This window comes from Pungitius pungitius, chromosome 10 (genome assembly GCF_949316345.1).
Source record: "Pungitius pungitius chromosome 10, fPunPun2.1, whole genome shotgun sequence".
Classification (NCBI taxonomy): Eukaryota; Metazoa; Chordata; class Actinopteri; order Perciformes; family Gasterosteidae; genus Pungitius; species Pungitius pungitius.
Window position 1 is genome coordinate 20019263 of NC_084909.1, and position 120183 is coordinate 20139445.

Sequence of the window (120183 nt, forward strand, 5' to 3'; positions counted from 1 at the left end):
TTGACAATCAAGGCCGCGGCCATATGGCTAAATTTAGAAATACTTACAGTCTTATCTTAACATTTGCATTTTTAGGAAAGGAAGAAAAAGCTACGGTTTGTGCAGCTCGCTCTCTTGATGTTGCCATTTGCTCTTATTTGTCATTTGCTGGTTGAGATGTCCTTGCCAGACTGAACAATTTAAATTAGTTGGATTTAAGACGTTCAAATTTCACCTTCAGAACTAAAACATTTGGTGGCACAAACTGTTGTTGTTTGAGGTTCTATTGACATCGTAAGGTGTTCTTATCCGAACCAGTTTAATCTTTCCAATATCCATTTTCTCAAAAGAATTGATGGCGGCTCAGTGGACCAGAAGCTCAGTGATTTTCATCGGTAATCGTGCATTTGATCTCAGTCACATATTGATGCAGTTGTGGCTACTTGGAAGCAGGAGGCAGGAAGCTGGAAATACATTGAAAGCCACAGTATTTTCTAAATCTGTTGGAACTGCATCGCTTCTTCCAATTGAAAGGCACCACTCGAGGGTGTTTCATCATGTTTGTGCATTTAACGGCCTCCTCGAGGCCAGTTCATCACCATGCTGCTAAAGGAAGGGCTACCTGAAGCCTACAGTTTATCATGTTTAATTGCACCTAGAGGGCACTCCATCACATTTTCTCTACAAAAAGGGCAATCGAGGCCTACCTCATTTAAGGGCAGCTTAAATGTCACCTGAAACCTTGGGACCAGCTGACCTACATTTGAATCCTGTTGGGGAGAGCAGATGGAAATGAAGCGGTCAGTTAGACGGACTGTTCAAAGCCTACATTTGCACATTTATAATTGTGTGTTCTTCTCAAGGTGATCTGAAAAATAGACATATCACAATTTAGTGCAGGTTATACAGAACGCAGAAGCCACGGTACATTTTATGAAATTTAAGTTCTTTTTATTTTTGACTCTCGCTAATGAGATGAATTTATAAAAACTCAAACCAATGCTAAAAGCTGTTATCATGTGTGTGTGCTGTTATGTAGAATCAATCTGCGTAGATCACAATGCAACCTTCATTACCACACTGATGCAAAGTGTCACACTTCTATAATAAGTAAAGGTGCATGTTGTAAAAAGATGTATCTCTTCAATGAAACACTATTAAAGGCTTTGCTGAGGAGAACGTTCACTCTGCTGGATGAGGCTGAAATGCTTGACTCAGTCCCTGAAGCAGCATCATGTAAAAAGCGTTTAGTCCACTCCGTGTGCAGTTTGAGACGTGGGAATAGGTCTCAGGTTTCAATAGGGTAATTACCAGCAGGATGCAGGATGATATAATCCCCTAACATCCCGTCAGGTTCATCCAGCCCATGTGGGTGATTCCAAAAATCTCTACATCCCCGCTCAATGTCACATGGGAAAGGTTTGATTTCAGGAGGGCTGCAAGAAAAGTGATTGGAAAAATATTTTGCTGCATTTTATACTGCAGAATATTTTTTAATAATTCATTGGAAACTAAGAAAAAAAAAGAGTTTGGACTTTTTTGCCTTCATAACATGTCTTCATTATATGATCCATTGCTGTAAAAAAAACGTGCCATTGCAGAAGTTTACAAAATCAAAGTCATATACTTTTGAAAAACGTCAAGTTTGTTCTGTTATATTTACACTTACTGACTTTACTTTCAACACAAGCAGTTCATTCATGTCACTTGTTTGGCTCCTGTTGGCATGTATTTATGTTCATAAGAGACACACAGGACCGCTGTCACTCACAAGCTACGATATGAAGCTTGTTATGGGACTATATTTTGATTATTTGCATCCATAGATGTGTCCTGAATTTTTTTTTTAAAAGAAGATTTTTTTGAAGGGTTATGAAGTTTCATGGGGATACATATAAGGGAAGGTTTTTGTTTGGTTGATCGTGTCAAGCTGAAGGGAGGGAGGGTTGGAGGTGGAAGTGGGGGGGGGGGGGCGCAGGCAGGAGGACAGACCCTCCGGTCGGACTCTGACAGGCGGAGGAGAAGGAGGAGGAGAGATGCGCTCAGAGTCCTCCTCATCAACAAGTGAGCCGATGTAACAACTTCAGGCTTCACCCCCCCCCCCCCCCCCGCTGCGACTTCTCTTCTGATCCCAGAACTGTGGATGAAAAGCTGCTGTTTCTTCAGAGCTTCATTTCTCGTCCTGCCGCGACACAGCTGCGATGTGAGGAAACTACTGCGCGGTATCCACGGTGTCCCGGTCCTCCACACAGTGTCCCGGTCCTCCAGACGGTGTCCCGGTCCTCCAGACGGTGTCCCGGTCCTCCAGACGGTGTCCCGGTCCTCCAGACGGTGTCCCGGTCCTCCACACGGTGTCCCGGTCCTACAGACGTTGTCCCGATCCTACAGACAGTGTCCCGGTCCTCCAGACGGTGTCCCGGTCCTCCAGACGGTGTCCCGGTCCTACAGACAGTGTCCCGGTCCTCCAGACGGTGTCCCGGTCCTACAGACAGTGTCCCGGTCCTCCAGACGGTGTCCCGGTCCTCCAGACGTCAAACGGGATTCACAAAGTACCTTTGGATAAAACTCGGTTAACCGGTAAGTGGGACAATTGAGGTTTAATTATTCAGTCTTTTGGTTCCGTGTATTTATTTGTTGCCGCTGTGGTATTTTAGACGTAACGTTAATGTGGGATTTCATCACTTTATTACCCATTACATTCAAATCTTTGCCCTTTCGGACCTGATTTTGTATTTAAGCTGAATAAAGTGTCAGTGAACCTGTGATACGTTCACTGACTTCACTAAAAGTATGAAGAAAACATCGGTTTCCTCATCAAGAGGTGATTTACCTTCTAATTTAATTTTAATTTTTAATAGGGCAGCTTGTGCCAATATGTAAATATCTTACAAACGTATGTACGATCCAGATTGCTTAGTGTGTTTTCTAGTTTGGGAAAGTCTACTAATATAGTCTCTGATATAATGAGACTGTGGTGAACTTGGCTTGTGGTCCTCAATGTGTGAAAAAGGAAGAAATCCCTTTTGACACTCAGCAGCAATTTCTATTTCCAGAAAAGCATGACCCAGACAGTTGGGGGATAATCTCCAGTAAAAGTCCCTTTTAGGATGTTACGAAAAAGCGCTCAAATGACGGCTAAGACGAGCTCCGGCCCAATCGGCATGAACCCGGACCTGCGGAACCAAAGCACCACTTAATGATGTAATGACGTCACCACCTTTGAGCTGCCCTTGTGTGTGGATGTCCACATCTTGTCCACACCTCCTACTGGGCTTAGGCTGATTGGGAGCTTATTTAACACTCTGGAGTGTGTGTGTGTGTGTGTCCCTGAAGAGGACCCTGCCAAAGACAAACGATAAAAGAAAGTAACACTAACATTGAGCAGAAGTCACCGGCTCTGTGGGGCGGATGACCTCGAACGCGGGGAGGGGTTTAGCCCACCAGAGGGTGCGCAGTCCTCCTCCTGCGGGACAGACGGGGACCTTGGAGAGCTCCACAGAGACTGTGGAAGCAGACATGAAGGAGCTCCATTGTAGGAGTCTCATTGTTTTGTTTTCCTCTTTGTTCAGCTTTACGATAATTCAATTAATATTGGAACACAGTTTAGTGATTAGTAATTGGACGATGGAATGCTGGCTATGACCGACGCGTGTGCCTCCTGCTTTATGAGATTTGCAGCAGTGGAATGAATCTTTCACAATAATCACGTTAAACGTGTTGTGAGCGTGGTGGAAATAGCATTTTCTCAGCTCAATTTGGGAAGACAAAGACGAAGGCTGCACCCGTAGAAAATCACTGATCTCAGCAGGAGTCACGGTGTGAATGATTCGTCATGTACTCTGACAGCTGGTTGTTGCCATGTTCTGCTGCAATAAAGAACCGTACTCATGACCTTACCCTTTGTCTTCTTACAGCCAGCGCTCTGAACACTGAGGCACCAGCGGCACCGCAATAAACCCGAGGTGCCGTGCAGAAATATGCCGAGCGAGCAGCTCGATTTATGGATGAGCTGCTCCAAAAACAATTCTAAAGAAACTTCATCAAGTCTGTTTTTAAGAAGTGTATCACATCAAGCACCTTTGTTGGCGTGAATAAACTCATCAATTTGGACATTTTCAGGCTGCAATCGTCTTTTTAAATGCTGCAGAACAGGCGGAGCTATGATTGCTTTGGCCTGACGGCAGCAGTGGGGGGTCGCTGCTGAGTATGCAGGGCTTAGCGGGGCCTGATGCGCCCTGGAAATTACCCGTCTTTGATGGCGTTGGCCTCCTGTGGCGCTTGCTCTTTGGGGTGTTCATTGCAGGTGCACCAGCGACGGCTTGTCCCACAAGGTGCCACTGTATGGAGAAGAGTGGCATGACTGTGGTCCAGTGCATGTCCCGCAACTTGGACAGCATCCCACCAGATCTTCCAAGAGACACCGTTGTCCTGCTTTTGGCATCCAACCACATCACCCACATCCCCAACCACGCTTTCAAGGAGCTGCACTACCTCCAGGAGCTAGACCTGTCGAATAATGACATCGAAACCGTGGACCCGGGGGCTTTTCAGGGCGTCTCTGACAGCCTCCTCGTCTTAGATCTGTCAAACAATCGCGTCCAAAGCGTTCCCAAGGAGGCGTTTGCGCGTCTGCGGGCGAAAATCAGCCTCTCGAACAACCCGTGGCACTGCGAGTGCACCCTGCAGGAGGTCCTGAGGGAACTGCGGCTGGACCCGGAGACGGTGAACGAGGTGATGTGCCACACGGCGGTGCAGGAGGAGTACGCCGGCAAGCCGGTCATCCAGGTGCTGGACTCGGGGATCAACTTCTGCAATTTCCACCACAAGACCACGGACGTGGCCATGTTCGTCACCATGTTCGGCTGGTTCACCATGGTGATCGCGTACGTCATCTACTACGTGAGGCACAACCAGGAGGACGCCCGGAGGCACCTGGAGTACCTCAAGTCACTGCCGAGCAGCTCGCAGATAAGCAAGGACTTCGACACCATCAGCACTGTTCTCTAGGAGGGGGGGGGGGGGGGGGGGGGGGGCGCTGTGGGTCTGTAAATATTTGAGTTAACGCCAGTGTTCAAGGACATTATTGTCATTCAGAGACTGAAATAGGTCTTTTGGGGTTTTCTAAGCCCCATAAATGAATATATGTATTTTTTATCATTTCAAGAGTATTTGTTTTATTAAAATACGAGTTAAACCGACACAGCGAAAGCACAAAAATACTCACATTTACATGACAGATCTAGAGAGGAGAGATGGATGGTGCGATCCACAGTGTGACTGAGTAGAACAACCTCCCCCCCCCCCCTTGTATCAATTGATTTAAGGCCATTTGCTGAGACCTGGGCTGAAATGAAATAGGGCAAGGTGTTAACGTTGGGTGTGCTTCAGGCATTTGTAACAGACCTGTCTCCAGTTAACCTGACCCAGGAAATAAGGTTACTATCTGCAAACTCTGAATCGTGTCATGTTTAAGACACAAATCTATTCAAACTAGGAGAAGTCGCCATAATGGACCAGTTCTGATGCGTCTGTGGTCCAGGGCTACGTCTCTGACTTTGACCAGAAATAGAATTGTGGTCAAAACCGAACATGAGTCGGGATAAACACAAGTTACCTCAGAACATAAACTACAGTCCAGATTCATAATTTTGCAATGTAATAAAAACCCATGTGAACAGCAAAACGTGACATAGAAGCTGCTTAACGCCTCCTGACAAGTAGCCTGAAGAAGCATCCTTTAAGCCACATATGTGGTCACTAAATGAAAATGAATGAGCATAAGAGAGGTGTAATAAGGCAACTTTAAGCCCTATATGGTAATCTGATACAGTAATAGTCCACCGGCAGGAAGACATCATATTGTAAGAAACCCGTCCATCTATATACATGATGACCATGAACCATGTATGTATCTTTTCTTTTTATCTTCTTTAAGCCATAGTTCATTTCATTCATTTGAAACAGTAGTGAATGGGTCGGAAAGCCCCCCCTCGTTAGACCCCAAACAAACCCCCATAGTTCCACAGGCTTCAAAATACAAACACTGTGCACCAGAAGCAAAGCACAAGCTAATAATCCCGTCTACAGACCTTATCACTTTTGTATTTTATATGTCTTATTAGCTACAGGAGAACAGTTAGAACACAGGTTAAAATAAGTCATCACAAAGAATTGTTATTTAAAGTATTTCTTAATGCAGCTTGGTACTGGTTTCCTTTTAAAGGTCCACAGTGATTGTGTGTGAATGTATTTGTGTCGGATGTCAATATTCAGAAGTGCTAAACACCACATGACCCCCCCCCCCCCCCCCCCCAAAAAAAAAAAACCCATCTCAGAAGGTATTTTGGGGTTCACGTCTCCTCGTGGGGGGTCACCACTCGTCTCGTAGTCTAACCGGGTTCAAATGAACAATCATTTGCTTTCAGTGTGGCATTTTATGTGTAACGGTGTGTTTTTGTACTGTAGGTCTATTTGTTACAGTGTAAAGCTGTCTGTGGAGATATTAACTGTCAAATGAAAATGTGCTGGCCAATGTGTAGACAACATCCACAACATACAAGGGTCGCACACCTGCCATCCCTAAATCTGTCTCTATGTTTGATGTGTCTTCTCCATCTGTAGAAGAATTAGACAAAGAGCTGTGTATTTCTGTCATGGAAATAGAGGGGCTTCAAAGATGTGTTTGTTTCTACGTGTATGTCAGTGAACACCTTACCAGCATTTGAAAATTAAAAAAATATTTTATTAGGACAAGACCTTTTCAGTCTCCTCACAATTTGTATTTTGTTCCAAAATAGATAATTGACACGTGATTTCTTGAGGAAGCCGGCTTTCATCAACAAAACAGTGAACTAGTGGACAAGTCAGAAAGACTCAAGGTTAGACTTTGCCTCATATGGGGGGGGGGGTATGACAAATACCTCAATATGTTTAAAGTATTTCACAAAGTTACATTGCACCTCAAAATGATGTGCTGATGTGATTTATTAGCAGCCATTGATTTTGGCTCACTTTTTATTATAAGGAGGTCCATGTCCAGAGAAGAAAGCAACTATGGGTTTATCTTGCTAGTATCCATAGTGCACAGTGCTGAGATCAATAAAAGACTCATTACTGCTGCATTGGTTTGAAAGTGTCACCAAAGTTCTGATACAATTGGTGTCACCTAAACCTTTAGCACTGCACTGTTTTGCTGTATTTTTTTACATGCCCTTTGTCAACTAATAGAGTTCCTGGTAGTGGCTATAAGCTTATGGCAGCGGGTTATCAGAGTGCTGAATGAAAAAAAATATTCAAACGTCTAGTGATTTAAAGAATTTAACCAATTAATTTAGTATTTCAATGATCTGCAATACCAAATTGTTAAGTGTTATAATGAAACTAAGGGAATTCACAGCCCAGGTTGCAATGCAGGATCTCATTTACTCTCACTTAGAATAATAATGACTACCTGGGCCTGTGTTGCTGGGTCCGCTGAGGAGGAGGAGGAGGAGGAGGAGAGGCCGACTTTTCCAACAGGCCATTTGTACAGAACCCCAGACGAGGGGTTGCATCATTGTTTTTCAATAATCTAATTTAGATGACAAAGCACTTTGCTTTCCCACTGGATCAAGAGCCGTTCATCATTTCTCCATCTCTGAAAGCTGCTGTGATCAACTCAAGCCCGTAGAGGCAGGCACGAGATCATGTGTAATTAATAGGGCTGTCAAAAATAGCGCGTTAACGGCGTTAATTAGCTGTTTGTTGTTAATTACGTCAATTTTTTTGACGCATTTCACGCATGCGCAGTGTGACAAATTATTCAGGTCAGTAAAGTGCCTCTTCCTCTAGGGAATGCACTTCATCCTATACAACACATTACTGCCACCTGCAGGCATATGTCAGGCCGTCAGGTTCAGCAAGTCGTTTGCGCCAGAGACCCGCACCCCCGCCCCCCCCCCCCTCGTTCTCGCGCAGCAGAACAGAGAAAAAAAGCTACGCCCAGCAGAGCTTGGCTAAGAGCAGCGCTGAGATAGAGGAAAGACCATCGGAGAGACCCGTAATACTGTTCTGAAACATGCGGAGGAAGAGAAGCCAATGCGATCTAAATCCTCCCAGGTATGGGGATATTTCACACTGAAATGGGGGTGCTAGCGGATTTCTTTGCAGCGCCAGTCGTTCTAATCGCCGCGCTCGACTTCAAGGTGTAACCTTTATTATTGTTCGGTCTGAAACGGCGCGCCCAGTGACGGGTGGTGCAGCAATATTGTTGTTCGGGTGGAAATCGGGAGAAAGGTCGGTCCGGGAGATTTTCGGGAGGGGCTTTGAAACATCGGGAGGGTTGACATGTCTGGTCATGTCTGGTCATCGCAGCCCTGAACCATCAGGAGCACAAACTCACAGCAGAGTGGGATAAACTGCAGAGGCTCGAGACCCTTCTAGAGCCATGCAGGGAAATCAGTCTGTAACTTATCAAATAACATTGATTTGATTATTTTCTGGAATGAATTAAAAAATCAAATATCAATAACATGTATTTATGTAAAAAATAATAATGATGATAATAATGATAATTATGTATCTGTGTCCTGTTATTTATCTTTAGTATGCATTTCAAAAAGAAAAAATGGTTAGGATTCAGGTGTGATTAATCATGATTAATCCACTGAAAATTCTGATTAATTTGATTAAAATTTTTAATCATTTGACAGCCCTAGTAATTAACTGCTGATTTGGGTTCAGGTCCAGCTCATCTCCACTTTGCTGTGGCCAGTTCTCTGAGTTGATTACACAAGTCGACATGATATTTCCATTTGTGTTAAATATTGACTTTTGAGTAAAGCCTCGAGTTGCGTGAAGGGTATTGATTTTGTACTCAGAGAAGTGTGGATTTTTTCAGCGAGACCAGCATTGCAACAGGGAAAAAAGGAAATGGCACTTCAGCAGAAAGTATTTATACTTGTGCAGGCTCCAAACCCCTGGGTTCAGGCAGTCGAGGTTAACAGCAGGCAATTAAGTGCATGTAAACCATACAGGACCATTTGTTGGAGGGCATTAAATGGCGTCTGACACTGACGAGCAGCGCTGCGTAGTAGAACCGGTTTTCAGTGAGGACGATAAATGAGGTGACCTGCTTCGGAGCGATGGATTTTCTAAATGGGGACATTCAGAGAAGCGGAGGCTTTTGTGAGGTCAAAATACAGAGCGCAGTGACTTCATCAATCACCGCTCCGCACAGACACCCCTTCTCCTATAATGTCTTTTTGCAGAGGTTTTATGGAAGATTAACAAATGTACCACTTGTTTAGAAGGTGTGATGCTCTCGCACTGCAGGTAAGTCTCAAAGGTGGTTGGGGTGAAGTCCAGTAGCCTTTTAATCGATTTCATGCTCTCCAGGTTTTACCATTATGCCGTCATTTGCGTTGAGGTTCACTACACAAAATAAGAAAAACTGCATAGAGATGTCGTGACACAATGTGAATGAGTTAAATGGCTTTTGCTGAACTCTCACGTGTTTGTCTTTGCTAAAACAAATTGTCCAAATGGATGTAAAAAAGACACAGTTTGACAGATCGGCGCTGACAGGTAAGATGGCACCTCAACCACATGCAGCGAGGCTCAAGGCGCTCTCTATTATTCTTGGGATGACATTGCACCATCTCAGCCATGACACAAGAATGCATCTTTTTCCTCACTTAGGTGTTCATGCTTGGCCCGAGGCACTTTGTCCTTAGTGTCCCCTTGGGGGGGTTTGTACGTCTGAGACATACGTCCTGGGCTCAGGGACTTGGTGTGTCTTTCGCTTTAGGACCATGGCCTTCACTGTGGAAGAACACATTTACCGAAGCAATGACAGAGTGGATCAGAACCACTACTCACCACTGTGCATTGTTGCAGACTAATACTTCGTCTGCTTGGACAACGTCTCTCCAAAAGGATACGAGGAATGTGACGTATCTACAAACTACATTTAGAAGAAATCAATGACTATTCGGCTCCACTGCGCCATGTCATTGTCCTTTGGAAAGGCACTCCGGGGGTCAAGGGTCACATGGATCAGCGAAGAACTTTGCATTGTATGTCTTTGGTTTCTTGTCAGTAAAGCAAGTGAATGAAGTAAAATCAGAGTGGTAGACGTTCTTTACTTGTCCTCGGGCTTCTTACTCACTGTGGTGATTACTCCTAAGTGCTGCAGGGACACTTGTATTGATTTGCCCTGATATTCATCATTCTATCACCTCTGTGCCTCATGTGAGCTGGAAAACCTCAACTCCTTTAAAGGTGTTATCAAAGCAGGAGGAGAGGTGAAAGGCAGGGAGGCTATTATTAGATTATTAGCCTGTTTGCAAAGCTAAAGGGCCTTAAAAAGGACATAAAGGACACGTTACAGACTCTTTTGTGTATCCATGTAATCCTTTTCAAACCCACAATAGAGCTTTCTTTAAAATTTTAAATATCCTCATAAAGTCCATAAATTTCAGATTGATAACATAAAATTAAATGCAAAGTGCAATTTCTGACAGTAGCCACACATGACATTACATTCACAGCAAGGCCTTTAAAGGAAGGGAAAAAAAGAACAAAAAACCCAAGCTTCAAAGTGGACGGATGTGTTGTTTATTACACACCAGGTTCAGGGGCTGATCCGGCTGATCAGAAGAGAAACCACCTGGATCACAAGCCGCTCAACAGTCGTGAACCTTGTAGACTCCTCCCTGAAGCTGGAGAAGATGGTTTTAATACTAGATTAACAGCGTCAGTGCGTCTTCATATTGGTTACAGCTACAGCGGAATGCTGAGGCAACGTTTATCTTCATTTCTGACAATGATGCTGATGGAGTTCGCCTTATGTGTCGCACTTGGAACTCAAGTACAGAGCGTGGAGTGAATCTGAGACGCGTCGTCACTGTGAGGTCAGCCTCGTGGCCCGAAGTCAGCACTTTGACCGCCATCAAGTGTTTGTGAAACCAGGAGAGAGACAAGAGGGTGAAGCTCTTACAATTACATCCGACCAGTGAAAACACCCTGAGAAAGGGTTGAAGAATAGAATAGGGGGGGGGTCCAGCTCGCCTCGCCGGATGACTCTGCTAGAGAATTACAGAAAGACGTTAATTGCATTTCTATAACGGTTGCTGATGAAGCGCCCGCTTTGACTCTCCAGGCTGGGTTGAAAATGACGGCGCTTTAGCCCCGAACCCCCCAAACAGCTGACACTCCATTAATCACCCAGAGAGCACGCGGGCTCTAAACCCTGTTATTTTGGTTGCTGAGCAGGGGGGTCGGTATTAGCACTGATGTAATCCGACTGGTGGACAGCGGCCCTGACAGCGCAGGAATAGACAACATCAATTAACGTGCCATTGTGCATGTCCCCCCCCCCTTAATCCCCAAATCCAGTCAATTTCACACAACAAATGCAGCATGTGAACAATGTTTGCATTTATCTGTGCTGCCGTATAAAAAGGTGTTTATATATGTCTACTTTGACAAACAACCAAAGGGCATTCTGGGGATGCGCTTCATTCCTCAGACTTCGTTCCGCGAAAATTCATCCATTTCTTGCTGGTGTAAGTATTAGCTACAAAGGGAGGATGAGCATTTGTAGTGAGGTTTCAGCACAATTCTCAAAGCTCCGGAGGGAAGAGCTATCTATTCCCTTTGTGCAGTGCTGTTTGAATTCTACTCATCTGTTAAATGCAGCACTTCTTTCTTCAACCGAGGTTCTTTAAAGTCCAGTGTGCTGGATTTTTTGCAATCTGCAAGCAAAGTGCTAATTGTCATTGGATCCTGCACACTGGACCATCTAAATCCAAATCACCCCCCAAATGAAGGGCTGTAGGAGAAGGAATGGCCATCCCTCCATGTCTCCCCCCCCCCCCCCCCCCGACAGCCCCCACATTGGCAAACAGTCATGCAGCGTTCACGTGTGACCCAACAGGAGGTGGTCATTGGTTATAGTGGTAAGACATGCACCTGTCTCTCCGGGCAAGGGCTCATTCACCGTGTGACACTGTGCGTCCTTTTAGCACGTTTCCTGTCTTAAACCCTCACGTCAGATCGTTGCCTCTGGTCTCTCTGTGGCTTTTTCAAATAGAGCACAGCTGCAAAGTGGTGCAATCAACCAGCTGCAGACCTCAACTGGCACCTATTAGCAGAAAGACTGGTCATAACAACTATTTTAAAACATGCACTTTGTTATATTGATAAATAGCTGCAACGTGTTTTTAACCTTTGTTTTTAGTTAAATCAGTTCATAAGCACTTATACAATGTCAAGAGGATAATATTTAACTTGTTAAGCTTTGACCAACAGGTCATTCATGTAGGAACTAGCAAAGAAGTTTTTGTATCTCTTAAAAGGAAGCTTTTAGTGACCTTATGAACTTTCCCATTGAGAGTCACCCTGCAAGGCTTGGTGGATTCCTTCAATGTCTGCAGAATACACATTTTGGGATTGGAGGTAGACAAAAATGAAAAAAAAGAGAATAAATTCCAGTGAGGCTTCCTTCACTGCTACCAACACAACTGACCACTCAAGCACAGTCATAACGTAGGGCAGACTCTGAGGGCTTCATCACAATGTTCATCAGAAATGTTAGCAGTGAGGGATTAGCACCGTTTCAATGGATAAAGCGTCACGTTACCCCCATCTAGAGCTAGAAATCAGCCGATGCAAGTGCTGTTTATTTTAGAATCAGCTGCATTGCAGAAGCATGAGAAGATACTCGGAGTTAGTCTCTCATAATACTCATGAGTAGAAATAAAGCCAGAAACACAAACAACAACTAAACGTAAACATGTCTCGATGATGTATAAAGATAAGATAATGTAAGAGTATAGTAGTAGAACTACTACTACTTAGTAGTACGCATAATGATGTTCATGTGTACATTCATTTACTTGTTGTAAACCTGAGCGACAGCAGCTCGAAGGGGCGGAGTCTGCGGGCAGCGCGTGACGCGGTGCGTGACGCGGTGCGTGACGCGATGTGTGACGCGGGGCCGTCAGGATGGCGGCGGAGCGGCATCTCCTGTTCGTCAACAAGTTCTAAACTAACGTTGGAGGAAACGAGCCTCGGTGATGGATGCAAAGCCAAAGTAACTCCGAACTGCCACTCGTTCCTTCGTTTGTTCATTTTCACGCCCCCTCCCCCGACGTCATGCGCCTGTTGCTCGGTCTCCTGTGCGCGCTGCTTTCGTGCGGGGACGCCACCGGAGGAGAGTCCACCGGGACCGGAGGAGGGTCCACCGGGACCGGACCCGCTGCGCACGTCAATGACGACAACGTCTCCCACCGGACTCACGTGCGACAAGAGGCTCTCCAGCACCGACCACCGGACGCCGCGTCAGGTTGGTGCGGCCTCAGGTGTCTTTAACGGTGACGTCAGTCACAGAGAGTTCGAGGCCCCAAACGTGTGCAGCGTAGCTTTGATAAAAGATACAAATACATCACAACGGAGATGGCGAGTGATCGTTTCGACTCCATCAGCCACCATGTTACATCATGATGGAGATCAGTCTGTGAGTCATGTGATGATGGAGCTGCTGTCCTCTCATGAGGAACAGTTCCTCCCATCTGTCCCTTCTTCTGCATCACCACCCCTCAGCAGTTATTATCTATTAGAGCCACTGAGACAAAATACTCAAAAATAAATTTAGTTTTTTTTAAAAGGAAAGAAAATATATTAGCATTAATTGCATTTAAAGTTTTTAAAACTAATTATGCACAATTTGGTGTGGTGAAGATCACAGGAGCGCTCTACTTCATGTTTGTGTCTAAGGCTGAATGTAAAGTGGCCTCACTGCATCACTCTCTCTTACTCACCCACCCACACACACACACACACACACACACACACACACACACACACACACACACACACACACACACACACACACACAGAGGAGCTGAAAGAGGGATTTGAGGTCCCTTTCATCAACTGATTCATGACTAATTCATGCCGCTGTGGGAGTACATTACCATCCGTCATCACATGACCCTCGGGTCCGCTTCGATGGCCGAAAACACTTGGAAACGCACCCAAGCGTGCTGTTGTCACTTGCACCCCCTCCCCCCCTCCCTTGCAGACATGTGTTGTGTCCTACCAAGCCTTCTCCTCTCCTCCTGTAGAGCTGGAGGAGGGCTGCCAACTCACAACTTCTCATTTCAAACAGCAGGTGTACAAATACACACTAAAATACTCCCGATGCCATCTATTGTTGTCAAATTCTTTGTTGTCCCTTCATGACGGGCACCAGATTAGAAGATCTAATCATTCTCCCCGGGGGGGTTGTAGTTATGTGACAACATTTCTTGTGGTTGTTCGGACCCCCTCCCCCCCCACCCAGCTTTGCCGTCAGCATCTCTTCACTCCATTCGGTGTCAGTTGAGTTTGACATTGCTGACTCGTGCCTGGGGGGGATTTGGGCCAAATGTAAAAGGGAGCACTTGTGTTTTCCACCATCGAATGTGGAATGTACGGCCTAATTCCAACACACCAACAAGCCTGTGTGTGTGGGAGGGGGGGGGGCAGTGGAGATAAGTCCCCGTTGGACCATCTGTTCACGCTGCCTGGGGGTCTGACAGAATTGACCAGTCAACATGTTTGTGCCTTTTACTTGATACGTCAGCAGAAGCCCAAATGAGCCCAATTCATGCCACGTTCAGGGTCCCGTTTTCTTTCTCTTCCACACACACACACACACACACACACACACACCACGTGGGATCTGTCTATCATCTGCCACAGCGGGCTCAGACGGCCCATTTCTCAATCTACTTCATAAACCTCTTTGCGTCGGGGGTTCAGCGCCAAATGGCCCGATTATAGTAATCTGGCACCAAACACCTCCACTTCGGATCTAGTGACCGACCCCCCCCCCCCCCCCCCTGTTATGTTGGACCACTACCGCAGAGCGGCTCCCTCCCCCAAAACAAGCATCCTCTTGTCCATCTGCACGGGGGGACGTACCCCAGTGGGTGGACACTGTCCAATGTGGGCTTTTATTCTGAGGAGAATGAGGCCTGCTTCATGTGCACCGAGCACCCGAAACAAGCACCAGGGATTATACTCAACACTAAGTATTAATACTGAGATGCTCAGTTAGTATTCAGTGATTATTTTAAGATTTGATGTTATTTATTACTTTATTACTATTTTTAGATATGATACTTGATTATGATGCACAATCTTTATTTTAAATTTCTAAGTCGTTTTTTTTCAATTGCTAAGAAGCATTTTTCAAACTCTTCACACAGTTTGCATTTCCTGGATGCATTTTGGCAGTTAACAGTGAATCAAACCTACAAAACTCACTCAGACCATCAAAACCCTTCATGTGTCAAAATGAGCTAGATTTGTGGCTGAAAGTATCCCCGCTCCTCCTCGCCCTCCTTATAGAAGGGAATCGTTGTTATGGAGCCATCTGCCTACAGGGCCATGGCACCTGCTGGGATATCGTAAAAGCTGGTAACATTCCAGTGAAGCTCATCATCATCTAGCAGCAAGACCATGAGCAAAAAGACCTGCATCAAGATTGTTGCACGTTATGCGCCGTTTACACTGCTGCAATAGCTGTGTTGCAGCATTTAGCTACTAAAATAAAAACGCAATAAGGACCTCTCTATGGCCTACTGGTATGAAATAACTAAGACGCTGTAGATGTGGAGGGTGGAGGACGAGCTCCTAGAACTCTCCAGCTCTGCAGCGCACAGGAGAAGCAGAAGCAGAAGGAGGATCCTTTGTCCTTTGTCAGCTTCCTCCTGCAGCTCCTCACCGAGGCGCTGATGGTACTCATCATCGCTCCATGCAATACGCCTGGGCTTCCACTAGGGTGGTGTCAGCGTCTTTAAGGACTGAATAATCCGTGACAAAGTAAACTTGGAGTTTCACACCCACGCACCTGAAGATCCTCTTTGAGCCGTCGTTCCTCCCTAACCCCCCCTCTGTGAACTGTATTGCTGGTCATGCCCTGTCTGCTGCTCCGGGTTCACTCGGGTTATGGACCATTCTGGATTAGTTGTCACAGGTTGGTCACTCGTGGGATGCTTGTGTTTCCATCACCGCAATTTATTCCATTGGGCAACTGATGCATTTCTGAGCCTTCATTCTTATGCAAGACAACCCCATTAGTCCACGAAATGAAGTCTTTTTTGTCTTGTGCGCTCACTATTGGGGGTCAGTGATTGGGTTTGAGGATGCGGTGACACATATTCACTTAGGCCCTAAAGGGCTACCAATAAATAAGTAACAATTAGAGCCCTGTAATGAATCACCTTATTGAATTTAGGCACTGGTGTTACCATTTGGACGCTGATGTAGCATAATGTTGTCTCGAATGAACGCTTTGCTCACTAATTGGCCAATTTGATTATTCCTCTTGGTGTTAAATCTCCTGGATTCATTGATTCATGTCTCCAGGGATTCTGCAAATGACTTTTCCTACTGTGCTGACAATAAGGTCCCTTCTAGGTTAATTGGAAACACAGGAAACTCTTAAAGCATACAGGGCTGGACAAAATAATAGGAACACCTATTATTTTCATGCAGTCCACACTGCATGCAAGAGTTTTTGACTTTCCGTCTTTGATCTTAATGTTTCTTTTTGCCCCAGATTCACTTTTTGACCTGAAGGTCCAGGTCAACAACGTGATGAGTCGTCAGTACCTGAGCCAGGCGCTGGTGGAGGTCTACATCAACCACACCAGGACCAACGCGGCCCTTACTGGGCAGGACGGCGGTGCCTTGCTCCGTGTACCGTACCAAAGCGGGACGCCCATCACACTGGTGGCCAGCAAGGACGGCTACCTGTGCAACCTGCTGCCTTGTAAAACCAGCAGGATGCCAGGTAAGACATGGAAGGTGTGGGTGTACTGTCATTTTCCTTTACTCATCATTGGATATAATGCCAGTGGGCCTGTGATAAATGCGTGTTTTTCTGTTTGTATTTGTTAAATACACTTTGTCATGTGACGTGGATCTGAATACACAATCTGCACTGAAGGATACGATGCACTTTAAATGAGGACACATGAAACAGTGTCATGTAAAAATACACTCACAGAAATCTACTTTCAAATACATCAGTGATTTTGTGAAGTTGTTATTGCAGGTCCATGTTAGTTTCCACCTCTCTGCATGTGACACCCAGGAAACCCTCTTTAGGAACATTTCTAAACACACGCCTGGAGTGAGTTCCTCCTTCTTTGTCTGTTTGTCATCTGCCATCTTCAGTGGGGAGCGGATGTTCAACGCGATATGTTCAGTGCATCCAGATTCGATGGGCCATCACTTTAAAGCCTGAAAAGTTCCCGTTGACCCTCCAACAGGCTGCGGGACAGTCTCAAAGAATGTGACCAACAGAAGGACGTTTTTATGACAGGTTCATGGTAGTTTCCTACTTCCATGAAGCCATAACCTGCGTTAACACTAATCCTGACTGGTTACCCGGCCAGTTTAAATCCTCACGCCTCAACAGAACTAATCCAGCCACCAGCTGTCTGCCCGTTATTGGATATCTGTAGTTTGGTATCTCAAAAGGTCTCGGACAGATTTTAACATCTAAGTGAACAGTACAGCTCCTTAATTAGGGACTGGACTAAAATGATGAATTGAATCAAATATTGTATTGATCCCCCCCCCCCCACACACACACACACACACTTGTCAATGTAAAAAGAACTAAGCTTCTCAAGCTTCTGGTTTTAGTGTTTTTCCCTGAATCCTTCGTTAATGTCTGTTTGAGAGAAAGCCAGTAACCTCCTACATCCTCCTGTCACTGCTGTAAAGAGTTACATTCAAATGAACGTGGTTTTAAAATGAACATGGCTTCAGTTTACAGAGTAATCCTTATGCTACGCCTGCATCGCCTTGTTCTCAACTACCATCAAGTCACCTGTTATATGCTTTTGCAAAAAAATGGTCCAAAATTCCCAAGCTTGACTTTCCCATGGAAAGTTTACAGAAGTTGACCACAAGTTTTCCTCTCCCTTTGCAACCATACATTGCACTGAGGGGAGATCTGTTTTCCCCTTCACAAGGACGTGTGGTTCTAATAAGAAGTGGAGAGAAGCAGCAGCTCAGCAAAGCTTCTGTCAGAAAAGGCAACGCATCCATTTCTTGCTTCTTTGCAGAGGTTCATGTTGCACAACGTCATACTGCCATCTAGTGGTTTCTAAAGGAAGAACTATTTGCTCATTTTGCATTTGGCCCTTCTGCTTCTATCTTTGCTGTAGTATTTTCCTCCGTCACCATGTCACTGCTTGGTCTGAATCAGGGGAACATTTGGCTCTTCAATGATTCAGTCCTGATCACTGGAAAAACATCTGGTAGTGTATATCTTCTTAATTTCACTCTCTTCTTCTTTCTTGCTTGATGTTCTCTATGCATTTTTCTTTGATTGTCTGTACACCAATTGAGTAAATAAACAAATTATAACAGCCCAAGAATAGCAGCACCAAAGGGATAGTTATAGACACAAATATCCAGCTGTTATTCATCGTTTTTTCTTGTATTTGCAGATGCCACATCACAGCCTATTGTCCAGTTTGCCAAGAGCCTGCTGAACCTTACTGACAGCAGCGAGGCCACTTCTGTCCAAGCCTACCTGACCCTCCCCAAGCTGCCGTCAGAGGAGGGCAGCTTCCATCACACCTTGGGTATCATGAGAAGTGAATCAGGTATGCAGGGACAGGATTATCATAAAACTGTAGACGATGTTTCGTTGTCATTGGTGCAGTCAACGCGTTGTCTTCAGCTCTGCCTCCTCCGCTTCTCAAGGATACGTCAGTGTGGAGCTGAGTCCGCTGGCCGCTGTCAGTGTGCAGCTCTTCTCAGGAGCCTCGGAGCTTCATGTGAGCGGACCCATACAGATCAGCCTCAGCATCCCGGACAGCTGTGGGCTCCGGACCTCCAATGTTGTTCCAGCGTGGTTCCTCAACCGGACCACTGGTGAGTGGGAGTCCCTACTCACTCAGTGACTCCATGGTCACTTAGAGCTACAGTTGGTCATGGAAGACACTTGTCATATTTGCTCAAACTGTCACGATATCCTGACTGTAGTACATGAGGCAGATCATCATTGATAGTGATGGAGTTCTCCTAAGAGCATCGCTCTCGAGGGAAAATACCCAATGAGAGCCAAGGAGCTTCTGAAGCATCACTGTGAAGTTCTTAAACCCTGCAATGACTGAACATGATCAAGATTGTGCTTTGCGTAGACAAAATGTTGCATGCTATTTAGCTGAAAAATAATAGACTGTGACTGTGAGCTTTATCTCTGTCTGAATATACTGTAAACCAAGAGTAGTCTTGTTCCAACCCAAAGTGAGTAGGAAACCCCTCTGTTTAAGTTTAGGTTGCATTGTATAAAAATCAGAAAAAAGGTCTGCAAAGATCCATTGTCTGACCGTGTGACCACTTATTAGTATGAACCTTAATAATAAAAAGTGAATTTAATATTAATAAAGTTCAGTTTTGTAGCAATAAGTACATCGGTTTACGTAAATATAGAGAATACAGATTTTTGTGCATAGGATTTGGTAGAATTTTATTCAATCTGTCAAAAAAGTCGACCTGTTTTTTATTTACGGGAAAGAAAGTACACTCATTGTTGAAAGTGTTCAATCTGGGTCCATGAAACAGTCAAAAGATACAAACATTGACTCATATTGTTACATCGGATAGTAATTGATTTGACGGATACTGTTTCATTGCTTTTGGAACGAGTTACTAGTGAAGCTCTTAAAGTGTTGTGGTAGTTGTGCAGTTTGTTTTGTGTTTGTTTTTCGTAGGTGGATGGATGAGAAAGGGTCTGGGGACGGTGGTGTCGCTAAAAGGAAGACTCATGTGGACCTTCACAGCTCCTCACCTTGGTTACTGGGTAGCAGCTCCTTTGGCCTCCACCAGAGGCGAGTTCTCAGCGTGATACATACTAATCAAATGTGTCAGTCAGGTACCAGGAAATGACCAGCATCGATTATGGGATGGTACTGTATGTAGATGGAGTGGCTGTGTTTTTGGCGAGGTGGTGGGGGGGGGGGGGGGGTCAGGTCCTGGCTTTGTCTCCGCCCACTGGCTTCCTGTGTGGACTCTGCAGGTGTCCAAAGACGTGCTCCGGACAGACTTTGAATTGAATGAAGGTTGATTGGTGAAAGGACCCGTAGGTGCGTAGATGTGAGTGGGAAGGCTTGTTTGCCTCTGGGTCGGCGCTGCGATGGACTGATCATGTGACCACGCCGTCGGCAGGATCAAGGATAAGCGGCTTTGAAGATGGATGGAGTTTGTTTGAGCAAACTATATATGACTAGAAATTGTTCTGAAAAATAAATTGACTGGAACTAGCCTTTGGGGAAAAGCTAAAAATGTTTAAAATGGTATGAATGCAACCTGTATTGCGTGTGTGTGATATATTTAATCCTTACCATCTATGTATGTGTTTTAGGTTTTTTTGGAATGGCCGTCCCCATTGACCTCGTTTCACACCATTCATCCCTCCTGATGCTGGTTCTTGGAGGAATGCTTGTTATGGCCACCTGCCTCCTCGTCGGGTTGCTGTTTTATCGCAGGTAACAGAAGCTTCGTGGTAACGCTGCTGAGCATTTCATGAAAAGAACTTTGATATCAGTTCAGTTCAGCACTGACGGGGTCTGTGTTTTTACTGCGTAGCGTGTTGCAAAGGCGCCACTGATTGAGACGCGCTTCTCTGTCTGCAGACCTTCGCCCAGTCACACTAAAACGAAGATTCGACCAGTGATGAGAAGAGACCAGACCACCTTAACGTGTGACGCTGTGGTCCATGAAGCATCTTCAGCGGACTCCTCTCCTCTACGGGGGGATGAGCAGGAGTACCCCCATGTGATCGCTAACCCCAGCGCTGTGCCCATCAGGGTGGACCAACTGCACAATAACACTGACCTCATCGAGCCGAAGTGTTTGCACGAGACCACGGGTCACGGCCCAGACCCGGAGAACCTGTGGTTCTACAACCAGCCGGTCGCCGTCTTTCCCGCTCCGGCATTCTTCCACGTGGAGGAGCGGCCCCAGCGGAGCGAGTCGGCCACCCTCCCCCGCGGGGGGTCCGCCGCCGAGCCGCCGGGTCGAGACGGCATCACGCAGACTCCGCCAGAAGGTCCCCCGGCGGCACAGAACCGGGCCGCGGACAACGAGGACCAGCTCGGGGTTCTGCAGAGCTCTCGGTCTCCGGCCAGCGCGTCCAGGGGGCACTTGGGCCTGACGGAGTCGGCGTCCGTCCCGGGGACGCTGAATAGAATCCGGGGCGGCGGCGGCGGCAGACACTCGGTGCACGCCTTTGCAGAACTTTCTAAAAGCCCCTCGGCCCAGCCTCCCCGGGCCTGGTTCGTATCGCTGGAGGGCAAACCAGCAGCCGAGATCCGCTACGCGGTGTCAGAGCAGCAGAGGCGGCGAAGGCCAGTCGAGAGTCGGGAGACCAGCTTGGACTCCGGCGTCGACATGAGCGAACTGAACCAGGCGCCCGGACGGCGGGCCGTGACACTGGAGCGCAACGCCACGTTTGTCAAAAGCAGTAAACGTGCGCCGCCGTAGTAAAACACCTCCAACCTTCTGAGTTTGTATGAACAGCACAGATTCTGTGACACAATACTAAGTCATCTTTTTATTGCTTCACGTTGTGGGTCATTCATGCCACCGGATTGAAAAGAAACCCAACGAAAGTCCAAAGCAGAGCGTGTGAATTAAGCAGTTTTCTTCTAGCAGCCTCAGTTTGAACCAGGAATAAAAGACATTTGGCAACGTGTCAGATATCATTTAATAAGGTTAAGTTGCATAGTTGTCATATCTGAAGCCTACAAAAGGAATAAAAAAGCCACATGATTGAGATTAATGAGGTCAAACACCTTCATAATGACCACTGTGGAATTTATTTTATTTGTTTAACTGTCACCTGATTTGTTTGTTTACTTTTTAATTGAAGTGAATCATTTATGAATATTTAATATAATCATATTTTAATAATAATTAATAAAGAAATGACTGATGACCTGGATGAGTATTTTTTGTATTACATTTTGCATTACATATACACAAAAACTGATGAACTGCGTGATATTTAAGAAGCCAAAAACGCACACATTGTATGGAGGAAACACTTGTAGAGCATCCAACACTTTTCTTAAAACAATAACAACAAAATCTCCCGATACAATGAAAACTTCTAAAAGAGGCCCTCAGAGACTGAGACAAACTGTCATTGGAGATGGAACACTCTGTACCATCATCAGTGAAGTGTCACTCACATCATTGACATAGAAAATGACCAGAACCATTGTTATGAACACATACATGAGTGAAACCGTTTCATATTGTAATGGTACTTGATTGGGTTCTTGTAATGTGATCAGATGAATATTAATCTTTATGAGGTAGAATTCCAGGCTAAAGGACTTCTGTATGTCATTGTAAAGACACACAAACATCCAGGAGGCTGCTGCAAAGAATCCACTGAACCACTAGAGGGCCCAGTTGTAAAGGTTCTGTTTTTCAATGTCTTATTATTTCAACCCATAATAACCCATAATAAAACTGAACTGTCATTTCAGTTTAAATAATTATCAAACCTTTGAGAGATTTGATGTGAGACGTTTTCAAATTAAACAAAAAAAAGAAACATTTCAATAATTCATTATTCAAAAGGATCAACAGATACTAAGAAACCCAAAAGAGTATCAGCTGAACAAGTATAAACTGTCAGGAAAAGGGTGCGTGTTGGATTTCAAGCTGTCTTAACCTTGAATTGATCACAGATCAGGGAAGGATTTACACAATGAGAGCATCTCATTTTCAAGGCTTCATGGTTGGATGCATCCATCTGGAATTACTGAAAGGCTGAATATGAATATGTTGACTTCCTCACAGCGACACCCCTGCCTCTCTGTCCAAGACGGAGGCCTCCGGGTATCTGGCTTCACCCCGAGGTGCTCCGGATACGTGGAGTAAGGGTTCAGGGTTTGGAATGGAAACCGTTTGACGCACTTGGTGGATCGTAAAGCGGCGGCGGGATTAACGCTCGCGCTGCTGGGCACAGCGAACCACAAACACACTCTTACACTCCACGTGACCTGGGAGGTCGGATGTCTGCAGGACTGAAGGCCACATTTAGCCTTTGTCTTTTGAGGCAAAAGCACAGAACTCTGCATTATGTTCCTGGGGGACATTTCTTATGTCTATAGAAACGTTACCTGCAACCAACAGAACCAGTTGGGAAGGTTTTTCTTTGCATTGCAGGAACTTATAGTGATAAAAACACACCACTAATTTGAAATAACATTGACCAACTTATACAGAACATTTTATTTTTAGTACCAAAAGAATTGCGTGTGTTATAGCAGAAGTGGCCTCAAGCAGCGATGAGGAGAGGCCCACAAAGGTCGGGGAAGGTCACTTCCTTTTAACTACTTCCCCAAGATTTAATTAGTTTTGAACCCTAAAAGATGCTGACTCAAGTTGCATCAATTTGAGGGACTTTATTTCCTCTTATGTTACAACAGAAGTTATAAGGACTGAGAATACGAAGCATAACGCAAACGTACATATGGATGGAATAATCTCTCATGGTGTACATTGTTGTTGACCAAGGCCTGGTGTAATTTAGCAGTGCCATAAATCTGGATATAATAGAACGCCCTTATTGTTCTAGCGTCTTTCCTAACACGGGGGATATTTTTCACATGCCACTGCACTGCCAAGCTTTGGAAACGCGAACCCCCGCTAGGCGAAGGCACGCCGGCGGTGAATAAGGGTATCTGTTACACAGGCAGGAGGCCAGCGCACCACTATTTGTTTTACCAGCAGGCCATTAGCAGCATGCTCGCCTGGTGTTTCTACACAGCTTTCAATTATGTCCAAAATCCTCCTTAGCAGAAAAGATAAGGACTTTCAACCTGTTAAGGTTGTAGGGAATCAAGGCTGAGGATGTGTGTGTGTGTGTATATGTGCACACAAATATACATTATTATTTTTTTTATCTATATGTATATATAAATATATATTTTTGTACGGCAGAGATTGTATTTCCTCTAAACAAGAAAAGCACAAAGACACATTTTAAATGTAAATCCCTGACACATTCACATTATTAAACAATATGTTTATGCACAATTCACAAATCCACGTGAAAGGAGTTTCCCTAAATCATGGACCAATACTGAGTATCAACGTTTTAGCCTTAATTTTCTGACAGCAAATTTGTACACTAGTTTGTACACTAGTGCTAAACATGAGACATCAGGCAGCTTCTGGCAGTCTGTCGGAGGTAAACTGCTGTAAAGACTTAGCTTTTGTAAATTATTTTCATTTTATTATAGTTTTTAACTTAAAAAGTGCTGCGTTAGACTGGACGGGCTGTGCCCTTCCCTGGTGGCCTCCTCTCTCCAGGGGGGGTAAACTAACTGACAGCTGATTGGGGGCGGGGACGGGTAGTACCAGCCGACCGGGCCTGGGTTCCGTTACCGTAAACCAATCGCACCGGTGCTGGCCAACGTTAAAAACTCCTCTCCTTTGTCAGCTGTCAGTTGTCATTTCAGCGCGACACCTCCAATCTACAGCAGAACCGGGCATATCAGAACTCATTCTCATTCCCTACCACCACCAGTGTCTGGACTCCCCAAGGGGGGGACATGTTCTATTCTACGGCAGGATGCACTATAAATACTTTTGCCTGTTTAAAATTCAGAATTCAGAATTCAGAAATTCAGAATTCAAATTCAGTTCAGATTTCAGTCTCTCCGGATTGAAATACAACATGGTCTCATCCTTGAAGTATTCATTTGCCAGATTACTTACGTGTTAATGAACATAATTCACTTAACAGTTCCATTTAATCCCATTCATTCAATATTATGTTTTCCTTGGTCTGTGATTTTGAAAGTTCCTGTTTGTCAGAACACACAATCCGAGTCACATTATCACATTTGGTACATTTAAAAAAAGAACTAAACTCAACCTTCTTTTCCCTCTGTACACAAAGACCACTGGTGCCCCAGTGGCCCCCAAACAGTCCCACTTGGCGTAAATGGGCTCACAAATAGCCACGAGTTGAAAAGGTGGAGACATGGATACCCCGAGTGTCGAGTCTCAGGTGGCATCTCACTTCCTGCATCTGGTATGTTTCCCACTGACGTGGCGATGGCGGCGCGTGGAGTAGAGAGGATGAGCTGGGAAGGTCGCTGGTTCAAATCCTAGCTGCCCCGTGCGCCACATCCAAGTGTCCCCAAGCAAGATACTCAAAAAGCGTCAGCTAAATGTCAATCAAAGGGTGATAACTTAGTCCATTCCTTCATGAGGGAGTGAGAGGTCAGAACCCACTTTGTATGTTCTGCAGGCCAAACCATAAATGAATTAATCTGTTATTGTAATAAACTTGGGGATTTTGTTTTATTTACAGAATCTTTTCAAAAAAAGAAAAAAAGAAAAGGAAGTGAAACCAAATTGCATTACGTAGATGAAGATAATCAGGGAATCGATAAATTCATTCATTACATGCTTCAGGCCTCAGTGGGTTTAGTTCCACATTTGACCCGGTTATGAGGTCAAGATGCTGGAATTTGAGGTCTCTCTCTCAAAGATAGTCTGTTGGTCTACATGCTGTTTATAGACAGGAAGTGTGAAGCTTCTTTTGACCCCCCCCAACAAATATAGGAGGCAATCTGATGATCTGACGGTAACTGAGGAACTGAAGAAAATCCCACAGTATCTTCTACACTGTGAGAAGATCACGGCGGGTTACTGGAAACACAGAACTGCTGACTATCAAAGCCACTAAAAAGAAGAAGGAGCCTGTAACTGGACATGCTGATGTTTACCAGCGAATGTACAGCATATCAGGTTCCACATCTTAGCGTAGCTTAGCTTAGCTTAGCTTAGCACGGCCCCGTTAGCTTTGTGTTTCCCTTTGCTGCTTGGTCACTTTAAACAATGATGCTCCAGGTTGTTCTTGATGCACAACTTCCTGTGTTCCAGTATGTTTGTTGTGTAAAATAAACGTGTTTACAGTTTTTATGTAATTGGCCCCACTAAAGTCAAGAAGTTCCAGGGCCAAATTAAGATAAAATAAATGAACGCTCTGCAGACCGAGGGGCTCAAAGAAAAAACACCAACTGGATTTACGATGGCAGACATGCTGTTTCAGACTTTTACAGCTGACCAAATTCCATGCAATCCTACACCCTTGTGCGGACTGAACAGCGATGTTGCATAACGTGTTTAACTGAAACAGGTTTCGGTGCTTATTTGGCTTGTGGTGCAAATGCAGAGCAGCTGTTCCTTGTGCTGTTCAGCACTGGTAGAGTGGTGGGTTTCTCTCAGCGTTTGGTCTGTGGTGATTAAATACTCACCAGACTTTCCGTGACATTAGCTTTGATGATGCCGGTGTGTTTTGACAGGGACCTTCTATGCATACTCAGATCTGACAGATGTGACTAATTAATGCGTGCTCATCTTGTGTTTTCTCAGAGTATTAGTCGAATTTAAATCTACACCCAATTAAAATGGTGGTGAAAATGAAATCTAAGTTGCTTTGAATAACACAAGCTGTAATCATTATGACAGTGGAGGTGGATCCCTCGGCTACCTGTGTGTGAAGGGTGTCCCTCTTGCTGATAACACAAAAAAGACCAAATCCAACTCTACCGAATGTTTCAGCGCCTTTCAGCTCATCATTTTGCTTTTGCAGCCTGAAAATTGAATGCAGACAGAATTCAACAGCTAAAAAAACAGATATTTTTCTCAGGAGTTGGTGCAAACCAGAAAAAAAAGATGAAGGAAGAAAAGTACACTACTTCAAGTGAAAGGTCGGGTTGCTCCATTCTGGCTGTTTAAATTAGCATCTGCTGCAAGTTGGAAAGTTACCAGTTATCCATGTTTCACACATTCTCAGACGGAGGCTCTCTGGTTAATTTGACTTTGCCCGAATGATTTCTTTTTGTTCGCTAATATGCTCATCTAACAGGAACTCATCCCTCGCTTGGTTGAACGAAAAAAAAATCCAATTACATTGTCACAGGAAACGTTGCAGTGAGCGAAAGCCACAGTAAACAGAGAATCAGCCCATATTCACTTCCTAAACGAAATGACAGCAAATGATCATCGGGGGTCAGACCAAGGACACATGTGTTTGTTTTACGTGACTTTCTCATGGTCGTCCATCCCTCATCTGCTCTGCATGGCAGGAGCATCATCAGTGCCTTTGAGCCCAGGCTTCAGCTGCACAAACAGAGGGCGGCAGGATGCCCACGCTGGGGAAACGGGTTGGGGTGGCCATGTTTGTGGTGTGACACCTGTACGAGTGAGATAAGGGTCAGAAAAAGGGCCGCTCGGAGGCTGATCCGACACATCTGCTTTATAACCCCGTTGTCAACAATGGAGGGAAATTCTAAAGGAGCGACGATGAAAGCTTAAATAAAACTGCTCAAACATGAAACGGTCTTATGAGCGAAAGGCGGCGGCGGTTTTTATCTGAGAGACAAACAACAGGCAGACAGGCAGCGTTTGGCTTTGAACACGAATCCTTCCTCCAAGCTGCGGATACAAAGCTGCAAACTGCACTCAGATGATTGTGTGTACGTGCAGCCAGGGCTCGAAATAGATATGAGACGGAGGCAAAGTTTCAACTGTCAGTTTAATTGAGCCAAATAATGTTGTTCGGCGTTGTGGGGCTTCTGGGAGATGAGGCTATCTATAGCAGCGTGGGCCATGTGGGAGATACCATAAGGGGAGATCCTGATCACCTGATCACTCAACTCCTTTGTGTAGTAATGTGTTGACCACCTTTCTATACTATAAGGCGTTCATTTCAATGTGGGTAACAGGTGTGATCCTCATTAGTGTTGCACTCTGATGACCATGGAGCACGGAGGCTCTTTGGTGACTCATGAGGGTCTTCAGGCACTGGAGACGCTTTAATGATCCAAGCTTGTGCACGTCAGGATTACTTGTGTGTTATTCTTATTTTCCTGAACTCACATTCCTTGCAGGCATTTTGCCTTTAAGGACATAATGCAGGTTTTTCAGTACAGGACAATAGGCCTGCTTTGGTGCATTTACGGCATATGAAAAGCTATAAAGACAATTGATGGTGTGAATCCAAAAATATGATTTAACAATATATAAATAACATTTTGTTATTTATAACATGTTAGTGAGGCTTGTAACATTTCTTCTGTACTCGAGAGCTTTTGTTATCATCACGGTTTGGGTTCATGTTTTATTTTATAGTTTCATGTCTCTTGTGGGTTACTTCACTTCCTGTCTTGTCCCTGTGATTGTCCCTGCAGACAATTGTCACTCACTGTGATTGTCTGCAGTGTCCATGATTGTTTCCACTTGTGTCTAATCACCTGCACCCCCCCCCCCCCCTGTGTGTTTAAGCCCTGTCTCTTGTCTCTTGACGCGTTGTTGCATGTTGTCTGTGTGCTCGTCTGCATGTTGTCAGATTTGTCGTGTCGTATCCTGTGTCGTATCCTTTTTTCCCTTTGATGGTTTTTGGAATTTTGAGATTTTGGATTTATTAAAAAGTAATATTGGTTCAACTCGGCGTTTGAGTCTCTGCCTGCACCGACCAGCCTGACAGTTTACATGCGTATTCTACACACATTTTAAGTCAAACCATGGCGTTTCGAGGCATTAACATCTATGCTACTGTTCTAAATGTGCAGAAAGGCATTTCCAAACATTTACTTTACTTCAATTAATTACTGCAGTCATCTTGTTGTCTTGTTTGTCTTCACTTCCTACTCATCAACAAATATTATGTTGCATCCCAGTGAGATTGCATGAAAAGGAGGCGACTGTTTAAGGCAGAAAGAGCAAGCAAGTTATTTCCATTTAATTACAAAGACGGATACATATAATGATCCCTCATGTGCTGATTGTAGTAGAATAAAGTAAAAGGAAAAACAGTATTTGCTTGCATTTGTAAACCCCCCCCCCACACATGAAATCCCCCAAAAGACTGAGAGGTAATGTGAATATTTGGCGTGGCTACACTGCTCTTTTCACAATGTGACCCCCTCCTCCCGTCTGGTATCATCACTGAAACACTTGTTTTCATGTATTTCCACTGTGAGCCTCCCAATGATGTCATTCCGTCCAATCAGCCGCCGCCTGGACGCAGCGTTGCTGCCGTCAATCAGAAGCCGCCCTGCGTTGCAAAAGACTGACAATTTCCTATGAGACGCACACAGTGTGATACGAAAACCCTTCAGAAGAAACAGATTGACTGTGTTTTGGAACCCTGTAATTTAATCTCAATCTCCCCGTGATGTTCCAGACCGAACTGTAGCACGGTTATCTCTGCACAGCAGGGGGCTACACCATTTGAGTCTGCAAAGTGCAAGTCGAGCATTTTCACTGCCCTCCGGCTCTTGGATCAATGCCAAAGACACTTTTCTTCTGGAAAGGCCGCTGCGGTGTCGCAGGAGGATTTGGAACGCAGCAACAAAGAGGTCATTTCTCACACAACGTCTATGCTCCAACATCCGGGAAAGTTACCAAGCTGCAAAACATTGGTAAACACTATTGGATTTTAATGATTTTGCATGAGGATGATTTATCAATTTAATACTTATGATCCTTACTTGTTATGTGTCTCTTGATAAATTGATAATAGTGGGATTGTTTTCTTGAACATACAAACATTTGGTGTTATGATAGAACACTATGTCATTTGCATAGACGATAGATCATCTCAATACAAGAGAATAGCTAGTTAAAACACACCTTCTCTGGTCCAACTTATTCACACTTTCCTGTTATTTTTCTCTTTGTTTAAATACGAAAAAACACACTAAAACAGCAAAGTAAAATGTGGGCCAGATGGATGTAGAAAAACACCAGCCACGTGGCCTACTGCATAATATTACATTACAGAATACAGCACAGGGGGGCTTTTGGATCAGTGTAAAACAGTATCAATAGATCAATGCTGAAGGAATATGGAAGCAGGGTGTCAATCACTGTGGGCCCCTGGGTGGAACATGTCCGTGGGGGCTTGATGTTTGCAGCTGATTAGGCAGCTTGAGGCGATTATGTTCATTGATCTGTTGTGCTGTTTACCTGTCAGACCCCTGATGATAGATGGTGCAGCTGCACTAAACAAGGTAACTTGTTACGCTGCCGGCTCCTAATGATGCCAATAATCCATTGATCTATGAAGATGCCTGTGTTTGCCTGATGTTCCTTTGTCCATAACATGGGAGGCCAAAGGTCTCATGACTGCTCCTGAGGGACAGCTTTACCATTGAATTTAACATGTGTTTCCAAATGATTTCACAACACCGATATCAAGGGAACACATGCCTGTGATTTTACATTTTCCTTTGTTGTATCTAAAGAAGATTTGAGATCAACTTAATCTTGTGGAGAGAGATATTTTGTCGTTATTAACAGTTGAAGAGTGGGCAATTATTTCTGTGTGTGTCGATTTTTTTTTTCAGAGTTGAGCAGTACAATAAATATTGAATAAAACTCCAGCATTTCCAGAGCAAAAAAATAAATAAAGTCACTCCCCCGAGGAAAGATGGTCGATTAGAGATGATAATATGATGATGTTCTAGCATGAGGCCCAATATATTAAATCAGTTGTGGTACTAGTACGTCTATGTAAGCTTGAATGGATTTTACATATAAACATTTCCACATGTCAAAACAAATTCCAGTTCTCACAATCATGCTGAAATATGCCGTGCGTATCTCCTCCTTGGCAACGGAGCAGTAACCCTCCTCAAATTCAGTCAGGTCCGTTCTTGATACTGTGCAGGCCACTCAGAGCCTGCGGTGTGTAATATGTCCCCCCCCCCCCCCCCACCCCCAACCCAAAAGGCCTCACAGGAAGGAGAATGACAAAGGTTCAACCAACACATGCGAGCAGGTCATCTGTTGTCGTGGTAACCTGCTCTGAGGCAGACTCTTGTCACTGTGCTTCTGGCAGACAATGTTTCAGGTGCTGACGTTTACTTTTATTCTGTTTATCTGTTTTTAGAAAATGGCCCTTCTAATAGTTATTGTTATGCTGTTGTGCATCCGTATTGTCCTTGCTTTACAGCAACATCACACTCGCTTCACTTAAAAATAACATTTTTCTCTCCAAAAAAGGGAAAATCAGTACTGTGTGCAGCTTTAAACAAGGGCTACTCGGCCTTTTTAACACATCAGATGTCACCCCAGAACCGTTCTGGGGTGACATCTGGATTGCGTTTCACAGAGCTAAGCTTTGAAGACAGGACCTGCTTCCCCTCTTTGTCCAAATGGAGATAAGTGCAAATTCTCTGGTGAAAGATTAAGATGGGAACCTTTGTTTGTGGTGCAGTGGTTGAGGACTAAGCCACACACACCTTATTTAAGATATTTCCTTTAGCATTTATTATTGTTAAGCCTAAAGGGAAGCTTAAAAGGAACAGGTTATTATTTAGGGAAATAAACTGAACCACTCAAAGACTGTAACGTCTTCTAAATGCTGAGTGATGAAAAGGCCTTTTTGAGTATTTATTGTTTTAGGAAAAAAAAGGGTTTGAGGGAAGCCTTTCCTCCCCCTGCTTGGAGGAGATAGACGGCACCTCGTCCACTTCCTTCCTTTATTGACTCCTTCCCTTGTTGCAGGCTCCTGGCTGGCGTTGACGGCATTTTGTTTATCCATCTTCAAAGTGGAAAATGTCCTAAAGCCTGGTGGGCTGAGAGGGTCTCGCCAGCATCTCCACACAAACACAGGACCATTTCCTTGGTTTTCCCTCAGCTTCCTGTGTTCCCAGTTGGCCAGAGTGCGGGTCTCCAACCCCCCCAACCCCATTTCCCCTTTTAGAAAAAACAATAGAGACACACCCAGTGTCTTTCTCTCTCACTCACTACCTCACTCAAGGAGAAACTTCAACTTCCACACTTTCTGGTTCTATTGTTGGGTCTTGTTTTTCCTTTTGACGGGTCGGTGACAAGCGGTTCATTCATGATACAAACATCACGTCCATCACTGCTCCAATGATCATGGGAAAGGACTGTGGTTGCAATCAATGCCACGAGTACCTGGAGACAACGAAAAGCTTCTGGGACCTTGGTACTTAAGTGATGCTGAAGAATCAAAAGTACATTTTCTATCAACTTGAATTCACTTAAGTGCTGTTATGATTCCTTTTAATGCGTGTCCACTCAAGGAGTGATCAGTCTAAATGTGGAATCAGGAGCTACTGGTGGAAACGTTATGGACGTGACACGATAAAGGCTGTGTGTGCCTTTGAGTCCCACCGGAGATCCATTTCTCTGGCATCTACATGTTTGAGTTTCCTTTTGAGCTCAGCAGTGAAAAGCTGCGTCCTCAATGAAACCAGCCACTCACGTTTCCCCTTTAGGACTGAAACATGATATTTTAGGACTTCCGTTTTCTTTTTCCAAAATATTTCCATGGACATCTGTGTTTTAAGAGAGAGTGGATGCACCTGTTGCCGTCCGGCTTGGACGAGGAGCAGGAAGCTGGAGCAGCAATGTTTTTAGAATGTGAGGGACAGCAGTTTCCCCCAAACAATGATCCTCTGAATCTAATCCAAACATAATGTTATCTCATAAATGTCATCGTGGAGACACAAATGCAGATTGTTTTCAACCTTTATGGATCATTTCAAACCGCAATGCATCTGTTTTGTTGAAGGACAAAATCGAGCACTTTGCACCTGAACTTGTCAACTTCAAAGTGATAAAGAGGTCACTGTGTTGGCTGCTGACAAAACAAAAGGCAAGAGTTGAGTTAAACTTAAACTCAGAATTCCATCAAAAAGCATGTGATGCCACCATCAGACATTCCGTGTATTATTTAATATTTTATTTTAGCGAGCTCTAGTCCTTTGTATTTCTTTACAGAATTTTAATGATGCTGTGTATCCATCATTTAAAGTTGATCTAAAATGTGCTGTTGAAAAATGTAAATGTTCATGTGAAAGGTTGGAACTCTCCCTAATAAAGGTTTGGCAAGTGTCATGTGCATGAAATGGAAAAGACTCTCAGCTCTCAGGTCAGAGGTCACAGAATTTATGCAGCACAGCGAGAAAAAAAAGGATTTCCTAAATTCACAAAAAAAATATTCCATTATATTCAACCAACAACGTTTCTAAATGGTTTGATTGCATGTGACTGTAGAATAAGAGCCAACTATTCATCTCCCGTATTTACAAAAGAGCAGATGTGAAAACACAATCATTTACATTATCTTTGCCAAACGGCTTGAGATTCATTCAAAACTTGGCTTGTGAAGCGAAGCAAAATTATAAATAAATGTTGAATTCTTAAACTTTTGAAAGCCCGCAAGGATCCTTTTAGCAGGTTCAGGCCTCTCACAGTTCAACAAATGCCAAGAATTATTTTCACAAGCTGTTCATTAGAATGCTTCATCTGACTGAAGACAGTTTTCATTTAGACACGTTACGAGCATCGATGACCAAGGTCACAGTTTAAATCACAACCGTGATGTAAAAAGGAAAGATTTGGTGATCAGTCCGCACCGGTGGCTCATTGTGAATGTTTGTAAGGGCACAACAACAATGAATTAAGCAAAGAGCAGGTCACATGTGGTTTGGAAATTGTGAAAGCACGTTATGCAAATGCTCTCTCAGCAGGAAGTCGCTTCACGTCTTGTGGATGGTGGGAATTCCTGCACAAGAAAGATTACTCGAACTAATGGCGTCATGTCATCATGGTTCAGCCTTTTCTTCTCTTGTTTTCACGAAGATTGTACGTTGCACATCTGCATCAGCGGGGACACGGAGGAGTTCCCACATCTGTGCACTGTTACTCCTTTACACTTCATTAAAGGGATCAAAGCTGACCTACTTTTCCTCAAATAAAGCAATACAGGCAAAGGGGGGGGGGGACATAACCTGGTATCAGAGAGGGATCAGGGTCAGAAAGAATATTCATTGAACTAGATTATTATTATTATTGGCTTCCTTTGCCTTGATGTTTTATAGTTTAATTAGACGCTCTTCTGAAGTGGGAGCAAGTGCTAAGTGCTAGTTAACTTTGACTAAAGTGCACTAATCCTTTTAAGAACATTTTATTCCAGCTAACCACTGTATTGACTGATTAAAAGCAAGGACAATAGTTCAAAATGAAACAAACCCCTCTTCTGTTGTTTGTGGTTTTTCTGGTGTTTGTATTTGAGTTAGTATTTGAATTATATATTATATATATATATATATATATATAGTATATATATAAGTCTGTTCTAAAAAAGTAGTTGAGAGGAAAATGAATACAATTACTTCAAAATTGTAACTAAGTACAGCACTTGAGCAAATGTACTTACTTACTTACATTGATCCACTGGAGGCCCAGGAGATGAAGCACTGTGTCTGTACAGAGAGCACAGAGAAGCAGTGGCTTGTGTAGTAGTAAAGTGAGAGAAGGGGCCATTGGCTTCTTGGGATGATTCTTGTTCAGTGAGGCCACAGGGGGAGCTGAGATGGACGGGCAGTGCAGGGAAAGCTTTGCAGAAAACTGCTGTGTTGACAAAGGAAGTGAACTCGATCTATTCGTCCATCTACTGGTCATGAGGTTTGGGTAATGACTGAAGGAAGGAAATGGCAGATACAAGTGACCAAGTCCAGCTTCCGCTGCAGCGCAGCTGGACTTGTGCTCGGGGTCTCGTCTTCTCCTTCTGGACGCCTCCCTTTGGAGGTTTTCCAGTTTTGTCCGTGGGTGAGAAGACACAAACACGCTGGAGAGTTTCTACGTATCGTCTTCCCGGGAAACGCCTCGGCGTCCCCCCCCCCGGGGACGAGCTGGAAAACATTGTTGGGAGAGAGGCGTCCGTAACGCCCGGATAAGCCAGCTGTCCTTGCAGCTCCGCCCCGTGGAAACGGGAGATAATGAACGGACGGATTGACGGATGACTGAACGCTGCAGCCCAGAGGGAACAGTACTCCATGCATTGAGCCACCTCCAACGCTTAGTATGAGATGTATGGTCCTATTAGTGTGGCTTTTGTTTTTTATATGAATATGACAGGAGGTCACAGTCGGACAGCTGACAGACTCTTTTTAAGGCGTGCTTAGGGTCTCTTTCATGTATTCTTTTTCTCTTATTAATAAATGTCGGATTCTTCTCATCAATCAACTCGGAGCGACCGGTGATCCCGACAGAAGGAAGCAGCTGAAATGTTGTAACTCTAATCTTTGGTTTTGCATAATTGTTTTTTTCCTGGGCTTGAAGAATGAATAAAATCACAGGTGCTTTTTACTGACTTCTATACATCACATGTTTACTTTATGGCCACTGAACAAAGCAGGCTTCCAAACAGAAGGTCATGAAAGCGAAAGGGGAAACCAAAATAAGAAAGCAGGGTGTCGAACGTTTCCAAGTTGAAATCAAGTGCACGGAAACTTGCTTTTCAACACACACACACACACACACACACAGGAAGTTTCCACAGGCCATCCCCAGTGCAGCATACCACTTAGGCTGCTAACTCCATTTAATACCACCACCATCTCCCGGATCCTTTCAGCAGGCTCTGTGAGTTTGTGTAAGAGGTCGGGCTGCCTCGCTGAATCTTGTTTCACGTGCCACTCCACTTCCACTCCAAGAGCACTTTGGTGCTCATCTCTGAGGTCGATGTTGCCCAAAGTCCTGCAAACCGGCTGAATGGAGCATATCAGAACATTTTGTTTCAGTGTCGACTGTGAGAGGGGGTCTGGGGGGGTCCAGGTTATTGTACTGGCACAATTTCTTTTGGGGAAAATGCAACGAGTGCTTTGAGGACTCAGAGTGTCTCGCATCGCTTTCAGCCACTGACGCCGTGTTTCTCCTCGACCGGCGTACGCTTAACGCACTCGACTTTATAAAGAGTGTTTTAGTTCTAAAGATTTGACCAAAGATACACATCTGTCTGTATCAGCATCTCTTAGTTTGTTCTTTCTCCACCTTCCCGACCATCCTAACAATCACCTTGAGGACGTTCTCATCTCCACTCACCACACCTACGTCTCACAGCCACACTGTTCATCTGTCAAGAGCCGCTCGCGTTTTCCATTTCAGGCTCACCCACATCATCACTTTCAAGTCATCAAGTTCATACATGACGTCTTCCAAGTTTGTTGAAATCCTTGCAAAACAGCTGGCAAATTAACAGTTTTAAAAAGCTGGAAAATTCTGATTCATCATCTACAACATACGTTAGACAGGAAAGCATATGAATACATGAAGGTGTTACAGTGTGTTTTCAACTTCGAAAAGGTACTCATGGGTTGAAAAGGCAAAGAACAGATGGAAATACATGCAATACTATATATGGTATATAGAAGCCACAATCTTTAAAAATATACGATGTGAGAAATATTATATAATTTTGTTAATGACAATACTGGGTGTAACTTTGCTTCTATAAACCTTAGCTAAAATATCCTTTTTTGAATAACACCAGGAAATACGTTCCACCTGACATTAGATGATTCTAAAAAGCATACCTGAATATTTACAGTAAACAATTATTGTGGTGTAATAGGTCATGAAAGTATCAGACTGGGACAAACCACACATTATTTTATCCAATCTAACATTCCCTCACTGCTGCTGTCACATTATCGGCCAATCAGACGGGGGGGGGAACAGATTGAGACGAACACAATGAAGCTTACTGTAAATCATACTGTCGTCATCATTTGTGACAACAAGTCCTGAATAGACTCATTGTCCTTCGTATGCGACAGAGTTCAGATGAACATGAACTGCTCTGCTGCCAAGGACAGAGCGGATATGATCAGACCGGGATGAGAAGAAGCGCTTCGCCCTCTGGACTTCAGCTGCTCAATGACTTTGACAAACCAGATGTCACCTGACACGGGTCTCCACCACCTCAACATAGCCCCAGACATCAATGACTAAGGAGCTCTTTTTACCGCCATGGAGGCCATTTGCCTCTTTTCCAGTCACTGTGCAAGCGACTTCTCTGTAGTTCCTATCAGACGGAGGTTTTATCATATTGTAGCTCTACTATGCTGCTATACTCCACATAACATACCAAGCATGAAGCCGCTGATAGTTAACAACTAGCTCATGAACATATAGTATCCTCTTGGGCAGCTCCTTTCCTCTCCCCCAAACCGTTGATACAGATGTTAAGGTGAGTAACGCTTGCCAGTAGGAGTCATTCACACCTTTGTGGACATGAGCTACTCTCTCTCTCAAAGCCACGACTTGTTGTCAGGAATCCAGCTTGAAGTGGTTTTCTTACGTGTAGTTAACTCTAACCTGAATTTTTTCTGAGTTCTCCCGAACACATCCTGGCTGATTCATCAACTATGGACACCTGCTGCAGTCTGCACACCTGATTTTCATCCTCTGCACCAGTTAAGCCGTGACCAGAGAACCAGTCCCTGCCGGATCGTTAGTGTGACCTGGATGATCTCGCTCTGGAATCAAGTTTCGTAGTTGTGTCAAGTCTGTTTTGTTTTTTTTGCTCCTGTTACCTGTCGCTAATCACAAAGTTTTAATTTTGCAGTTTTGAAAAGACATTTTCACTAATCATTTAGCCTTTATCCCTTTTACAGCATGTGGTTCAATTGTCCTTACATTATAAAGGTAGAAAAGATACTTTTTTGTGGCTTTCATGTTAAAAGTAGTGATTCTATGCAATTATACAACACATGAATATTCAATTTTAATTTTTATTCTTGTTTATTCCCCACTTTGAGGAATAAGGTCCTTGCTTGGTGGTTGTGTGAGTGCATTTGGGTCCACTGTCTACACACCATCACCTAACACCTGTTCAAATGTGCTTGTGTGTGAAAAGTGAAATAAAACCCAACAATTCCCCTAAATAACACAATCTGTGAGCGCTTTAAGTCGTGTTTGTTTTTTGTGTATCTATCCTTTAGACCCATGACTTAAAAGATGGCCTTTTCCTTCTGTTGATTCAGCACTGTGGTATAAATGGAAACATCATCATCGTATCCTCCAGCGTCTTTAAGAGCTTTTTCTGGCTGCGGATTCAATACTAACGATTTGGCCTTTGCCATTAGGCCTTAGGCCGTAATTTAAACATTTCCATGAGGCTAAGTTAGACTAATTGTGTTATATTTGACTTTTATAATGACATTTTTCTTCTTACATGTTTTACATAATAACCATTTCCTATTGTTTACGTGTCATAAGTACCGTGCCCCACTAAAGGAGGACGGTATGTCACGGTTTGGGTCTGCTTCCTGTCTTATTTTGTAGTTTTCTTGTCTCTTGTGTCTCTGGGTAACTTCACTTCCTGCCTTGTCCTGTGATTGCCTGATTGTTTCCACCTGTGTCCAATCACCTGCACCTCCCTGGTGTATTTAAGCCCTGTGAGCCTGTTGTCACCTGTCGCGTCATTGTCATTGTCGTCGTTGGTGCACGTCCTTTGGCTTCTGTTTGATTTGTGGTGAATAAACATCACCTTCTGGAAGCTCCTGTGTTTGAGTCCTGCCTGCCTTCCACGTGCACCCTCGCTTGTGACACGGCATTGCTGATCCAACCATGGTTCCACTAAATATACCACAAAGGAGTCTAATTACTTAAGACACGCTACATTTCATCGTGTTATGCCCCGTGTGATACATTTACTCTGCTCACTAATACAACACTCTTCTGACTGAAGCGTTTTTTGCGCTTCAACTTGCTTTCCACATACTCCAGATACTCCCACTAAATAACCCAACCAAATAAAAGTCAGCCGCCCCCCCTCTCCCCGGATGACCACTCCCACCTCATCGTAATAACCTCGACGCCATCAATCACTCCGACCTCCTCTGCCGTAATCCCACTAGCTCACTGGCACGGTCGACTCCCCCCTGTGGAAACATCACGTGCCTCCGTGTGCTTCACAGATGACACTGCAGCTTGTTACACATGGTTCTGTTTGAGCAACGTGAGGGTTAGTGTGGGGGGGGGGGGGGGAGTGGGGGTGGTTGGACTATTCCTGCAACCCATCAAAGCTTGTGTGCTGACCACTTGAAAACTGTGGGTGGCCTCTGGTGCCTTTTTTTCGTGTTTCCTGTGAGTTGACTGTCACTTGAAGTGGGCTCACAGGTCAGCTTAGTCATCGCTGTGATGACTCATTCATTCTGCAGCGCTGCATCGAACTCTGTGTCGCTACTTTACTTTTCTATTTTTGTATTATTATTTATTCTAAAATGAGGCAAGCCAATGTCTAAGCAGACCTACTGCTAGACTTAACTACTAAGTCCACCTTCTTAGGTTTTCTCCTCCGATCCAACAGTATTAATGGAGACGGATGTGTTTCCATACCAGCGCACTGTCTACTGGTGACGAGGACTGATCTGGGGAATAAAATCATTGAAAACCAACACATAGTCAACTCCATTGACTGTGATACAGCAGAGAGAGATGGGAGAAGCCCAGCTTGGTTTGGGGAGGTCTCAGAGACTTATTTGAGGAGACGAAGGTGTTGCAGGTGTCCCGGAGTCTGGGAGGTTTACTCATGATTCTGTACCAAGCTGAGCAGCCTCACACAGTTGAATGATACTTTACATCTTTGGTAGGTCTATGTGTACCAGCTATTCTGAAATAGGGTTTGTATCACCTTGTGTATTGAACAAAGGAAAACTGAGGTTCAACAAGTTATTCTTTTATTTATCAAGGCCAAGACTTTCACAATTTCCCCCACCAGCTTGTTTTGGCAAACCACTTGTAGTTGATTTTTAGAAATGTGTTGTATAACCACGTCTGAAGTAAATCCGATGTTTAAAGCGTGTGTCCAGAAAGGAAGAACACTGAGGTTAAAAGTTGCTTTGGCAGTGAGTATAGTGACATAGTACTTTGCTAAATTATAAAGTATTATTGTGTTGTTGCAAATCAATTTTTATGAGGGTTAAAGCGATGATAAACTGACTACTTTTCTTTCTCAATCTGTCCTCTGAGGCCAAGCTCTGCAGCTCTCCCACAATGAAGTTAACATTAATTCAATATCATTTCCTTAATTGCATTCAATTGCGAGCAAAGGGCAAAAAATAGGACTTCCTCTGTTTACAGTCATTTCTTATCAGGGGACGTGCAGCAGATTAAACAAGGAAAGACTCGTTTTGTTTCTAACATGAAAAGGACAAAGTATTGCGACTCACTCAACCAGTAAATATACTATAATCATTAACAATCAAAGCAGTGAAACAAAGACATTGGTTTTACATTAGTGAACATATTTGTGGTTACAACATCTGTTTCTCACATTAGGAACAACAGACGTAAACCCTTAGAAAGAAGATCGTATATCACCGCTTTTTCTTCTTTCTCGGTCATTCCCGCTGCCAGTTTTTTTACAGTAATATTCTGGAGACCTCCACTCTACCAGGACTGTGAGAACTAAAAGCAAACTACCTGAAAAATGAAGGAAAGAAAGCGACCTTGGTCTTTTCTGTTGCCCCGCTGTAAACTTTCCCATTTAAATTTACAAACTGCATGACAAGTGGTTTTTTTTTTCTTTTTATGTCAGGTGCGTTTTTTCAGGAGCCAAAGCAGCGCGACGTCGAGTCTGTGACATGTTTAAAAAGGTGTGAACAGCGTTTATTAGAATGAGGTTAACCAACAAACAATAGAGCCAGCTAAGTCCCATCAGCTGACAGCGTCCATTGAGTCTAACGAGCTGCGTCCTCTGATACTACAGATGACATCACAAGCTATAATCAAGATTTCCTATGTTGCAAATTATTTGACATATAGCAATATACATATATATCCCAGCACATTTTATTCAAATGGTATACTTTATAATCTAACATGTGTGACCTCCTCTCACTGATGAATAAAGGACTGTACAAGTGTTTTTGAACGCGGCGTGGCTTCGGTTTCGGGTGGTGAAAGACGGTATTGACACTGTAAGCCAGTAGTTTCTCACAATGGCAGGAAGGCTCTTTGGTGGTCGTGGATCTCTGGCCACGCAGCGGCGCCGCGGGCAGACGTTTCCTCGTGTGATAGCGGCGCTGCAGCGAGCCGGCGTCCTGGATGTTTGGCTCCATAAACAAGACACTTCTTCCCCTTTTCTCCACTTAACTGGGAGGGTGTGTGTACATTGTTGGACATTCCAGCATGCGTTGCTGATGACAGATTAGACTTGAGGGAAGCACTCAGTGAAGCCAGTTCAACCACCCAGATGTCAGCCATCGGTCTAACGGGCCCCTCCCCTCATGAGGGGGGGGGGGGGGGGGGTCCTGGGGCCTGAGGGTCGTTTCAACCTCCCAAAGAACCAAGTGTCACCTCAGACGCCGAACACAAACAAATACATGAGAAGTAATATTAATGCTGACTAATCCCCCCCCCCCTCACCTCCCAGTGCCTCTTCCCCACATCACGACCCAGCAACCTTGGATCCTTTGTAAGGATTAAACGGTTGTTGCCAGCCACCCAGAAAACACAACAAACTCCCTCTTTTTGGAGGAAACAGGAAATGCAAGGACCGCCAAAGCTTTGGCCTGAACTAGAAAAGGTTCCCCAGCATGCAAATAAAAATGTCTGCATACGTGTACGGAAACAACAACGTGAAAGAAGCTCAACATGAATTACTGCATTTGTCCAGACATTCCGAATGGAAACACCGTCAGTGTGGTCTTGTTGTCAGGAATTCTTTCTGAGGAGAAAATAAATGTCTGCGGTGAACGATCCAACGTGTACTTGTTGAGACATTTGACCATAAAACAACAAGCGGCAAAGGGGATCTGGAGAATAGCACTAACGTTACTGGCAGACATCGTCAGGTTGCACCTTAATGTTTTGCACAAATCCGTGCAGACGTTGAGATGATCACAGGATCACTAAGTCATTGTGGCGGTTCTCTGAGATCTTTGAAACAAAGTGCATTGCAGGGCCGTCTCATGCAGACGGGCCGGACCCTGGTGCCATGGCATGGTTAGAAACCTTCCATGATGTGCGTATCTCTCCGCTTTGAGGTTAATAGAATGAAATGAGCGACGATGAGGAACACTTTAAGGCAGATCTTTCCTCTCCAATCAGAGCTGGAAGCGCTGCTGCTGCCGTCGGTGTTAGTTGAACTGCTGATCTCTTCTGAGTTCCAGGCGACAGATTTAGCAAGGAATTAAATCCCTAAACCTTGGTGTCAAGTCCAAGGGCAGAGGAAGTATGACCATTACAGCGCACAGTGTGTGTGTGTGTGTGTGTGTCCGTTTCCATGGGCACAAACGCACAACGTAAAGTATCCATTAGAAGCGAATAATATATGGCAGCGCTACATATCAAAAGGGATGTTTATGTGCAACACGCAGACATGCAAAATGCACACACTATTCACACACACACACACACACACACAGGGCTCTCATTACACACACGCAAAAGCTATGCCAAGGCCTACGCTGCTATTCCTCCTTTCTGCAGCGTCCGTGCCACTGTTACGAAACACCTGTCATCACACCCCCCGTCGTCAGCTGCCCAAGAGCGGTTTACTGCTGATGTGAGCAAGGGGGGGGGGGGGATATATTGAGCTGAGCCTACGGATCTATAGATATTTCCATATTTTAGTAAGTGGTGAATGGAGTTGCGTTTAACTTGCTGCATACATTTGGATCCGTGGCAGAGGCTGCGCCCAAAGGGGGCACCGACTTAGGAAGCAACTTGAGCAGAAGGTCTTTCCCAAGGACACCGATGTACGCCGTGAGCCACAGCCTCACCTATTTCTAGAAGAACCAAATGTGGAGAAAAAAAACTTTCCAACCTTAAATCACAATGAAAAGCTATTTAAAGTCTGCGCTCCTACATTTAATCTCAGTGAAATCCATATATATCCATATATATATAGATATACAGTATATGCTGGTATGTAAGCAATAAAGTACATATTATCATATTAAAAAACGTCTTGTAAATGTAATCTAATATAAAAATATGTCTTTGAGATGTAAAAGTTTTTTGGAAATATATTGAAATAACAGGAATTGGTGTGAAGGCTGTACCTGTGTACACCTTTGCATGAAGCCGAGTGCACCTGGAATGCTTTGAGGTTGGAAACTAGTCTGGGGAAATCGGGACCTGTGAGTAGTCTGGAACGCAGCAGAGGTATAAACGGGCACGCCATCCCCGACACACTAATACTGACCTAACAGGACGCACAGTTTGAAAGTTGACAAAGCGCCGGCATTAAACAAGTTGGTGTGTTGCTGGTGGCTTTAGATGGCTTTAGATGGCTCCATCCCCCAGGCATCAGATCAGTGGGAGCAGGATTTATTAATCCCCACCTTTGTCCCCTTGGAACTTATGAGAGAATTAACCAAAAATAAAAAGACATGTTCTAAATATACTCTGTATATTATTTTTTTTTAAATATTGATTTCAATTGAATGCCTTTCAGTTGATTTCCTCTTCATGTCACATCGTGGGTGTTTCCCAGGAAATGGGAAGGCTCGGTGATGCCCTGACCCCCCCCACAGGCACAGGGAGGGAAGCAGGAGCAGGACCCTCAGATGTGTGCACCTGTCCATGGCTGTGAAGCCGAGCAGGCCCCTGCTGAGGAGCTCCGCAGCATAAAGAGAAGTTTGAGGGGTCAGAAAGCGACGGAGAGATGGACAGCGAGGAGGGGAAGAGGTCTACAAAGAGGTCAGGCTCAATTTCCTGCTACATGATGTTACTCAATATAAAACTTAAAGCCTCAGGGTACGTTACTCTCTCTGGAATAACCCCCTTATTAAATAGTAGGATAAACAGATCACAACAGGAAGAATTTTCAACAAAACTATGAACTATAAACAACAGCCCGAGGAGGAAGTGTGTCGGTTACCTTTTGACTCCTTTTCTAACAAAACCAAATGGAAGTATGTCAGCTAACCGATTGTGATGAAAGACAGAAAATGAACAGCTGGAGCTGAACCAGGTCGCTCGGTCTATTCTAAATGTCATGACGTTTTGTTAACTCCATGTTGTGATGGGATCAAACCAGTTGCCCCGTCCCTACATCCGGTGACCTCACACACATCAAACTGAGCCTTCATTCCGTATACTCACACACTCCTCTGCAGGAGTCACGGCAGGAAAAGATCATGTTAAGGTCATTCACATGAAAAGCACAAACCTAAACCCGTGTAATACGGAGTGAGGCTAACAGGCTCAATCTAAACATCACCCAGGATGGACATTTTCCTGAGGATGCTGCCACGTTCCCATAGCAACAAGACCCATTCGTGTGTATTACTGCTAGCGTTTCCACCCTCTGACAGCCTAATGGGGTCGTTCACTTGAAGTCAGGGTGCAGTGTCGTTCCTTCATGCTCAAGGAGCCACAGAAACCAGGATATGTGCAGAAACTGAAAGGATGAACAAGGCAAATGCTCATTTGGGCTCAACAGTAACTGGGTGCTTTGACTAATAAATCTTAGTTATTTATTTGTCCGTATACACACGCTAAAACTAAATCAAAGTGTGCACATGCTTCATTAATGAGGCCTTTGTTATTTCAATGTGAAGTTGATCCTCCCTGCTGAGAAGAAGAGATCAGATCTGCCCTGCGTTGCGTAACATTCTCTAAAAACCCTCTTGACCGGTGAACATCCCCCAAAGGTAAACAGTCTTTCTCAGCATCGTTCCAGTAAAGTTGGCCTCCTACATGAACACAACATGAGCTATCTGTACAAGGCAGGGGGAACGTATTCATGAGGCAAAAGGTCCCCCCCCCGCGTCCCGTTTCCGCTGCTGTCAGAGGTGTGCGTGACGGGGGTCGATTAGATGGCAACAAACGCACACATTGGTGCACTTCAGTGTGCTGTAGAGACAGCTTGAGGCTGCTGGACTTTCTGTCTCTCTCCTTGACTCATTGATTGGGGTTCAAACTGTGTAACAACAACAGCCACTGGTACTGCAGCAGTTATGTACTTAAGATCTTTTTTTGTCCATCCCAACGGAGAAAACGCAACAAAACTACCAGAAATATTACTGGTCAAAATATCGGGGATCGATGTCTGCATTGTTTCTATTTCAGACTTCAAATGGAAAATAGGTTTGTGTTTAGTCCGAATATTCTCTGTTGTTACATTTAAAAGATGGAAGCCACGTCTCATGAAGGGTCTGAGGTTGTTCCCTGATAAATGTCTGCTGCTCACAGTGTTTTATCTTGGGTCGCGACCCTCAGGACTACAAACGTGAGCTTCTTCTGCGCCTTGATAGCTTTTCCTCTCATAGGAAGTTTTACACACGTCACAAAATGGGTTTAAGGACAGAAAATTGCTGCAGACAAAGGGCTTCTAGGACGCAGTACGTCAGGCTGCATGGTTTTCATAAGGTGTGCATTCTTATTCTTAAGGGCACGTTTCAGTGTGAGGACGTGTTGGAGTGTTTCACATCCTGATGCTCTAACCCTCCTCGGGGAAACATTCATGTCTCTGCAGCTGCACTCAAAAGATGTAAATGAGGGAACAGCGTAAGAGCCGACATGTTGTGCAGCGTACAAATGTATCACAGCGTTGGAGGCTGAGTGCAGGCGACAGCCCCCCCCCCCCCAAGTCACCAGCCAGTGCAGCCTCACGTATTCAGGCCACGAAAGGGGGAGACAAGCCGCAGGCCAGCAGGGGAAAAGACATGAAATGTTTGTTCACGTTGCGCTCCAGGGAAACGTGTGCCCCCCCCCTACTTCTCCCCCCTACTTCTCTCAGGTGACCTGTTATGTTTGGACCCGAGCTGCTGAATAGTCAGACGAGGGTCACGGGACACTTGGTATGTCGGCTCAGGCTGTTTGGAGGCAGCGGAGCAGAGGACAATGAGTGGTACCAACAGCATGGGACAGAGGGGCCAGTGGTGGAAACGGGTCTTCAACTGGGTGTCGTTCTGCAAACTTCAGTCAGAAGGTGTGCGATGAACTTTTGAGCTCACGAAATGTCAGTGAACACATTGTTGTGGAGGCATTGAACAGAACCTGTCCTGTGCGCTAGTGGACGTCATTGTTTGAAAGCAGATCCTGGAAAGGACACCAGACAGTGGCAACCAATCACAGGGTGGCGTTCGGGGAGACTGGGGTGGAGGCGTCTGGAGGGGGGGGGGGGGGGGGGTGCGTTTGTAATGTAGTGCAATAACAATCTTGTTTCAAGCTGTTACTAATCTAACAGCCCTGAATCGTATAATCCCATAAATAATATAACACCATAAATATTCCATGGGGGGGCCGCACACATTAATAATGCATCTGCTCAGAACAGCATTTAATTTATTACTTAAACAGCCTCAATGGTGCATTTGAATGTAATTCTCATTGTTATTATTCCATGCGGTGCGTCATCTAACAGACGTTCTCACTCTGCTGAGCTCCAAATCCTCCAAATCCTCCAAATCCTCCAAAACTACAACACAAGGCAAAGTATTCACAAAATGACACTGACGGGCATCACTCAAGGTTTGTGTTCTTCTATGTAAAAATGTAATGTCATGTTGTAACAGGAGGATATTTAACTTTTGATTACTCATTTAAGCCCATATATTGCAATATTAGAAAATTAGAAGCAGACACCATTACTGATATTAAATTGTATTATATTATTATTGTTCCATTTGACAGTCACTGTGGGGATTCGCCAGATGTTTCCCATTAAAAGGCTCCTCCACAGAGCAGCAACATTAAAATCCATTGTGTTGTTGAGATTTGTCAGACTGGACTTTGACACGAAAGCCATATTGTAAACAGTCAGCGAGACAAACACAAAGAATATACAGTATAAACCTTTTTGAATCCTTTGGTAAATGTAAGGCGGCTGAAGATTGAGGAGGGGGACAGGAGACCTGCACCAGTAGTGGCATTATGACGAGTAGTGGCTGAGATCAGAAGTAATGAGGATTGAATGAGGAGGCAGTTCTGGAACTGTGATGACATTTAAGATTTCCATGACAAAAGAAGACAAGGCCAGATGTGTTTAAATTGCTGGTGTGGGTGGGCAGGAGAAGGTGTTGGATGGGTCCGTCTCTGTATCCCATGTGAAACCAGAAGTCAACATTGACTAAAGATACTTGATTTTTACCCGCTTCCATCCACCTTCACCCTAACCCCAGCTTATGTGTAATCATGTGAAGGATGTAGTTTGGTTGGTCTTTTCTGTTCCAACAGAAAAAAACATAATCAAGTGTTTTAAACCTGGGAGAAAAGACGTTTCCCTCGACATATAATTGAGAAGTGAGAATGCAGAAAGCAGAGGATTGCAACGTTCACACTTGACCCCAAATAAAAACATACCCACATATAACAGTGTGTGTGGAGCAACATTGTGCAGTAAAGTCTCTCAACGCAGACAAACCAAAGCAGAGTCCGGGTGCTGTGCTATACTGTATTAGTATGCAGATACACACATAATAGCAACGTTGTCTAATTCAGTGAAATTATAAAAAAAAGACAGCTTGTACCTATACATATATACATATGCATGTATAAGTGTAACAGTGAGGAGTCAACGTGTGAGCACTGCCAAAAGTTAAATACAGTACATTAAAATGCTTCTGTTGAACTTTACATAATGTCACCAAAAAAAAGCTGCATATAACACAGGGGACTTTTGATAGCCAAATGAAATTATATAACACATAAAATACTAGTACTCAGCCAAAATAATACATAAAGGAGTTAATACATTTGCCAGAAGTTGGGATTAAATTGTTGACGTCACTTTACAACAAATGGCTTGGGTCAAGGAGGCTTCATTGTACATGAATTGCTTGCTGCAAATTAGAGTTGTGAAAGCCAGAAATATTATTTGTAAAGTTTGTGATTAAATGGAGAAACTGTCCTGCAGATCTGACTTTAAAAAAAAGAATAAACTGCATGCTGATAATTACACCCGTTGCATAGAAAGTGAGAAATGAAGCCTCGAATATTATCAAACAAGAACAATGACGTATCTTTACCTGTTGTGTGTGGATTCTAATGCAGTGTGACTCTAGGTCACCACAGTCCTCTCAATGACGAGGATATTGACAAAAACAAAAGATAATTACAAAATTGTGTCACAGGAAGTGAATCAACTCCCACAGAAGGCAGTGATACTGTTCTTTCTTCACTTTCAAATACAGGCCAAATAGAAAAGGGACCGAGGATGGTGACAAATAAGATGGACACACGGACAGAGCAGCTTGTTGCAACGCTCCCTTTTTAAAAGGTGCAGCTCGAACAAACAACTTCCCACACTGTCACATGAAGACGGACGCCTCGCGGTTGGAGATGCGTCAGAGCATAAGGTTCTCATAAATACTCTATATATAAATCATGCATGCACACACACTCTTATATGTTCAGTTTCCCCTCTTCTCAGACAAGATAGATTTACAAAAATAGTTCATATTCACAGCCTACTTCAGCTAAATGCTCTACAGAGAAGGTTTTGTTGCAGCGCTGGTGAGACCTGATAATACGATCCCCTCTGAATAAGGCGTGTGCTCAGACTGACATCAGCACTACAAAAACTATTATTTCGACGAGGTCAACTCGCCCCGCCAAGGCTCACCATTTGCTGTAATAAAATCCTGCAACATCTGGGTGCACACTGCATCGGCCAATCGATTAGGTGCAAGTGCATTTCAGGAATGTCTGCTGCACATCTCTCATGAGAGGAGACATCAACGCACAGCTAGAATTCTCCTTCACGCCGTCATTATTCCCTTTGTGTCTTTTGGTTGTTATGCCTCGAAGGACAGCTCAGCACTTTGTCAGATCGTTCTTTTAACACAATGCTCACATGCATGTGAGGCTGTTCTCAAAAAAATGATTGCATTGTATTGAGAGACAGGTCAGGTGACGGAATGTCAATTTGCAAAAGTAAGCCATTGGGATGAATGAATGAGCCAGGAGGCTGCTGGACTTATTCATCATGCTACTTCCGTACTTAGTTCTGCCACCTCCAAATTATTTTAACATTTACTTATTTGTCACCTGACTTTTGTACTTTTGTAACCCTGTTTCTCTATTTGTTTGAATCCAAACCACGATCTTTAGCTAAGCCTGACCAAGTAGTTTTGTTGCCTAAATGCTTTTAAGGGGATTGTGCACTATAAATATATATATATATATATACACACAAACTACTCTTTACCATTCAAACATGTACGCTGAATGATTTGTTGGTTTTATAGCTAAAAAACCTCAGGAGTAAAGTTAAAGGGAACAGTGAAGGGGAATGTAATGCGTATTAGTTGAAAGCCAAGTTTTCTAAGTTCAGTTACATTCAAGTGTAATGAGTGAATATTGGACTCATCTGATTTAAGGATGTTTTTGTGTGACAATGACACGTTTAAAAAGTGACATTACAACCGATCATGTGGTTTACAGGATACACAGGTCACTCAGGATCACTTGAACACACTCAAACATTAGCATGAGACAGCTCAGGGTCGGTAAACATCTGCATTAATACACTGAAACAAACGAGAACTACATAGAACTCTTACAGGAAGCTGGCAACAAGTCATATTCAACTGTTTTTAAAACATGTATAATGTTAACAATAAATACTGTCTGGTATTTATTACTTTTTCATTCAATAAACAATTATATGTTCAGATAAATAAAGTCCAACATGTGAAAGATATAGTAATACAATGTTATGCGCCTAATAGATATCTTCTAATTCTATTTAAAAAATAAAAAATAAAATAAATGGGGCGAGCAAGGATTTCTTGGTTTTACAGGCAAGCAGTTGATACTCATCCATTTGAGCGAGGTCGCAACGCACAACTATTGTGATGATCAGAATGCATCTTGGGTCACGTGAGGCAGTTCGGGGTCAAATTGCAGAAAGCAAAGCGGCCGAGGAACAGCTGCATGGAGCTCACCGTGCTGAAGGACCTCGTTGGTGGGACACAGAGAGAAGACCACGCACAAGAAGAGGAAGAGGTGACACTGCGCTCCAAACATGCTGCGGGAACGGGGTGGGGGGGTCAGGCGAAGGGGCTGTCTGACTTTAGGATGGAGCCGTCGGCGTCGTGGAAGCCTTTTCCGTTCATGTGTTCCGTGTGGCAGTCGATGCTGTAGCAGCCCTGCACCTCCGTGATGGAGGACGCCGTGTAGGACGCCGAGCGCAGGGCATCCGAGTGGTTTCCCACGCTGCTCCCAAACTGCATGTGGTACTGGTTCCAGTGCCTCCTCACAACGGCTTGGACCTGACCGCAGGAAGGACGAATCACGCGTTAATCGTTCCGCTTACGTCTGTGTGTGTTGTATCCAGCTCCGGCTCGGTATACATGGGGTGAAACTTGGCTCGGCACTTCACACACTTTGCCTTTGAGATGCGTCCAGGACAATATCTGAGAAATGTCTGGAGCTCACTAAGAGAAAGGTGTTTTGCACCATTTTACAATAGAGGTCTCTTTTGGTTTTAAAGATCGTTTATATGACAAGCTGCCACAAATGGCACCAGAAAGGAACGGTACGTTCACCTCAATCAAATGACTAATAGCATTCAGCCTGAAAGAAGCAGCATTGGCAAAAATATGCAGGGATCACTTTAAAAAGGTCTTCATCCAGGGAGTTTATGGACCCTCTTCAATGGTCTGAATGGTCACTGTCCAATAAGAGCCAGCTTATTGTTGCTAGTGCCCTGCTACACATTTCTGTGCTTAACTAGGGTCATATTTTAGCAGGCCAATAGCATCCAGTCAATCTCAAACAGTAGTATTTCTCAAAATGTCTCTTTTAAAAGGGTTGATCCCAAGCCATAAGGACTTTGTTTCCTTATGAGCTCAGACTGGGTTCGCCTCACATTAAAAACTGGACGCGTGGCTTAAGTGAAACAGCTGATTTGTTTATGAGCTTGATGTCTTTAGTGTAATCCGATAACGGTCCACTCAACCAACAGGAATGTAAACAGCATCCAGTGGCTCGTTCACTTCAGCAAAGACCTGAATAATCGACTGCAACCAGTGTTCTCTGGTCGTTGGTCAACAGTAAACCAGATTCAGTCCCCCCCCCCCCCCCCCATCCACCTTCCTGTTTGGGGGGTCGTGCAGAGGAAGCAAATAGGAATCTTACCTCTCCGTTGAAAAAGCAGAAGATGGTGGCCACCAGCAGACCCTGAAATTCAGAAAATGACACACATGAAGAAGACAGATGACAGATGATTTTAGGCAGTGCTGTGAAGCAGAAGAAGCCGATAGATTAACGTGAATGAGTTTGTTGTCCCAGCGATGCCTGTGCTGGGAGAGCTCAGTGCGATCAGATAACACCTCACCAAACATCCAACTGATTTCATCCCCCTCACATAATTCATGCTTCCTTCCTGCTGTTCTTCCCTGCACTACAACATAAACAAAGGCTGCTCAGAGGCCAGCAGCAACGAATCAAAGTCACGTCCAGGCAACGGTTCATTTCAGTGAAATAAATACCTCTGGCGTTTGAGGGGGGAGCCAAAAACATGTGACCCCACCAGCTCACCTGGTAATGCATCAGTATGTGCATGATGTACTCGTATATCTCGAAGGACACGCGTCCCTCCGGCTTGTAGGGCAGCAGGATGTACTGGATCCCCAGGAGGGGCACCAGGATGAGGGTGGCCCTCACGGCTTTCATGTAGAGACTGGACTCCGCTTGGTGGGTCACCTTCAGCTTGGTGATGAGCACTCGCACAATGTTTAGTAGGAAGAACAAGTTGACCTGGGGGGGGTAGCAGGACGGAGAGTTTCTCAGTAAATCAGCATGGAATTGAGGGTAGAGACTCTTTTCTAAAATGTTCAAGACAAATCAAAGATGAAACCGTTTTGGGCCAAAAATACTGCAGAAATCTTTGTTCAAGCCTTGAACATTGAGTGCTGTGCAAGTGCTGAGGGACCAGCTGATGAGGTGGATTCCTAGAAAGGAGCTGTGTGGATCCTCACGGGGGGTTAAACACATGTTGGCAAACACGTCCTGTTTTCAGACCCCCCACACGCTCAGATCCGCTCAGAGCGCTTAGATACACTTGTTGTTGTTATTTCTGTTCATTGCGCAACGGCAACAGTTTACGAGAGGAACATGAGATATTATTGTGACCAAGGGGGGGGGGGAGCGAAGCGTCTCACCAAAAGAGCTGCACAGATGGGGCCGTGGATGATGTAGAGCAGCGACGTTTTGGAGCTTATCCAACAGCTTCAGTGGAGAAGAGAAGAACAGCAGAGATTCATTAACGCGATAGAATCAGAGTCACATGACAGCTGACCCATGATGCAGATCAATGGGCTTAATGAGAAGGGAATTAGCGTCAGCAGCTTAATGGGGGGATTGATTAAAGAGGCTTTCAGCAAGGTTGAATGATTTGTTGACATTTGCAACATCAAACAGTCTGTATTTTAGGAATATGCTGTAAAAGGGCCTGTGGGATTCATTTGCCCAAACCAGCTGAATCCCTCGTTTTAGACACATTTCTAGGCGTGATTATTTCCTCCTATATTATATGAAAGTCAGGATTATTTCATTAATTTTATGGCATTCGTTTACTACCAATATAATTACAAGCTCTAGTAGATACGGCACTTAAATGCTTACTTGTCGTTGTAGTAGTAACTTCGAGCGACGGCATGTATGCAGGCCGGAATGAGAGGGAAGCCTGCAAAATAAATACCAGTAAAAGGTTTCAGGTGATTAATGCTAATAATGGACAGACTGGTCCCCTTAGCCTTGCAATCACAAGACCAGTTAGAAGGTTTGTAAGGCGAGTCATGATGGACCTCTGTATGACTCACCCCAGCCTAGAAGGTAGTACCACATCAGGTGCTGCTTCTCAGCAAACACAGCCACCACGATGAGGGTGTGCAGGTAGATGCCCTCGCACAGCATCCAGAAGTAATTGCATCCAAACAGGTACAGGTGAACGAACTGGGACACTTTACAGCTCGTCTACGGAGTGAGAAACGCACACATGATCAACGTGGCTGCTTCCCCGTGCAGGACAGATTCATTTAGATGAACGGAAAGGCAGCTTTTAGGATTACGCATCTCCAAAGGAACGGCTCAAATGAAATCACTACAAATATATTACGTCATGGCAAGAATAATAAAAACTAAAACCGGATTGACAGACTCACTGGATTCCTCTGCACCAGCTCCTGGTTGTTTGCAACCGCTGTCAACCAAATGATGGTGATCACAGAGTTCAGGACAAAGGAGAAGAAGAGGTTTTTGTGAAGCGTGATCCTTTGGCAACTTAAACTCCTGCAAGTAGACAAGAGGGCGACTTGAGTGGTGCAGGCGGTAGGACCCATCCGTCACTACGGGGGGCGGAAACATGAGGTTTGTTGACTCACTTGAAATGGAAGAATATCCCGAGGGAGATGAAGAGGGAGGTCAGTGACAGGCCATGTCCTATGAGAGCCAAGTAGAAAAGATTCATCGCAGTCTGGATGGAAAAAGAAAAACGCCACAGATTAGATTATGTGGATCTCCTAATGGCTGCTACATTGTGAGACGACACATTAATGTGGTGTTTAAAAAGACTCATATCCTTTACTCCTTAAGTCATTTATGTAATGAAGAAATCGCAATTATGTTAAACGGTCATTTGAGTTTATTAAATATCAATAGTTACTGACGAATGTTGGTTTTGGATCTTCATCAGGAGGAGCTCTCATCCTTTCATCTAGTGCCGTCCCATGATTGAATGATTATAGCCTCCACATGATGAATGCTGATTATTCGATGCCTTCACCTTTCTCAAAGCTGCACCATTACGTCTCCATCCGGAAACCGTATGTGTTATGAGAATAAATGGCCAGTGTAATTTCCAGGGAAAGCCGGAGGAAATGCTTGTCTCCATTGATTCATGGTTTTTCTGGTCCTCTTATTACCACAAATCGACAATAAAATGCCAACAGATCTATTAAGAGGTCGGTACTAAACCCACTCGCTTTTATTCTCTATGCATTTGGGTCCGACCCACCACTCTGCTTTCGTTGGTGTGTTCATTGCAGCGGGTGTAGTTGGTCCATGTTCGATTGCTCTCCGGATGCAGGAACCAATGGCCGCTGTCTGTGCAGATCTTCATAACCATCTCTGCAGGTAAATAAAGATGCAAAGATGTGAAGACATACCTCTGAGTTACTAATATCCTGTGGGCTGCTATTTATTGGTATTATTAAGCAGAGGAGGAACCTAAGGCTACGTTTGAAACATTGATGCATGGAGCTACATCAGCGACTACAGGGCCTGCAGCACCTTTCACTTCAATATCGTCCAGCAATTCAAACAAATGTATGTTTATACAAAAACTTCACATACCGAGACACTATTAATCAATCACGTTTTTTTCTTTTTCTACTTTGTTGGAGCAGTTGAAAGGTAGTGGTTAATGCTGTGAAACGAGTGGTTAGGTTGAAGAAAAGGTCCACTTGTCCTTAGAGGGCCGCGGGGGGGCTGGAGTCACGTGTTCAAGGTTAGAATGAGAAACGCTTCATACTCGCTACGATGCCAGATACCTTTCAACGGCTCCATAGTAAGAGTCTGAATATCCCTCTCGGCTGCATTCAATATAGACTATTATTTCTGTCTTCTGACTAAACTGCTAGAGAAGAACATGCTTGGCGCTAATGGACCTTCAGACCTACTGTAAGACACAGATTATTACCTGAGGGATCAAAATCGTGGAAGTAGTCGGGGCAGTTCTGCTCGGAGTTCACACCGGCCGAGGTGTCGTCCCAACACAGCCAGCCATCCCAAGTGCGATTACACATGGGCTCTAAGTCCACGCGAAAGCACATTTCACACAGATCAGCAATAAATAACAGATTTTATTCTAATCATTTAGCTCAGGAACATTATCACTGTCCAGTGACATGAGACGAGCTACCTTGTCTGTCTTCGGCATCGTCCATCATTATCTTTTGATAGCACTCAAACTGTGCCGTGACTATCTTGTTCCTGGTGGTTCCTATGTCATGGTAGACGTTGGTTGGATGCTGCTGCTGGGTCTCATTGGCCTCCGGGCTGGCCTTCACAAATATCTGCACGGAAGCTGAGACTTGGTGAATGAATCTTTTCAAAAGGATATTAGACCAAATAGTTCCCACTTAAGACACATTAATGAAGACAACACAGCAGTCTATGAGCTTCCTTCCAGAAAAAAGTGACATTGCGTGCAAGCATAGGTCTGGACCCAATTTGAAATGTGGGACAGTCCATAATATTCTATTCAGAACGCCAGGAGAGAGAGTCCAACATACACAAGCTTCCATTAAATCCCATTTCGCTGCATGGAAAATATGACAAGTATTGCCAAAGATATGTCCAGCCCTATTTATCCCACAGCAGATACTAACCTGCTTTAATCCTTAAACATAAACTAAAACTAATATAAATAAATCAAAAGGTCAAGTTAATCCAGACATGAAGTTACAGTATTTCCTTTGAGGAATACGGATCCCAATTTACAATAAATGTCTCCAAAAATGTAATGTTTTAGAATTAATTATCATTATTATTTACTATTGTTACGATTACTATTATCATTATCATTCAAATAAAAACATTATTAACTGGAAAATGGTTTGAATACATTCCAACAGAAAGTAGTGTAAAGGTACTTTAACCCTCAGCATGTTGGGCGTATGATACAAGGTGGTGTTTGTGTGTTCTCAGCAGTTGTCTGCCGACTGCTCGTACCGTTGTCATATCACACAGGACGATGAGGACCACCATCGCACTCCTCACGATGTTTTCCATCTTCCATTCGGCCATGTTGAGGATTTAACCGCTGCAGATCTGGAAAGGAGAATAAAATAGGGAGCACAGGCATTAAAGCCACTTCACAACACCCCTTATCAGCACTGGTTAGAGGGTGGGTGACACATTTTATTTATGTATTTAAGTCTCATCAATGCAAAATCCCAGAAAGTGGCTTGCAGCAAAGGCGCAGACCACTAAAACTCAATGCTGCATAGCAGATGAAATAATGTATTGAATTTGAAACCTCCCCCAGGTGGACAAATCGGCTTTTCTAAACAGCGGGTAGCTTCACGTAGTTTAAGCCTGCTACAGCTTATGTGCAAGTATCAAAGACGTCTGCAATGACAACAGCTCTTTCTGTCAAGATTCGTCAGGTTTTCTTTGCCGCAAATGTATCACAGCACAAGCCAAGTGTAATCAGTAAGCACTGTTAAAATACCTGATGCAAATCACAGGTTCATTGCTTCCACCAGTGCAGAACCAACAAGAGACGGAAGGGATGGGAGGGACAGAGAGAAACCCTGCAGCCGGATACATGTAAAGTAAATGAGGAGCTTTACATCTGTAAGAAGGGAAATTGAATGATGTATTTCATACTCCAGAGGGTCATGAATTGTACTTCCAGCGTCTCAGGTCAAATTAAATTTGGCAGATTGGAACAAATAGACAAACTCTGCAACAGGAAGTCAGTAGAAGTGCAAGATGCCGACTCAGGGCCTGAGCATACTGGTTTATCCAGAACTGATGACGAATCAAGTTGTCTTTTTGCAGAAATGTCTTGCTGCACTTTTCGGGAGGAAGAATCACAGTGTGCAGTCTCTCGAAATAATCCCATGTGACCAATTACTTTAAGTTTGGAAAATCCTGTAGTGTACACTGTTTGTTATCGTAAGGGGCTGAAGGGCAGAATAGTGGAGGGAGAATCCGATTTCGGTGTGGAGCCTTTCAGCTTCACGTGGATGAAAGCAGAGACCGTTCTGAGGACGGATGTTTCTGCAACGACACACGCAGCCGAGTGTGTGGTTTGAGATTCACAGTACATTCAAGACAAGTGGGAGCGACAGTGGACGGGTCAGAGGATCGCCGAAGCGTGCCACGCTCCTCCTCCCCCAAAATGGAATTATCAGGGTAAAAATGTTCAAGTAGTTTCGCAATAATAATGCAGCTTGAGCTTTGCTTTAAGCCCATTGTTTGGTCGCCAAAACACATCTCGTACAGTCTTGCAACACAATTACAAAAGAGGCAAAGCGGGGGGGCTGCCGACTGGGGGATTTGACCCAGTTGATTCTTACAAGTCCCCCCAGCAGCTCTGTCTCCACAGGGACTGGCCCAGTGCCTCCTCGCGTCTGCTCACAGTTAAGAGCCCATGACCCCCGGGGGAGGGAGGGGAGGGGGGGGCCTTCTTTTACACCAAAAACAATATGGTGATGTGCAAATTAGAAACAGACAGGAAAAGATCAGCTGCTCTGTCGCACACACACACACACACACAGCTGTTTGTTGGCGCAGGACGTTTATACATTAGCCGACTGATACGGAGGATCCTGGGAGACGGCCACACTGAGCGCAGATTGAAGAATGCTTAAAGGTTGTTTATAGCTAGTTGATGATTAGTTATGAGAATTTAAAGTTTTAATTACCTCATTCAAATCCTCAGAGACCACTTTTCAAAGAGCTGTTTTGGTTCTTCCAACCACATTACTCTAGGTATAACTGATGAATGTGGTTTCAATTTGATTTGTTTACATGCAACATTCAGTTCAGGTACAGAAAGCCGTAGGAAATAATCCTATTTCCCTGTAGCTTTTTCAAAGTTGTATTCAAATATTTCTGGTAAAAAGGGGAAAGCAGATCTCCAAAACCAGCGAACTGACATATAGTCTTATCATATAAATGTTTTTGTCCGTAGTAACATTAATATTCTATTAAGCTCTCCACGAATGGTAAGACAAACATCTGTCTCATCATGTCATTGTTGGACAGGAGGATTCCACTATTTTAAAATGTATGAGACTAACAGGAGGGGTTGGACCTTTATGACCTGAAAGAAAAAGAAAACTATAATATTCATAGGACACTGTGTGGAAAAGGTCAGACACTAAAATAAAACATCTGTCTTTCCCATCTTCAAACTAGTCAGTCTCTTAGGCAGAAGGATCACCTCCAACTGTGATTGAGAATTGTTTTCCGAAGTCAAATATTATTTCAATATCTCAGAGTGTAACGACTCGTCATACAAATTAAAACATGTCTACTCTAAATATTACTGTTTTACCACAAAGCGGATCAACAATAGACACAGCAGAAGTGTTATAGAGTTCATATAAAGACGAGAATGAATGATGCCATGATAAAGAAACAAACACTTCATGCAGCCCTTTGCTAATTTCAGCGCAAACCTGTACGGAGGTTCAACACTTGATTATTGATCTGTGTGGGTCAACTCCATCCAACCGCAAACCGGTGGGTGGACAACTATTATCTGTAGTACCTCCAGAGTGTTTCGCAGAAGTGGTTGGTCATGTACTCTTTGCACAAGCGCTGACATCACCTGCATCTGCCAGCACGCACAGAGATACCTGGAAAAACAGGCCGTGCATAACAGCTGTCGTCTTCTCGCCTAGTGCCACAGCTCATCCAGCCCCCGCTGCCCCCGCAGCCCCCGCAGGGACGTCATGCTGGAAACATCCTTTTGGCGCCTCATACTCCGAGTTCCTCTCGGTGGCATTCGGATGTCCATTAGGCCGGAGAGGGGCAATAACAGCGATATTCTATAGCTGGAAATGGGTTTAAGTAATGAGGGCAGGAACCTTGGGAACTGATGAAGTCCATTCATGCAGAGGCACTTAATATGGGAATATTCTCCTGTTTATCTTCTCGACCGTTTATTCACATTTTCAGTTTTACTTCCCACTAAAGCAAAAAAAATAGTTACATTAAAAACTCAACGTTGGCTTCTCACCGTTTCACACGGTGTGTGTGTGTATATATATATATATATACATACAGCAGTTGCCTCGGGGAACACATTCCATAATCCAATAATAGCTGTGGTGTAGGGCCCCTCTTCCTCCAATTTAATTCTCATATTTTCCCTTTCACCAAAAGCCAAGACAATCCCAACTGATCCCTCCGTCTCTGCGGTGCACCGAGCAGCACGTGGTGAGGAAGGCAAAAAACAAACACGGCCCGGTGGCTTGATACTGTTATCAGTCTATGAAAGCCAAACACCAAACTGGTCACTGGAAGTAGCTGTAGGAAGAAAAACAGGAAACGGGGGAGTTGTGCTCTCGATCGGATTTAAAAGACCCAGAAGTCTTCCATCATTTGGATGAACAGTGGGAGTCGGGACACCTCTGGCTCAAGCAGTTAGATTCATGTAAGCATGGGAATAGAGCTTATAGTATTGTATTTCAAAAAGAAGTTAATGTATTGGTTCCTCCGGTTACATATACAAACATGTCATAACACATCACATACAGTATATTTAGAAAATATGGAAAAATGTTCACTTCAATGGGTTAATTTGTTCACACCACTGAGTGGTTCATCCTTCTATAATGATGCCTCAGAAATGAATTAATGAATTAAATACATCTATCACTAGTGTTCATTAAGTTTGTGTTGAAAATGTTCCAATGCCTAAAAAAAGAAGTTGCTCTCACACTGAGTTGTTGAGCAGATAGAAAACTTAAGTACCTGCAATCTACAGCTGGTGAAGGAATGGAAAGAGAATGAGATCTTGGAAAGTTCCTCTTTCATTTGTTGATGATGAAACTCGCGTTCAAACGGTACCAAGCATGATGACACGTGCCTTTAACTTCATGAAATGCTGACAACCGACAGCAAAACTCCTCTCTGTCCATGTATGCTTATTATAATCCATGTGTTATTTATTCCTGCTCATGTGATCAAATGTTCTACCTTTTTGTGAGTGAGCCTAACAAAGACAGAGTGGAAGTAATGGGCTCGGCCTCCACACAGTTTGGCCTCCCCCTGTTTATTTCTGTCACTTTTTGAGCACAATGAAAAGCCGTAGCTGTCTTCAGTAGATACCGGCCACGTAAATGTAAGCAACAGGAGTAGATGCTTTAAAGATGGTCGTGGAAACTAGGTCCCCTCTTTGAACTCCCCGTTTCAATCAACAAGACCAAATACGGTCCCCTCGTAAAGCGGCGTACCTGTGGGCTTACTGACACACCAATGGGCCGCTTTGCCCTTCTGGGCCCCGATGTGTGTCAAAGACACAGTCAGGCAAATGGGAACAACCTGGGCATCATTAAAGCCCACATGTGCATTTTGCATGAAATCAGATGTCTTGTCCTCCTTTGAAAACATGGAATTCTTTTGCAAATTTTAAATCTTCTTTTAATAAATCAATTCATGAGCACTGCTTCATACTGTGTCACAAACCTTTTACTAACAAGTAAGTGTGTTTGTGGGAAACTTCTTGTTAATGAACAATTCATTTAATATAACTTGGTGTAACTAATGACCAAGGGCACTTTCCAATGGTAGGGTTTTGTATCTACAATTAAAAGATGTAATACATTAATGATCATTTACGTATTTATTATTATTTTGAGTTAAGTTGACAAAGTGACAGACATCGCCATAGTGGACAATTCCTCATCAGCTGAGCATTTAAATAATTTCTCTCATGTGACTGAACAGAAAACTGATCACGTTTAAAGTTCAACATCTAAGCCGCTCTTTCCCAACCTTGGACATGTGAGCGGGCCTCATGCAAACCTCGCGGGACCACCAGATGTCGAGGAAAACAATAACAATCCTACACAGATGTGTGGGAGGAGACCTCTTTGTTCCATAAAAAGCCCTCCTTAACTCTCCGTCCACCCAGACCGGTGCACGCAATGGTGTTTGCGTTAACACAGGGCCGAGCCTGCCTAGAGGGGACCGCCTCGGGCGCCAAATTGGTGGGGGGCGCCCTCTAGCATTACACATCTTTCACCCAACAACATTGATTAACCGAATAAAACCCAGGTTAAATGAAACCATGATTAAAACAAATGAACATGGCGCGCCCGCCATATGTTGAAATGTTATACGTGTTTGCAACCACGCATCCATAAGCTCCGCTGCGCGTCACCCGTTGCCTTGCAACGGGCAACGGTCACGCGCAGCGGAGCTTATAGTTGCGTGTTGGAAGTCAACGGGCGCATTCGGATCAAGCTCCAGCAACGGTCACAACCCTCCGGTGCAAAGGGACGAAGAAAAGCAGCAGTAGGGGAAGAAAGCCCCGTAAAGAGGTAACGTTATGTATTTCCATCTCAGACAAGTCATTTCATGTCACACATTGGATTGGATTGCTTTAGATTAACACTGTGGTCGTTTACACAGCTAATGTTAGCCAAACTGCCAAACTAGCCTTCCAGCTAGCATAGTGATGGTGACACATTCTAATCACTAATCAAAATACACCTCTTCACGGCTCCACATTGAGGCTTGTCCGGGACACTCATTACCTCTATTATACCGATTTGAAACTAATACATTTTTCACAAGTGACGTTAGCTAAAGCTAGCTAGCGTTTTTCATGAGTGACTTTAGCTAACGGTAGCTAGCGTTTTTCATAAGTGACTTTAACTAATGCTAGCTAGCGTTTTTTTTCATAAGCGTCAGCAGCTTCGTACCTAGCAAACAAGCTATTATTAGCAATTTAAATGAATTAAAATTATTAAGCTTTACCCAGCCGTTTGTTCATTGACACCCGATAGTAACTGTTTTTTATTGTTTCTGATTGCATTTATTATTCCTGGTTTATCTGTTGGTTTTATTGTTTATCTGTTTGTGCTGTATCTGTGCTGGTTTTACTTTAAAGTGTCTTTGAGTACCACGTAAACACACGCTCTCTCTTGCCATGTTAACGGTAAACATCGGTTAACAGGAAATAAAAATATATAGTTTGAGAGGCTGGGATTTAAAATTGTTGGATCATCATATGGGTCATTCAAGGCTTCGGGCAGTACGGGAGAGGTCAGCTGATGCAGCACAGGGAATTAGGAATATTCCAGAATTCTGTTGCACACATTCTATTTCCAGTTACAGAACAGAACACAGCGAAAATCAAATGATAACAAAAACGGTAACGATAACAGAAACGGCCCGCGGACGAGTACCGAATTAGTCAATGTGTGGAAAGTTATTGTTCCTCTCACAGGGCATCAAATACCACACAAGGCAATCCTTGCTTCTGGATGAGACTCAGCAGACCCTGAGCTACCTTTGAGTCATTCTTGGATCCCGGAGGAACAGCAGTGGTATTTACATGGAGAGGTCTACTCAACACAGGACCAGCACTCTGGGGACATGATATCCAAGTTAGTTGTAGCTACGCCACCATCACCTAGCTTACATTACATCACAAGTCGTGTCTTAAACCAACCCATGAGGTTAACCACGTGTTCTAATGTCAAGGGCTATTGATTCATAAAGTTAACATGTAGAGCAGAGACATAAGTGAAATCGAGTCGAAATTATGTCAACACTGAATGAGCAAAAAATACGTTTTGAAATGCACTGTTTTTGTATCTGGGTTACTGATGGATGCACCGTTATTGTGTGTAGGTTACTGATGGATGCACCGTTATTGTGTTAGATAGACTGATGGATGCAACGTTATTGTGTGTAGGTTACTGATGGATGCACCGTAATGTGTTCGATAGACTGATGGATGCACCGGTATTGCGTCTGGGTGACTAATGGATGCACTCTGACTGCGTCTGGGTTACTGATGGATGCACCGGTATTGCGTCTGGGTTACTGATGGATGCACTTTTAATGCGTCTGGGTAGCTGATGGATGCACCGGTATTGCGTCTGGGTTACTGATGGATGCACTTTTAATGCGTCTGGGTAGCTGATGGATGCACCGGTATTGCGTCTGGGTGACTGATGGATGCACTTTTACTGCGTCTGCGTGACTGATGGATGCAGTGTTATTTTGTCTGGGTTACTGATGGATGCAGTGTTATTGTGTCTGGGTTACTGATGGATGCACATTCATTGTGTCTGGGTTACTGATGGATGCACCGGTATTGCGTCTGGGTGACTGATGGATGCACTTTTACTGTGTCTGGGTTACTGATGGATGCACCGGTATTGTGTCTGGGTGACTGATGGATGCACTTTTACTGTGTCTGGGTTACTGATGGATGCACCGGTATTGCGTCTGGGTTACTGATGGATGCACCGGTATTGCGTCTGGGTGACTGATGGATGCACTTTTACTGCGTCTGCGTGACTGATGGATGCAGTGTTATTTTGTCTGGGTTACTGATGGATGCAGTGTTATTGTGTCTGGGTTACTGATGGATGCACATTCATTGTGTCTGGGTTACTGATGGATGCACCGGTATTGCGTCTGGGTGACTGATGGATGCACTTTTACTGTGTCTGGGTTACTGATGGATGCACCGGTATTGTGTCTGGGTGACTGATGGATGCACTTTTACTGTGTCTGGGTTACTGATGGATGCACCGGTATTGCGTCTGGGTTACTGATGGATGCACCTGTATTGCGTCTGGGTTACTGATGGATGCACTTTTACTGCGTCTGGGTGACTGATGGATGCACCGGTATTGCGTCTGGGTGACTGATGGATGCACTTTTACTGCGTCTGCGTGACTGATGGATGCAGTGTTATTGTGTCTGGGTTACTGATGGATGCAGTGTTATTGTGTCTGGGTTACTGATGGATGCACTGGTATTGCCTCTGGGTTACTGATGGATGCACTTTTACTGCGTCTGGGTGACTGATGGATGCACAGTTATTGCGTCTGGGTGACTGATGGATGCACCGGTATTGCGTCTGGGTGACTGATGGATGCAGTGTTATTGTGTCTGGGTTACTGATGGATACAGTGTTATTGTGTCTGGGTGACTGAAGGATGCACTTTTACTGCGTCTGGGTGACTGATGGATGCACCGTTATTGCGTCTGGGTGACTGATGGATGCACTTTTACTGCGTCTGGGTGACTGATGGATGTACTTTTACTGCGTCTGGGTGACTGATGGATGCACTTTTACTGCGTCTGGGTGACTGAAGGATGCACTTTTACTGCGTCTGGGTGACTGAAGGATGCACTTTTACTGCGTCTGGGTGACTGATGGATGCACCGTTATTGCGTCTGGGTGACTGATGGATGCACTTTTACTGCGTCTGGGTGACTGATGGATGCACTTTTACTGCGTCTGGGTGACTGATGGATGCACTTTGACTGCGTCTGGGTGACTGATGGATGCAGTGTTATTTTGTCGGGGTTACTGATGGATGCACCGGTATTGCGTCTGGGTTACTGATGGATGCACTTTTACTGCGTCTGGGTGACTGATGGATGCACCGGTATTGCATCTGGGTTACTTATGGATGCAGTGTTATTGTGTCGGGGTTACTGATGGATGCACCGGTATTGCGTCTGGGTTACTGATGGATGCACTTTTACTGCGTCTGGGTGACTGATGGATGCAGTGTTATTGTGTCGGGGTTACTAATGGATGCAGTGTTATTGTGTCTAGGTTACTAATGGATGCAGTGTTATTGTGTCTGGGTTACTGATGGATGCACCGGTATTGCGTCTGGGTTACTGATAGATGCACTTTTACTGCGTCTGGGTTAGTGATGGACGCACCGTTCGTGTGTCTGGGTGACTGATGGATGCACATTCATTGCGTCTGGGTTACTGATGGATTCACCGTTATTGTGTCTGGGTTACTGATGGATGCAGTGTTGTTGTGTCTGGGTTACTGATGGATGCACCGGTATTGTGTCTGGGTTACTGATGGATGCAGTGTTATTGTGTCTAGGTTACTAATAGATGCAGTGTTATTGTGTCTGGGTTACTGATGGATGCACCGGTATTGCGTCTGGGTGACTGATGGATGCACTTTGACTGCGTCTGCGTGACTGATGGATGCAGTGTTATTTTGTCTGGGTTACTGATAGATGCAGTGTTATTGTTTCTGGGTTACTGATGGATGCACCGGTATTGCGTCTGGGTTACCGATGGATGCACTTTTACTGTGTCTGGGTGACTGATGGATGCACCGTTATTGTCCCTGGGTTACTGATGGATGCAGTGTTATTGTGTCTGGGTTACTGATGGATGCACCGGTATTGTGTCTGGGTGACTGATGGATGCACTTTTACTGCGTCTGCGTGACTGATGGATGCAGTGTTATTTTGTCTGGGTTACTGATGGATGCACTTTTACTGCGTCTGGGTTACTGATGAATGCACCGTTATTGTCCCTGGGTTACTGATGGATGCAGTGTTATTGCGTCTGGGTGACTGATGGATGCACTTTTACTCCGTCTGCGTGACTGATGGATGCAGTGTTATTTTGTCTGGGTTACTGATGGATGCAGTGTTATTGTGTCTGGGTTACTGATGGATGCACTTTTACTGCGTCTGGGTTACTGATGGATGCACTTTGACTGCGTCTGGGTTACTGATGGATGCACTTTTACTGCGTCTGGGTTACTGATGGATGCACTTTGACTGCGTCTGGGTTACTGATGGATGCACCGGTATTGCGTCTGGGTGACTGATGGATGCAGTGTTATTGTGTCTGGGTTACTGATGGATACAGTGTTATTGTGTCTGGGTTACTGATGGATGCACTTTTACTGCGTCTGGGTGACTGATGGATGCACCGGTATTGCGTCTGGGTGACTGATGGATGCACTTTTACTGCGTCTGGGTGACTGATGGATGCACCGGTATTGCGTCTGGGTGACTGATGGATGCAGTGTTATTGTGTCTGGGTTACTGATGGATACAGTGTTATTGTGTCTGGGTTACTGATGGATGCACTTTTACTGCGTCTGGGTGACTGATGGATGCACCGGTATTGCGTCTGGGTGACTGATGGATGCACTTTTACTGCGTCTGGGTGACTGATGGATGCACCGGTATTGCGTCTGGGTGACTGATGGATGCAGTGTTATTGTGTCTGGGTTACTGATGGATACAGTGTTATTGTGTCTGGGTTACTGATGGATGCACTTTATTTGCGTCTGGATGACTGATGGATGCACTGTTATGGTGTCTAGCTGACTGATGGATGCACTGTTATGGTGTCTAGCTGACTGATGGATGCACTGTTATGGTGTCTAGGTGACTGATGGATGCACTGTTATGGTGTCTAGGTGACGGATGGATGCACTGTTATGGTGTCTGCTGTGACTACTTAACATCACTAACTGAAGACACCTGCTGCGAGTCCGGTTTCTTCACCCAAATTAATCAAAAACAGTCCCAGTAAAGCTAAACCATGGGCTGGTTTATTTTTATTCTGCATTCATTTAACGCTTTTTGGAATATGCACTCATTTGCTTTCTTGCTGAGAGTTAGATGTAAGAATGGGTACCAATCTCAGGGGAGAGTACACCAAAGATCAGCTGCTGAACTTAATGGGTCCGTTTGCACTCTAATGTCATTTCAGAAATGTATGTTTTGTACATTGTGGCATATGTACTGAAGTAAAGCTTACTGACAATATACAAATCAATATACTCATCTAGCTTCAACAAAACAGTGTAGTTCCAAATCCAACAGCTGCACTTCTGCATGTCGACAGGCAAAAAAAAGATAACATTTATTTTTCCCTCTGCCACTGAAGAGCCTTCAATACCGTTTCATCATCTTTTGAACAAGATAAACACCACGGTTGTCTTTGGTGTCCTTTAAAAGAAGTTAAGAGTACTACACTTCTGACCATAGACTGGGATCTTATTCCACAGATCTGTAGTCTACGCAGAGGAAAGTATACTGCAAATACCCGGGTTATAAATAAACCAGGCTGCGTGGTACATTTCACCTGCATGGCTGCTAGTGATTCTCCTTGGTCTAAATGCAAATGAAGACCACGGCTATAAGGCTTCCAGGCTGTGTTTAAAATCGCCTATCCAGCTAAGCATGTGCTCACTGTTTCCCCTAAGGCATATACTACAGTCTGGTGGGAAAGTGTAGCTAATTCCTCCCAATTCTTTCCACTTACATGGAGCCACATTTTCACAGGTCACTAGAGTTCTGTGTAGAGTGCTTTAAGTGCTCTGACAGGCTGACAGCTTTACACAACAGTTTATGCTGTCTTGGTTTTTGTCCTTTCCTGTTGGATATCTCTGCATTCTAACTGCTGTTGACAGATTTTACTTTCAAGCCAGAGTTTTTTTGAAAATCTTCAAATCTGTATACAAGTGAATAGGATTTTAAGGCCTAAAACTGCCCTTAAAGTTTAAAGGCGTATATATGATATTCCGAGTATATATGATATTCCGAGTGTACGGACAAAAACAAGTGTTCCCTTAGTGTTTGTTGTAACCCGAGCCGGCCGTCAGTGCTTTTGGTGCATGTTAGTGCACGTGAGGCTGGCTAATGGCCGCCGCTCTACACTGTGCTCATACAGCTGTTACAACTGAGCGCTGTTCGCCTCGGAAGCGTAGCGCCCAACCAAAAGCTCCCCCTCAGGTAAACACTGTCACTGAGCTCCCAATCGCCATCCGGATCCCCTTCACTGGCTTCCACCAACCCGGTTCTTCTCTTCTTTGTTCACACACTAACATAGAGGAGCAGAAGTAACATCTTTTAGGCTTTGAAAAGTTGTATTACACAAATATTAGCATTAGCACACTAACACTGTGGGTCTGTGTGTGTGGATCTTTTCTGGTATTCCCATGATAAAAATAACTCCCAAAGGCATATCCTCCATGTGCTCGGTGCTGGCCCAAGACTTGACCTCCAGGGGAGCCACTGCATTACTAACAGGCTCCAGTTGCTCTGTAGGCCTTGGGTTTGTATTACAAAAAACATTTAACTGCTTCCGAGAGTGAGATACTGTGAAAATAGCCTGAAAGTTTATATATGGCCCATTGGAAAAATCTATATTGGGGAAACTGTTTATAATAACCAGCTATGCCAACATATAGTAACAGCCATGATACAAGTGCCAATTAAATGGTAAGACAAGGTCTGCAGGTGGGATTGTTGATATGTAAGAATACGAAACACCACTAGCTGCATTTACCGTAATTGTTTTGATGTGTTTAACTCGCTGCGACGCACTAGCTAATTAGGCGACTAGCCCCGAGAGTGACATTAGTGGCTGGCAGCTTTGGGTCGTGAAAGGGTGAGAGAAAGCGCCTGAGTAGACAGCTGAAGTGCAGATAAGGCCCTATCTTTCCATTAGACGGCTGTGAGAACTGACAAAAACCCACGGAATTAGTTGTTGAGTAGGAACCCAGTTGGCTGAAAGTCTATTGTGTGCCAATGCTGTTGAGAATCAAAGCATTTAACTGACTTTTTCTCAGGAGGGTGTAGGACACCTGATCTACAGTTTGGAAGGACTTTAAAAAGTAAATATAGGCCTATTACCGTTAGCTGTAATTCTATGTTGAAATGAGTGTAATAACAATGCATTGAAACAACAATCTGATATATTGTAATACGAGCTTGGGAGGTTCCAAAAATAACTGTGTGGTTGAGGTTTTTGGTTTCACTGACATATCTCCCAAGGCCATGTTCATCCAGCCCACTTGTGACAATAACACGATGTGGTTTAAAAAAAAAAAGGATCTCACTAATTTGGGTTTTTTAGAAACCATTGAAACCAATTGGTTTTTGGGCACAGCTCACAGGAACTTGGTTTAAAAAGAGGATCCTAGCAGGTTTGTACTCCCCGGTACCTTTCTGGCAGAAAGAATTATTCAGTACCGCGGGTTCAATTTGTGACAAAAAACGGAGCGACGGTTTCCTCCACGCTGGAGCATCCAGGTAGTGAATCAGGAACGCGTCGCCTCACACAAATACGCTACACGCTTAGCAACCGAAAAGCCTCTTTCCTCTGTGGCTCGCACTTCCAGCCTCTGCACACAGACGCAGTGCCCCCAACGCTGCTTCCAAAGACATTAGCATGTCACAGTTCTCATCGGGCACTTTGTGCACTGAAATTAAACTGGAGAGCAAAAAAAAAAGACCCTCTATAATGTATGAGCGGAAAAATGTACCTCAAAAGGTTTCACATCCCCGAAACTGAATCCAGAAGCCGAGGCCCTGAGCCTGGTGCATGTGGGCATCATTGTGCTTTGGTGTAATGCGATCTATTCGGACAGGGAAAAGCATGAGATGTACACTTGGGCTGCCGATTTGATCCGGGGCTTAAAAAATCCCAATGAACGCTCAACTTGAAGAGGTTTATTGGACAACAAAAGCATCTGGAAGGATGTGGAATTGGCGTTGGGACGTCCCATGGGAGAGCTCTCACAGGAGGTAAATCGATGAGACGCAGGCTGCAGAAGTCCAGCGTTCCTCAGTGATTTATGAGAGGTTAGGTTTTAGGAGAACAGCCATTAGTCTTGTGACTGGGAATTGAGCGGCGCTGCCAGCGCTGTGTGTGAGAAGTTGGACTGCTCACAACATAACAGCAAGTAAACGCATGCAATTACTGAAAGAATATAAACGTATTACATGATTACAACAAATTATCCTAAATAGGGGGGGTGGAAAGAAAATCATCTCCTTTGCTTCATTGACTGCAGAAAAAGGAAATCCTAAAGTCAACCGTAGGGTCCAATGGCCTTTCTGCAGAAGGCAGAGGGCTCTGAGAGCTATGAGGCCCATACCTTTGTCCCCACTGGACTCCGGGCAGTAAATACACAGCACCAGGTTTCGGGGGGGTTTGATAGACGTTCTCGCTGCAGAGTGAGCTCGGGTATTTAGCCCCCGGAGGAACGGGGCCGCACAGACTCATCTGACGGCGCTGCCAGCTGGCAGCTGTCCAAAGGGTCGGCACTGGCTGACATGCATGGGCAGTCAACTAAAGAAATACACCATTAACAACTTATTCATTACAATAGCATGTTAGAATGTTGGAATTTATCCACTGGCAACATTTTGTTTAAGGGACTTTCATTCTATGTGAGAGAAGTAAAGCTGTGGTGAGACATCCACAGTGATACAGATTACAGTTGAACGCTTCACTTTAAAAGGCCTCCAAAAGTTTCTACTAAGGTGCAGTTTCCCACACGATGTGAACATACATCCTTGTGTCTATATTGTTTTCTTCCCCCTTGTTTATAGTGTAAGATAAATGTCACCCATCAGAATTGAAACGCAATGCACTGATGGCAAGCTGCTGTCAATCAAAGCAGACCCACACCCCCAAAGTGCCGATGACGGTTTGGTGTTTGATTGTTGAATGTTTCCGAGGAAAACGTCTTTCACTGTAAAAACTGGGATTGGCGTTAATTAATGTCTACTAAATAAATATTAGTAACCGTTGCATAATAAAAATGTATAGTTTTGAATTACATTGAGCTGAATTTAATACATTTTGTGTATTTGTTCATTACATTTTATTAAATTTTGCTTGAGTAAAATTTTTTTACGAGTTTCATTGATAATAATTCAGATGTATGTAAATAATCATTGTCCTTTGGTGTATTCTATGACGGATTTTTTTTAATACTACTGCAAAAAACGGAGACTTACTAAATGCTTGCCATCTCCATCTGATTACACCAACTGACTGAATTAAGAGCCTTTGATAAAGCAGCCAAGAGTCCTTTAACATAGTTGAATTGGAGTGGATGACTTAGAGCTCCAGGAATGAGCCTATACTATCATAGAGATTAGTTGACATATGACCAGCCTGTAAATGTAGAATAAGATATTTGTGAACGTAGAAGTAATTTGGTAGATGTTCATCTTTTGGATGTATAGTGCGTAATGCTCTCATCTTCTTGCTAATTCAGGATGCTGGTGAAGACTTTCACGGGACCTTGCAGTACAAAAGATGACAATCTGCAGGAACAAGACGGCCACGAAAGAGCGTCCAGACGTCAGCGCCACGTTGGACCGACTAAAGATTCTGACTTGACTGCCCTGAGGGACTTTCCAAAGGCTTGCTCTCTGCTGGTTGGGTTGCGTATGCAGTCAATCCTGCACACTCAAAGAAACTTCAACACATTTAAGGTGTTCCAGAAAGTTTCCTTGGAGCTGGACTGTAAAGCAGCCTAACAATCTAGACACTATCTTAAGAAAATAGACCCATGGAGAAAAAAAATGGAATTGTTGTTACTGTTAGAACTCTCAAATGTGGTTACTGTTTGTTCAATGCTTGTTAGTTACATTTTTAAGATTCACATTGAGAAGTTTAGGTTTGGCTCTTATTTTTCTGGAGTTTAGTTTTGCTATCTAGTATTAATGCTACTTTATTTGTGTTGTTCAAATGTATATAAACCATGCTCATTTAATGCAGCTTTTCCTGTACATTATAGAAATTTGCACAAATAAATGTTCACCTGCTGTACTTATGCTTGATGATCTGTTTGTTAAGTTTAGTTTACTGTTACACACATGTATTGAGTCAATTAGACATAGAACAATTGTGGCAACAAAGTGACAGGTATGTTATTGAATAGATTCATTTAAGTCCAGAAGGACGATAGCAATGGGTTGAATTAACTAACAATGTGCTAGAATGTGAGTTGATATAACTTATTTTATTCAGTAAATAATATTCAATTTGACCAAGATTAGTAGTATATAACACTCAATTTCACCCAAACAATCATTAAATATAAACCCATTTCAAATAAATATTCAGTACATGTAAATTCATTTCTCTCAAATATTGAGTAAATAAAAGTCAATTTCACCCAAATAGCCAGCCAATAAACATGAATTCATTTTCCTTGTGAACTTGAGGAACCATTGGTCACATTTTGCACCCAACAGTTTTCTTTTTAAATAAAAATTAGTCTCATTGAGTTATAAACATGAAAATCCTTTGAAACGTTTAAAGGCAGCAGCACAAACTGTAGACTGGATGAGTCTGATTCCCATTCATCAATAGACAAGTTCCTAATCAAACAGCAGCATCAATACCCTCCTCCTACACGCCATCATCACCATCATCACCATCTTTTTCTGTTCTTTTTTGCACTGTCCAGCCCACTAACTTCCAGCATGTCCAAATCTGCCTCTTACGTAACCATGCAGATGATTTATCAACCAGTGGCCGCTGCGCTGATGAATGGAGATGAATCACCGACGCATTCCAGTTCAAACAATAGCTCGCGCGTGTGTCCTTATCATTGATTACTTAATCTCCCCATGGATGCTAAATCTAGCAGCTTGTACGAGAGCAATCCGTGCGTGTACGGTTAAGCCATCACTATCATTTGCACTTAACTGTACCGATGTGGTTGGAATGAACGCGTGTCCATACAGAACTGTGGCTGGTGTCCGCGTGCGTAAAGCCTCACTTGCAATCAGAAGCTCCACAAAGCAGATGTAAGGAGGTGAGGACACCTCATTACCTCGTGTTACCTCACCAAGCCGGCGGCAGGGATACTGCGTCTCACTTTGTATTCTTGCATCACATCCACGGTGAGGCTTAGGTGATGCATATTCTATCAAATGCACATGCAGACGTACGGTTACGTCTCCGCTCACGCGCACGCACGCACACACACACACCACCTCACCAATGGCTCCGTGCACCCTGCTGTGGATCCGCTCATCCGACACCCACCCTCTGCTCACATCACCCAAAAAACACGTCAGTAAAGACGGCGGCGCGCACACAGTTCACGCCGCAGGGTCGGTGCTTCTTACCGGAGGATTGAAACCAAATCCAAGAGCAGCGCAGGATGTTCGAGGTTGTTGGAGGTCTCTCTGTCTGTCTCTGTCCCTCTCTGTCTCTGTCTCTGTGTGTCTCTGTGTCTGTGTGTCTCTCTGTCTCTCCGGGACTTGTGTCTTCTGTCTCCGACGCAGAGCACCAAACGCTGCGGACCCGCGGGGCTCAATGAGCGCCGCCCGGGCGGCTGTCAGCGTGACGTTGGAAGGCAACCCACTACTTCCTGTGACGTCACACTGGGGCCCGCAGCCGGGGATGGGGTGTGTTTTTTTTCTTTTTTTTTACGGTTCCAATGGCGTCGTTTGTCCCTTGGGAACGTTGTAGCCCAACAAAAGGACCTGAGCTGCCAGAGATTAAACGAGGAGAAGCAGTGAAGGTTTATTTGTCCTATTTGGTCAGCAGACAATTAAATCGAAGAAAGCAGAATTTGTAATAAACAGTAAGTGTTCATTTGCTCAAACCCCTCTTATGCAGGGCAGAGAATATAGACTTTGATATCCTCACCTCACTCTTTGTGTAGTTTGGTTTGGGTTTGTGTTTCTTAGTATTTTCATGTTTTTAGTGTGACTTTGTGGGCAATGTGCTACAAAAACAAAGAAGTGTTCATTCATTATGAGCGCGACCTCTTTGGCCCTCCTGACATCAAACACACAGGATGTGACCTCAGTGGTGACTACGGCCCCGAAGGGAGGCCAACAAAGTTCAGCTTTAAGAACAGGTTTCACTTCAAGACGTTCAATCGATTTCCAGGGAATTGTTTGAAAGGTATTCAAGATAATGGCAGATTAGGGTTACGATTTTTACCAGTTGTTAAAGTTAAAGTAGTCCATAGATTTTTCTCACATGAAAAGGTTTTTAATTCATGTTAAATTTCTAATATGATGATGTTGTTTCTGTAGACGGTGAGAAATCAGACAAAGAACCAGAAGAGAGATAAGAAGATCCTTGAGGTTTATTATATGAACTTGTACATTCCTAATCTTTACAACAACGTTTATATCAGAACACAGAAAAGATAATACTATGCAGTGAACAGAGTACGGGCCACCTCTTTGGAAGACTTACTTTACACACCACTGCCCCTCTCAGGTTCTTCACATCAACCACACCAGCAGGACTGCAAGAGGGATTTATTCAACTTCATACAATTGATTACAAAAGACAAAAAAAGGTTATATGTTTGATCTGAAAAATAAAACCACAGTTCACATTAATTTGTGAGTGTGAGGACATCTTGATTAATGTGCTTTTATTCAGTTTACTGTTGTCATTGTTCACGATTGTTCAGCAGTTTAATCTGCGAATGTGGTTGTTCACATTCATTATTAATAATAATGTAACTGTACTAAAACCATCAGTTACTGTATAGCAGGGGAAGTATTCATTTTAGTCCTTTGTTATATCAAACAAACATTTTGCTTTGGTTTATCCACATAAAAAGTTACAGTGCAATGATTATATCAGTACAATGATTATATCAGTGCAATGACAACAGCCCATAATCCTAGACATGAAGAAATGCATAATATCGTTGTTTTCTTTGTCAATGAGATAGTGAAATAATAATGTAGATAAGATTGATAATAAATCGTACACTAAATGTCATTTACACAAGCACCTCAGGACAAAGGATTTGAGTAAAGCTGAACATTACGTTGAAGCTAAATGAAGGGGACTGCAGAGTAGTGCACATGCACAGCATTCAGTTGGTAAGGTAGTTCAGGTTCTTCTTCCTTATTCGGATCAGCCCCGTCCCAAAAGCTGCAAGGGAACAAAGAGACATGAACAAAGGGTTAAACCCAAGTACTGCCAATATCTCCCAATGAAACAAGTATAGGAAAGATGCTTAAAGACGGTGCAACCATTAAATAAAAAGAGAGAAAGAAATAATCCTACGCTTTCTGCTGCCGATGCACTTTTTAATGCAGCTTTTGCGCCTCGTGAAGTTGTTGTCGTTTCCCCCGCAGCCGCTGTAGTGAAACATCTGGCATCTCTTGGTCTTGGGGTTAAATGCGAATCTCTTCTCGGCACCGAGACATGTCCCCCTGTCCACGGGATGGACGCACAGCTCTGCAGGGATCGAGGCTGTGAATCAGGAGGAAGAGACACATGGTACGTTGGAGCTACTAACAAATATTTTGGGATTTTCAACACTCCGTGGGCCCAAAATGTTCCACATTATCGCCTATGCATCATCTTTAAAATGTTGGGTCATGCAGTATTTGGATCCATTCCAGCTCGAGGTGGAGCTCCTTAATAAGAACACGGTCTGTCCTCCAGCTTTTAACTGCTGTTCTAACTCAGCTGTGTGCTTACATTGAGCTTAAAGCTGCCTCAAAGTAACAAGCCTAATGAAAGTATTTAGTCCAACGTCTCAGCGCTATTCCCCCTCTGATGAATTCCTTTGGTCGGGCAAAGTACTACGTAAACATGTCTTTCTCCAGCTCCCCCCAAAGCTTCAGCCTGACTAAATAAATAATTGGTTCTGCAGGCTCATCCATAGATGGACGGGGTTGTTGTGACTCCCCAATGCTGAGTCAGCTTTCCTCTTTTTCCTCTTTGCCTCAAATGAAAGGACACTGGTTTTCGTACTTCAACAGTCCAGCATTACATCATTATGGTTCAATCTCTTGGGATTCAAGTGGGAGATTTTGGAAAATATTGAGTATCCGAGGATTGGATTAAATGTGACAAAGTTCTCCATGAATTTAGAAAGTATTGTTGTTATTATCATGTATCCAATAAAAGACAAAATCCCATTTTATAAATATTCTCTTTTATTCAGTTGGTAGAATTGTAAAATGAGAAAAAGAAATGTACAATCCAACAGCACTTGTCCCACTGACACTTGGAGTGCACATCGCTGTGTAACCACAAGAGGTCAGACTTCCATAATACTTAATGTCTTCCATTTCCATAATACTTAATGTCTTCCATTTCCATAATACTTAATGTCTTCCATTTCCATAATACTTAATGTCTTCCATTTCCATAATACTTATTGTGCAACTTTTATGACTTTGAAATTCAAAGGCTCCATTTTAATCCTGTAGTAAAAACACAGGAGTAATTCTGGCATCAATCATTACCAGATTATCCCCTAAATCTGTCTGATTTAAGATCAGAATAATTCATTATTACTTGAGGGGACTTTACTTTCAGCCAGCATTGTTTCTGAGTGATCATTTTATGATCTCATAGCGGAAATAAATAAAAGAGATGGATAAGGACTCGGTGCTTTTGACGCTCAGTCATCCTGAATCTTTTCCTGACAAGAGGGAAATTGGATTCTGAAAATGATAACTCTTTGAAGGAGCTGAGGGAGGCAGACCAGGGCCTCCTGCTGCGGCACAAAGGAGCCTGGGAACAAATCTACAGCGGTGTATGCTCCCTAAATCCTAACACACAGAAAGTGAGTGAGTGGGAGGACTTGACGAATGGGGGGGGGGAGGCGCCGCCGCACTCGGTTCCTGCCTCGCGTTGCAGAGGCCATTTTCTACCATCTATGCATCGCTGGGACTTGAGTTTATTTGCTTTTTATTAAAGTGATTGGCGGCTCACTTGGGTTTAATGAATGAGCTAAATGTGCTTACATTGAGATTCAAGCATAACCCGGGATTCAGGGGACTGGTTTCTACTCTAAAGACAGGATGATGAACGTAATCATGGCTAACAAAAGTGAATCCCTCCCAAATGGCTTGTGCACTGGGATTTCTGTAATTAATTAACATTGCAGTCTTGCTTCGGGGCTCCGTGTAAAACAGATTAGTGCATATTGTAGCCAAGACTCGGTGTGAAGCATTCACACGTTTGTATGAAAAGGTTAAAACTGACAAAGTGTGTTCAGACAAAAAGCCACAACTGTTGTGCAGTTTGCATTCAATCGGCACAATTAGCCACGTAGCATTGGCTTTGCGTCACCACATGATATGAATCCGTGGGTCCTACTTCCTTACCTTCTGCCTCTTCATCAGTGACATTTGATTGCACCTGAGGGCTATGCCTTTCCCCTGAGAAAAAAAACAAATAAACAGATTTCGGTCAATTTATTTTGGGAAATAAGCTCAAAAATGAAAAACAGCCCGTCTGGGACTCTTGTATCAACATCTCCACGAGTTTCCTGGCGACATCATCAGATGCGTGGTCTCTTCTGACAGAACAGAGGCACCTTGTGTTTTTTTCTTATGGATTTGTTTTGTGCACCATAACTAAAGAGTTCCAGCATTAAAGATCAAAGTAGGACGTCTACATACACTCACCTAAAGGATATGAGAGGAACACCTGTTCAATTTCTCATTAATGCAATTATCTAATCAACCAATCACATGCCAGTTGCTTCAATGCATTTAGGGGTGTGGTCCTGGTCAAGACAATCTCCTCCAAACTGAATGTCAGAATGAGGTCACTGTACTAAACAGTCACCAGATCTCAACCCCATAGAGCATCTTTGTGATGTGGTGGAACGGGAGCTTCGTGCCCTGGATGTTCATCCCACACATCTCCATCCACTGCAGGATGCTCTCCCATCAATATGGACCAACATGTCTAAAGAATGCTTTCAGCACCTTGTTGATTCAATGCCACGTAGAATGAAGGCAGTTCTGAAGGTGATCTGCTACACCTTATTTTTAACCTCTTAACTGATGCTAAGATGGCATCCCTTCACTTTGTTTCTCCATGCCAGTCGTACCAGATGCTTTTAGATGACACACACTAAATATATTGCCTTAAAGCGGGGCGTGTGCAGTCTTACCCAGTGTCAGTGTGGTTGGCTGTGCAGCAGCAGGTTTTGCAGCAGCAGGTGTGTGTTGTGGTGCCTCAGAGGGCTCTGCTGTATGGAGAAAAAGAAGAAGTACCACTTGAGACCGTGTGTCTCCAAAGCTAGCCAAGATACAACCAATGAGCTAATGCCTATATTTAGAACGGATGGATCCCGGCGATCAATCAGAATTCAAATAGTTTGATTGAATTAGCATCGGAAGCCAGGCAGAGTCATCCGTCTGGTATTTGTATAAAAAAAAACATTTCAAATTGATTCTCTGTCTGTGGAATAAATGTCCACAGCTGAGTGCCTCTCTCCTTATTGTCTTTGACAATTTATGTCTCTAAAGGAACAATGTGGGTCTCTTGTCCCTTGTTGTTTCATTGTAGTTAGAGTGTTGGATTTAGAATTTCAGCTTTTTGGATTTTGATTTTTTGTCTTTGGAACCGTTTGGACTATTAAAGTCTGTTTTTGTTTTTGTGTCTGAGTCGTGCCTCTGTCTGCCCCCACCATCTTTGACAAACAAGTCCTGCTTGATTGGGAGTCGCTTTGTTCACTTTGAAACAACTTATGTGCAAAATCAAGGTGAAATGAGAAGTAATGGTCAGCAGTACACCTGGCCTCCTGCTCTGCTCTGTGTCATTGCATCTGACCTTAAGGGCGACCAGGTGACGAGGTCTTTGGAATATTCACAGCTGCCGAACACCAGCCGTGTTTAATGACTGGTTTCAAACTGCTCCTCACAATGCAGCTGCGTGTTGGCCACTCTTTATTTTAAATAAGTACAAACTGTGCAGCCTACCTGGGCTGTGACACTTGGCCTGGCACTCCGACATGCTGTTGAAATTGTTGGCGTTGCCGAAGCAGCCGCCGTAGAAGAAATGCCTGCAGCGCTGCCTGCTGGCGTCAAAGAAGTAGCGAGTCAGCAGCCCCCGACACGGACCCGGAGCTTCAGGGAGGTGACACGGGTTCTTATCATCTACGAGAGAGAACAAGTGTTGCAACTGTTATTAAGTCTTATTAAACAATTGTTGCATGAACAGCTAATGGGTTGACGCAGGTCCCGCCCTCAACTGGACTCTCCTCCAATCACAAGCACGCCGGCGCCCAGTGGAACCAGGCACTCAGGTGCCATCTTTGCTTCGAGGGCCGCGGCATGGAGTATTATCATTTTTTTCTGAACATGAGTACAATCCTAAATCAACAATGTGCCATCACCGGCCTCTGGCTCACAGCTGGCCCACTTCCCGTCTCCACATCTGGACTCGAACATGTTCTGCAGATTTCAATGTTCCTTTGCAGGCTGAAAATGAAACGCTCTGTGAACTGTGTACCCACCTTACAATGTCTTTGTTTTTCCTCATATCTCATGTAGCTGTCACCTAATCTCTGACTCTGCAGGTTCACTTCTTAACGCTCGTGATTACATCATCACATTTGATCCAGGAACAGACGTGTTGGTGTGAGACGCATCGCTTGCAGGGGACGGGCCGGGTTTCAAGCTGACGATATTGTTATCGTCACGGTGTGACTAGCTGAGGTCGCGGTGTGACTAGCTGAGGTCAGGGTGTGACAGCTAAGGTCCCACATCCAGTTTATTTGGCGATTACCTTCTTGTATTTTTTGCTCCTGTGCTCGCACTCTTTTCTCCATACTGTCATCCACTACCAGTCTAACTGTGTGTAAGTACTGTACGTCCCACTTCCAATAATGCAAACCTTCCCCTTTGAGCTCTCATATCTTGTGTAAGACATGCAGCCATTGAGTGTTTGCAACAAGACAACAATTGACCGGTCACACGTCATGTGCTACGTTCCCACCTGTTTGAAGTCAAACTAGAAATCTGTGGAGACGTCTGACCAAGCCGTCAAAACAGCTGCTAAAGGCTCACTCTCTGGTCCGTCCTTTGAGTCAATAACAAAAACTACTGAAGGGCGATGGTGATTAAAAAGGAATTCATGGTAACATCTGCATTTTATGATCATAGCAGCGATCATCTTCCTCAGGCTCCGGTGGCTGTGAGCAGCAAAAGAAGATCTCTATTTCCTGTAAGATGCCTATTTCCATGTTTGTCGTCTCATGGTCTCATGTGTGTCATACTCAGAAAAGGTGAAATTTCATTACAATGTACTGTGGATTTATTGCAAACTAGAGTGCACTTTTGGTCCCCCCCCCCCCATCTCTAATCTCTTCACTCGTCCAATTAATGAATAACTGCTTTATGCCTCCCTACAGTTGTCTTTGATCCTTTTTGCATCTGAAAGTGCTGACACAATCTTGGCCTCCTGTAGAAAAGTCCCTAATGTAATAGATATTCAAGCCAAATCAATGAACTCAGGCGTAAAAATAACATTTGCCACTGGATGGAGACATCAGCAGCAAAATCAGCCCCCCCCCTAGAAAGAAACAAAACAACAAAATGTTGTGTTGCTTTGTTACAATGCCATTGTTTGCATATTGCAAAAGGTCACATGAACATAGTGGGGTCAAAAACACTATGTAGCACAGTGCTAAAGGTCAATGTTGGCAAGCACAGCTCTGAGAAGAATGTTATAAACAAACTACCAACTTCGGTTTCATCCAGCATTTGTTTTCAGGGCCTTTTTCTCTTTGTGCATTTCCTTTTTTCCTCTGGTAACTATTTTTTTTAACCATGTCTGTTCTCACAGACAGAGCGGAAGCCTTGAGCTGTCAGAGAAACGCGGCGTTCCCGTCTCTGACCTCCTTCAGCAGAGCAGCGAGGACCAGAGGGAGAACGTGGGACACAATGGGGACGACTCACTGGGGCTTCAGGATCACGGCTGGAGAGCAACAACCTTTGCAGAGAAAGGAGAGAAAGGTTTCCCACACAGTAAGACAGAGTGTTCCTCACATGGGTGTGCGACCTTTAGAAGTGCTCTCTGGCAGTCTGGGGGGGGGGGGGCGAAGGTCCAAATGAGCCTTTGTTTTTGAGCACCCAATGCATAAATGTCATGATCTACATTGAACTCAAAGAGTCAACAAACAAACAATCAATTTGAACACACATTTAAATTGAAAATGCAGCATCTGAATGGTGCTGCTTTAATAACTAATTTATTCTCTTTCATTAATGCAAGTTGATTGTGCTCAATTTCCTTTCATAAATTGGGGAGAATTGTTTCTGACTGGGAGATGGTGGAGGTGCGTGCAGTTCACCTTCCTGCCTGAAGATGGTGCTGTTTACATTGTTTGGGTGGTTTTCGGGTTTGAAAAGACATTTTTGCTCATCTAGTTTTATCCTGATTATCTGTTATCTTTTGTTTAGTTCGGTGATAGTTGGGTTAGAATAGTCATGAATATTGATTTGGTTATTGTTTTGTTGACTATGACGCGGGTTTCTCTCACAAAGCATCTGAGTCAATTAAATCCAGCGGTCAATGAATTAACTTTTCGTTGATGCAAAAAACACAACTCACACAATTAAAAACATGAAAGAGGAGACAGGTATGAATCACGTTGATGTGAGGTGTGACTCAGCAGATTAAATGGTGATAATTAAATGAATGTTTCAAAGCGATTCCCGGAGGCCTGAGAGCCCGACTGCATTTCATTCCATTATTTTTTCATGTTTCAATTGTTGCGTAGCGCCTGAAATTCATGTTTTCCTTTACATCAAAGAAGATTTCCACCATACAAATCCCCAGGCACCTAAAGAAGTGTTAGTAATTCTAATGCATACATTTATAAAGGAAGATTTACATATATATTATACATCATATTTCCTAAAGGTCTCCTTCACTGGTTTATCAACCTACCGATTCATCTTAGTTATTAAGCCAGACCAGATTGTGACTATTGCCTCGAAGCGGTCTGTTGTTTACATACTGAATGTGTGCTATGTGCAAATCTTCTTTGGAAAGATGTCAATTAAATTAAAGAAAGAAAGCAATATGCATTTCTTATGATTCTTCACTTTTTTAATAATTGTGGAAAAAAGATTTTTTTGCCTCGAATGATGCTCGAGGAAGTTGCAAATGTTGCCACCTGTCGGCCCGAATCCCTTCAGCGTTAAGTTAGTTCTTGTGAGCGTGCCCCACTGGTTTGTTCTGGTTTGTGACCACAGAGCAGAAGTCCTTTCACAGTCCACTAAAAGGAGATCCACACATGGAAGTGCGTTCAATTTAGATAAAAGCGACCACTCCGAGGTGTTATGATTTCCTGCAAACTGCCCTTTAAATGCCATGGAACAAAGTTTTACAGCTCTCTTAAATGCAATGTCATTTTCTTAACGATCCAAAAGCAGACTAAGCCTGTGCACTCAAACTAGCTTCATTATTTATTAGTCACCTTCATATTTCCGTCTGAGCACTTTTATTTGATGGTGCCAGAAACTCAACACCTTTACAGCACCGATTTGTTTGTGTGGAGGATGGAACCCAACATGCAGACCCATTCTGCATGAGGGCCATGGCTGCAGGCTGCAGATCCATCCCTGGTCCTCGTGGCATGAAATGCAGGTGAAGGCCACTCTGTGCCGTTGGGACAAAGCACTTTGTCACACCACAGCAAAACAGCCTCATCTCATTACTATGACAGATGTGCCATTGCTTTCATGGGAGGGCGTATTTCAAACCGGAGTGTCAAAAGGTGTGTTGTTTTCCCAACAGATATCATTAAAAACTGCAAAGAGCTTTTGAATAGGAGAGAAAGGAGAAAGACTCAATCAGCTAAAAAACCTCCTTTCACCCAAACCAGCAAAGTGCCGAAGGCAAAAGGTCTAATGGTGTCTGCACTGATGCCATCGAGGAGCTCTAGTGTCCCGCAAAGACTGCACTGCAAAGGCTGCACATAGACATGTGACAACTTTGAGTGCACCCATTGGTCGTATTCGGGTGCAATCAGGGCTTCACCTTTTGTTGTCCTCGGTCACTGCGCAGCACAGAAAACATTCAGCAGGCACAGCGCGACGTGTTTGGACCCAGCGGCCCGCAGAGGAGCTCCGCACGAAGGTGAACACTGGGGGGGGGGGGGGGGGGGGGGATTATGATCTTCTAATAACCTTCTGATGCAATCCAATGTGTTGCAGGCCCGGCATGCGGGTGGCGTGAGAGGAGGTCCACTCCACTGGGTCACACAAATGTGGCTCTTTTCACCAACATCACTAAGAACTTCACACAGACTGAAAAACATCAGCGCTTGAAAGGGAAAAGGTTTTTATTTGCATCCTACCTGCAACCAGAGAAACGACAATATTCAAAGAAGCTACGCACGGAGCAAGGGACGAATTGTATAACGGGTCCCCAGAAACGGGAAGGTGGTTTTATTGGTTTAGAACCCGGCATATTGAGTATCAAATGAGGTCATCACTAGTTTTAATGAATAAATTCAACTTCAATTCAGTTTAGTCGGTGTAACCTATAAATAACAAAGCCTCCCTTCCATGTGCCCATATTTTCATTATAACCAGATGGCTGGAGGAAAACTTCAGAATTAATGTGCTGGCAATGTTCCACTTTAGCCACATACCAAGAAAATGACTTTGCGATAGGATTTTATGCCCGAGGTGCCGACGCAATTCAACGAGGAAGGACAAACTCTTCACTTGCTAACAACATTACAACATTACAACAACATTACAACAACATTACAACAACATAACAACGCCACGCTGCACCACGTGCTGTGATCGTATCAGTGATGTCTTCACTGTGGTTTACTTGTATTAGTGAGTCCTTGGGGACGGGTTTCACCCACCTGAGACCAGGCACGTTTCCTCGCATTCCTCCAAAGTCCTGAAGTTGTTGGCGTTGCCTCCACAGCCTCCGTATTCAAAGAGCTCGCAGTGGCCCGTGTCCACGCTGAAGAAGAAGCGCTCCTTAAGGGCCTTGCAGGGCCCCGGCTCGTCCCTCAGGGCGCACAGCTCGTTGAAGATGAAGAGCTCGTCTGCTGGGGGAGGGAGGGAGGGGGGGGGGGAGACAACACGCGCCATGTGAAAAGGAGTTTGGTCTGTGGGGAGAAATGAGGTCGAAACATCCATTTTAAACCTTGGAGATAAGGTCAAGTTGTTGACTGTATCGTCTGTGAGAGACAGCAGATGGGGGCTGTGTGTGATTCATTAACAGCTGTGTGACCTGCTTAACATTTAGACTGGATCATTAATACGAAATATTCCATACTGCTACGAAAGGACGCGCACTTTATTGTTTCATTCTCTTTCCCAGATAACTTTAAAGTGCATCTTATGTTGTAGACACAGAAGACCACGAAGGAGAAGGTGAATTCCCACAGTAGCAGCTGGTGGGAAAGCAGCACAAATGTCCCATGATGCAGCAGAAGGAGCCGTGTGCAGCGGACCTGTACCTTTAACCCTTTAGACGAAGACAGGCGCCACTATTAAGTGAATGGACACATGTTCACAGCTCTACTTTGGGTTTAAGTCATACTAATACGACACTTTATGCTCCTAATAAATGCAAAACCCTCACAATGATTCATTTGATACTTTTCTGTTCATACAAGGTTCATTGTGTACAATGGATTTTGCAGAATAGACATTGATTTTAAATGTGGTTACCAAAAACAAAGGAGTCGATTTTCACACTCAGCTCTGAACGTGAACTTTACAAATCGTTGTAAATCGACCAAATCGCTCATCAGGAATCCTCAAAGTTTCTAAATAAACTAAATCCTACTCACACAAGGCGTCAATAGCACCAACAAGTCAGCCCTGAGTGGAGACCATCCTAAAAAGGGGATTTTAGATGCATCAGATTTCCATTGGCAGCTGGTCGTACATCTGGATAAAGATCTGAGTTGCTCCACACGCACACTGTGCCAAACTCCTCCGTGATGCCAGAGCCGGGCAGGTTGAGTCGCTTTCAGGCCCAGTCCCAGCTTGTTTGATGGCACAGAAGAGTCCAAAGTGGACCGAAGTACAAACTGTACAGAAGCCGTGGAGCACAAAAGCAAGCCTTTTAGTGATGACTCGGCAAAAAAAGAAAGAGCAGAGAGCGAGGCTGGAGACAGCGAGACGTAGACAGAGATCCACAGCGCTGACAGGGTCTGTCACCTGGAGCCGTAACGATATCACATGTCACTCAATGCTTTCTGAGGGGAAGAATCCTGTCATTCTCCCCTGCTGTGTCACTCAAAAGGAAATGTTTGAAAAAAGCTCATTCTTTACGGTAGTTGCTGACTAGCAAAGAAACCTCGGTGTGAATAAAGGGAATGAAAAGAACAGAATGACAGCAGAGTATCGAGAGCAAATTAACACATTGTGTTATGCACTAACTAGAATAACGGCTACTCCTGCTTTAAACTTTACAGTTTTACATTGTGTATTCTCTCTTGACCCGACGGTTACAACGTGTTGCTCTTTCTGTGAACCACGCTCTATAAAGACATTTTACTTCTGTATTATATATTTTATTACCGTAGTAACCGATTCTTATCTTTTTTGGCGGGGCTCTGCCAAACACTTTACCTTCCAACGTATTCTGAGTCAGTCAGCACGTTTGCAGGTAATTTCTTTGGTGACTCATTTGGCTGAAAGGTCGTGATGGGCGATGGGTGCAAACTCCATTGAACAGAAGTGATGTTGGGTTGCAACACAACGGCCGGTGGAAGCAGCTAAAGGGCCGGAGCAGCTGGGCCTGCAGAGTGAGAAATGGTGTCGGTGTTTGTTGGAGTCGGGCCCTGAGGCCCGAAGATGAGTCACAGCCCGGCCCTCCATTTCTCAGCTGAACCACCTCCAAAGGGATCAGTTTGATGGCCCAGAGAACATCACATTGATTCGATTGATTCTTCCTTGAAAATGTGAATTAGAAACATGTGTAATTTGGAGTCTTTAGTAAACTCAAGGAGTGTGTGTTCTAAAAGGCAGATGAGTGCCATAAAGAGTAAGTTTATTAATTCAAAGCATCATAGGTTGTGTTTAGCCTTAATGTTTCCAGCTAGTTTTTATCCGTTGATCTAATTCTTCACGTCTTGTACGATTAGTCGGCATCAAAAGGGATCAATGAAGGAAGGAATTACTCAGAGCCCTGAAATACTCAATTAAAAGTTATCCCTCTGAAAGCCATGTTCTTTTTCAACAGGAACATATTTAGCGAGCTTGAGAGACACCAGCACGCAGGGATCTTTAAACTGGGCAGAAGCCAGTAGATTGTTCATTGTTGTCTTACATAATTAATGCTAATTAGGCAGCGCTGAGTACAGTTAAGATCAAAGCCAGTGGAATCTTTCCATTTCCGACAGCTTGTTCACACTCGGTTAATTATGTTTGTAACTTACAATCAAAGTTGAGGCTCGTAAAATGTAGGAAATTGCAGTCTTTAAAATTGTGATTTTAGATTAGCTGATTTTAATTTGAGTTGGTGAAATGAAGCGTGATTGATGATGTTATTATTCTTGACTTTGCCTTTATGTTGTTTCTCATTCTGTTTGATTTGCTGGTAAACAGTAAATCTTATTTGTGTTAATAGTGTGTGTAATAATGTGTTGGTTGCTTCTTTGTCGCAGAAAAATATTTTCCATTTGTTGTACCATAATTTAAAGTAAAAGCGAGTCATGTTTATATATTGTTCAATATGTCAGCGTCAAAATGTTTACGGTCATAAACCCTTTTTGAACATGTCCCGACCTTTTACTGTACCATAAGTAAACGGACATTATTTTAAGGTCACGTCCATGTATCGTATCAAACTCAAAAATAAAGTTCCTTACCCAAATGAAATCAACATTACTCAATCATTCACCCGAAGATGATGGGAATAAAAAAAGAAACAAGGGCAATGATCCGACGGATCGTCTCCTAAAAGCAATAACCTTTGACCCCTGTGCGGGGAGACGACCTCCTTCCAGCAGCATCTCCGGCTTCACGTTGGGAGATCAAAGTGGGCCTCGAGCTCCTTCTGAAGCCTTTTCTCTTGCAGATCAAAGGCCTCCCCCTGGAACACAGACACCTTTGTGCCCCCCCCCAGGAGGAATCGGAGCGCTGAGGTCGTGTGGTTGGGAAACAGGCTGAGGGCCTCCAACAGGCCTGGTCCTGTTTGGCTCAGGAGACACAGGGGTTTTGATGGATACGCCCAAGTGGAAAAAGCTTCTCTCTCATGAAGGACGTGGACACAAAGTCTCTGATCCAACAGATCTATTTACAATCTGTGCTGTTCAAATGTCCCGAGCTGCTGCTGTGATGATTCTAACGGACCCTGTCGTTGCAGAGGAGTTATGAAAAAGGCTTGTGAGAGCGCTGCATTTTGAAATCAGAGCCTGTGCGTTGGCATGGCAGGTGTTGGGGAGGAAGGGGGGTATGGGAGGGTGGGGGGGGCGTAATGAGCTAATTGCTAATCGCTCTGTAACTCGGCCCATTTGTCCCCGCCAAGCCAGACCGAAAGTTCCACTCGCCCCACGGTCTTTGATTTTGTTTTTGTCTCACTCTTTAAAAAAGCTGGAGACCCCAGACAAACAAAACAAAAATCCAACTGTCTGTGTGCCTTTTCATGGCTGTAGCTGCCCCCCCCCCCCGCCCCCCCTCCTTCCAGCAGCCACTTTAATCAACCGATTTTTCTCAGATGTCGGCTCAGTGTCTGAAATCTCCACTCTCTCCCTCCGCGATGGCATTATCTTTTCCTGGCAGCATCTCAGTCCAGCCCCTACCTGCAGGGTCCCACTTGTTCTCCACAGCACAATAACAGTGGGAACCAGAAACCCGCCCCCCCCCCCCCCCCATCCGTGCTCCGACAAACCCAACAATCCCACTTAATGCCAATTAGAGTCCGTCTCGACTGGTTCTCAGACAATCAATGCGACAAAGTTCGCTACCTGGGCAGCACTCGGGGGGGGGTAGGATTTGATGAGCTGAAGGTTGGTGACATAAATCCTTAAACCCGTAATGCCCTTGGGAAAATAATAAAAAATCTAGGAGAATAATGGAGTGTGGCAGCTCCTCACTCAGTCCAGAAGGAGCAGATGGCCTACAATGATGTTGGCATAAGTTTGACGTAGGTTGCACCAGGCTGTAGGGTAGATGCTACCAAGGCACCATCTGCCAAGTGGAGGGAGTCCCAATTACAAAACACCCAGTGAATTATTCATCACAAAGGTTCCTGGGAATGGAGGTGTTCAAACCAGTGATAGAAATAATGAAAGGCTTTCAACACAAAGATCAAAGCCTTATGGGAATGTGATTATGCCTTTGTGCCTGAACGGAAACAACGGGTGAGAACAAAGAACAATGTGACTTTAATAGATTTCTAACGTAACATAGAAGGTCCCCGGAGATGGAGAAAGTACCGATGTGTGAGCTGCTCATTTGTAAGGTAATTGCTGGTTGTAGCTACATTACGCAAATTCGATTTAAGTAGAACTTCAACACACCAGATGTATGTTATAGACATTTTCCAGCGTAGAATAATTTGAAATAGCAGATGTACATTTTTTTGGTAAAACTATTAGTGGTCGGTAGAACGTTGGATCATCAACGATCCTTTTTATAGACGAAGCAGTTCTAAGGAGCGGGAGAATTAATAGAGAAAAGCCACGATGGGATTTGTTTCCTCGTCTGTGAAGCTTGTGCCGGTGAATATTCTGGGGTATATTAGGGATTCCCTTGTTTACCAGCTGCTGCTCGGGTTTCTTTGCCGTGCTCATGAGCTGAACCAGATCTTTAAATATCCACGCCTTCATTTAAACTCAGCAGCTCAGTTTAGATCTAAACCACAGATGCCCACAAAATATCACATGCAAATTTCCTGTAGTAAACGGAGAGCACGAAGAGGAGGGGTCCGACGCAGGCTCCCATAATGGGGGCAGCCAAGCATTGGAGCTGGCTCTCCTCCACGTGTTGTTGTGTCACACAGCGATTGGGAACAGAACGGAAGTCTTTAGGGGCTCGTTTGGTTCCACGTTCCCACATTCACACACTACCAAGACAACGATTGCATGTATATGAGCTTATAAAGACACTTACTGCACGGCGCCCTGTGACCAAAAGCACATTCTCTCTTGGAGTAATGTAGCTCGACTCCCTAAAGACGAAATGTAGAGACCCAGCATCATTGTCTTCGGCCTGCGGGAAATCTCATTGTTTTCATTGAAAAACCTCCATATTTCTGTGATAGTGTGTTATCCCATTGCAATATCATGAATACAAACTATTCCACCCCCACACAGGAGCAGTGTTTTTCAGAGAGTTAAATTATTCCCACAGCAGAGCCCCATCCCGCGGGTTATTGAACACCCACTGAGAGCTTCACCCGATGGGAATAATAACTTGTATTTGAATAGCGCACGTTGGGAATTTGCTATTTAGTCCAGCCGCAGTAGACAAGCTAAAAGCTACTTTTCTTTGTGCATCTTCAATTCCCCTTGAACAATGAAGCTGTTATTTGTCAGATATTAAATTGACCTTTCAGGTATCTACAGGCTGCAGCAATAGACGCCTTAGCGTGTCTGAATCAATGCGCCGCACAGAGGGGGAGGGGGGGGGGGGGGGGGCAAGCGGCTCCTTCCCCGTCCACGCAGACAAGTTCAGACTTCACCTGAGTTTTATTCACCAAGCCTTTTATTCACCCCACTGACACCCGTTGCCATGGTTCAAGTGAAAAACGTACAATTAGTCTCCAAGCCCTCTCATGAGGAGAGGCGGGCTGTTTCTTTGTTCCAGTATGAATAAGAAGGGGCTGAATATTTGACTGACGTGAATTATTGGTAGTGGTCATGTGCTGAGCTCCAGGGGAGGACGTGTGGCTGTGCTACAGGGGAACAGGGCTTTGGCAAAGCTGCGACTTGTTGCTGATCACGCCTGATAAGCAGTGGAGCCGAGGGGACTGCTCGGGTCCATATTCACTGTTCAAGAGATACAAATAACATCCTTTCTCTTGAACATTACGTGGGAGAAGCCTTCCTGTGTGTTGAGGGGGACCCACTGGTAGCAGCAAGACGGTTACAACTGCACTTTGTCATTTCTTTTATGCCCTACAGAGTATAAATACAATGCAGTTACGCAATAACACAAGTGATTGTGCAACAATCTTATCGCAAATACACACTTCTGTGGACATTCATGACATCACCACATCACTTCCATGAATAGCTATCTCGGGACAAATTCAGTATCCTGCGAGAGTCACGTCCTGCAGCTCTGCCTTTATAAAAAGCTGACAACATGTTGTCAGTGCGCCACATACAGGAAAAGCCAGCGTACCCGTATCAGGGTGCAGATGCCAGTTGAAAACACTCTTCCAGGCTCAGGAAAGGACAGGACTGCATTCCTAATTAGGATCGTTGTTGGTGTCATTGGGCCCCCGGCCCAACACCCAAAATATCTAACCAAGTGCCAACATTCCCAAGATTAAAGTTGCATGTGAGCTGCAGAGGGATCTGTCTCCAGCTGCAGACTGCTTCCTCCTCGGGCTCCGAGGGACGCAACAAGCTGCCGAGGGACATTCATGCAAAAACCCTCGCTTTGTCTGCAAATATTCAGCAGCTCCAAAACCAGAAAGTGTGGAAGTAAAACACCATGAGCTCATTTCCAAATGACTACCACAGCCATTAAGTGGTCTTCAAATGTCTTGTTTTGACTAAAGACCATCAAAAATCCAAAAGATATAAAATTTAAAGACAGGCAGGAAGTTTTGTTTTGAACAAGCTGCGATCAGAGAGTGCCCCACATTTCTTCTGCTTTCTGCTCCCTTAATCTTAACTCAACATGCGTCTTTATGTAGGGAGAACTCCATGAGGGAGCATGGAAGGACTTTCAGAGACACTGAATAAAAAAGCAGACATGGGAATCTTTAGAAAACAATGACTCTGTGAGGGAGCTTGTCCTCTTGCTTTGGACACGTTTCCGTTGACCTGAGACAGGCCGAGCCAATCACAACCAACTATCTAACATGGGGGGTGTTTGACATTAAGACCCTAAAGACAAGAGCCGTTGAGGCCGTTTCAAGAACAACCAAAACGGCTGGAGCTGATGTGGGATGAAGGTGAACAAATTGAAGGGTACAATTCCTGCAAAAAGTGAAATCAGATGCATTTAAAGGCCTAGTTTTCAGTTCCTAATTCCAAACTTACTGTCAATAAGTGTGAACAGGCCTCTCCCAGGTCCCAAAGTGTTAAAACTGAAATATGTCATCCAGTACAAAGTGTGGATTTGCTCCACATAACAAATAGCTTATGGTTGTGCTTCTCTTTCAAACTTTTCTTGGGCAGAACGATGTGTTTGCCTGACACATCGTTCTAGCCAGACCTGGCAAAAGTGTCACATACAAACCAGCTCACCTGATAAAACTCATTTTCATCTGGTATGTGATGATCAGCCAATTGCCACTGAGTTGTCTCATCTTCTCCTGTCAGCCAGCAAACGAGATATTTCTCGGCTGTTGGTTTTGGAGATGAGTTTGCTCTTCGGTTCTGAGGCGAACCATCTCGTCAATTCAGTGGAGAAATGACCAAGGAGACGGCATCTCCTCTCTAAATGTAGTGCAGAGTAAGTATACTTTGCCAATTTATAAAAGGCATAGGGCACTCAGATTAAAGTGTCTCATGCTCTGCCACGCGCATTCGTTATCGGAACTGCGGTGTCAACCTCGACGGCATTTTCTCACCCAGCAACACACGTCTTCACCAGCCAGTCGTTTAAATGGACGTGCAGTTCTAATGCTTCAAAGGTGTGACGCTCAAAACCAATTTTCCTGGAGCAAAGTCCTTCGGTTGGAGCATCGGATGAATCACATGTTGGAATGCGTGTCCTTTATTGTGTTGGGCACACACACACTCAGCATTTCGCTGGTTGTCGTCACGGTTCACCTCGCACGGCAGGACTCTCCCCACCAGCCCGAGATGACGCACGGACGCCAACATCTCAAGAACATCAACCTTGTCAGCTTCAATTATTAATTTGTCTGTGTCCGACACCGATGTCCTCGCTGGAGGCCTCAACACGGGAGCCACTGAGCCCTCTGCCACAGCAGTGCTGTGTGTGGGGGGGGGGGATGTTAATGATGGCCCACATCTGGTACTCAATAATATATTTTTTTACAATAGGTCCTTTTAGAGATTGAACGCTGGGTTCCTCAGGACGCCTCATAGGATTCTCCTCTGTGCCCTCCACCTCCTCTTCCTCCCCCTCCTCAGGGGAGGGGGAGGCTGGATCAGTTCCCACTGGTCACCCCCACATCAAAGAGAGAGACATTCATGTCTGTAGGAGATGGGAGGGAACACCTCTCCATTGATCACATCCACACCAAAGAGAGCGATCGCATTGTCATTCATGATTGACACCTAAACAAAGACACTTCACAACATGAGTTTCTGGGACACTGTCCTGATCCTCAAAATGGATGTATTTAACATCTGAACCATGTCCCAGTTCAGGAGGTCACAGACCGTCTGTCCACTCACACTAACCCTCCCAACACAAGTCTTTAGAGAGCAAGTCAATGTACCCAACTAAGAACTTGAATAAATAGCCAAAAGATCACTCACTGAAGCTCGAGATTTGGACCAGAAACACAAAAGGGGAGTGGATGTCCCAGCAGTTATGAACTGCGTGACTCAGAATAGACTTTATACAGTTTAATTTATTTATAGTCCACATTATAGCGCTGATGTCACCCCCTGAAAGAGCTGCTGCCTTTCGCTGCAAAGCTTGAAGGGAGATTCATGTTGAGACAGAACTCTTTGTTTGTCATAAGGCCTTTCCTTTCCTACCAGCAGATGTTGGGAGAGAAGTGTCCTCTTTGCAGTCAGAAGTCTATTCGTCATTGCACTCCAAATAGCAACAGTATAGGCAACGTCTCTTCCTTACTGCGATGTTAATTGAGACAGCACATGCAAACACAGTTTCCTACCCCCCCCCCCATGGCCCGAGGCCCCCTAGTAAAAGGGCCACTTCAAATAGCGAGTGAGCATCTAATTAAACGTCTCCACAATGAATGAAACACAATGTTTTTTCCCTCCGTGAGGCGATTAGTGAAGCTAATGATCCTGATGTGGAGTCTCCAGAGCAGCTTCATGAGGTGCAAATAGTGAAAAGCCAACAAAAGCTCAGTATTTAATAGAGAATAATGCCTGAAGACAACATTTTTACTTTTAGAATATTTAAACACTAAAATTGTGTTGTGCTTTAAGGTTTAAGGTGAACAATTAGTCCATTTTATCTGATGGCTTATTAAAGCAACATATGTTAAATGTGACCAAGGGAAAAGCTATAGAAGATGAAATGATCTCATGAATAGAGCTAAAATAAGTTTTAGAGTAAAATATATGCATATAAGAAGCATATTATACAAAATATATCGTTGCTCTTATAACACAATGGCACTCTGCCGTAATGGAATATTCATCAGGATCTGAAGTAGCAGTAGAAAATGAGTATGCAAAGCCATGAATTTGCTGTTCCATCAGCACACCCATCAGCTGTCTCTTCATATGGACCATTAACTGTTGCTTCAGGGACTAAATGTCACGTGGGCGTGGAGGTGCAGGCGGAAGCAGGACTCAAACGCAGGGTCTTCCACGAGAGGTGCTCTTTATTCCAAAAAACAAACCAAAAACCAAAACCGACGTGCTCCAACCACGGGAGACATTAGACAATGACGCAACAGGGGACAACAGGCACACAGGGCTTAAATACACAAGGGAGGTGCAGGTGATTGGACACAGGTGGAAACACTCAGGCAATCACAAGACAAGGCAGGAAGTGAAGTTACCCAGGAACACAAGGAACATGAAACTTCAAACTAAAACAGGGAAAGAGACCAAACCTGTGACACTAAATGCACAAAACAATCATAACAACAATCAAGTGGTTGCTGTTCATGTCACGATCAGATTTGGAAGAAATCAACCACAATCAAAGAAGTGCTACTGTTTATGTCTATGTCAATATATATATATATATATATATATATATATATATATATATATATATATATATATATATATATACCGTATATATATATATGACGTATTTATTATTTGGTTTCCTAAAGGGTGTGTACTCACACTTACTTTAATACATGGGTATCCGGCTACAAAAAGTCTAGTGTAGATATATGGTGGCTATTATTAATGAATAATAAGTATTTCTAAACTAAACAGAGGTCCAGATCATTGAAGCTGAAATCCATTCCCATCAAATATATGTACTCTACTTCAGTCAAAACCCAAAACTCTGACTCTTTGGCTTTGACGCTGAAGCAAAAAACAGTCCAGTCGTGTTCAAAATAACATTATATATTTTACTTAGTAACAGAGAAAATAACCAGCTGACTGGGGCCTGATTACAGCAGTGGCTTGTTAACATAAGTTTCCCTTTACAGCAGTAGCTTCAATCTCTTCTAGATGCCACTCTAAAGTATAAAAAACAACATATAGAATATACTCAATAAATGTGAGATTTCACCACATGTTTAAAGTACTTATGTTTTACAACTAAGATACACAAAAGGAAATTAACCCTTTATACAAATGATTACTTAATACCTAATAGTTGTATTTAAAATTTGACAACTATGACTTATTAACTTTAATCAGGGAAGGTAAGCTTTACTTAAACAAAATATTGGATTAGGCTGTAATTGTTGGTGTAGGTGGAAGTATAGTATATATGGTAGTATAGTTATACATTTGTTTGCTGACTAATACACTTCCAGTCAAATTTTAACAATTTTCATTGGTAATAATTAGTACCCCCCAAATTGTGTTTTTCCAGGTGTACGAGGCTTATAGAGGCTTATATATAGTATGATAGATAAGAAGTGTTAGTATTGATATAAAAGGATACATACACAATGCAAAGCGAGTGAGAAGAACTAGGAGATCTAAAGGGGGGGGGGCACTCCAGGGTTAATGCAGTCGTAGCAAAAATAACCTCAATGCAACCAAGCATGAAGGGGCCATCCCATCTTTGTTGTGTCGCACCTTTAGAAGAACCTCATGCTATCACTCAAATGTAACTATGCCCTCATTGCAGCTTCCTTCCACTGTAAATGTTCCTTCCAAACAGGGAGGAGAGGCTTCAACCAGCTGTACGACAAGCGGACGCCGACATTGAGGCCACACATGGAAGTCCATCACCAAGACCTCCGCTGCTGATGGACATTCCTGACCTTCCACAGCTGGAATGACCTTTCTGCATTTCCCTCTCCTAATTAGTGAAGCCAGGCTCAATATTGGTTCCCTGGGACGGAGGAGTGCAGTTTCTCTTCCACTTTGGATCAGACCTTTCTCAGCTCGCCGGGTGTCTGACATCCAATCCCAACAGCCTCATTACTGCCCGGGAGGCCTGGCAATGCGGTTCAGGTGTGGGTCGCTGCCGCTGTGAGAACCGCTGCCGGTTTGGACTGCTCGAGCCCGAGGCCACATCCCCCCCCCCCCCCCCCTAACAAAATAAAGTCAGTGGTGCGCCAGTGCTTCACTTCCATTACGCAGCAGTCAAAGCAGAGATGCGTGTGCGTGCGTGTGATTGACCACTCGTGTCAGGGTAGATCTGCTGTTTATTCCACGAGATTCAGCCAGTGGAGCGACTCATTCCGTTTGAAAACTGCCCCACGCTTTTATTTTGAAAGGCAAACAATGAATATGAAAGTCACTACTGAGAAGCAATAAGAAATAACCACTAAATGCAAAGCCCAAACAAGAGATCGCACATGTATACAAACTTTAGACCAAGCTCCACTTTACGCACAGACTAAAACGTCCCGTTGAACTGTAAACACACGCCGAACAAAGTGGAAATCCCTTGTGTACCCGCACATCTGTCTGGTTCGTTCCTCCTACCTGCTCTGTGTCTTCTGCAAGAGCCCAAACCAGCGGCCACGGAGAGCAACACGGCGCACAAAACCCACCGCCTGTTGGACAGAGTCATGGTGCTGTACTGATCAGCTGTGGAGGCAGGAGAGACACCTCCTCGAGCTGTGGGCGCGCCCTTCCGTCCGATAAGGCTGCGTCTCCAGGGACGACCACGTTGAAATCCCCAGTCATTTCCTGGAGGGAAATAATGATTCCACATCACTCATAACTTCTACCGAGGAATTCAAACAGAGCCAATGAGGGGGTTTCTCTCTCTTTGGAATGGCACCGTTCTCCTGTTACTACCCAAATAAGGATGTGCCTTAAAAAGAAGGGATCGAGGGCCACCTCAAATGTTATTTGGTGAAATGTGCAAAGCAAAAGTAATTGAATCCAAAGCCAACTGGATTACTCCACTGGGCCTGGAGAAACATCGCAGTCTGTGTGGAGAGATAAACTTCACGCAGCTGATGCCACAGCAGGATGAGCTGGAAACCAGCAGAGACTCCCAGAAGTAAACTGGTCCCTGCAATGAAATGCTCAGGAACATAAGCCAGGGAAAGTCCAATTGTCGTACTAACATTCTGATCTGGTTTTGTGCAACAAATGAAACAAAACGACTTGTAATGTGTTGATAAGTGAGACGTTTCCCCTTCGTGCAAAGCACAAAGAATCTCTCACAATGTGAAAGCCTTCAACTTCCACAGCGAGAGACGCTGTATTACAGGTTGAAACTATGTTTGTTCATTATAGTACAAAACTTTAGACTTAAATAAGCTCTGATAATACATCTCTGTAAAGGAAAGGGAGCCTCTAAAAGACTCTAAACTCCCTGTCACTGGTCCCGATTAAGAGCTTTTGTGTTTGCACTGAATTTAACTAGTTGTTTGAAACTATTTTATATTTTATGATCTCCGACTTCTGTCAGAAATTCAAATGACCCCACACAAAAAGGTCTTCACGCTGTCCTCGGACAGTCATTTGCCAAGAAGAGGCTGTGTTTTCGGAGCCAGACTCAGCTGGGAGAAGTTCATATTTGTTTTGTCCCAATGTGGGGTCACGGAGATGTCATCAAGGCCTCCTCCCGAACTCCAAATGCTCTCTTCAGCAGCAGAAGACCGTGGTCACACTGGTCAGCTGCCAGGAGTCACTGTGTGGAACAATACGAGTGTGATGCAGAGAAGGGACAAAGATGCTCGTTCCCCGTCCCTTGGCAAATAAAGGTTTGGAAATACAATCGTTAAAAGATAAAATGTTGCTCTCAAAGTGATACGTGGAGATGTTGTTCACTGCGTGAGTCAGAAACATCACGTCAGCCCTCCCTGAGTAAACAATGACTGTTTCATGTCGCATGGACCGATGTCTTCCTGATAATTTCAATTCATATTGTTTTACAAAAGGTTCATAGCGATAAATGAACAACTGTGGAACCACAATGTGAAACCACAATAGTCCACACAAGAGACCATCAGCACCAGTTTCTACTTCAGAATCTTCCAGAACAACCGACAACTTTACCGTTTGGCTTCTAGTTTGATTAAAGTTGTTTCCAGTGGCAACAGATATTTTCAACAAAGAAGCCAAAACACCCCCTGAACACTAGATGCAGACAGTTAGACGCTTGCTTGGAAGCAGAAAGCAGTGGTTTTAGTTCATTATTTCTTTCACCCAATGACCAAGTGAAATTGTAACTTTGTAATGCTGTTCTGATTGTGCACATACAAATGGTACAAATGAACAATAAATCAAATAACCCCTCATTTTTGGGGGGGATAATAAAACTCCCCTTTTACGAGCCCTGGAACCACATGAAGCCCACAGAGGGGTTCAGAGGGTTTGCTCTGGAGGCTGAGGATGCCCCTGATTCACAGTCTTTGTACATCGAGGCGCGTGTGATGTCAGTGGATAAGAATGCTCCGTCTACGAGACTTATCAGCCACCACTGTTACTCACTCTGTTCAGGGAAACTGCTCCTATGTCGTCCCCCCCCCCCCCCTCCCACCACCACCTTCTGCACGGAAAGCCCTCCAGTGAGAGAAAGTAAAAGTCACATGGTCAAATCCCCAGGATGGAATTGATGGAATTTCCTGAGTGCTGATTTTCCCAGGATATCAGGACCTCAATATTTCTTCCTTGAAACATTGTGTGCTCTGCGGTTAGTAGCCAATGACATGATGTCATTTGTCTGGTATCTTTAGGGTCCTTTATTCATTATTCAACTATTAAAAGTGCAGCTGCTTAATCCTGTCATGGCACTTAGAAGCCCTCTAAAGGGGTCTCAAGATGATCAACCAGCTAAGGAAAGATAAAAAAACCCCAGACTAATAAAATGACCTATCTAATGAAGAGGCATCACCAAGTTTGAAGCAGATGGCTTGTCAAAACATGCCCACATCTGGAGGTCTAAGCTGCTGCTACCTTCATGGTCCAGGTCTCCTGCAGGTTCCATGAAAACTGATCAACTCCCTCTAAGGGTAGATTCAGCTGCTAGATGAGTAATGTGAGCATGGGGGGGGGGGTGTAAAAGTAAGTTTGTTCATTCAAAAAGTCAGTAACAACTCATTTTGTCATAAAAGCAACCCTTTCAGAAGTAGACCGGTTGCTGAAGGGTTGAAGTCTTCGAAGCCGATTATTCTCGGTCCTCCTCACAGGAGTTGGATTAAGCTGCTGAAGACCACTCCACCCTGTTGGGTTCAGATAACACCTCCATTAGAAAGACTCTGCTGGGGCCAGACATGGCTCAAGTTCTAATGAAAAGAGGTTTGGAAATGTCAAATAAGGTTGTTGGGACAAATCAATACGAGTAATTAAGCGAGGCGAGTAATGACGTTTTTTTTGTTTTTTCGAGCTGAGGGCTTTAAACACATTTTAATTTTGTTATACCTTTCAAATCCATAAAATTCCCATCCATAAAAGTTCAATACAGCGGCTCTTTATTAAGTTAAACAAAGAGGTGAATAATTTACATAAAACTCAGCAGTGAGATCAATAATTAATTTAATGAGTCAGTGGAGGTTTCTGTTAGACAAAGGATGGTCCTGTTGGTGGTGTGTGTGTGTGTGTGTGTGTGTGTGTGTGTGTGAGTGAATCACTGGATTCTGACACCACCTGGTGCCCTAATTGTCTGTAACAATAAAAACGTAACAGATCAAGAGCTGGTGAGTAAGACAATTAGAATAAACAGAAACTTCATTGGCAGGAAGCTTTCCTCATGAATTCAAATATCTAAATGTATATATACGTATCTATTTATATATCTATCTCTACATAGATAGATATATGCTCACTCTTATATTTATGTATAGATAGATTCTACAAAAAAATAAAAATGTTTCAGAACGCCAAAATAAAAGTAGATGTCTCAATTCAAATTAAACCTGTTGTACAGGTTTTACATCTTTACAGGTCTTTTCACATTTGCCAGCGGTTTAAGGCTTGCGGGGGTGAGATGGGGGGAGGAGGAGCATTGTACAAAAGCTGTCTCACCTTGAGCTGATACACACGCTGCTGCTGGTGCGTGTGTGTGTGAGGAGGAAATAACACAACTCCAAACTGAACATTCCTGTTGACCCAGGTTTTGATATGAGAGAATTTAATTGACTAATCTTCACAGGAAGATGTTTCCTTTTGCATTAGGAGGAATCATACCACCTGTAGAAAAGCTCATTTCTAAGCATGAATAGGTTCAGATCCATGCACAAATTAAAGAAAACCTTTTAAATACCAGGCTATTGTATCCAAGGGGATTTCCAACTTCAATGCATTCCAACTTGTTACAATATAACCTGTATAAGTTATGAGTATCTGGTTGTGATTATAGGGCAAAAAAAATATACAAAAAACACTTCCCACACAACTGTACACTTGTACTTGTGGGATCTTTTCTGAAAATAAATTATTTATTCGTTTGTCATCCAGGGAGATTTGAGCAAACAGCCTCGAACAGTTTGGGAACTTGACTCTTTAATCAAGATGTCCGTGGTTATCTGTAAACTCTGTTGTCAATGAAACAGATATTAAACCTGTGTGTTATACTAGGACGGAGAAGAAATATGTATTTTCTTTTAAAGTTAAGTTGCTAAAAAGTCCTTACGGGTGCTGCTGCAGACCAAACCAACAGTGGAGCGAGTGTGAATAATACGATCCAGTACTCTGAGGGAACATTGGTTTTGTTTCCCTGTTGCTAAATAGGAATGAAAATGTATTTCTCTATACACCTGTTTCAGCCTCAGAGGTTTATTTATAATTTTCTGCAACCACAAAAGATACTCAAATCTGTTTCTACACAAACCCTAAAAACAGATACACACTGGGTTATATTTATTTATGAACATTTTATTAGAGGATCAACCCCCTGAGACGCAGCATCTGGTTTTCATGGGGGTCCTCCGGGTCATATCCAACCGACAGAACAACAGAACAGTTACAATGAAAAAACACCTGAGTTCTCTCCTTCCACCTTCACCCAATTCTATACATTCAACCACAGCTGCACCAAGTATTGTTAATTTAAGCCAGGAACCAATTGTACATCTTTTCTAGTTAAACTCTTCATTCTCTTTCAGGGCTGCCACATTCCCTCACAGCGCCACACAGGTGAGACACATAGACTTTGGGTCCTGAAAAAGAGACCGTAGTTTACTACATGTTGAGCTACATTCAGATTTATCAAGTTTTATGTTCTTCTTTGTCAGGTCTCCGTCCTCCACATGCGTCAAGATGATTCCAACCCTTGTTCCAAAGCGCCTGCTGTCCGGTTTCACCACTGTGTCTTCACGGGGTTTTGCACTGTTGACATGTGGCCAACTTGGAGAGCAGAACCACAGGTATCTCGCTTCTGTTGTCCTCCAGAGAGAAAACCAGAGCACACAGAAATGGGTTTGTGCCTCTGGGGGGCACAGACCTGAGAGGCAAAAGGTGATTACCCTTGTGATCCTCTTGTAATGCTCAAGTTTCTATTGCAGTTCAAATACTGGGAAATAAGCCCCGATCTTTGTGCAATGGCTATAAGAAAAGCATTATGCCTTTTAACAAATTTACACTCTTTGAAATATGTCCTGTGTTTCCTATTTTTATTTTCCTTAGACTATCCAAAGACACCTTGGAGGACAAAAGGCAACAGAGTGTTTAATCGCCAGTGTTGATGAAGATGGAGCCTCCGCATCCACAGAGGGACACCAGTGGTAGGCTCCAGGTTGAGGCACCAGGCATGTTACCCTGGGAGAGAAAGCCAAAGAACTACAGCAGTGATCACAGGATCCTCACCGACTGCTCCTCTGTAGAGCACTATATTTATGATTTATTATTCTATCTATTCTCTGACCAGGTATGTGAAGGTCCTCTGATGGATCAAGAATAATATGATTAATTGTGTGTTTTTTAGATTTTGTTTATTGTAATGCTACATAAAAATCAATCAATCAAATCAAGTTTTACAATTACAATTTTACATCTTTTTTTCATTAATACTCTATATTTGTATAGACAAATGACTATGTAAACTATATATTGAATTATATAAAACTGTGTTCATGTTATTTATCTAGGTTATTACAGATGTATTTAATTTATTTATTTCATGTGAGTTTTAGGGTTCATTTGAAACCATTGTTGTATTCATCTTGTTATATTTATATCATGAAAGCATGTGTTGTTTATTAAGCAATAAATAATGACAGTTATGGTCAGGCTTAGAATGGAGAAGTTTGGTTAATTCATTCTGGTTTATTTGTCACACTTCCATCCTATAACAATACTTGTGTACTGTTGCTAGCCCGGGCTGTGTCACATCATACTACTAAACTGAACTAACTAAGCTTAAACCCTTTTTGACTGCCAAGGGTGCATCACTAAAGTAGGACGTGATCCTAAATAAATGAACAGGTTCTGCCATTGTTATTAGATCTGGACGAGCAGAGCGCTTGGACCCAGAAGAGGCTAAATGTCACGTGTCACACATGACATTTCATGACGCATCATAGTACCACCAAGAAACAAAAACTAGAAGAGTACAAGAGGTGACAGGTCCCGGATGATAAGACATTTTGGTCAAATGCTGTGGTCTAAGGAAAATGACTTGTATGGCATTCAGACATTTTGACTCTAGAACAGTTTTTCTCCCTAGACAAGAACAACGAAAAGATTAATTAACTTCTACAATGTTCATGTGACCCTCAGAGTGACCTCTGGATACCACCGCCAGGTTTGAATTGTGTCTGTTTTACGTTTTAAAACTGGAAATGCCTCCACTTTTCGTGGAACTGCTCGAACTGGAGCCGGGTGGTGAGGACGCAGAGGGCGGACATCCTGTAGGAAATCCGTTGTGGGAAGCGGTTTGAGGAGGTACGGAGGTTTCAGCCGTGGTCTCCAACCCCTGAGCTGAACTTATCTCACACAATGCTTTGGAAAATAAAAGTGTGCAAATTAATCCCAAAAGAATATCACTTAAACATTTGGTAAAATACTTAATTACATTCTTTTTTGTCACTTATCCAACATGCAGCTGAGCCACTCCTTATTTGCTTTCACTATGCTGCCCTCAACTTGAATATATGGAGGATTTGTTCTGGCAGATTGCAGTATATAGTAAATAACTATATAACTATATATATATATAATATACGACAATAACAGGGCTATCTCCCTGTGGTGATATCTGTAACAGAGTGTACGCTGCCTGTATCTTAGAATTTTGAAGCAAGTAAATGACACAAAAGCAATTTGTTGTCAAATGCATTCACTGTTTTCTCTCTGAATTTAAATGAGATTTCCCCTCTAAAGGACATGCAGGGAAAATAAAACCTTGTATAATGTATCATGGCTAAACTTGGTTCCCCCGTCAGCGAGAGGATGCCTGAGAGGGGACATTAACCAGCGTCTCCCTCAGTCACCCAGGACCTCCAGAGAAGGCTGTGCTGGAATAATTACATTACGAGCTCAGATTAGAAGCCCTGCTCTCAACAGATCTGAACAAAGGGCTGTGATTTCCCTTTGCAGGATATTCTCCCCCCGCCCCCCGACAATGCCATGGTTCCTCTGAAGTGATGAAGTGCAAAGCGAACTCTCTGAATCCAATTTGAATCATCTTCCCCTTGACTGTCAATTCCATGTCTGCGTGGTTCTGGAGCTCAGAGACTAAATGGGCCGTCGGCTAGATCCGGACCATAGAAATAGAACATTATGCACGCTGTGTACATTGGGGGTATGATGAGCTGTTATGCCATGATAGCATAGACTTCAGCTACTTGAGCTGAGCCACTATTACACCAGGCCATTTAGTACCAGTACTGTCTTCACCGGCGTCTAGGAATCTCAGCTCCTTCTAAAGTGGTTGAAGAAACCTCTCTGAGATTGTAAACCAATTAAATAAACTACTTTAAAAGCTTTTATTAAAAAGGTAGCTGTATGTTCGTTATGGTATCCGGTATTTGGAAAAATGATTAAAAGATAACATCAGTACCTTCTGCAGCAGAACTTTTCAAAATAAAGAAAAAGTGCCAGGAGACGGCTGATGCTTCCTTGCATCGGCAACCTGTCAAGTCTTCTGTGTGATTAATCCATTTCTCTCGTCCTTCTTCATGACAAGTGTACATCAGCAAAAGCTCTAGGCTCATGGGTGCCCTTACTGAATGAGTATTATATTGCATGGGCGAGCAATCGCATAAAGGGCTTATTTCATATCAATAACGCCTCTCTCAAGAGGTTGCCAGGGGTCAGGAAGAAAGATCGCATGCTTCAGTCATGTGGACCTGCCTGTTATTGCTATCTTTTGTTAACAAGACATCCAGTAGTTGGATGGGCTGTACAGCATCCCCCCATGGTGAGCAATACGTAATAACTGCTGCTTCCTGCGTGACTCAGGGTGCAGATCACATCCAATACACATGTACAATGTGACTAGACGGTTTGGGGCCACAACAGATGGAATGCGAACACAGAAATGAACTTTTAGTTTATAATTCATCTGAATATGATTTTTTTAATCCGTGACTTAGTGGTTGCAAGCACTCAGACATTATTACATGGGTAAGTGATCACTATGAATCATGTGTATCTGGGGCTGCTCTTTTCTTGACATATTTCTTGTGTTTGCTCCTCTATGGATGCTGTCTAAATTCTCCTCCATCCCTCATTTGCGAACTGTCACAGGCTTCAGCAACATGACTAATGAAGTAAATAAATAAACCTCTCATCCTCTTTTAAACTCCCCCCATCCAACACACGCACGCACACACACACACACACACACATACTTCCTTGTCCTTTCAACTAGATGAGAAGCTGCTGAGCTGCTCTGGGATCTATTTTGAGGTTATTCTTCCTTACTGCATTTTGCCAAGCCTCATCAGGAAGCGTTAGTAAGGCACAGCAGAGCTAGAGAGGAGATAAAAATGCCCTCATAGTCAATGCAGCGTATGCACCGTCCCCTCACATTATACGCTCAAACAGGGAGAGATTAGCCCTGTTTGAGCGTGAATACGGCGCCATAACTAACATAATCCAGACGGAACCAATCATGGGTGGAAGCATCCACATGCTACTTTAAATATTATCATATCATGACCTTTCTGGAACATTTTCATCATTTTCATGCAACGATAATTAGCTGGTCAGATATAAGACGGGATGCACTTTCAAAACTCAGTTAGTGTGTCACGGTGTGGGTTAGTTTCCTGTTTTATTTTGTAGTTTACTCCCTCTTGTGTCCCTGGGTTAGCTTCACTTCCTGCCCTGTTGTGTTTTCCACTGTGATTGTGATTCTCTGCTGTGTCCCTAATGGTTTCCTCCTGTGTCACCTGCGCCTTCCCAGTGTATATAAACCACGTGTGTCCCTTGTCTCTGTGCAGGTTCATTGTCTCCAGCATTTGCTTTGCTTTGCTTTGATTTGTCTATCACAAGCTGAAAACACAATTATTTTAAAAAGAGCTAGAGATAATTTGGACTCTAATTAACCTCTGGTTTCCTGGCAATTGGTCCCAATACATCCTGATGTAACGCTAATCAGCACCACAGGGGCCTGGACAGCTCCGCTTCAGGCCCATCGGGGTTAAAATAAGAGCAAAGACGAACACTTAAATCAGCTGTAAATGGTTTAGGAACAGAATATAAAACATAATATTCACCGTGGTTGTGCAATATTAGATTTTTGCCTCCACCTTCCAAGCACATTGGATGGAACTGATCCTTTTGTTTGTATTTGCATAATGATTAAGAATAGAATTGCAATTCCAAATGAAAGTGGAACGTCTCATTTCCCTTTGAGAAGTCAAGTAGAAACTTCAAAGCGCTGTTGAAAGTGAATGGAATTTCAGATTTTTAACCCTTTTTTGTTCTTACTTATTAGCTGACTGGATTTTTAGAGAACCCATCACATTTATTCTCATTTATTAGCCTCTTGAGAAGATGATGCAACGCACGATTTCATTTTTAACATTTTCTCCATCCGCTGGTGCAAATACGTAGAAAAGCAAGAGCCCCTGTCTTCCATCTTCATAAAACCAGTGAAATCCACACACTCCCAATTGGTCTTTGCCTCTATCTCCCACACAGCGATGCAGGTGGGAGCTCCTCCTGATGCTGGGCACCAGCTGAAGGTGACGGTTGAAATGCGGCTCGAGGAGCCAGCGGTTGGCACCGTGAATGCGATGCAGCAGGCCGGCGGTTTGTTGGCTCCGGCCCATTTCAGCTTCTCCCAGTGGCGCTGAGGATTAGCCCCCCCCCCGGCGGGCAGGCGAGCGGCAGCAGGTCGACTCCAGGTGGAGGAAAAAGGAACGTTTTCGAAATTTCAATCAAATATTTCAACCGGGCTTGGTGTTAGAATCATTTTACTTTCTTGCAAAAACTTTTAGAACCTTCATTGATCCGTCGTTGCGTTTTGTTCTCTGGAAGGCGAAGCGCGCTTTGTCTTCATCCTGGTGGAGGACTGTTCTAAATAAACATCTGTAAGCCGCTGAGGGTTTTCTGGAACACTGATATTCAGTTTGATTTAAGTTGAGGTTTTTTCATGGTAATGTTGCAGTTCTCCTTGTCCTCGTCCCCCTGGGGGGGGGGGGGCAGGCAATGTGTCCATCATATTTATGAACCCTTCCTCAGGTCAGTGATTGCCAAGTTGTAACATCACAACTAGCCAGTTTAAAAGAAAACACGTATTGTGTTTATCATCTCTAAGGTTTACTTCTTACTATCCCTGTGCAGGAGACCAGCCAAGCCTCTTTCCAAGGTCGTCCAGTACAGACGCTATATTCTTTTATTTATTTATTTATATATATACATACACATAATCTCCTCAGCACAAGATTTCTGTAACACCAATTTCAGATGCGTTGGTAATAAAAAATAATCATTTCTAAGCCTGTAATATTTGGCCACAATTTATGAGCCTTCCTCCATCTGCTACGGGACATTTTCAGAATCTGTCAAATTATAATCTACAAATGTGTGACCAGTGGCGGCTGGTGGAAAATGTTCTTCTTCGGGCAATTCAATCACTTAACAAACTGAACTTATTTGAACCCAGCCTCAATATCTTTCTCAATCTAACGAAGTACCTTTATTTGCTAAACTAAAGTGATGCCAATGGGTATGAAGTGTGTTGGAAAGTGATGCCCAGGGTCCCGACTAAGTGTCCACGCGTGATAACTTGTGTAATCGCTGCTTATTCAGGACCGTTTGACAGGGTTTTTGTAAACTACATTTTTCTATCCCGAGCTGATGCATCTGCTGGTGTGTTTTAGCAGTGACTCACTTCAGATGGCAAAAGCCTGCTTATGTCTACCTGTCAAAAGTCAAGGTCCATCGTTTGATGAATTGAGAAGCCATGGACCAAAACCTCAGCGTAATGCAGTTGTCAGTTTATGAATTATAAGATCCCCATCAGATCATACAGATCTATTCCAAAAGTTCCATAGAGAATAAAAAGGATGACGGCACATTTGTCACATGCAAGGAACAATTAGCAGAGACAAATAACAGAGAAGAATACCAGCTATGAAGGAGGAGTCACATGACTAACCACTCACCTGGATGCCTCCCGGCTGACGGATCCCTCGTTCAAAAAGAGACGCTGCCCTGCAACTCAATTAAAGCCGGAGCGCCTTCAAACTTCAGCTGAGGAATCAATTTGGCGCTCGGGCCCCGTTTAAATCGCGTGTCAGCGGGTGAGACGTCGTTACTCACGACACCTGAGGGAAGCGACAGCGGATGTAATGAGATTCTCAAAGGCAGCGTCTCGCAAAGACACATCAGCAGCACTAAATAGCAGGCAGGGAGCTTGGGATTATGTTTGTAACGAGGGTCCTTTTAACGGCGCTTGTTCACCTCATTTCAAACATCGCCGCCTCTCTCACATTTTAAATAGAAGAAATGTATTCAGTGGTCCAATCCAATGCTGGAGAGTAAGCATGGTGGAAAGGTCCATGCTAGAAACACATGGTCTTTCCACAGTAAGACTTACTTTGTACCAATTACAATTAGTTTGACAATGAGAAGACATTTGTTCGATTTCCTGAACTAAATTAGGTCATCATCATACAGTACAACTTATTTTGCACATAAAAGCTTTCACCACCGACGCCGGAAGCCAACAGCAGTCACCTTCAAGGTGAAGATTCCTCCTTGAGCTGATTATTGATCCCATATTTTGATCCAACAGGAAGCACTTCCACGTGGTGGGAAATCAATTCCTCTCCCTGAATGGGACGTTGTCACCCGAGCCTCCCGTCCAATGTCTTCCTCTGTGTCGGAGGCCATTTTGAATACACGCTCCGAAGAAAAGGAACCACAGACGGAGGGACGGTACCGTCTGTCCAGAAGGATCAGCCGGGCCTCTTTGTTGTCTCACTTCAGTGCGAGAGCATTCAGGTGGGACCTTTTTGTGAAACCCATTGAGGTGAATGTGTGCTTTAGCTGCATCACACAATGTGGTAGAGAACAGTTTTTTCTTTAAATCTTCACACGGAAGCTTTGTATGTCACAGATAAATAAGAATCACATAGAGGACAAAGGAGGCTGCTGTGAGATCTCTGCTTCCACATGTGGACCACGTACTCCAAGCGTCTCGCTCAGTTAGGAAAGACTTTCCTTTTCAATTTAACCTGAAAATGAAGCTGTGCAGGAAAACGTCTGCTGTTAATGAGCAAACTAAGATCTTATTAACATAGAAAATGATTCCTCTGCACAGCAGATGTGATGATTAAGTTCTAAATAAGAAACTCACTCTGAAAAATAACTTAAAGTGTGCTTCACGGGGCACGAAACCAGGGCAGCATTTAGGCTGCAGGAGAAAGACATCTACATGGTGTTCTTTACCCTCCTCAGTGATGACACCTGCTCACGTAAGGTTCACTTTGTATACCTACGACGTGAACTATTTCATTACCAAACAATGTGCAATGCTTGAAAGTGTATCAGGGACTGCACCTCCAAATGTCAAAGTCTGAGAGAAAATAATGAATAACAACATGTCTGCGAGGGGATTGTTGTGAGGCTGAAAAGGTCCGAACCAATCAGCACAGACAAATGGAAACCTTTAATATGACAAATATGACTGTGCCTTTTAAAAAGGCTCTTTGCTCAAATGGTTCTGTATATTTAAGGAATCTGATCTCCGAGAGGCCGCTTAAAGGACAAATCCTCGGCGCCTCGCCCCTTTAAATCTATTAAAACGTTTGGACGGATGAAGACGGATCGCTGCAGCTAACAATAGCAACCGGGCCTCAGACCCGAGGAAAGAAGAAGTCAATCCAAAAGAGAGGCGCTGATTAGACTTCTTGGTCAGGGTTAGAGAGGCGATCGCGACCAGCAGACACACTGGTCAAAGGCTGCTTCTTTGGCCGCACTGTATAACACATTAGGGTCATACATCTCTTGTAAGATGGTCAGATGTCTTTGGTCTGTGTGCGTGTCTCTCAATGTACAGAAGCTCTGTTGGAAAAATGTGCAAGTGGGTCCAGAGAATAACATCAGAAGATGTGCATAAGCAATGCGCTGCGAGGGACTACATTGATAACAACGCGTTGTGGGAGGTGTCTTGGTAAGAAAAGTGAACTGAAGTTGCCTTCCGCATCGGGACCAAATACAGTTGCTGATTTTCATCTTGTCTCCTTTACACAAAACAAGCTTCATCAAAGAGGAAATATTTAATGAATGCATTGCATTAGATTCTGTTGGGGTTCCTGAATTTATATGTATTCAGTTAACCAGCCCGGAGTCATTCTCTGATTGGCCTTTCCCTGCCTGACCTCTCAGTGATTAATGCAGGGCCAGTGGCTGTGCATTAACCCCCCAGCACCTGTGACACCAGCCTCCCTCCACCGCTCAGTCACACACGTCCCTGCATTACAGCCAGCCGCTGAGGCCACTGGGGCCGCGGTGGGAAATAATCAATGTGTTTTAGACCAGCAGACCAGTAACAAGCTCTCTGAAGAATACGCCGTGCGGCGGATGGCTCACGTGCTTTGGTCCTAACAGCTGCGCTGCATTTCAAGGCGCTTTCTTTGGCGGGTAAACATTTGACTACGAATTCACTCTTTGGAAACTTGAAAAAAGGCAGATGCCTCTCTGAAAACCTAAACTAATGGCTTCAGATAAATGAAAAAGACGGAGTGAAAATGAGTCGGTCTGCTGACTGCATTTCGAGGGGATGGTACCAGGTTTATATGATTTCAGCTTAATCTGGTCAATTATGCACCGGAAGACTGTGGGTCAAAATGTAGCCAGCAAGTCTGTGTGCAGCTGTGACTGAGGCAAAAAAAATGAATATTTTTTCTGAGAAAATCTGCTACCTGAAATGAGCCTTAATATTGGGCAATTGGATTTAGGTTTTTAGAATTGCACTTTCTACAACATTAGTGTTCATCTGGTAAGATTATTGTTTGGAGAATGTTGGGAGAATGGCTTCCAGCGTGAGTACTTTATTCCTGAGGATCCTGAGCTTAGACCACAGATGTGATGGCCAAAGCTTCAAAATAAAATCCATGATGAGTCTGCATTATCCTCTAATTGTGTGAGCCACAACCGGCACAAAGATCGATCTGATAGACACATTTAGTAGGCTTTTCCTTATGTGAACAAGCACCAATAACATCCATCTAAGTGTAGGATATCCCTTCACAGCATCGTCATCAAAGGACCAGAGATACACAACGCCCACTTTCCACATTCACGCTATGAGCTATTTGTCTTCTGCTTCCCATTGAACCCAGAAATCACAGCATCTGAATGGCATCAGGCAGCAGGGTACATGAAGGATGCTGCCCCCATCCATCATAGCCTCTCAGGAACAAACCGTGAACCCCCCCCTCATACCTGTGGCGCCTCTTGAGGCTGCCTGTCGTCGTCCTTTTGAACTCGCCGGGACGACGGGGCAGACGAGATGGATCCTTTTCCGAGCTGTCAGACTGAATGCAGATGACCCAGGAGCAAGCTAATGTTTCCTCAGAGTCTGACCACCAACGTCTGATCATGCATGTGAATTACGCATGAGCAGAGTGGGTCTTCTCCCTGATTACGAATGACTGAAGAGATGGTGAACCACAAGCTCTCCTTTGACGGGGATCACGACACGTTTCTCTTGAGTCTGAATGTTTTCCTGCAATAGTCACTGACATGAAACCTGCTCTACATAGAAACATAAACATGGCAACAGATGAAGACAAGTTAGAACATCAGAACCTTTCTCTGAAATGGTTTTGTTTATTGGGACTCGCACACATAATATGAGCGGATGGCAATTTGAATTTTATTCTTGCTCCTCCTCCTCTTCAGAGCCGCCTCGGGAGAGTCGGGTTGACAAATGGTCCAACCAATCAGCTGCCAAGTGTTTTAGTCCCTTTTTCCAACCTGCTTCTCAGATGGTTCGGTGGAGCCGGTCGATTCCATGAAGATGCTCCACGTTGCACCACTCCAGCTTTTTGACAGAAATATGTTGCAACACCTGATGACGGAGTGTGAATAAAACAGGGCCCTTTGTTGCTTTTGGTATGGTGCTGAGTGTTTGGGTTTGGCAGACAGATGCAGGACTGTTTCACATCTGGGTCTAATAGTGTGCTTCCTTTGAATAACAAGTGCACGCTCACTTCCTGCCATACGTGTGATTGTTGATGGCAACCTTTGAAAGGGCTTTCTCTTCACCGTGTAAATCCCCCGGGACGCAGCATCATTCCGCTGTACTTTATCGCAGAGGCCAAGCTGCGCTACATCAATCATGTGAATCCTTCTAAAGGTTCAGCTTCGTTTACAAGGAGTTCTTTCAAGAGGCAAAAACGCGCTATTTATCTATTGATGCAAATAAAACTGTTAAAGATCATTCAATTAGAAATCCCAAGGTATAACTTGCACATCATGAACGGTTTTGCATGGTGTGCAGGAGGGGAACTTGAGGGAGGATCAGCATGACTCAACGTCTCACTGGTATCGATTCCTCGTATCTACAGCACCTCCCTGAACTCCTTCTGTCCCCTGAGGGAGGAAAGGCTCTTCCTCACGTATGACCACCTGCTGTCAGCACTTTCCACTGGCAGAATGTACATTTCCACTGATTGCAGAGAGTCTTACTACGTTTAGACCTCGGGATGGAGCACCACTGCGTCAACATCTAGTTTGGAATTTCTTTGTTTCTGCTGCGCTGGCTCACTTGTCAGTGCTTAGCAACCTTAGTGGCGTTGGGCCGATATATATATATATATATATATATAGATATATATATATATATATATATATATATATATTAGTCTATAATGCATTCATTCAAAAAAAAGGGAAAATTCCTGCTCATTGAGTTCAGGCTTCGTTGCTTGGAAATATATCTGAACTTCATGAAAAGTGACTAAACTGTGTTTATTTAGCACATTAAAGAAAACCAATATTGTGTATGGTGAGAAATAGGTTTCAATCATGACAAATATTTGTGTTTTAACACAATATAAGAAGTATAAGAAACACAAATACCTCATCACAAATAGATATGGGAATGTTAAATACATTAAGTATGTCCTGGGCCAGCGGATTTCAGGAGGCTAATAAGAGGATTTATTATTACATCACCTCTTTGTAAAAGGAACTCATGTAATTATGAATAAGAACTTAATTATGTAAATACAAAGTTTGTGTGATCCCTTCCTTTGTTTAAATGTCCTATTGTACAAAAGCGGAGGATGTTCATGGGGGGTCTTGGAGAGGACGGCTGGAGGGACACGACTTCCACATGGGACATGGAGGGAAAGCACCAATGCGGGTCTCGTCTTATCAGGTAGACGCAGTGAACAAGTCAAGCCTTGAGTCTTCAGTGGAGCCATAATGTTTATTGTAGCATTTAAATAAAGATGTGTGTATTATATGCTGTCTGTTTCCTCTGCACTGGACCATAAAGCCCGACTCCCTTCACCCCTCCAACAGGGACATCGAGGTGATTGCTGGTGACGGTGCCAAGCCGTAACTCTTTGATTTTTTTGCTCCACCTCTGTCAAAGCACTTTCACGGGAATGGAGTGATTGCACATTCAAACGTCAGTTAGCGGCTGAAATAATTAAAAAACACCAAATGGATGGGCGGGGCTGCAGGCTGTGCTCCACTGGAGAGACCCGGTGACAAACTGATGTCTGGAATGTCGCCTGGTCTTTGCTCATTTGGACGGGATGCATTTTGTTCTGTCTGCACACCTTAAACACAAATAAACCCTTATGACGACATGGAGGATAAAACCACGAGTCATGCATGCTAAGCTAGCATCCTGCACGCCAACACAAGAGTGCGAGCCGTACCGGGTTCCTCTCAGAAGGACGTTTTCATGCCGTCGCCTTCAGAGCAGAGTGTGGAAGTGACAGCAGTGTGGCTGGAGATTCTTCTTTATTAACAGCCAAAGTCACACATTTTTAAATTGTTTCATGCTACACACGACCGTAATGATATAATTAAGATAAAGAGGGGAAATATGTGGTTGAGTTATGGTTAATGAGACATAGAAAGCTCTTGTGCACTGTGGAACTGTTTTTAAGTTAAACAATGGGAAAAAATGATAAAAGTTAACGGATATTATGGGATTGAGACTAGGGCTCTGGAGTAAATCTCATAGTACTCCACGATATCCATGACCTCCTCTTGTGATAAAAATCTGTCTGTTGCGCAAATCCTCCCTGAGTTGGAGTCATGCAGCAACCTGTCGATTCAGAAGCAGCGCTCGTCACATTTCATTTGAGAAAGCGGTGGTTATCTTCCCACATTTCACATGTCAGCATGCGTCCTGACGGACAAATTCCTCATTATTGAGTAACCTGGGTAACGCTCCCATTGTCAGGCTGACCACCCAGTCGTGTTCGTCTGTAAGCCTTTCATGACGTTTGCTGCCATGTTACAGTGGTCCCTACGGGGTCTGACCCCAGGTCAGGCCTTACGCCAGCGCTTCCCACGCCGCACACCTGCTCCGCCTCGCCTCGCTCCCCTTCAAGTCTCAAGGTTATCTGGAGCAGGAGCGTCAAGTTGCTCATTGCTCAATCTCTCAAGATGTGAATGCTGCGACCTCAGGAAACCTCCCCCCCCCAAGTACCCGGAAGGTATTTGAGTGACTTATTAAGAGAAATGGAAACGCTCTCGCAAAGGTAACAGCCTGACAATGTTGATGCCTCAAGTAGCACATTTTCTGTTTCCCTTTCATTGCAGTAAACTCTGGATTCATTCCCCTCTTGCAAGTGCAATGAAAGACTCAATTTAGGTTCAGGCCAAAAAGTGAAAAGTGTGTAGAATCCTACCAGCTCTGATCCTATGACATTAACTGCGTTGCGTTTGAAGGCTTTAAAGGACGAGGATGGTTTCATTCTTTATTTTTATCTTCAACAAATCATTTTTGTCAAATCTTTCGAACTTTCTTACCTCGTCTACTGAAGACATCAATCTTTAAAAATGAGCCCAATACATTGGTTCATTAAAAAAGGAGCTCAGTTATTTCCTGAACCAACTGTGGACTGTAGTTTTTAGCAAATCTACTCAAACAGGAGTAAATGAGGGATTTTTTTATGGATTTTCAGCAGCGGATTAGACCGAATGAAAATATAATAGTTGTACTATTATATTATAAATATTTAATTCATTATTTTCTTTTTTTTAATTTCATGGGTTTTGCTGAACAAAATGAAAAAAACATTGATAATATGTATAGCTTTATCTTTAATTCATTGGCAGTCCTCTTTGGAACGTTCATTTATGAAGCTCAGGTCAGGAGCAATAAAAATAAAATGTAGAGGTCCTGCAGGTTAACACAGCTCTGTTTTACCCCGTCAATTACAGCCCACCTGATGAACCCGACCAATCAGACGCACTATGCTCTTTTGAAAAGTTTCAAGCTCCATTTGATTCATAATCATATTCATTTATGTCCTCGATGGAGTCTCATTTTTAATGAGGCATGATGGATGATTTGAGGCTTAATTGGTGAAACAATTCTCTCTCTCTCTCTCTCTCTCTCTGTGTCTCACAATTTGACATTTAAAAACGGACACATTTTATATCATATTGAGGTCAAAGGACTCCAGAGGTTACATTCGCTCAATTACAGGTCACGTGACAACGGTCAGATTTGCATGAGCTGCTGCAACACAGTGCTCCGTCACAGCAGTCTCTCACAATGAGGGATTCAACCAATCACAGAGGGTCATTACTTTGGTCGGCAGGGACAGTGACACAGACAAATAGCAACAACGGGCAAAGGGAGGGGCCTCCATGAGGGGAAGTCAGTCATAAATTCATTTTGCCCAAAGCAATGACATCTATCAGAAAAATACGAGGGAACAGTGTAAAAAGGAAGAAGAGAAAACAGTCATTTGGACTTGGTCATATGTCACTTGCACACTGGCTCAGTCATGCACCCGCTGGTCATCTTGAGAGTCACGACCAGGCGTCTCATCACCTCTCTGCTCCTGCCTTGCTGGCCACAATGGAGTTTTCTGCATTACTGCTTGTAGTTTCCCGGGGGGGCAAATTCAGCAAATACTTCTGTGGAAACATTCAAAGTAGCTTTCCACACAACTGTACGTAACGTGGTGGTGCCGATGCATTGTCTCTCCACTGCATACATAACCTTTGCAACGGGTTAAATTGCCGCAGACAACACGCCTTTTCACAGCTGGCCTCGAGCCTCCTGCTGGATGTTTGGCTGCTCTCTGGGTCATCAATAACCGGCCCACTGGCACTCTGCTCCCACTGGCTATAAAAGTGAGAGCGGCAAATGAGACTGACAGATCACATCATAGGTCATTAATGGCTGCAGAGCCAGTGCACTGGTGCCTGTCTTTCAGATGGCAGCGGTATAACTATTAGGCATTAAGAAATGCTATCAATCAAGCACAGGGATCAGAGGGCTGCATTAATAACACTGTGTTATATCTATCTTTATAATACGGCCATAATGTCCTAGAATGCAAATTGGGTTCATGCATTGGGAGGGACAAGATGAAAGAGACTCTGGGCCCAGGTTTAATGTTGAGGTGAAATATACTAATATAATATACCACCAATTTAACTATTTTAGGTTCAGGTTTGAGTCTTTGAGTTTAAAAATAAAAGCATGTGTAATGGGTTAGTGTTCCTATCATTTTAAAGTTACATCATTGAATATTTATTCCAAAACAATGACATGTATTATGTTTACAAGTTTTTTGACCTTACTGGAAAAAAGGTAAATTATTAAATTATTAAATGCCAGTAGTATTTAAATACTAGTAGTTAATTTACCCCGTGTAGATAATTGTCCTTTTTGGCACTACCACTGAGGGGCGCCAACGTTTGAACATCTCAAAATCCAAGTAACAATTTTGAATTGTTTCTCCCCACATTGATTTATAAAGCTAGAGCCCCACATTCTGTCGGGTTTTAGTCCACCACTCCGAACAAATGTTGGCTTTCCCAGTCTCCAGCCTCGTGATGTTGTCTCAGTCGCATTGTGTGTGTGTGTGTGTGTTTTCATCTGTGAAGAAGGAATGGAAGGATCGCCTGATGCAGCCAAGACAGTCTCTTAGTTCAATAATTAAAGCACTATGTGCACAGCCAGCTTCCTCTGCAGCTTCAGACAATTAGCTTTAGACAATTAGCTTCTCTTTGTGCTTTTCACGACACACAAAATGCATTTACTCGTCTTTGTGGACCAGCCTTTGCACGGTAGCCTTGTGGCCAGTGCACACTTCCAAGCTTGTTTCACTCGTACAACCTACATCGACCAAAGAAACCCTGCTCTGTCTTTGGCTTGTCGGTAAAAACAGAGCAGACCGTATCCCCTCAGAAGACCCTGTTCTGAACTTCTTGGGCCCCAAGTGGTTCCCCAGAACTATTTCAACTATTTCAATGCCTGCAAGTCAGCTCTGGATACGACACACCGTTGTTACAGAGAGGAACAATAGCAGATGTCACCGTGTGCGTTGTGCAGTACGTCAAAACACTTGCTGCCCAAGGCAAGATAGAGGGAGGCTTCTTTTACCAGATGCTCCGTGTGGAGGAGTCTGTGCACACAGGATGGAAGGTGCATCGGACTGCAGTTCAAACCATTGCCACATGGCCTCAGAACGATTTATAATGAACAAAATAATATTACTATATTTCTAAGAATACATCCTGACGCTGCAGGGGTCTTTCTTTCAGCTCAGCGTTGCTTTGGACCCGTGAAGGTTTGTCAGACAGATGCAAAAGGGCAGAGAGGGTCGTCTCACTCGGACAAATAAAAAAAAAAAGAATGTGCTCTGGTCACAGTCATCTAACAGGGTCCCGTGGAGTGAGAACGGACTCTTCCACAAGCCGCTGGCTGGACATGTGCAGCGTTAACACAGATACAGAGATCTGCAGTTAACTCTGGCAGCATGTCTCCAAAGTCTTAGCTATTACATCATCGTTCACTAGGGGACAAAATGAGACTGGTAATATGGTCACATGGTCACGGTGATGAAGGAATACGTCAACACGTGTGACTCATGGACGTCCTTTATTGTGCTACGTCACATAAACCATGACGCATCAATCTGTGGATACACAGATGCGCTGAATCAGTGTGGTAATACAATCATTATGCTTGTTGAATTCTCACAAAGCCACGCGTTGCGTCTCATCTTCATGTGGAACTCTCTAATGAGGGGCCGAACAAGCCCTGTGCTTCTCCCGTGAGGCGTGACGAGGGGCTAAAGCCCTGAATGCTTCATTCAGCCGGACCACGTTGGTCTCAAAGTGAGTCCCGACACCGGACCACGTGGCTCTGGAGAGCAGGGAACGCACAGATCGCTTTTGTTAGGTTAGTGGGTCGCTCTGCTGGGAAGATCTTTGGCTGCAGGATCGCCAACATCCACCAAAGCCCTGATCCACATTCCCGCATATTGTCTTGCTTTGCCTTCTATTTTCTTTCATGGCGCCTCTCTTGATCCTTCTCCGTCTGTCTTTACAGGCAGTGGCAACTAGGCCAAAGGATGTGGTCTCTGCACAAATGAATCATTTAGGAAGTGTTGATAGAGCAGAAAGTTCCATCGGTGGGGCTCGGAAATGAGGCAGCGCTGATGATGAACCTCAGTAGCTGCTACAGAAGCTCCACTTGCACAGGGCAGGCGCTCCTTCTCCCATTTTACAATTTATTTGCCGTCACCGTGAGGCAAAGAGCAGGCGGTGAGGTAATATAGGGAAGATAAATCTATAGATGCACCCGTCACCTACAGTGGAGTCATCTAATGAAAGGTGAAACGGCCTTATTAGCTGTCATGAAGACGTCACGGACAATCTGACTGTGTGGCCAAACTAAGCCCCTCGCCCCCTTCCTCCCAGGGGGGGGTCTTCCTGTCTCTGCTTTAAATGTGCTCCAGTAAATGGATATGACTGGATTAACCCCTCCCCCCCCCCCCCTTTCCCGCCCAGAGGGAATCATAATGGTCTCGTGTAAATATCTTTTTGATGAAGTCTTATAAGATGTGATTACTTTAATGAGCCAATCTGCTGGCACCCTGCTGTTTAAATCCTGCTCATGATGGCGTTAATGCGCAGTAATGTGGACCGCGTCGCCTCTCGCCTGGTCGGAGGCCGCGCAGCGTGACTCGTGGTACGTTCTGGGCTTGATTAAGCCGTGATATGTTTTGAGGTCTCACGCTAGCGGCTGGCGTGTGGATAGTTTCTCAAAAGCAGATATGCACATGGTGGATGAGCTTTTATTTATTTTTTAACATTTATCGCACCTCGCAATCAAAAGGGAAACTCACTTCACTGCTCACAGCTTCATCGAAACAAACAAAGCCCCAAAGAGCGGCATAGTGAGGCCGACAGTGTTTGAGGGAGTCGGCTCTATTTTCCCTCCGTGTCGTCATGATAAAATGTCCTTCAAGTTGCCTCTGAACGCTGGCAATTAATCTCGAAAGCTGTTCATATTTTCTCTGGCGCATCTTTCGGGGCAGGAGGGAAATCAATGGCTAAGCTAAGTAATGAATCCCTATTGGCCTGCAGCATTCTGTGCAGAGCTACTGAGAGACTGGAAAACAATGTCCCTTCTCACGTTTGTGCCATAATTGAGCCCTCGCAGATCAGGGCGTCCTTATCGATGCACCATGACCCCCATGGCTGCGTCGTCGTCATGTGGCCCCGGACAAATGATTCCAACTCAGGGCGCCGTTCGTCATTTCCATCGCAGCTGAGCAGGAAACGTTTCATAAATCACAGGAGGAACGCTTCCTTTTGTAGGAGATATTCTGAATTTGTTGTGCTTGGGGAAAACAAAGTGTTTTGGGTGAATTGTGGATTTCGAGGCCTCATTTAAAGCCTTTCTTTTTGTTTTTTGGGACAGCATGTGCTTTGTTGATTGGTGTTGGGATGTAATGAGATTTTCAACAAAGATAAGAAATCGTTTTTTTATTAATTTAAGTGTATTTAAGTAGTGATTCATGTTCATGAGAATCAGAATCTCTTCTTTCTTCAGTAAATGTATTTGTCTTTTATGTTTGACTTATGATGCACACTTTAATCTCTTTTTCATACATGATGGAAGGCGTGGCCAATCACACCCAAACACAACATCCGTATGATTAATACTGAACTGGAAGCTTCATTAATCAATATTTGATATGAACGTTAAATCGAATAACTACTTGTTGTGTGACAGGAATCACAAGCAGTGACAAACACATAATACTTTTAACTACTCTGTTAGTTTCCTGTGGCTCCGCTGTCCGTTTTGCTGTTTTTCATGGCGTGGTTCTGGCTTTAGGTCCTGATTAACGTCTGTCGTTCCACTCCATCAACTAGTCACCCTGAGGTTTGTGAACAAAGCGCAGAATTCAGCAGCGAAAGCCAAATATTTCCCTCCGGAGTGCGTGAAGACCAAAAGCAAATATTTAACCGTTAAGCCCCCCTCCCCATGAATGCTAATGTTGCACCGTGTCAGCAAGACGCAGGAAAAAAACAAAGTGCCACCATTTGTCCGACGTGGGTTTGATTGTGCGTCTCTCTCCGCATGATGGAACCATTGTTATTTATTTATTGATGTCATGTTCTAACCGCTGTGTGATCGCCCCGCTGAGGGATTGAAGGGACTCTCTCTCGTTTTGCAGAGACAACAAATGGGCCACGCGTTGGAAACAATGAATTCAAATGGATGCAACACGGCACCATTCGACGCTCAGACAATGCGGCACTGGAACACGCTGGAGATTCATAGCTGAAGGGCGAGTGTTGGCTGTGCTCCTTCGGTTGGGACCGTTTGTGGAGAACGGAATAAATCACCTGCATTTGGCTTCCACGGGAAGTGGGAGGCTGAATCGTGGCAGTGGTTTAGTTTGTTTTCAGACTGAATAAAAGGTCTGATGCGGTGCATGTGCAGTTCTCTCTCCTTCTGACCCTGGAGAGAGAAGAAAGATGTTGAGGTGTGAAATTGGGAACCACTTGGAGCGCTGCGTAGGCCGCCCCTCTCTCTTATCTGCCCGACCACTTTTAATGGGATTTTGAATGCCGCGTGTTCTCTGCATGTGGGGATCATCTCAGGCCATCGGCCCCTGGGGGCTGGAAACAGCACCGAGTTTACCAACGCAATCATTTTAGGAATCCACCCAAACTGTCAGCTGACAACAAATGTTTTAATGTGCTTGTGACAAATAGTCACACAGACTAATTGACCACTTTTGTCAAATTTGTGCCCTGCTGGTTTTTAATGGCGTGCAGCCGTGTAGTTGTGTTTTTTTTTAACCCATCGCTCACAAACTGTGAGTTTCCTCCAGGTTTTTATTGCATCCCGGGGGGGAATCTTCTCTTAGTGTCTGATCATGGTGCAGACAGGTTAACACTGTAGTGACAAAGAAGCAGTGTGAAGACCCACCCAATTCTGACATTGTGTCATTGCAATAAACAGCTGCCATGTGCTCCTTTGAGCTTCTTTTCAATGCTGCGTTTTAAAGTTTGTTCCAAACTACATGATCGTATTTCACTCTGTGTGTTGATGTTCGTATGTGAACACACTCAAATATGTTTTCTCATCTATTGTGTGTTTATACAGCCATTTCTTCCATTACTCATCCTAAACTGAACTGAACATTTTTATTGTATTTCTAAATGCAAGTTGGAAGATGTCACATTTAAAAAAGACAAAAAGTTCAAACCTCAGGTGCTCAAGATCACAAAAGGCCGTATAGTGTAGACAAGGGGGGGGGGGGGGCAACCAGTCAGACTTCTACTGTGTTACTGAAAAGAGACACATCACCATTCCTTCCTCCCACACACACAGACACACACACACACACACACACTCAGCCAGATTTATGGTAACTGTTACTCACCAACATGATAATGACAGAAATTGACTCCTACATTTTTCCTTTTCCACACAGAACATCGTGTGCACTGTCATGAGTGTCAGTGAGAACAGAAGCTTTGATTCAGGGTAGAAAACACACACTTGAAGTTCCTTGACCCAAACAATGACAGACATTGGGGTATTTTTCCATTGGCTTGTGTTCCAGGCCAGTTGATACGATGCAGGTGTTAGTCTCTGAGGGCTTTGTTACATTTTTGGAAATACAGGTATCTGCTTTGCTGACTGACTCTTCAAAGTGACCGACTTGTCGTTGCAAAGTTCAGTTCCTTTTGGGAATTCCTGGTCGATGATGCATGGAGTGACCTGAAGTGGCCCTGAAGACCTGAAGCCCTGACGCCTGACACATGAGGCACAATGGCTGCTCATTACCTTATATTAATATTATAAATTATAATATATAAAACATATATATATAATATTTATTTCACGCGTGTTTCACATTGAAAGCACGCACATGTAAAAAAACCACAAACTTCAATATGAAGCATGCCTGGTGTAGATGATGTAAAACATGTTAATAACATGACAAGGACAAATTTGACTCGCGCAGCACGGGACTCTAATGTTCTTATTACACGCTCCGAGCACCTGACGTAATTAA

At 43.9% G+C, this 120183-nt stretch overlaps 4 protein-coding genes across 8 annotated transcripts; 2 read left to right on the plus strand and 2 right to left on the minus strand.

Annotated features, from left to right (window-relative positions):
- Positions 1 to 3956: 3956 nt before the first annotated feature.
- Positions 3957 to 4986, plus strand: lrrc3 (leucine rich repeat containing 3). Its single transcript, XM_037487763.2, has one exon. The coding sequence runs from the start codon at positions 4186 to 4188 to the stop codon at positions 4984 to 4986; it is 801 nt and encodes a 266-aa protein (XP_037343660.2). The 5' UTR covers positions 3957 to 4185.
- A 7971-nt stretch (positions 4987 to 12957) lies between these two features.
- LOC119228346 (protein FAM171B-like) lies at positions 12958 to 21973 on the plus strand. The gene is made up of 8 exons (XM_037487738.2): positions 12958 to 13306; positions 16571 to 16804; positions 18192 to 18284; positions 18477 to 18635; positions 18736 to 18906; positions 19749 to 19865; positions 20399 to 20522; positions 20670 to 21973. Exons 1-8 carry the CDS (start codon positions 13042 to 13044, stop codon positions 21517 to 21519), a joined length of 2013 nt encoding a protein of 670 aa, XP_037343635.2. The 5' UTR covers positions 12958 to 13041; the 3' UTR covers positions 21520 to 21973.
- Positions 21974 to 47194: 25221 nt separating this feature from the next.
- calcrla (calcitonin receptor-like a) lies at positions 47195 to 72439 on the minus strand. 4 transcript variants are annotated; one of them, XM_037487745.2, is made up of 13 exons: positions 72237 to 72439; positions 55534 to 55632; positions 54722 to 54875; positions 54500 to 54610; positions 53816 to 53928; positions 53184 to 53275; positions 52965 to 53091; positions 52623 to 52776; positions 52426 to 52486; positions 51963 to 52029; positions 51340 to 51558; positions 50938 to 50979; positions 47195 to 50069 (listed from the first exon to the last, which is right to left on the minus strand). In XM_037487745.2, exons 2-13 carry the CDS (start codon positions 55606 to 55608, stop codon positions 49848 to 49850), a joined length of 1437 nt encoding a protein of 478 aa, XP_037343642.2. In that variant the 5' UTR covers positions 55609 to 55632; positions 72237 to 72439; the 3' UTR covers positions 47195 to 49847. The 4 variants fall into 4 exon arrangements, with proteins under 4 accessions (XP_037343642.2, XP_062421051.1, XP_037343644.2 ...); XM_062565067.1 differs by lacking the exon at positions 72237 to 72439 and adding an exon at positions 72107 to 72128; XM_037487747.2 differs by lacking the exon at positions 72237 to 72439 and adding an exon at positions 71939 to 72057.
- A 753-nt stretch (positions 72440 to 73192) lies between these two features.
- tfpia (tissue factor pathway inhibitor a) lies at positions 73193 to 94943 on the minus strand. Of its 2 annotated transcripts, none has more exons than XM_037487762.2 (7): positions 94766 to 94943; positions 82736 to 82924; positions 77823 to 77999; positions 77012 to 77089; positions 76215 to 76268; positions 74155 to 74343; positions 73193 to 74019 (listed from the first exon to the last, which is right to left on the minus strand). In XM_037487762.2, exons 1-7 carry the CDS (start codon positions 94851 to 94853, stop codon positions 73961 to 73963), a joined length of 834 nt encoding a protein of 277 aa, XP_037343659.2. In that variant the 5' UTR covers positions 94854 to 94943; the 3' UTR covers positions 73193 to 73960. The 2 variants fall into 2 exon arrangements, with proteins under 2 accessions (XP_037343659.2, XP_037343658.2); XM_037487761.2 differs by having other exon boundaries at positions 82736 to 82927; positions 94766 to 94940.
- Between the last annotated feature and the right edge of the window lie 25240 nt (positions 94944 to 120183).

What these genes read in the sequence shown, in the direction of transcription:
- calcrla (XM_037487745.2), bottom strand. Translation starts at nt 55,608, where the DNA reads ATGGCCGAATGGAAGATGGAAAACATCGTGAGGAGTGCGATGGTGGTC. An exon ending in AGCTGGTGCAGAGGAATCCA is followed by an intron (nt 52,777 to 52,964) that starts GTGAGTCTGTCA and finishes CTCACTCCGTAG; the next exon opens with ACGAGCTGTAAAGTGTCCCA. An exon ending in ACATACTGATGCATTACCAG is followed by an intron (nt 50,980 to 51,339) that starts GTGAGCTGGTGG and finishes TCTGAATTTCAG; the next exon opens with GGTCTGCTGGTGGCCACCAT.
- LOC119228346 (XM_037487738.2), top strand. Translation starts at nt 13,042, where the DNA reads ATGCAAAGCCAAAGTAACTCCGAACTGCCACTCGTTCCTTCGTTTGTT. An exon ending in TAAAACCAGCAGGATGCCAG is followed by an intron (nt 16,805 to 18,191) that starts GTAAGACATGGA and finishes TCTTTGCTGTAG; the next exon opens with TATTTTCCTCCGTCACCATG. An exon ending in GTTCCTCAACCGGACCACTG is followed by an intron (nt 18,907 to 19,748) that starts GTGAGTGGGAGT and finishes TGTTTTTCGTAG; the next exon opens with GTGGATGGATGAGAAAGGGT.
- lrrc3 (XM_037487763.2), top strand. Translation starts at nt 4,186, where the DNA reads ATGCAGGGCTTAGCGGGGCCTGATGCGCCCTGGAAATTACCCGTCTTT.
- tfpia (XM_037487761.2), bottom strand. Translation starts at nt 94,853, where the DNA reads ATGACTCTGTCCAACAGGCGGTGGGTTTTGTGCGCCGTGTTGCTCTCC. An exon ending in GCCAACCACACTGACACTGG is followed by an intron (nt 76,269 to 77,011) that starts GTAAGACTGCAC and finishes TTTTTTTCTCAG; the next exon opens with GGGAAAGGCATAGCCCTCAG. An exon ending in CACTGATGAAGAGGCAGAAG is followed by an intron (nt 74,344 to 76,214) that starts GTAAGGAAGTAG and finishes CCTGATTCACAG; the next exon opens with CCTCGATCCCTGCAGAGCTG.